This window comes from Triturus cristatus, chromosome 6 (genome assembly GCF_964204655.1).
Source record: "Triturus cristatus chromosome 6, aTriCri1.1, whole genome shotgun sequence".
Classification (NCBI taxonomy): Eukaryota; Metazoa; Chordata; class Amphibia; order Caudata; family Salamandridae; genus Triturus; species Triturus cristatus.
In genome coordinates this window covers 1,806,880,141-1,807,024,319 of record NC_140589.1, presented here as the reverse complement: position 1 = coordinate 1,807,024,319, position 144,179 = coordinate 1,806,880,141, and the positions used below count along the sequence as shown (strand labels likewise).

Below are 144,179 nucleotides of genomic sequence, written 5' to 3'. Positions count from 1 at the left end.
GATGCTGCCACAGTGGGCATATACTATAATATAATCTGTCCTGCCCAAGTGGGCCCATTATTTCAACAATTATTACTCAAACTGGCATACGCCCAAACGATGTTCTGAATACAACCTATCTTGCCCAAGTGGGCCCATTATTATTGTGGATCTACTCAAGACTTGTCTGTCCAAATTGCGAGTTCCTGACATGCAGCCCTATTGGGCTTTAAATCAATTCTTAGGGGCCCATTAGGATGGCGGGCGGATAGCCCCCACCGGCCCGGCGGTAGCCACTGCCGGCCCGGCGGGGACGATCCGCCCACCATCCTTCCAAGAATGACCCCCTGTCACATTAGGATGGCTGGGGGGTCCGCAGCGGATGGGAAGACCGTCCGCGGCTATTCCGCTGGTCGACTCGTCGACCGGGCGGAAAAGGGTTGAATATGGTGGCGGTGTCTGCAAGACACTGCCATCCATATCACGATGCAGGCGGAGAGCATCCTTTCCATGGCGGCGGTGCCGCCACGGAAAGGCATGCGGTTTTCGCTGTTGGGGGCCCGCGGGCCCCCAGGATGTTGGGGGGTTGGGGGGTGCACATGGGGGGTACCTATGGTACCCCCCTGCATTTGCATGCACAAGGTGGCAGGCACCGCGTGGTGCCTGTCACATTATGCATGCAAATGCACTACATGCATTTTTTACATTGCAATGTAAAAAATGCGGGATGCGCCTGCCAGTGTGGCGGGCGCATCCTAATTTGAATGGCGGGACCGCTGCACCTATAGCGGGTGGTCCCTTTTGCCGTTGCGGTGGCAGGCGCACTTTGTCCACCCGCCATCGTAATAGACCCCTTAGTGTCCATTTTTACCTTCCTGGTATATTGTGTGTTGCATCACACATTACCATTTCGTGATTTGAATGTCCATATTTGCAACTAGATATTTATAAATCTCTTGCCTTGCCTTCCAATTGCCATTGTACAGGTTGTTTAATCTGTTAAATACAAAAAGTCTGATTAACAGATGCATGATCACTAATCATACTCAAGTGCTTTAACAAAACATGCTAAAAACTTAAAAACTTAAAGCTAAACAGTGAGATTTAAAAACTGGTTTCTAATATCACTTTCTTACCTTTAGAACAAATTATGAGCAAATCTTAAGCAGAAACTTTGATGTTTGCTGATGTCATCGTGTGCTAACCATGAAATGTCGTTGATGAGGCAGAACTGGCGTAGTTCTCTGTTAAATTTACGTCGGGCTCTGTCGATGGCAGAAAACTTCTCGGCGCCCCTCCAAACCCGCCTTGGTACAAGTGCAGTAGAAACAATTTTCATATTGGGACAAGCACTATTTTGGCTAAGTCAGATTTGACTTCCAGAAGGAGTCCCAGGCCAGACAACTGTAATAAATTATTTTCGTCCAAATGAAATATTAACACCTTGGGTAAAGGCTTTGAAGAAGCCAACTCGTTTAAACTGGGTAACAGCTGACCCCACTTCATCCCACTCGTACCAAACTATAAAATGTCCGTGTCCTCGAAACTAAAACCTACATTTTCACCATAGTGGCTGCTGTCTGCTTGTTTGGCCGCCCATCTGACGAAAGAGTGTCCTACAATCCATACATTCGCCATAGATGGTGATAAAGGTATGTGGAGACCTAGAAAGAGATACATATTAGCAAAAGGGAAATGGATGTTTAACAATCATTAAAATTCCTAACATATTTCAAACAACAATTTGATGACCAACGGCCGAGCCTACGCCGCTGTTGTAAAGAGAAACCCCTCCCGGCGGCCTCTGAAGCAGCTCCTATGCGAAACTAATGTGTACCGAAATCTAACGGATTTAGCCCTAATGCCAGCAAAGATTTCCTCAGTACCGCCAAAAGCTGAGAAGCAGTCAGCTCAGAGCCATCCTGGTGTTGAAAAATACAGTTGCTATTAGGATAATGAGAAAAATTCTTGAAATTTTAACCAGGCGAACTATGGGCATAGCGGACCGCTAAGTTTCCGCAATACCACAGTAGCCCCTTTACCTCTTTGATCTGTTTTGGATGACTCTAAATGAATTCTTATTGAATCCGACGATGTAGATACATTTGCATATCTTAGACCTTGAATAAATGGCTTTCCTAAAAGTTCAGATACTCTAAAGGCACCAAAAAATAACCATAACATGCAAAGTGTAAAAAGCGCAACTTCAAACTTGAAATAGCAAAGTGTGGGCAAAGTTGTTATAATCCCTTCCAATAAGTCAAGAGACATAGGCTTGCGCAGTATTGTCCCACGTTTCTTTACCTTAAACCAACCTAGCAAAATTCTTCTACCCAACTCGCCCAGAGATGGGTCATAAACCCCAAAAACATTTTCCGTAAAAAGATATTCCTGAAAGCTTTCCTGCAATGGTGGCAGCGGCTATGCCCTTATCAATGTTGCTCAGCACAAAACGCAGTATGTCATCATTACGTAGTAAAGAGCCTGTATGATCATTGTTATGACAAGCCGCACCTGACTGTAGAAATTCCGGCCATGCCATCCTGTAAGCTAAACGTGTGCTGATAGCAAGAGAGTGCTCCACCAACATCCTTATCGTCAGTCTGCTAGCAGCCATAGCTCCTGAGGAATTGGAGTATTTTCTGGATCTGCTGTGGGTGCCAAACCACGGAATCTCTGCCACTGGGAATGAGATAACGCATCTGCTATATTATTGTCCATACTGGGAATATGCTTAACTCTATAAGTTATATTCAACATTAAGCAACTCAGCATGAACCTCTGCAATAACTGAAGCAGGCGTTTTTCCCTTGCTTTCTGACCACTGACCAGATCAACCACAGTTCTGTTATCAACATGAAAGAGCACAGATTTGTTAGCTAGAAACTTACCCCAGACTGACAAAGCTACTATTAAGGGAAAAAATTCAAAGAATGCGATACTGCGCTTCTCAATGATCCAGTGCTGAGGCCAAGGTTCAGCACACCATTTCCCATCCCAGAAAAGTCCAAAACCGTTAGATCCTGAAGCATCAGAAAATATCTGTATAGTCCACAAAAATTGTTCGTCCACGGACCTAATAGGAACACCATTAAAACTGTTCAGGAAAATCAACCAGACCTCAAAATCCGCTCTCATGTGAAGAGATACTCTGACCCTGTGATGTGGTAATGAAACGCCAGCCATGGCAAAACTCAACCTCCTGCAAAAAGACCTCCCAGCTTTTACTACTCTGCAGGCAAAGTTCAAATGTCCCAACAACCGTTGCATCTCAAATAGAGTCAGTTTTCGTGCTGCCTTAGCATAATTTAGCAACTGCACAATTTTGCACTTTGACCTTTGGTAACCTGGCTTCCATTTTTTCTGTATCAATTTCTATGGCTAGAAATATTTGACAAGTCTCTAGTCCCTCTATTTTCTCTGTCGCCAATGGCACACCTAATTCCTTCATCACTGCTTGGAAAAATTGGAGGGCCTTACCACATAATCGCGAGCCCTTTTTACCAACAAAAGGAAAATCGTCCAGATAATGTGACACTTTCATGTAGCCTGACCTGAATGAGAAAAGCCATTGTAAGAAAGAACTGAAATCTTCAAACAGTTGACAGGAGACTGCACATACCATAGGTAACACTTTGTCAACAAAGAAATGTCCTTGGAAATGTATGCCCAGTAACTCGAAGTCTTGGGGATGTACTCGAAGCAACCTAAAAGCTGATTTTATATCACACTTTGCCAACTCCGCTCCTGAGCTGGCCTTTTGTACTAAATCTAGAGCTACATCCACTTAGGCAAATTGCACTACAGTATCCTCTTTGGCTATGAAATCGTTTACCGATAGTCCTTGAGGCCAAGACAGATGTTGAATCATACGGAATTCTCCCTGCGTCTTCTTGGGAACCACTCCTAAAGGGGAAACAATAAGCTTGGGAAGGGGCCAAGAACAGAAGGGGTCGGCTATCCTACCTTCAGCAATTTCAGAGTATAACTTGTTAGCAATAACTTGTGGGAACTGCTTTGCAGATTTTAAATTTTGCGCAAACCTACGTTGCATAGGACCCTGATAAGCCTTCTTTAAACCCCCACTTCAATTTTAAAGCTTTCTGCCTGAGAGGGTAAAATTTAAGCCACTTACATAAGTTGGGAATATCAATTGGTGTAACCGCCTTTGAAAGAAGGCTGGACAGGGGCGCCTCTGCCCTGACCTGTATAAAAGCTGGAGGTTTGTTCGCTAAAACATTGTAACACAGCATGTTTTCCTCCGCATTTTGAACATTCGTGCCTGTATTTGCATGGATACTTCTGACAGAAGCCCCTGTTGAAATTCCAGCATGCACCCGTGGCATAAGCTGTGTTTTTAGCCCATTATCCCACCCCTCCCGGAGTGGGTCTATACAGAAAGGGCCGGGGGGTAACAGTCAACCTGCTGGCGGTATGCAATGCAGGAGGAGGCCTCTGGGGATACATCCACAGGACCCACAACTCATCATCTACCTCGCCCCAGGGTTTTTCGGGAACTAACACTAAACGAGCTTGGAACTCTTGTCATAGTGTAACCATGCAAAGCCTCCAAATTCTGCCTGAGCCTTTCTAATAGTATCCAAATATTATAAAAGTGAGACCGAACGGTCCGGAAACCTTTCACAGTAAACGCTTGCAAAAATCAGAAAGGCTGAGGTCCAGGAATCAATGTTAGTGGGAGCCCTGGGTCTCCTCGCTAGCTCCCATGCCTCCTCCCTGGAACCTTCTTTAGATTGAAGCTCTCTATGTAGTAGCTTAAAAACATCTACAAATTCCCCGTTCCAAATCTTATCTTTAGTATGCTTATTTAAATGCAAACCCAAGGGCATGGACAACCCCATAAAGGTCAAACTCTTTAAACTTGTAGTTTTTTCTTTGGCATCCTTTTCTTGCTGAGAAAATGAGCCAGACGCCTTATCTGGAACCGTATCTGTTTTAGGGGATACCTGCTCTTGCAAACTTGTAAATTCACAATGACAACAGACCTTACCACCTGTGATTGTCTTAGGAACTGTGATTGCTTTACGTTTTTTAACATTATATACAGTCACCAATTTGCCCACCTGTTTGAAGGGGCTTGTCCAATGCTGCGCGTTTTCTTGTATGTATTCCTTCCGAGGCCTCGGAAAAACGCTCTAGCCGCTTCCAACTCCTTTCGGATTCTTGCGTCTGTAAAATATTAGCTCGAGAAATCTGATTAACAAGCACCCCCTGTTTGGAAGGAAAACAGTCATTACAAAGGTTCTCTTGATTAGGGATTTCACCCTCCTCCAGCTCTGATAAGTCGTCATCATCGTTATCATAAGAGCTCTGTGAAACACCACTACCTGAAGGCCTAGCCCCATCCCCAACACCACCGTCAAAAACCCTCCAGTTCATCGCTTTTTTGAACTGTGAGAGCCTATAATCAGGTAAGGAATTCTGAAAAATTTCTTCAACAGCTTTTTCCTGCATGGAAAGAGGCGAGCAAGACGCTTGAAACTTGCTGCTCAATGGCTGTACGCTGCACCTGCTGCCCTTCTGCAGCATTGTCGAAGTGTCAGCCTGCATGCCGCTACTACTTGTAGACAGCTGGGGTCCTTGAAAGTTACCAGGCACCGCGTGAAAAGGTGAGCAAGACGCTGGAAACTCGCTGCACCTGATGCCCTTCCGCAATCTGGAGGCACGGTTGGCCTGTAAGCCGCCACTACATACAGACAAGTGAGGTTCAGGCACCGCAAGACTGCCTTTATTTTCCCTCCCATCCAAACCCACCCACCCGCTCCAGGAGGCTCACTCGCTGACCTAAAGTGGCTAACGTCTGCTGCGCCAACCTCAAAGGTAGAACAAACAGCCTTATTTAACTCCCTGACAGGAAAAGTCAAAGAAGTCAAACCAGAAGACACAACAGGAGCACTATTTTCCTCAACCATTGCAATGGGAACATTTGGTAAACTTGGACCATTCGCCGATAAATTACTGGTATCGGAAGAAATGACGGGAGAAAGAGGCCGGTGACAAGAAACGGAATCCTCAACTGTTGATAATAACATTTTTGTATTAAATATAGGAATGCCACACCTCACAGACAGTTCTCCAGAAAATTTCCTCATAACATTGCCAGAATCGCATAACTGAACATCACCACTAGATGGCACCAACACCTCACTAGTAACAGTGTCAACAACTTCAGATATCTTGGATAGCCCTTTAAGAAAGGCAGGTTTCCTAGCCCCTCTGCCCCTCACTGAGCGTGTGCGAGCCCTCCCTCTACCTTTCACCACAACAGGAGGAGCTGAATGCTGTATGGAAGTAAGCAGAGGAGCCTCTCTAGATAATTTATTCAAAGACTTAATTATTTCTTCAGGAACCACTTCGGGGGAACTGTCTGATATTGTGCAGGCAATAACTGCAGCAGACAACCCTTCAGAGGAAGCCCTCCTTTTAAGGGTTAATCCAGTCCAAGCTTGATTCAAAACGCCAGGGGCCAATAAATCATCCCTCCCTGCTTGGCACAACACTCTCAGCGCCTCCCTGACTTTATCGGCTGCTTCAGCCATCATAAAAAAGCCCACTAAAAGCCTCCCAGAGCGCAATAAATCAACAGGAGCGGCACAAAACGTGCGTGCCTCCTGCCTACCTTCCCCCAACTGGCATTAATTAGAACGCGGCGTTTGAAAACGCCACATTCTAAAGCAGGCGCCCTGCCTGCACGCCCTCGTTCTTGGGCGAAACCACATGCCCGAAGCTGCCTGGGGGTGGACATTCTTTGAATGTCAACCCCAACCCCCCCATTCTGCGAGCACAGGGGATTTTTTTTCAAACAAAAAACAAAATCATGTATCAAATCAGCATATTCCATACTAGTATAATGCAAGAGCTCCACTCCACATTGCATGCATGAACTATGCATACTGCTGCTCCAGGCACGGAGCCTACAATCCCATGAAGTACAGCAGCACCTAATTATTTCATCTCCAAACGACAAGCCAAGAGTATAATAGGTACCAAGTCAGGCTAAAGCTAGAAAACCCTTACGGGGGGCGTGGCCGAGCCGAGCTGCAAGATGGCCGCCGTGTAACGGGGCTCTGCCGGCCGGACAACTAATCCGTCAGACCATCCGGCCTCTGCCTTGATTTCTGTGACGGGAAGTTACGGCGGGAGGTGCCCCGACGCCGAGGATCCCGGCGGTGCTCCTGAGGCAGGAATCGGCTGCAGGAATCCGGAGATACGGGCCCTAGCAGCTCCGGCGGCAGGGAGGTGCCGCGCTGGGCGACGCCATCTGATACGCGAGGCCCTGGTCGCGGGCCGCTGACCGGCGGTCGCGCGAGGACCGGCGTAGACGCCTGCATAGCGTTGGATGCCCTGCGATTGGAGCCCGAGGTGACGCAGCAGGCCCCTTCCGGGCCGTGTACGGCCTTCGCGGCGGATCTGGAGCGCGTAGTGTGCTGGCCTGACGGACTGCCTGCCTGGGCCTTGCCGACGTGGCCGCGATCTGCGCTGCTGACTGGGCCGGTACTCCTGCTGGCGTGAGGCGACGGAAAATGGGCGCTGCGAAGCCTGGTCCATGCCTGCGACGAGGGGACTCCAGCTGTCTGGCCTGTGCTAATCCGTGCCCGGGCCTCTGAATGTCTGAGGTCCTACGAGATGGTGGCAAAAAGAGCGTGAGAGGCTGGGTGACTCTCCGGGCTGCTGCCTGACCGCGGTGAGTCCGCGATTGATTCGTGTCTGGTGCCGACCCGCTGACTGGGTGAGCCGAGAGCTGGCTGGGCCTGGCCTACCTGGAGAGGTCCCCCGAGGTGCGTGAAGGCCGCTTGGAGTGGCTAATACCTGACCTCTACGATCCGGGCGTTGGTGGGGGCCCGTGACCTGCAGAGTGCCAACTACCTCCCTTCATTGGTGCCGGTGTGTGGGGACCCCTCGGAGGCGGCATGGGGAAATCCGACACCAAGCAGCGGAAGCTCCACTTTGAGAAGCAGGCTTCCCGCGGCGCTGTGGCGGTTCCGCCATCACCGAATGTGGTCCCTGAAACGCAGCTAGACCCAACACCGGAGGATGATTTCAGAAGCATGTTCCGCGACCTTAAGGGCTGCCTCAAGGAAATCGATGGCAAGCTCGACTCCATGGCCCAGCGGCTTGATGGCATATCTAATAAGGTTGACCAGCACCAAGAGCGGATCACCGCTGCGGAGGCGCGGATTACCGACTGCGAGGAGAGCCAAGGAGACACCCAGGAGAGGTTACTTCGCATGGACAAGGTCCTAGAGGTGATAAGAGGGCGCAACGAGGATTTAGAAGCCCGTTCCCGAAGAAATAATGTGCGTATTATTGGCATTGCGGAATCCACGAACATTGGAAACATGGAACAATTTGTTGAAGCAATGTTCCGCGAACTGTTTGGGGCGGACCTGTCGGCCATGTTCCTGGTCGAACGGGCGCACCGCACACTGGGGCCGCGACCTGTGCCGGGAGCTCCACCACGACCGATCTTGGCCCGGGTTCTGAACTACCGAGACAGGGATACCATCCTGAGGTTGGCGCGTGAAAAAGGTGAGCTCCGATTTCAAAATATGGCCATCTCCCTCTTTCCGGATTTTACGCAAGCGGTGCAGGCTGCGAGGCGAGAATTTATACCGGCTAAAAAAGTATTTCAGAAGGTGGGGACTAAGTATGCCATGTTATACCCGGCCAAACTGCGGATACACCACAAAGGGAAGCCAATGATCTTTACAGCCGCGGCGGATGCGCTCAAATTTGCGAGGCAGGCAGAGCGCTCGCAACGTGAGCGACGGGATGAGCAGGGCACTCCTCCGCTGGGCCAGTTGAGCGACACTGAATGACGCAGCGCGCTATCACTTTGAGATGTGCAGAGACGCTGGACGCCGCGACTGTCTGGTACGCGGCCTAAAGCCGAATCAGGAGGACCATGGGGCCTACTGGTGCCGAAGGATCTGTCCCGGACCTGTGAGAACTGGTTCGACTTAACAAGGCTCAAATCGCTGATGCCTTATGGAGCGCTGCGGGGGGAGGAATGTTGGGCCTCCTTCGCTGTAGATAGTTGTACTGCGTTAACAAAAGGCAGAAATGTTCGGCCACCCTGTCGCTTGCAGACGGGGGAGTGAGCCGGTGACCCCAGGCCCTGTGGGATGATTCCCGAGATACTGATACGTGACATTTACTGTTGGGTGGGGTGGAGGGGGGGGACTGTATCTCAACCTGATTGGGGGGTTGGAGTGGGTGGAGGGGGGTTCTGGTTATTGTTGGTTGTTACTATCACACTGTGTTTTCTTACTGCACCACGACATGGCGACGCGACCTTGCCACAGGCTGCCTTACCATGGTTGCCGATCCCCGGGAATGGCAGCGGGGGGATCCCCGGTGGACCCTAGGACGTGGGACATTGATATCCTCGCCACTGTATGGGACACACACATATCAGCCTCCCTGACCGAGTTGCGCTGCCTCACATGGAATATCCGCGGTCTTAACGACCACCGCAAGATACGCTTGACTCATGCACATTTGTCACGACACCAAATTGACATATGTTTCCTACAGGAAACTCATTTGCCTCGCGGCGCCGGAGACAGGCTTCGTGGTGCTAGATGGGGCGAGCTACACACCTCCGGCTGCTCCAGCTATTCCCGGGGAGTGGCTATTCTTATCCGTAAAGGCCTTCCTTGGCAAACGTTTAAGGTAAATGCTGACACTGAGGGGCGCTACATCATACTGAGCGGGAAACTATTTCACATGCGGATGACGTTAGTCAATACGTATGGCCCCAACTCGGATGACCCTGGGTTTTTCAGTCACGTCTGGCACCTGGCACAATCACTGGGCGGAGGGGCTTGGATGTGGGGAGGAGATTTCAATGCCGTGCTGTCGCTGGAACTGGATAGGGAGGGGGCTGCTCGCGCGCATCACCCGCAAGCTGCAGGTCTCATTCGCGGCCTAATGGCAGATTATAATCTACTGGACTCATGGCGGATACTGCACCCCGCGGTTAGGGAGGGCACCTGCTTTACCCCGCACAGAGGAGCCTGGTCCCGCTTGGACTTCTGGCTCTTGACCCCGCATGTCCATGCTTGGGTGTCTGCAGTCGCTCACAGGGCGCGCACCCTCTCGGACCACTCCCCTGTTGAGCTAACTCTGCGTGTCCCCAAGCCATACATCACACCCTTCACGTGGCGACTACCGCCGCAGGCCCTGTCAGATCTGGTGTTTCGGGAGGATATTCATCAACACATACTTGACTACTTTGAACACAATGAGGGTTCCGTGACGTCGTTGGGCACCTTGTGGGACGCGTTTAAGGTGGTGATAAGGGGCCACTGCATTGCGGGACAGGCCAAAGTCCTAAAGACTATCAGAGTTGCGCTCGGTAGATTAGAAGATCGCCTGCACTCACTGGAGGTGCAATACTGCTCGGACCCCTCGAATGCCACGTTGGCTGACACTCGCGCCACGCTTACTGAATATCAAACAGAGGCCGACAGGGAGCTCAAATTCCTGACTAAGCATGCGGTGGCCCGCAAATATGGGGAGGGGGATCGCCCGGGCAGAACGCTCGCCCTCCTGCTGCGCTCACAGCGGCCCTCTCCTTTTGTCTCCTCAGTGATGACTGTGGGTGGTGATACCGTGTATACCCCTCCGGAAATACTAGATACCTTCCGGACTTTTTACAAGGATTTGTATAGGTCTCGGGCAGCCCACACACATGCGGAGCTGTCTGACTATTTTGATACGATACAGCTTATATGGTTTAATGCGCACCAGAAAGGGTACTTCGATCGACCATTTGAGGCAGACGATGTACGGGAGGCAATTGGGTCATTAGCAGCCGGTAAGGCGCCGGGACCGGACGGCCTCCCGGCGCAGTTCTACAAAGAATATGCAGATCTCCTGGCCCCCCGACTGTTGGCGGTATATGCAGAGGCGGTCGAGTCGGGTATACTCACAGACTCCATGAGGGAGGCTGTCATCATAACCCTCCTGAAACCAGACAAGGATGTCCAGCAGTGCGACTCCTACAGGCCATTGTCATTGATCAACACTGACGCTAAGATATTTGCGAAAATGCTTGCAACTCGGCTACAGCCGGTGTTGCCCCTGATGATCCGCCCGGATCAGTCGGGCTTTATACCGGGTCGATCGACGTCCCACAACCTCCGCACCCTCTTCGGTGTACTGCACTATTTGGCCCCACATGTTAAGGCTGCGGCGGTGCTGTTGGACGCCACCAAAGCGTTCGACTCCCTAGAGTGGGGGTTCCTGTTTCCTCTGCTGCAGCACATGGGGGTGAGCGAGGCCTTTATCAGATAAATTAGACTGCTTTATACCGGCATTACTGCTAGGGTAAGGGTAAACGGGTTGATCTCTGAGCCATTTGCCATCCGGAGAGGCAGGAGACAGGGTTGCCCCCTGTCGCCTCTGCTTTTTGCCATCGCCACGGAACCTTTGGCTGCCCGCATTAGACAACATCATGCGGCCAGAGGCATTGGCTTCTCGTCAAGGGCGCTCACCATATCGCTATATGCAGATGATGTTACGCTGTATGTCTCTGATCCTCAGGTTAACCTCTCCCCTCTGATACGAGAACTGCTGGAATATGGACGGTTATCGGGCGTAAATATAAATTGGGAGAAGTCAATCATTCTACCCCTGACTACCGGGACTCCCCGCTTTACCCCGGACTGCCCACTGAAATGGGCAACTGGGCCGGTGCGATACCTGGGGATTTGGATAAGCACAGATATGCAGCAGATTGGGGCAGAAAATTATGGGCGTGTGACGGGTTGGATTGAGGAGAGGGTGGGTCGCTGGAAACATTTGCCCCTCTCGCTGGCTGGCAGGATTGCTGTGGCTAAAATGGTGATCCTGCCTAAACTCCTCTACTTATTCGTGAATATCCCGCTGCCCCTGACTGCACATTTTCTGCGACGGCTGCGCTCATTGATGGTGGAGCTGGCCTGGGGGGGTAAACAGCCGAGGGTGTCCTGGGAGACCCTCACTCTCCCACAGAGACAGGGAGGCCTGGCTGCACCAGACTTCTCATTATATGCCTACTGTGCGCAGGCACAGTTCCTGCACTACTGGGCGCACCCCACACCGTTTCAACCGCACGTGGCGATCGAGACTGACAGGGCGGCTCCGCTGCCGCTGACTGTTGCACTTTACGCGCCGCACGTCCGGAGGTGCACCGACATCGACCCGGTGCACGCACTCAGGTGGGCCTGGAATGGTCTGAGACGTAGGGCTGGATTAGATATTCTTTATACCCGCTCTGTGCCCCTGCGCGGGAACCCGATGTGGCCGCCGCTGAGAACTATGCGGACCGGGAAACGGGCCGCGGAGCTGGGCCTCCACACTGGGGGCGATCTGTTTCCAGGTGGCACCTTCCTCACGCCGGAGCAGATGTGTGGATCGGAGGCTCCGACGCTACTGGACACGCTTCTTTATTACCAGCTCCGTCACCCATGCAGGCGGCTGTTCCCCACCTTCCCGGCGCCACCGCCGGATCTGCTTGCTTTGGAAAATGTGTTGTCTGTGGATTCTGGCCGCAAGCTGGTCTCCCGTTTGTATGTGCGAATGCAGACTAACCACCCCGTGATGCTTCCGGCGGCGCAGGGCCTTTGGGCGGCTGAATTGGGAGCGGAAATTTCGGTTATACACTGGGATCTGTGCTGTAAGCTACTTGAGATTCTTTCCCCCAACTACAGGCTACGCCTGATCCACTTCAGGTACATACACATGACTTATCGCACACCAAGCCGGTTGCACCGCATGGGTTTAAGGGACACCGATGAATGCTGGCACTGTCATGCCTCGGGGGCCACCTTCATACATATGGCGTGGGGCTGTCCCTCAATAGCGTTGTTCTGGACAAGGGTAGTGGAGATAATATGCGCTATCACGGGCCTCCTGATCCCATGCACACCCCAGGTTGCACTGTTGGGGATTTTGCACATGGTTGAACCCAAACACCATAAACTGCCAGCGATGCTATTAACATTGGCCAAACGACAAGTTGCTATGCATTGGGGAGTTGCTACAACACCTAGCATTAAGGTATGGGTTAAAAGCGTTGTCTACTGCCAGACCCAGTTGACCCTGTACTGGGAGCTTATGCCGATGCGATCGAGGCCTAGGGATATATGGGGACCCTTCATACACTGGCTGGAGCTAACTACGCTACACACGCTGTAGCTCGATGGTAACCCCTAGGACGGGAGGGAGAGGTTAATACTTGCTGCTGCCCTTGTGGCGTGTTGGCGGCTGTCGGGGTGGGGAACCACGGGTGGGCCGGAGTGGCGAATGGACAGTTGGGTAAAGCGGAGATTGACCTGTAACACTGAATTGATGTCCCTGCCATTCCGTACTTTGGGCCTTGTTGGTGGGAAGACGTGTCGTCATTGCTTGAAATATGTACGCAGCAGTGTGAAGCGTTGTTTTAAGTTTGTTATTGAAAATGCTAATAAAAAGAATTAAAAAAAAAAAAAAAGCTAGACAACCCTTACAATATCCAGTTCATCCTTCCATATGGAGGCAATTCCTATTATATAATGGCGTTCCCTCAGAGAACATTCTTAAGTCGTCAAGGTGCATCGTTCAATATAGACGTATTTACGCAACAATAACATTTTCCAAAGTCCCGGCCCTCTCTGTAGCAGCGACTGGTGTTGGGATGACCTTTCTCCAATTCCCGTGACAGAGTGGACAACCTCTGGCTCGTCGACTCCCACCCTCACTCCACTCTGTGACATCAATTTACAAACATCCTATAGCACATCAGGACACAGCTCTCGGCCACTTTTCTCTACTCTCTGGAATCAAGGCCGCATTGTAGGCCAGCTCCCCATGTCTTTATGTCTATGGGTATATTAGGACTGTTTGTGGTAGCTCCTCCCCATACAAATGGGGGTGTCATTTTTTGCTAAGCCATGTTATAGGATGCTCTTCCAACACCCTACCGGCACTTCGGATTGTCTCTCCGTGAGCCATCTCACTCAGCACCCAAGGAATGTGTTTCTCATAACCTCTGCAAGGTTCCCATCCTTGACTACACATCACCATTGGCACTTCCTGCAAGTTTACCTCTGGTGTCGTACAAGAAGTATAGGATAGAAATCCGGTTGGACTTGGCCCACATTACACCAACTCAGTGTGCAAGGTGCCTTGTCAGATCTTGGTCCTGCCCGTCCCCACCCAAAGGCAGGGTCATGCCAGGTCGCTGTAGGCCGTCTGGGTGCCAAGCTCTGACAACCACCCCGTGCAAGAGTATGTGCCAGATCCTTGATCCGGATACACTGCCTGCTTGAGCTATATAAACAAAACGCAAAGAGCACGTTTTAAGCAAACTAAAATGGCCAAAGTGAACGGGAAAACATATTCAATGCTATGCTGCAGTCAAATTCATAGACAGAAGTGCAGAAAACCCAGTTGTATCCAACCTGATAATGAACTGAAAACCGGGTCCCTCCTGCCCGTCCTTTTGCTCTTTGACATCTTTAGTGACAAGACCACTATGCTTGCCACTCTCTGCAGACATGCGCCTGGGCATTTCTTGTACAAAAGAACACACGGCGACGGGGAGAGGAGAAGGCTCGAACAATGAGGTGGGGGCGGGCGGAAAAGTAAGGCTCCGATAACGGGACGGGGGCGGAGAGGAGAAGGCTCGGACAGTGGGGCGGGTGGAGAAGAGAAGGCTCGAACAACGGGACGGGGGCGGGCAGAGAAGAGAAGGCTCGGACAATGGGGCGGGGGCGGGTGGAGAAGAGAAGGCTCGGACAACGGGATGGGGCGGGCAGAGAAGAGAAGGCTCGGACAAAGGGACGGGGGAGAGGAGAAGGCACGGACAATGGGACGGGGGCTGGGAGGGGAAAAGACACTCCACATTTACCTGGTTGTTTCCTGCGGCTGTCCCCAGCTGCAGCTGCCTCCTGGCCTCGGGCCTTGGACTTCCAGACGAACAGCACCACCGAAAAAAGGAAATAGTACCCAGCACATGTAACAACCAAGTTAAAGGGCCAGTAGCAATGGGAGGATACAAATGAGGACATGGCTGTCATAAGACGGGACTAACAATCCTCATAATGAATCAAAAGACAGCATTTACAAAGGACAAACACACAAGCCAATGAAAAACAAGGGAGGGGTAGTGGGCGTGGCTTCTGTCCCTAGTCTCTCCGTACTGTACTACCACAGCCCTTCGCAGAGCAGTGCTTGTGCTGCCTCACGCTCGACCTAAAATGAGCCTTCCTTGAAGTCAAGACTGCTGTGATACAAGGATTGCTACTCTGCTTGACTGTTGCTCTGGAAGAACTGCTTTTCTGCTTTGCTGTGCTGCCCTGTTGCCTGCAGATCTCTATCCTGCTGAGGACAAGGACTGGACCCATCTCACTTAAACCCAGACTGACTTCAAGGGCCTGCTGGCTTGCCCTCTATTCTGAAGTCTCAGGGCCACCAAATACTTCCTTCAACAACTCCTGGACTCTGCTATCTGTGAGTCATGCCCTGCCAAGTGGTGCTAATCCAGTCCTGGGCCCTTGAAAATGATTTCCGCTATGCTGATCCACCAAAATCGATGCATCGATGACTTTGCACCAATTGGAACCTACGCTTAGCCCTTTGCAGCTGCAGCTTGAGAACATCGCTTCTGCACACTGCGCGGCTCAACGACGACAGATTGCATGGCTCAACAAGGAAGTATCACGTACATCGTAAAGGGTTTCAGTCGACAAAGTCTACATCGACTGCGTGGATTGGAACCAATGCATCATCTGCATACACGAGATCAACGAAGACGCCTCGCCTCCTCCGCTGCACGCATTGACTCTTCAACGTTAATACTTCCTTCATCCAAGGTACTTTTACAGTGGGACCTGCGTGAGTCCTGTAGCCGGCCTGCCCTCCATCGCAGTCAGCCTGAGCTTTGGATATACCCGGGTCTAGCACAACCAGATGTACTCAGTTGGCCGTTTATGACTCTAAGCACTATAATTTGATTTAATGTTTACAAATTCATAATCCTGGTTCAATTTATTAGATGTTTGTAATTTTGGTCTTGTTTTACTCATATAAATATAATCTATTTTTCTAACCCTGTGTGGAGTATTTTTGTGGTGTTTTCATTGTGTTATTGTCTGTGTTACAAAAATACTTTATGCATTGCCTCTTTACATAAGCCTGACTGATCTGTTCCAAGCTACCAGAGAGTGTGCAAGGCTATCTTTTAGTATAGTGTGTATCTAGCTGACCCTGGCAAGAGGGGTGGCTCCTGCTGGTACGGGGTGCATACTTTGACAATCAGCAACCACATTTACTCAATAACACTCAATAAGATTTGATTCTAGCACATAAAAAGCCAATGGTGAGCATTTAACACATTTTCGGGCTGCTCTGTTCTAATTAAATTATTACAGTCCCTCATGTGCCATGGAGACCTGTATTAGTGCTATTCCTCATTAGAAGCAGTGCTCATACATTCAACACTGAAGCACAATCTGAAGATGAGACGCACCGAAAAATTGTAAGGTGACAAGATTGTGATGACATGGAAGGGTTCAAAAATGCCACTAAGACACGCACAAGAGTTATATAAACCTGTGCCCCTCATGAACATGGTTCCTAATACATAGACTATTTGAAATATTGCAAATAGGAATGGGCCACATAAAGAAAGATATCTGCTTCCAGAAACAACTCATCTTCCTGCAAAGCCTTAATGCATCTATTCCTGCAGAAGCTAGAGACATCTGCTGCACTACATAAACGTTATGCACACGCAGACAAGTACTTGGCAGTTTTATAATGCAGCAGACATTTTGTAAAAGTGAACCTTTTCAATTCAAGTTTGAACAAGCATTGGCAATGCAATAGGTCTTGCATTTGCGAGAGTTACAGCTATTGGCATTGTAAATGACAATGCCTTTTATGTAAATGTTTGTTTTAAAGCATCAATAAAAGGCATTGTCATTTTGAAATGCCAATAGCTTAAACTGATGGAGCGGAGCCATCTTAAGACAGGCAGGCAGGCATCTCACGTGTAGCTATGTCTGAATCTTGACCTCAGGGATATTAGCCGCGCCATTGGGTTCAAGACCCAGATCATATTCCACACAGGTCCTCCACATGCTCCCAGAATGCAATGCACCATCATGCTAAATCAGGAGTTTTAAAGTTTGTGCCATGGCAACTGAGACCTGGCCCTGTGTGACTTAATTGTGCTACACTGCCACAGCAACCAAAATGCCTTGTAGGGGGGCGGGGTATGCTACTACAAAGTACTCTAATATCTGTAACCGCACACTACATCTTTTAGCACTGTGGTGGAGTATTTTTTTGCTATTATTTAAAAATGCGTCGTGAAGTGTTTCATTTGTGCCGGTGCTCGGCTCCAGCACTTATTTGTAGACACCGACATGGACACGGTGTCACTGTATGTGTATTTTTTTTTAGCAGAATCAGTTAGTGGGGCATTTGGCTATTTAATAAACCTTTAAAAAAATATAATACTTGAACTTAAACCACCAGTCCACTTCAAGGTGACAATCGAGTGGTGAATTTTGTCCCAGGACTCTTTCCGCAATAAATAACTGTCAGTACTTTTTAGGATGCTTCACTGAGCTTTTGAAAATGTGTGGGCTCGTGCACCATTTTGCTTTTGGTTAAATGCACAAATTCCACTTTCACGCATCTTGTATGTTGAGTAGCACATCCCAAAATCCATAAGTTACGGCATACGGGCAATCTGATTGGATGGGAACAGGGTGTATGTATGTACCTCACTCGCACAGGAGCTACCAAACCGAAACAATTCGGGGCTTATTTACAAGCCCATTGCACTGCTGCTACGTCACTTTTCCCCCATATTAAAAGTGGCGCACCGACGGCACAAGGGGCTTGTGAATAAGCCCCGAATTCGTTGGTACTCAAAACGGAGCAAATTCATTTCATTGCCCGTTTGGTGCGTGAGTATCATGGAACAGAGAAGACAGAATTTCGTACAAACAAGGCCAACACAGATATCAAACTAATTTCAAATTTTTGTCGTGTGTAAATAAGAAATAGATAAACAATGCAGCTACCCTAAATTCACATTTACCCCTCTCACAGAGAAATGGTGTCTTGGAGTCCGATGAAACCAAGAGGCTTTCACCCGAAACTTTCAACTGGCACCAAAGAATAGGAGCATTTAATTGACGCCATCCATTCAGACTGGGTGTGGAATAGAGAACATGGGGGCTTATTTACAAGCCCCTTGCGCCACTTTTGCGTCATTTTTAACATGGGAAAAATGACGCAAAAGCAGCGCAAGGGGCTTGTAAATAAGCCCCGTGGTATTTACCCAACCTGGTCAAAAGCAGAGGTAAGGGATTTCACACCATTTTGGAGGGAAGATGTAAATAATGACGTAGAAAACGTATTCCACTTTTCGAATGGGAAATGCGATACTTCGTTTCAACCAAAATATTTACGCACTTTATTTCTATTACATGAGTAGCAAAAATAGTGCAAACTGCGCTGCTTTTTTTCAGTGTCGTTTGTGGATAACCTTGCACTGGGGCAGAAGCGTGCACATTTATTTGCTCCATTCTTTTGCCTTGTAAGATAGGAAACGCAGAAATTGTATTTGCTTAACCATGCCAAAATAAATAAATAAGACAAATAAGAAAGAAAAAAATCACTGTGAAGCTATTTCGCTTGGTTTAAATAATAATAAACTGCCCAGGTGTATACAGCTTTTCAAACGTGAAAGCCGAGACTAAGCTCGAGGCAACATATTTTGTCCCTTTCTAAGTATCAATAATGATGAAAATTAAAATGAACTACAAATGGTTTTGTAACTTTTGAATTGTAATTGCACATTGATTAATGTTGGAAATACTCCCACTCCCACACCGGAAAGGGTGGTGGTAACGGGGTCTCTCCAGACACACTGTGGTAGCTTGGCTCGAGTGGTCAGGAATCAGGCACCGTGCTAAGCATACGTCATACCCATACAATAACCATGCGTGCATCCGTTCCAAAAACGACTCTACACCGTAAAAATTATGAAAATAACTTGCTTTATCTTCTTTTTCTCTTAGTTGCTGATTAAATAAATAATAACACAATCACAATATACAAAGCTTTTTAAATAGTGCAGGTCAAATAAATATTGTCTTAAGGATTCAATAAATAGGGGTGATCATAAATAAGGAAGGCATAAATATAAGTGCAATACATACAGGCAATTAAATATTCTGAGGCAGTAAATACTGCAAACCAATAAATATTGTGCGACAATAAATACAGTGAAGCAATAAATAGGTTAAATACAATAAATACAGTGCCCTCAATAAATAATTAAAAGCTGACAGTGACACTCATATAATCAGATCACATTTGAGATTACTACGGGCTGATTTGGCCCAGGCACAGCTTGTAGTTATGTGGAAGGCTTGAGGGTGTCTACTCCCTGGCTTGGACAAGGCTGAGGCCTAAACTGAGGTAGATCAAGGGGGAAATACTAGAGACCTGGCTCTCTCACTCTACACAACCCCACTGTATTAGTCTCAGCTCACCCCTGGCACAGTCAAGCTGGTTCCAGCACCTCTCTAACCCCTAGAGTAGTCTCTTAGGATTCCACAGGGCCTTAGGCGCCCTCTATTCCACTTACTGCCCTTTTTCTGAAGCTCCGACGCCGCTGGAGTCGTGTCGACGCCGTGAGGCGGTTCCGGTTCGATGTCGGCGGCCTCGGCACAATGTCAGTTCTTGACGACGCCGGTAGGCGGTTCCGGTTCGATGTCGGCGGCCTCGGCTCGATCTCGACCTCCGATTCGATGGCGTCGGGCAGTCTTGGCTCGATGTCGACTTCGGGCGGCTCCGGTCCGATGGCGACCTCAGTTTCGATGACGTCGGCCGGCCTTGGCTCGATGTCGACTTCCGGCGGCTCCGGAGTGCGATCCCCACTCCCGACCTCCGGTGCTCCTCTCCTCAGGTTCCGGCGTCTCAGGAGTGCGACCTCCACTCCCGACCTCCGGCACGATTCTCTCAGGTTCCGGCGACTCCGGAGTGCGATCTCCACTCCCGACCTCCGGCACGCTTCACCTCGGTCTCCGGCGACTCCGGAGGGCGGACTTCACTCCCCCGTCGACGCCGCTCACTCGACCTCGGGTGACTTCCTCCTCGACCTCTGGTACTTCTCCGACCTCCGTCGGCGCCCTCTCTCGACCTCTGGCGGCTCCGGGTACGACGTCTGCTTTTCCAGTCAGCACCGCTTCTCCACCTCGGGCTCCAGGTCTCCAGGCTACTCGACGTCGGACTCCAGGGAAACCAGTATCCAGGTCAGGATCTTGCTGTTCTTGGATTCTAAGGCATGTTCCTGCTGTCCAGGTCCTTAAGATGGTTTTTCTTGCTTCTTCCCACACAGGGCTCCAGGCTGGGCTCAGTCAGTAGGGACTAGTATCAAGGGTGGGTTTATGGACCCCACTCCAGGCACAAGTTTCCACCCATGCTGCCTCACTCCTTCCTCCTTCAGGTTTCTGCTGCTCACTCCTCACCAGTCAGGTGCCAACTGCCAGCTCCAACTGCCAACTCTCTGTCTTAGCTTCCCAACATTCTAAACCGCCTCCAACTGTCACAGGGCTCCAGAATGTTGCAGAAGGTTCTAGTAGGTTCCAGTGGGCTCTGATGATGTCACAGGTGGCCACCATTTTGTGCTCCAGGCCCCCAGACAGAAGTTCCAGGGGTAGATAAAATGGCTCCCTGAATCTGCATCAACACTAAAAAGTGTTGGGGGTTCCCAAAAAGGAAAAAATCTAACAGGGTTTGAGGCAAAAGTGGGACAAAATAAATAATGATGAGGAGGGACCACCCAAAGGGCTGACAGGTCTAACACGCGTCCCCCCCAGCTGAAAGTAGGGATAGCTACCCAACCCCTTGGGAGTTCTCATCACTAAGGCGGAAATACCTTGAGAGACCGTCTGCGTTGGCGTGGTCCACTCCAGGCCGATGTTCCACCTGAAAGTCCATTCCCTGTAGGGAAATAGACCACCTCAACAACTTGGGATTCTCCCCCTTCATCTGCATCAGCCAACGAAGGGGTCTGTGGTCGGTCTGAACCAGGAAGTGCGAGCCAAACAAGTATGGCCGCAACTTCTTCAGAGCCCATACCACTGCAAAGGCTTCACGCTCTATTGCACTCCACTTCTGTTCCCTGGGAAGTAGTCTCCGGGATAGGAAGACCACGGGTTGATCCAGACCCTCTTCATTGAGTTGCGATAACACTGCCCCAATGCCATGTTCTGATGCATCCGTCTGGACAATGAACTCCTTGGAAAAGTCTGGGGCCCTTAAGACCGGGGCCTCGCACATGGCTTTCTTCAATCTCACAAAGGCCTGCTGACAAGCCTCCGTCCAGACTACCCGTCGAGGTTGTTTCTTGGACGTGAGCTCCGTGAGGGGGGCTACGATGGTACCGTACCCCTTCACGAAGCGGCGGTAGTATCCGGTGAGGCCCAAAAATGCTCGGACCTCAGTCTGAGTCTTGGGGGGTTCCCAGGCCATGATGGCCTCGATCTTCGCCTGGAGGGGTTGCACCGCTCCCCTACCCACCAAGTGTCCAAGGTACACTACCGACCCCTGCCCGATCTGGCACTTGCTGGCCTTGATCGTCAATCCAGCTTGTCTCAGGGCCTGGAGAACAGCTTGCAGGTGACGCAAGTGATCCTCCCAGCTGTTACTGAAGACGGCTATGTCATCCAGATAAGCAGCAGAGAAACTCTCCATTCCGGTGAGGATCTGGTTTACCAGGCGCTGAAACGTGGCAGGTGCGTTCTTGAGCCCAAAGGGCATCACACAGAACTGGTAGTGGCCATTGGGCGTGGAGAAGGCTGACCTTTCCCTTGCTCCATCAGTCAAAGAGATCTGCCAGTACCCAGAAGTAAGGTCAAAGGTACTTAGATATTGGGCAGCTCCCAGCCGGTCAATCAATTCATCCGCCCTAGGGATCGGATGAGCATCAGTTTTGGTCACTGAATTCAGTCCCCGATAGTCCACACAGAACCTCAGTTCTGGTTGGGCACCCGGTGGTGCAGCTTTTGGTACTAACACCACCGGACTAGACCAGGGGCTGCTAGAAGGTTCAATCACTCCTAGCTCCAGCATCTTAGTGACTTCACTGTGAATGCTGGCCTTCACCTTGTCTGACATCCGGTAGATCTTGGACTTCACAGGTGGGCTGTCTCCTGTGTCCACGTCATGGACGCACAGGTGAGTCCTACCCGGGACAAGGGAGAACAACGAAGAGTACTGTCCCAGGACCTGGCGACAGTCCTCCTGCTGTTCAGGAGTTAGAGATGGGGAGAGAATCACTCCCTCCACCGACCCATCCTTTTCTTGAGACGCAAACAAATCGGGGAGAGGCTCGCTTTCCACGTCCTCTCCTCCGTCAGTCACCATCATCAAGATAACTTCGGGCCTCTCGTGGTGGGGTTTGAGGCGGTTGGCGTGCAGCACCCGTAGGGGCTGACGATGGGTCTTCAGGTCCACCAAGTAGGTAGCCTTACCCTTCTTCTCCAACACCTCAAAGGGTCCTGACCAGCGATCCTGGAGGGCACTAAGCTCTCCTGGTTCGATCACCCACACCTTCTGGCCAGGCTCCAACTCCACCGGGTGAGCGTTGTGGTCATACCACGCCTTCATCACTGCTTGGCTGGCTTCCAAGTTGTCAGAAGCTTGCTTCCACAACTTAGCCATTTGGCTCCGGAAGGCCAGCATGTAGCTCACCACATCCTGGGGAAGCTTTCTGGGAGTTCTTTCCCATCCGTCTCTCACCAGGTTGAGAGGTCCACGTACAGGGTGCCCATACAGAAGCTCGAAGGGGCTGAAGCCCACTCCCTTCTGTGGCACTTCCCTGTAGGAAAAAAGTAAACAGGGTAGGAGGACGTCCCATTTCCTCCGCAGGCTTTCAGGCAGACTTCTGATCATGCCCTTCAAGGTTTTGTTAAACCTCTCCACCAGACCATTGGTCTGTGGGTGGTAAGGAGTGGTGAACCGGTAGGTCACTCCACACTCCTTCCACATCGCCCGCATGTACGCTGACATGAAGTTGGTCCCCCTGTAGGACACAACTTCCTTGGGAAAACCCACTCGGGTAAAGATTCCCATCAGGGCCCTAGCCACAACAGGTGCTGTTATGGTCCTCAGAGGTATTGCCTCTGGGTACCGTGTGGCATGATCCACCAGAACCAGGATAAACCTGTGACCAGCTGATGTTGGCGGATCTAACGGACCCACAATGTCGATGCCCACCCTTTCAAAGGGGGTGCTAACGACAGGAAGTGGTTCCAGGGGAGCTTTCAGCTTCACCCCTGTTTTCCCACTGGCTTGGCAAGACACACATGTCCGGCAGTAGGTATCGGACGACACTTTCATCTGAGGCCAATAAAAGTGTGGGACAAGACGGGCGAAGGTCTTGTCTTGCCCCAGGTGTCCTGCCAATGGTATCTCGTGAGCCAACTCCAGAAGGAAGGCTCGATAACGTTGAGGGACTACCAAGGCTCGTGACGATCCGTGTAGGGGTGCCTTGGGTTCACTGTAGAGGAGGCCATCCTCCCAGTAAACACTGTAGTTCCCTTCAACGTTCCCTGCTGCCTGGGCTTCGGCCTGTCGCCTCAGCCCCTCAAGGGTAGGGCACTCCCTCTGGCCCTGGCAGAATTCCTCCCTGGATGGGCCTCCCTCCACGTGCCACTCGGCCGGGATGGGTAGGTCCTCCAGTTTGGTAACGTCCCCCACCGCAGACTCCTGGTCCACCACCTCCGGTGGCCTATCCGTCCTACGGGGTGTGGACGCCGAGGCAGGCTCCTCCTGTCCTCGGTTCTTCCCTTGACTGGCAGCTGGCTGGGCCTTTGTTCCAGGCTCCAGCCGAAACGAACTCCCTCTCCGGATAGTCGCGGACCCTGTGCTCACACAGGCCCAGTCAGGTGTACCCAGCATCTCAGTGTGAGTCCGGTATTCCACCTCCTTCCAAGCGTTGTGCTCAATGTCATTCCCCAGTAGACAATCGACTGGCACGGCAGGGCTTACGGCAACTCGAAGTGAGCCTGCAACCCCCCCCCATTCAAAGGGAACCTCGGCCACTGGATAGTGGCCTGTTCTGCCGTCAGCCATCGCGGCTGGGTGGAGTACATCGGGAATTACCTGCTCTGGAGACACCAGTTGGCTACGTACCATAGTCATACTGGCTCCTGTGTCTCTCAGAGCCTCCCCTCTTTGGCCGTTGATGGTGACCCACTGCCCATACTTTGCGGTATTTGCGGGCACCTGGATCTTAGGAACCATCTCCCGTTCTCCCAGGGACACTAAAGTGACACCCGCCCACTCCCTTCCCTTAGTTAAGGGCATCTCCTCCCCGAGCACTGCACTAGCTACTCCGGGGGTCTTTCCTCCAATGGGAGGGGGTGGTCGTTTCAGGCACTTCGGATCTCCCTTATAGTGTCCAACGCCACCGCACTCGTAGCAATGGACAACCCTTGGCTGCTGACTCTGGCCAGGATTAGGGTTTCTGGGTGGGTTAGCCCTAGGGGTGAATCCTGTTCCCTTCCCTTGGAAGTTATTTTGGGGGCCTTTGGAGAACTCCTTTTTCTTTTCCCCTCCCTCTTTCTTCTGGGGGGCGCCCTGTCCGGCCTTTTGAGTATCCCCTCCAGTCCCCCTTGTGGACACCCGGGTACTAGCCCAAATGTCCGCCTCCTCAGCAAGCTTCCGGGGATTGGTCAGCTTGCTATCCACCAGGTGTTGACGCAGTTCAGGGAAACATTTTTCGAGCAGGTGTTCCTTCAATACTAAATCAAACAACCCCTCGTAGTTCCTCACTTCACTGCCCTGAATCCAACCCTCTAATGCCTTCTTTGCATAGTCCAGGAAGTCCACCCAATTCTGTGTGCCCAGTTTGTGACTACCCCTGAACTTCTGTCTGTACTTTTCGGGTGTTAGTCCAAACTTTCTTATGAGCGCCAGTTTCATGGTGGGGTAGTGGGTCTGCTCATCCTCCTCGAGGGCCAATAATGCATCCCTACCAGCTGGAGGCATGTACTTGTACAATCCCCCTCCCCAGTACTTCTCTGGAACCCCATGGGCCCTTAACGAGACCTCATAAGCCGCTAGCCACTTGGCGATATCGTCACCCACCCCATAGCTAGCTACTATGTCTTTTGGCAGGTAGGGTTTGGGTTCCCTGGTGTACTCTCGTTCTTCGCTGCCACCGTTAGGTACAGGGTGTGCCCCGATTCTCAGGATCTGAAGATCTATCTCTTTCAGCCTTATCTCATGAGCCATCCTCTGTTCCTCCTTCTCTTTCTCCAGCCTTGCTAAGTCCCATGTGAGCTGTCTTTTCTCCCTCCGGTCTGTTAACTCCACTTCAGACAAGCCACCGCTAGAGGCACTGCTGCCCTTCCTGGAAAGTGTCCTGGGCCCCGCTGACAGGTTCCCCACCTCAGGTTGGTACAAACCAGCTCCCTCACTGTCGGGCTCTCTATCCCTGTCCTCCTCCTCAGCCTTGCTTTCTCGGCGTGCCTCCCCCCAAGCCCTTAAGCTGGTTTGGAGTGCACCCTTCTTTGCTCCTGGGGGACAATACACCCCCTCTCGCTGACAAAACTCCCTGAGTTGGGCCACAGTGTACGTTTCTAAATTCTCCAGTACAAACTCCATCTTGCCCACTCAGGTCAGAGGACAGTTATTTGCAGTAACTATGCAGGGGGGTACCTTATATAATACCTCCTCCCACCACCAGAGTAAATTTGGAAAAACAAAAGCTCACAATTAGGAAGGCCGCTTTGAGAAAACTCCCGGTGTAGGCCTATGGACTACCCACAGTTATTGTCGAGTATGCGTAGGCACAGCTCTATCCCACCACTGAACACCAATTAATGTTGGAAATACTCCCACTCCCACACCGGAAAGGGTGGTGGTAACGGGGTCTCTCCAGACACACTGTGGTAGCTTGGCTCGAGTGGTCAGGAATCAGGCACCGTGCTAAGCATACGTCATACCCATACAATAACCATGCGTGCATCCGTTCCAAAAACGACTCTACACCGTTAAAATTATGAAAATAACTTGCTTTATCTTCTTTTTCTCTTAGTTGCTGATTAAATAAATAATAACACAATCACAATATACAAAGCTTTTTAAATAGTGCAGGTCAAATAAATACTGTCTTAAGGATTCAATAAATAGGGGTGATCATAAATAAGGAAGGCATAAATATAAGTGCAATACATACAGGCAATTAAATATTCTGAGGCAGTAAATACTGCAAACCAATAAATATTGTGCGACAATAAATACTGTGGAACAATAAATACAGTGAAGCAATAAATAGGTTAAATACAATAAATACAGTGCCCTCAATAAATAATTAAAAGCTGACAGTGACACTCATATAATCAGATCACATTTGAGATTACTACGGGCTGATTTGGCCCAGGCACAGCTTGTAGTTATGTGGAAGGCTTGAGGGTGTCTACTCCCTGGCTTGGACAAGGCTGAGGCCTAAACTGAGGTAGATCATGGGGGAAATACTAGAGACCTGGCTCTCTCACTCTACACAACCCCACTGTATTAGTCTCAGCTCACCCCTGGCACAGTCAAGCTGGTTCCAGCACCTCTCTAACCCCTAGAGTAGTCTCTTAGGATTCCACAGGGCCTTAGGCGCCCTCTATTCCACTTACTGCCCTTTTTCTGAAGCTCCGACGCCGCTGGAGTCGTGTCGACGCCGTGAGGCGGTTCCGGTTCGATGTCGGCGGCCTCGGCACAATGTCAGTTCTTGACGACGCCGGTAGGCGGTTCCGGTTCGATGTCGGCGGCCTCGGCTCGATCTCGACCTCCGATTCGATGGCGTCGGGCAGTCTTGGCTCGATGTCGACTTCGGGCGGCTCCGGTCCGATGGCGACCTCAGTTTCGATGACGTCGGCCGGCCTTGGCTCGATGTCGACTTCCGGCGGCTCTGGAGTGCGATCCCCACTCCCGACCTCCGGTGCTCCTCTCCTCAGGTTCCGGCGTCTCCGGAGTGCGACCTCCACTCCCGACCTCCGGCACGATTCTCTCAGGTTCCGGCGACTCCGGAGTGCGATCTCCACTCCCGACCTCCGGCACGCTTCACCTCGGTCTCCGGCGACTCCGGAGGGCGGACTTCACTCCCCCGTCGACGCCGCTCACTCGACCTCGGGTGACTTCCTCCTCGACCTCTGGTACTTCTCCGACCTCCGTCGGCGCCCTCTCTCGACCTCTGGCGGCTCCGGGTACGACGTCTGCTTTTCCAGTCAGCGCCGCTTCTCCACCTCGGGCTCCAGGTCTCCAGGCTACTCGACGTCGGACTCCAGGGAAACCAGTATCCAGGTCAGGATCTTGCTGTTCTTGGATTCTAAGGCCTGTTCCTGCTGTCCAGGTCCTTAAGATGGTTTTTCTTGCTTCTTCCCACACAGGGCTCCAGGCTGGGCTCAGTCAGTAGGGACTAGTATCAAGGGTGGGTTTATGGACCCCACTCCAGGCACAAGTTTCCACCCCTGCTGCCTCACTCCTTCCTCCTTCAGGTTTCTGCTGCTCACTCCTCACCAGTCAGGTGCCAACTGCCAGCTCCAACTGCCAACTCTCTGTCTTAGCTTCCCAACATTCTAAACCGCCTCCAACTGTCACAGGGCTCCAGAATGTTGCAGAAGGTTCTAGTAGGTTCCAGTGGGCTCTGATGATGTCACAGGTGGCCACCATTTTGTGCTCCAGGCCCTCAGACAGAAGTTCCAGGGGTAGATAAAATGGCTCCCTGAATCTGCATCAACACTAAAAAGTCTGGTGGTTCCCAAAAAGGAAAAATTCTAACAGGGTTTGAGGCAAAAGTGGGACAAAATAAATAATGATGAGGAGGGACCACCCAAAGGGCAGACAGGTCTAACAATTTATAATCCATTTTTTTCGTTGCAGTTTTATGTAGCGCGAACTCGACCCGAAGGTATTGGAGCGCTTTACATGAGCACCAGTTACATTACACAAGGACACATTCATCCATTAATGTAACATAAGTGTAAGCAATGGCTCCCGCTCCATTTCGTTCATGCGTGTAAGAATGTGCCTTTCAAATGGTCGGGCGTTACCTTTCTAGTAATAATTTTCAAGAGTGCTATCATTAAACATAGCGAAAAACGGACTTGTCCTGTCTTGCTATTTGCACCAGATCAAAGATTCTTCAATACATCCTGTCTCTTTCTTCGCATCTCCAGGGAGATCTGGTTACTGCTCCTTTCTTTAAAAATAATGTCGTTTTCACTGGGGCTAGTGTTGCCATCGTACCCCCTTAAACCCCAAAGCGTTACTGAATAAAATAAAAGTGAATCTCTACCTGCGGTCGGATTTGCATGGGGTAAAAGAGAGGGGGGGGGGGGGAGGGAGGGGCAGCTGCCCTGTGGTGTCCGGGTTTACAGGGGGTGATACAAAGGGCAGGCAGGATAAGGTGTGAACGGCCTTTGCCCCCAGACATATTTACTTCACAACCACTGGCACGTGGAAAAAATTAGTTCTTTGCTAAAACTCACAGGCCAGTTTCTACCACAGTCATTTCGATTTAGGACGTGTCACTCGTCGTCATGGCATCGTAGGTACATCATTGCAGTTCCATTGGCCACGTAGCAGTGCCATCTAGCGGTCATCTGCACCACTGCACCTTTTTGGAAAATAAAAAGTCCACGTTTTCGCATGATAATTGCAGGGTATTTCATGTGTGGTGCATTTCCTTCCAAATCCGTTGTTCATTACACGACGCAAGGTACTGTTCCATTCCGTATAATGCAGCAGCTCTACAATGACTTCGGTGACCACTTTATTTGTTTTATCTCATTATTTTATTGGAACGTAGTTTAGTTTAAAATGCTTATTTCTGTTATGAACAATTTTGCCAACATGCATTTCCTTGTGTTCTCGCATTTTACGCTGACATTTATTGTCACATATTGTTAGTACTTATTTTACATTTGGTTACAGTACTTGAGAGGGCCAGTATTTGCATGGTTTAGAGCATCTGTTTTAATAGCCTACTGCTGAATACCTTACTTTACAGTGATTCCTTCTCAATTTTTGTGGGAGAATCTTCAGTGTTTCTTTATAGTATTTATTGCAACAGTAATTGATTTAAAAATTCCATAGGGAATTTCTTATTGAGATCTAAGAGTGATTTTGCTCTTATGTTACGTGACTTGTCAGGTCACCAGCGTTATGCATCAAAGTATGTTACATTTCTATGTTACGTGACTTGCCAGGTCACCAACACTGCTATCCTTTATGGTATGTTATCTTGCCAGGTTTCGTGACTCGTCAGGTCACTTACTATGTTATCCAAGGGTTACCTTATTTTACATGTGCCTTATCCTTCGTGATTCCTGTTTCGTGATTCGTCAGGTCACTTACTAGGTTATCCAAGATGTTACCTTATTTTACACGTGCCTTATCCTTCGTGATTCGTCAGGTCACTTACTAGGTTATCCAAGATTAGTTTACATGTTCCTTATCCTTCGTGATTGTTATTCACAATGTTTCTTACATACATTAGTGGTTACATTACGTTACGTTGCATTTCCTTACTGTTCCTTTCTTTAGGGCATATGTTATGTATGTAATTGTGTTGTAATAGCTTATGTTTGTTAATTCTGGTATCTTATCTACATATTCTTGTTCTTGGGATCTATGTCACTCTGTATTTTCATCTTACATGGTACCTGTACGTTGATTTTACATTGTAACGCTTTACTATTTTACTATTCTCATGTGTATTTTCTAATTCCAAATGAGTTTTCCTTACATATCTCTTATTCATTTGAGAGTGTTTTTCTTGTTTTTGACTTGCACTGTCTGTTTTCTTTTGCTGTTTCTTCTTGCCATCTTCATTCTGGTATGGCCAACTAGTATGTTAGGTGGTGATTTGGAGCGTCAATTCCTTTTGTTATGTGTGTTTCATTTCTATTGCTACACTATTGTTGTCCTTCCGTACTTTGTTAGTATCTCCTTAGCTTGTTGGCATTTCCAACTTTTCTTCTTCTTTTGCTCTTCCTGCACATGATTTCTTTGTCGTTCTATTAAAGGGGGAAGATGGGTGTGGGTTATTTGGATATTCCTGTTATTCTTTGTCGAGGTATGCATTGTCCTTTTCTTCCTTATTTTAGTGTTTATGTTCTCATCGTTAGTCTGCATATTAATTCCATTGTTTTATTGCAGAATCCTCTATCATAATATTTGCAATATGTTCTCATTTAGTTACTTATGTTTATTGACATTCTGACTGCTTGCTTCTTCCCTGTATTGTCGTTAGTATGCTTATTCTTCGCATTTTCAATTTTTGTGTTTTTATTAAAGGGGGAAGAAGTGTGGTATCTGCTTCCAGCTTGCTGCTCAGCCAGTGGATGTGTGTAGAATGTTAGTATGAGTGTATGATGTGATAGAGTGTTGTATGCGTGGGTGAATGTCAGTTGAGAGTAGGGTTGAGCAGCAAGGAGGTTGCTCCTGTTTGGGTTTCGTTCTTTGTTCATTTGTACCTTACTTCATTTATTTGTTACCTAATAAACTCCATGAAGATACCATCTGAATTTGGACCATTCTTCCATTACAACAGTCACGTGCCTTGGTATTTGCAGCAAACTATGTTCAGTTGTGATCAGAGGCGCAACTAGAGCCAAATTTCGGGGGGGGCTAAGAATTTTTTTCGGAGGGGGGCTGAATCTTTAAGCAATAGGCAGAGGGGAGCTGATTTCGGGGGGGGGGGTGGAGGGGCTGAATCTTTAAGCAGCAGGCAGAGTGGAGCTGCAGGGGCTCGTAGAAGGGGTGAAACAAAAGCGAGGCCTCATTAACATGCAAATGGTCTTTTAAAGACCTGTGAAGTGCTCGGGTGCGGCTGTGTGTGTCCCCGGGAAGCTGTCTCATCCCGGGCTGCCACACACAAGGGGGGGGGGGGCTGAAGCCCTTTGAGTCCAATGGGTTCTTGTGTGCCTAGTTGTGATGAAAATACCACAAGGTCATTCCTATGGGGCAGTGCGGTAGCCTCGGTTGGTGTCACTTAGTCGGGATGTCATTCATGACTTATTGCATGTTAAGTTTCTCACTGCAGCCTGCTAAAATGCGCTGCTACTTTGCCTGATTTCTCCGTTGATTAATCAGACCGACACATGCCCTCGAGAAAGCACGGGCTCTTTTCTTTTCAGATTTAACTTAGTACTTTGAGTCACATCCACAACACAGCAGACAGCCTGAATCAATTGCGAACATCTGTATAAACGAGGCGTACGCACATTTTAAATGAACCCTCTCACATGAAAGCTTTTGTTCACAAGATGAAAGAACAGTTTAAAGGAGTCTTCCATGTATGTTCATAAAATGTTTTCAGTTGTCGCAGTGGCTTTTGGCCACTAATAAGCACAAGCGCTTCCACAACACACATCATTTGGTATAATTACTTCTGAGTATAGTTTTTTTCGTCAATTAAACGAGTAAACATTCCAGTAATTAGAGTGGTAGAATTTTTTTTAAAAAACAAGGAAGACTGTTTACCATATATTGTTATAATGCAGTTTTTATCCAATGCGCTGCACATAATTATTAATACAGTACATAATTCAACAGTGCACTCACCCGTGCAATGCCTGTTGTGCCCCCACTCACCCCAAGGGAACCACCACGAGCCAGACATGAGGAAATCACGGGCAGGGGATGGTCTCCGGACTGCTCCAAGCCGAGCATGTCATGGGCACTCAGACCCAGATTCATGCCAGGGTCTCCGGTTAACCTAGGACTGTTGTCATTTCAGAATATGTCCTTTTGTTAATGTTTGGGCTTATGTTCAAAGAATCATGTATGGTTTTCTATTTAATGATCTAAACTGCAATGTTAGTGCAGGTATGGCTTGTTAAGTTGGTAAAGGCACATGTCAAAGACTATAACACCTATAAAACGATCGCGCACGTTCCAACTGAAACACGTGTAAGGAAAGCATGGCAAAAAGCATGGCAGATTTGTGAAAGCTGACACGTGCACAATGATCGTGCATTTCTTTAACTGCGTTCACGTTTTTTCACACGTTACACGCTACACGTGCAAGGAAGCATCCGTTGGCAACGTGAGCTGTCCCAGGTATTTAAACACCTCCCGAGGTTACATACGCGCTTGGTCTCGTCTTTCTGAGACTCGCGCTTACCTGCATCGATTCCTGGCATCCCCGGAGCTCGGCGCTGCTGGCATTCTTCACTGCTCGGCGCTTCAAGTGGTTCTTGATCATCGGCGTTCCTGGCATTCCCCGAGCCGCGCTGGCAGCGGGATCACTCTGCAGACCAGCTCTCCCAGATTCACGCAGCTCGTCGAGGCTTTCACCCGCTCCTGAATTTCCGGTGACATCACATCCCTGAAAGAAAGAAACAAGCACAGATAAGTGTAACAAGCACAGCTGTCACTCGGTGAGTGTTAATAACTTGTTTACTTACCTGGAACAGATTAAAATCAACCGGAACAATAGAACAATTTGATACTTCATTCTGGAGAAGTTATCCAGGAGGACACATTGTTTGACATTTTAAAAGGGCTATTGAACTAGTAAAAGCCTATTGAGACTCATAATTACGTAAAGGCTTCTTGAACTGGTAAAAGCCTGTTGAGACTCATAATTACTTTGTGGACATTTAATCATAAGTGCTGGCATGTGCAAAGGTAACTAATCAAGGAAGTTGTAAGTGTAAATAACATATAGGAAGAAGTGTAAACACGTGCTGGAATCTCATGATTGTGTTCTCTCTTGCAGATATCTAGACATATTTACCAAGACCATATTTGTTCACATGCTACGCTCCACTTTAATTAAGAGAGTTTAAAAGAGAGTTCCTAAGCAAGGTACATGCATTATTGTTATTGTTGGTACACTCGTGCTTTCAAGTGCATTTTAATAAGGTGTGCTCATAACTTTTGTATTGTATATGTTTTAGATATCGGTTATCAACAAGCCTCTTAGTAGCAGTCCCAGAATTTAGAAGCACCGGAGCCTAGGTGCAGCAGTCCCAGAAATTAGAAGTACCGGAGCCTAGGAGAACTCTCTCTCTCTCTCTTTTTCCTTCCAATTCCCCTTTCCCTTCGAAGACTTTGCGGAGAACAGAGGTTAACCCTAATTCTGTTTCCGGGAAGTGTTCGGGTGGATTGGGGCTTGTTCGTCGTCATAAAAGAGCGAGAGATACAGGTAAGCGTCTTCTTGACAGAGCACATCTTGGCAAGAAACGGGATTCAAGCAGGCGACGTCTGAGCGGCTCCTGCGGCACAAAACGCCCAGGGCTGGGATCAGAGGCAAGAGGCGCCCCTGTGCAGCACTGTTGTGAGATGTGAGAGGACCGCGGATTGAGGTGCCGTCTATTTTGCAGCTCAGCTGACCGGGAAGGGAGGAGAAAGGGGGGCCGGAGTTTGCTGCCTTGAAAAAATAGATGGCACACTGCAGGCAATTAAGTGCCAGCGAAGCGGAGGAAAACTGTAGTTAAGCGCCGCTGCCTCGGAACTACAAGGAAATTACCATAGGATCAACAGCCAACAGAAAGCAAGAAAGCAACAGCAATGCCAGACTTAAACCAATCGCAAGGGGCAGGAGAAATTACACGCAGTTGAAGCCAATATACAGATTACTTTAAGTCTCGCTGAGACAGCGCATGCGCTGCCAAGGCGAGACCTAAAAATGGCTGTGACAAAATCCCTACTCACCAGGGTGTTCAAAAAAGGACCTCGTATCACAGGCCTCGCAGCTCCTCATCGATACCGACTCAGCATGATGCCACTCGAAGCAGGATCCCACATTGCAGCCCTCACAGTTCCTCATCGGAACTGACACACAATGCAATGCTCCACTTCCAGGACAACAAGTACAAATCTCAGCAGGACTAACCTGGTCCCTATATCTAGCATGCTCTGCATCGCAGTCGGCCTGGACATGGGACTTTGTCCCGGTCTCGCATGACCTAAAAAACACAGTTGGTGCTTTTTACTTTTAGGCACTATACTTGCCTTAAATCTTTGAAACTGCATATCTCCAGTACTGCTGATTGAATTTTTGTTATTTTGGTGTCAAATAATTTATTTCATTTTACTCTAGTTTTCAGAATTGGTGTGGGATTTTTCTTGTGTTGTGTTTTCTCTCAATTACTGTTGGAGTGCTACATAAATACCTTACACATTGCATCTAAGTTAAGCTTGACTGCTTTTATGCCAAGCTCCCAGAGCATTAAGAACAGGTCAATTTAGACACTGGTATAGTTCACCTTGACAAGAATTACTGCTGTTGCTTGAGAACGGCTCACACACCCCTTAACCAACACTTCAAATCCTCACAACCGTCATCTTGTCTGCATTTATTTCAAGGAATTGACTTTTATCTACTAGAACACTTTACCAATACAAATTAAAAAATATTTTCAAACAACACCATAGCTTCAAGTCTGAGAATACAATGAGTTGTTGCAGCATAAGCAAAAAAAACTTTATTCCAAAAGAATCAATAAGAATCACCAGAAGGTGGACATAAAGATTAAAGTTGGACTTAAAGCATAACCTTGTGGAACTCCCAAAGTAATGGGTTTCAAAGAACATAGGAAATTGAACAAAATCACTACCTACGTGCAATTGAAAAAAAAGAAAACCAGTTACAGACTGTGCCTCTGACAGCAAATTCTTCAAACCACTTTAGCAGGATGTCAAAACAAGGTGTCAAAGGCAGATGACAAAGCGAGCAAGATCAAAGCAGCAGCGACACCGGCATATCCATTCACCCAAATATCATTCAAAGATTTCCCAGGGATCGTTTCATTGTAGATGTTTTTCTGAAAGCCAGATTGCAAAGGATGTAATAAAGAGTGGTCTTTTAAGTAAAAGGACAATTGTAGGGTGACCACATGATCAGTAACTTTAGCAACTAAAGGGAGTAGGAATTAAGTTGATTATGTGACATAATAGATGGATCAGCCTTAGGTTTGTTTAGGCACAGGCCGACCCTGTCCGATAGCCAGGAGGTACGAGCCCCTGAGCATAGCAAAGAGGTGCAAAGAACTGTAAGGAGGGAACAAATATTGTGTACCATTTCTTGTAGGTGTCGCACTGGACAAGGATCTATTGGCGAGTCCAAAGAAGTAGATAAAAGTGTCTGCACTACCTGGTCAGGAGTAGCAATGCAGAAATCATTCCAAGAGAGACTTGAAAAACCCAACAAAGATCATGTGGATGTAGATGGGATGGATTCAGTGGAAGAGTACTGCAATAAATATATAAGTAAAGAGATCCTATCTTGAAAAAAGTCCAACGGTTCTGAGCACAATTCCTGGCTCGCTGAATGCAGGATGCAGCAGCAGTTGATAGACTATGACAGAGCGAGAAAATGTCTTTGGTGAGATTATTAGTATACACTCATGAAAAGAATAGTCTATACAGATGCAACTATAACTTATAAGGAGAGAAGGAACAGCTTCCTGCACAAAAACAATCCATGGAGGTGTTTCCCACTTTCTAAGTGTGGAATAGAATGCATCCACATAGAAAGAGGAAAGAACGAGGAGAAATAAAGATATTTCTCCTTTTTATGTCTGCCCTGGGGAAGCGTACCGTTTTGACACATTCCCATGTTTACAGATCCATGTATATCTGGGAATGCGTCAAAACCCATGGGTGTTGTGGGGGAATACTCACCACAATGCTTATGAAACAACCTCCCATACGCAGTGGAAGGCAACGCAGCGACTTGCGAAGCGTTGCGTTACACCAAATCTGCCAGGCGAAGAAAAGTTTCGCAAAGTGGCTGTAGGAAAGCAGGATCGGCTTCTTATGGTTACCCCCACTTTCTTTGCTGATGTAATGCTGTTTTCGAATAGTCTGACTGTGATCCTGCTAATCAGGACCCCAGTCTATCTGCTTTCTCCTAAAACTGTTGTGTTATGTACTTAGTTACACCCCAGATTGCATACTGGGGTACCCTTGTCAGTCCCTAGTATATGGTACCCATGTACTCAGGGCATTTGTACCGCAGAGGTTTCCCATGGGCTGCAGCATGTATTATGCCACCCATGAGAGCCCATTCAAAATGGAACTACAGGCCTGCCATTGCCATTGCAGCCTGTGTAAGTTGGTGCATGCACCACTTACTAAAGATATAGGTTTACTATATCTTAAGGTCACTGCACTTAAAACCTATAAGTCACCCCTATAACAGGCCTTGAGAATCCTGAAGGCAGGGTGCTTGGTTCTAAGTGAGAGGGTGCCCTGCAAGAGCAGGACACCCCTGCGGCCTACGGAGTCCATATACTATATATAGTGGGGCATTACGCGACCACGTGATGACCAACTCTAAAACGGTGAAACAAAACATCTTTGAATCATACCCCCACACCGGTAACCAGTGTGGAAGGTATGATTCCACCCCTCAGATGTGTGCTTCGTAGGACCACTGGTGTTCTGGGAACCAGCCTTTTAGCTCGGACAGCACAAAATGGCTGCTGCCGACTAGAGACACATTTCTGCCTTCCTTCTGCTGAGCCAAGCTCAAACAGGGGAAGGCAGAACAATTGGCATCCTTCCAAAGGGAGGTGTGACCACCTCCCAGACAGGATTTAACGTATTAGGGCTGGGTGAGTGCGCTTGCCAGCATCCGAAAGTCTGCATGAGGGGCACATTTGGTGTCCCTGTGCATAGTCCAGTTCAAACCAGTCCTGGGAGCCGTTGGCTCCCGCTCTAGTGTGAAACTGGACAAAGGACATGGGAGTAACCTGCCCCCTGTCCAGACCCTCCCTGGGAGTGTCCCCAGAATCTTTTCAACACTCTCCCGTGGGTACTTAAGGGCTTACCTGGCTGTAGGACCTTAGATTGGTCGTGAACAAGATTCAGAACTGAAACCACTGCACTTCGACTGTCTGGGCACTCTGGACTTCGCTGGACTTCGTTTGGGCCTGACTTCATCTCCCTCTCAGTCTGCTGCATCGCCTGTGCCTGTGCACCATACAGGATCTGTGTAGGACCTGTGGAGCATCCAAGACACCTGAAGATAATCTCCCTAGGAGTGAAGGAGTCACTCCGCTGCATTAGCAGGCATCTCAACACAGCTGACCGGTCTGCTGATCCCAAGCTCCCCCAGACTCCGAAAGGTTCAGCAACACAGGAGGTGGGTTTCTACTTCCCTCGAGGCCCGAGTTGCCTTCTCACCAAGTCTGAGGTCAGAATCCCCCGTTGGGGCTGCAGTACCCGAACCCCTGTGCACAGCGTACTTCTGTAAGTGCATGTGCTTGTTGGCAATTCTGCAGCAAGTGCATTGGGCTCCGAGTAGCCCCAACCTCTGGCACCTTTTTCCACAAAGATCTTCAACCACCTCGCACCGAGTACTCCGTAGCCTGTTGTTTTGTAAAGCTGCTCGAGGTCCTCCCATGACTCATGTGCCTCCGGCCAGTGGGTCCAATTGAGGGTCAACTTTGCTTTTCCTGGGCTCCCCTGGTTGCTCCAGGCTTACCCTGACTCCTCTGCTTGTGGTGAGACTCCTGGACCTTGCTGGTCCGAACTGTACACTTCCTTGACCTTCTCCGTTGGTTGCTTTTGCCAAGTCTTTTTGGTGCTCCCGCCGGACACCGACCCCTTCAGCCCTTGACATCCTTTGTGGGACAGCTCACATCCGGCTCCTGGTCATCCTCAACGTCACCTGGTCTCTGCAGCTGCAGAGCCAAGGTCCCCGTCAGCTATCCTGAGGCATCCGACATCGGTGGGCATTCATCTACCGAGCCCCTGGTCACTCTCAAGTGACTCAGACTCTGTCCCCCCTGCTTTCAGGTACTCTTCGACAAGAATCCACATTGGGATTCCAACTGACACTTTCTCCTCTTCCAGCAGTGGCACTTTTCTGAAGTCCTCCATTGGGTTTGACGGCGGTTTCCGACTCCACTTCACACCTATGCACCCGGCTTCCCTGGGATAGGTAACTTGGGTACTATGGTATCCATGGGAGGGGTGGCTCTCCAACCTTTTGTCTTCCACGGGGTTTCTTCAGGGTCCACTGGGAAGGGTCTTTAATCTTTAAAACTCCGACTTTCACATAGAGTTGTACAGAGCATGGGGGCATGTTCCTACACTGCACCCATCCTCTGTGGAGTCCCTATCTAATCACCTTGGGGTCCCAGCGATTCTATGTCCTCTCGACATTATCCAGACTTGAGTCGTGGTTCTTATACCACTTTCTTAGTATATGGTTTGGTCCCCTCTGGGGCCCACTGTATATTAGTACTATATACTGTGATTTCTTTGCTATAGTATTGTGTGCTTTATTTATATCTCCGTGTAGGAGATATGGAAACGTACTATAGAGTATTATATAATAAATACATATTTTTATAAATACATTGTTTGGTTCTTTTTAATTTGATCTATCCTATAAGATTGCATTATGGTAAAACAAGCTGCTTTACACTCCTTCAAGAACTTTCTAAGGTTGTCTGAGACCTCTTAAATCACTATAAGGGCTGTCTGGACTGGTGCAGGGTGCCCACTTTAATTAGTGGACATCATATACCAGGCCAGCTTCTCACAGTGGCTTTGCGTGACCTCGTAGATATGGGTCGGCACTCTGCACCGCCAGAGTATAATAACAAGTAATACACTGGCAGTGCAAGGGGCTTGTATTTAAGCCTCTACGTGTTAAGTGAACCATGAGGTTTAAGGGATTTAATAATGATGGTGGAACAATTTAGCAGGAATCAGGTTCTCAAGCGAGCTAGTCATTAAAATGTTTGTTATAGTTAAATGGATCATACAGAGATAATAAGAGGACAGTTTTTTTAGGGAGTTTGGCCCAATTGGTGTAGTTTATTTTCCACCTATGCCTTTGCACAGTGTCTGGGTGAACCCCCAGAATTTTCTGGGAGAGGCGAATACAAAAGTGTATAATCTTATGGTTCGGCCATGCCAGCTGTTCTGAGAACAAATATTCGATTAATGGAGGAATAATGAAATACACAATCAATGTTAATGCTCACAAGGTGTGTAGGTTGTCAGCAATGTTTGTGCCTCGACATTGTTAGAATCATTAGTGTGAAGGTTAAATTCGCCCAGCACAATTAAGGGCCCGATTCTGATGCGGGTTGGAAAAGCTTCCCGACCGAATCGGTTGGGAAATAGTTTCTGACCCACTCGGATCAGGAGAGTCCGACCGGCGGAGTCCGATGCATCCGGATGCTTCCAGATACAATTTGGTTGGACTCCCATTAACTTCAACGGGAGCATATGTTCCTAACCGCATCATAATTGGGCCCTCGGTCGGGAAAACACGTTCCCGATCCGATTTGGAAGGAGCAAATGCCGTTAGGAGGCCTTCCTAACCGCATCAGTATCAGGCCCTAAGTGTTTGATAGCAAGCAAGACAACATTTCAGAAAGAGAGGCTCTAAAATTGCTGACGGAGCCAGGGGGTCTCTAGATAGCAATACTTTCAAGGGTGGTTGATGGATCTAAATTTATTGCTGGGGTTTGCACTCAGTAGTATAAAGCATGAACCCTGAGTAAGTAAATGCATTATAATCCGATCTACAAATACATGTGTGAAAGTGTGAAAGAGTGTTTTTTTTATGACAATCAACTTTATTGATTTTCAAGATCAAACAATTTACAGCTTCAGACTTTTATCCAGTGTTACAAGGCATTACTGCATGTGCTAGTTTTGAATACAAACAAATGGCTGAGACCACACCCATGGCGCATGCACATTACATTGACGTACATTTGCAAGCCTTGTTTCGGTTAGTCCAGTTGATTTGTCCATTTGCCCCAAACCTTGTCATATTTGGCTGGACATCCCTGGGCCTCAAATAGGAGTTTTTCAAAAGTGTTTTTTATAATTAGAAAACAATGCTTAATTTAGGCATGTTTAAGTTAGCCTTAGTAGGCCTCAGACAGTTTGAATTGACACCATTTCACATTTGGTGAAATAATGTGCACTTTTAATTTATGTTAATGTTCAATCTTTATGTGCATCTGTTTCTCTGTCATTTTCCATTTCAGAAAATCCATGCAATAGAAGTCCATTCACGATGATGTTCATTTTCTAAAAAAGTAATTGTATCGATGCGTTCCTCCAAGGAAGCCATGTCCAGAATGTTCTTGTGTGTTGCAATTTTAAAGGCCCTTTGCCCAGGCTTGATCACAGGAGCCTTTCATTTACTGAACCTGGTATTGTTTGTTAAGCTCAATCACTGCATTGTCATCTCCTTCATTTCCTATGCTCACCTCATTCATTAATGTGCAGCAAAGCAGGTGTTTACTAGCTGTATCTTGTTTAATGTAGCTTGAGTATTTGAAACGTGATCAGTTTAAACGTATGTACCTTTGTTAATTCAGTCCTATTAAGTCATGCCAGAACATACTGAGTGAGTGCTCGAGCCTACATCTCGTCCCTCTTAATTGCTTTAATTACAGTGTGTACACAAGCAGCACCTCCGCTGATTCCATTAGCGCAATCAATGTGTTTAATCAGAAAGTCAGGGGGCGAGGCAAGTGTAGTTTCAGGGGCGGGGTCTTCTTTGAAGCAGGTTTCACCAATGGCGTAATCAAAATTGCTATGCTTGACCAAGGTGCACGAATTTTGAAGCATGCACTTTAGTGGATTCTGACTCAAGGGAAGGTGCAAAATTGTTGAGCTATGACACACTTTTGTAGTAATGTGATTTAGTTTAAAACAGGGCTGAGAAGAATGTACTGTGCCATATCTGAAGGTTGCTTTAAGCTTCATTGGTGAGATAATGTTGGATTTCAGATCTTAATTATTGCGTTGGTTAGGCTCAACTGCATTTCAGATGGGAGACATCATTTAGATGAGGTACTTGTGTGTTTCAGAAGGGCAACCTCACCTTGTTGAGGTCCTGATGCTTTTGAGATGGGAAGGTCCTGTTGCGTTTCAGATGTGAGACATTACCTTGGTGAATCCCTGCTGTGTTTTAGATGGAGACATTACCTTGGTGAATCCCTGTTGCGTTTCAGATGTGAGACATTACCTTGGTGAATCCCTGCTGTGTTTCAGATGTGAGACATTACCTTGGTGAATCCCTGCTGTGTTTTACATGTGAGACATTACCTTGGTGAATCCCTGCTGTGTTTTAGATGGAGACATTACCTTGGTGAATCCCTGTTGTGTTTCAGATGTGAGACATTACCTTGGAGAATCCCTGCTGTGTTTCAGATGTGAGACATTACCTTGGTGAATCCCTGCTGTGTTTCAGATGTGAAACATTACCTTGGTGAATCCCTGTTGGGTTTCAGATATGAGACATTACCTTGGTGAATCCCTGCTGTGTTTCAGATGTGAGACATTACCTTGGTGAATCCCTGCTGTGTATCAGATGTGAGACATTACCTTGGTGAATCCCTGTTGCGTTTCAGATGTGAGACATTACCTTGGTGAATCCCTGCTGTGTTTTAGATGGAGACATTACCTTGGTGAATCCCTGTTGAGTTTCAGATGTGAGACATTACCTTGGTGAATCCCTGCTGTGTTTCAGATGTAAGACATTACCTTGGTGAATCCCTGCTGTGTTTTAGATGGAGACATTACCTTGGTGAATCCCTGTTGGGTTTCAGATGTGAGACATTACCTTGGTGAATCCCTGCTGTGTTTCAGATGTAAGACATTACCTTGGTGAATCCCTGCTGTGTTTCAGATATGAGACATTACCTTGGTGAATCCCTGATGTGTTTCAGATATGAGACATTACCTTGGTGAATCCCTGCTGTGTTTCAGATGTGAGACATTACCTTGGTGAATCCCTGCTGTGTTTCAGATTGGCAACAGCACCTTGATAGGGTCCTGCTGTGTTTCTGATGGAAGAGATCACCTTCATGGGGTCCTGCTTTGTTTGAGATGGAAATGTCACCTGGAGACATCATTTTGTTGAGTCCCTGCAGTGTTTTAGATAGAGACATTACCTTGGTGAGGCCCTGCTGTCTTTTGAATCACATAAAGTACACTTAAAGTTAATTGAGATGCCAAAAATGTGTATTTGTTTTGGTGACTCATGATGAGCCACTCATAATATGATGTATTTTACAAAAAGAGATCTATTGCTTTGCTCAAGAAGTCTCCTCCTCTAGCAAGAATGAGGGCTTTGGATGAGAGTAATGGCCTCATATATTAAGGTTTTAGCATTTGCAAACCCTCTGATTTGGTAAATCAGAGAATCTGAGAATGCTAAAACACTTCCTTAAATCTACTAAACCTATTTAACGATTCAGAAAATGTTTTCTGAATTGTTAAGTGGGCTTAGGCAACTATTACAACTATAATTGGAAGGGGCATGCTAAAGGCGTTCCTTCCAAATACAGTTTCCTTATGGTATTTTACCACCACCTCAAAGGAAGCAGTAACCCTTTCCCTTAAGAGACACCTTTCCCTTTGTGAATGTTAACAAAATCATTTGTTGAGGCAGGCAGTGACCCATTTTGTTAAACGTTGTACATATTATTTCAAACACAGCTCGTTTTTCTTTTGAGAAGACAGGCTGTGTTGAAATAAAAAATATTGCTTTATTTAAAAGCAATCACAGACATGATGGTCTGCTGACCCCAGCCAATCATAGTGATTCCCAATTTACAATCTACTTCATTAATAGTAATGAGGTAGGCCAAACTGCGACTCACTATGATTCTGTATTTTCTAAACTAACCTCCTAGTACAGGTTGTTTCAAAAAATATAAATGCATTTGATAAAAGCCGGTATGCAAATTACGACCACTGCTACCAAATGTATTTTATCACAAGAGGAACGTAATAGGAATCTCATTAACAAAATCTCCTAAAATGTAAATACATAAGGAAGAACTTTTAATGGCAGCACATGTGACATAATGAGAAAAAATAAGTAGGTTTTTGCATATATATTACACGCCTTTCAACTAAATTATATAAACATTAGGATGCTTTGAGAATAATCAATGAAGAGAACAGTCATCTGTAATAAATTGAAATTAAAATCATGATTATTAGATATTAATCAGTACATATCAATTATGCATTTTAGGTTAAAGCTTTAATTGTTTTAATATATTCCACAAAAGCTATCAGATTTGTATGCGTATTTTTATCATGTTCTTCAACAGACGCAGGTGGATGTTTGTTCTTCAGGGTAGCCAAAGACCTCCACTTCACAGGGTGTCAGATAGTCCTCTCTGCCTCTTATGATGATACTGACATAGCGACCAACCATTCCATCGCACTGAAATGTCTGTGTTGCTCCAGAAGCGATCGATGAAATGGTCGCACATCTGAAACGAGAGCACACAGCAGAAATGCCAATATGTTTGATTAGATATAAAGAATTGATTAATGGGTGTAGAAAAGAGCTTCGAAGCACATAGACTAGTGGAAAACCTGTTCAATTGCTATCTTTTGTAAAGTGATACTAGTAAAAAGCAAAATTTAGAACTTCAGTTAGATGAACTGGACAGTGTGGATTATTCCACACATATGTATAGGTGACTAAAGAGAGGAAAGCAAAAGTATCTTGTACAGTTATGGCTGAAACACCTGACCCTGGGAGAGCAGAAGACATAGCATATTTGATCATCCACCTGGCCCATTTTCCATAATAACTCTGCAACCCATTAAAATGAATGTATGCACTCCATTCCCCCCAAAAACAATTTTCTTAAAGGCTGATTCAAAAATCAATTTGTGCATCTAAATGCATTTTTTTATTTATTTTTGTACTCACAAAATGTCAATTCATTTGGGTGGGTGAAGGTTTGGGGGCAAAGTAGGCAAGAATACCTTTCAATAGTAAGTGAACACAAGAAACTTGTGCGTTTGTGGGTATTTGAAGATGCCTGCAAGGCTCATTTGCACCTTGGATATAGACTGAAATTTCAACGGCAGGGTAAATCACATCTGTGTTGAGGGTCGGAATGAGGAGGCAATGCACTCAATATTTGTGATGTCAGGCATGGCTGGCCGCCGAGAATGGCACACGTGATCTAGCCGGCTCACATCACCAACTCCAATCTGCATATCAAGGAATCATGTCCATGCGTCGGGCCCCCACTGGTGAGTATGCTGGGCCCTGCCCTTGAAGGCTCCTGGAGGACCCAGAGCCACAGTGGGGCTCTTCCTTTGAATTCAACCTGCATCAGACATTTTCTCCCACCTGTTGTGCCCCTCTGACCTCCAGTGAAGGGGCCCCACATCTGGACCGCCCATGGCGGAGATGTGTCTGCCTAAGGGTCCAGGTTTCACTGATTGTGCCGCCAAGCACAGGCAGGTCATCTCCACCTTACTTGTTGCTTCAGCCGGGATACATTGCGGACACCAACCAGCATCCACCATGAAAAGGGACAAAGCCTCCAAGCACTGCAATAAAGAAGTCACCCTTGATAAGTATACCCGCCTTTGGCAGCTGCAGCATCCACATCTCCATCTAATGCATAGTACTGCCCCGGCTTGCCACTGCTATTCCTACGGATACAGTGAAAATCCTGGCAGCTATTGATGGATCTAAGGAGGCACCTGAGGCAAAGGATGGACACGGGTGGGTACCAGTGTCATGTTACTGCATCAGGATCTCCGGCAGGCTGTTGACAGGATCTCCAAGGCTGAAGTCAGGCCCTATGGGGTATAATCGAGCCCAGCCCTTTTGTTTCCTTGTGGAAGAATTGGTTGGCCTTTACTCCTCGAGGAACTGCAGATAGGTTTCCTCCCCTGGGCTTTCTCTCAGAAGAGTCATCGTTAGCTATTCCACATGAGAGAAATTGTAAAAAACCCAATGGCCTAGGTGCAAATGCTTGAAAGCAGCTGTAGAACCGCCCCCAATTTACTGGTGTGTGCACTTATCTCATCCGCCTCAGGTGCCTTTGGCTAGCACCAATCTTCATACGGCTGAACATTAGATCTTGTAAAGCTGCTGTAGCCAAATGTTTAAGGGGGGACTCTTGTCAATTATCTGCAAGAATTTTAAAATCTATAAAGTCTGCTATAACAATGTTTCTTGTGTGAATATTCCAGTTTTATACAGTGCAAACACAACCCAAAGGTATTAGAGCGCTTTACATGAGCACCTATTGCCTTACAGATGGATACATTCATGTTTTAGGCACGGGTAGATTAAGTGATTTGTCCAGAAACACAGGGTTTTTTTGCCTCCCGCCAGAAGCGAACCTCCTTCCCCAGCTTCAAAGTCGGCCCCTTTAGCCGTAAAGCCACATTGAAAGTGGTCGTAAAATAGAACTTGCACTTTACCTGTTTTCAATGTGGGCGTTGACACCCTACTTCTTTCGATTGATTTGATTTGATTTATGATCTTATATAGCGCTGAATCACCCCGAGGGGCATCTCTGCGCTTGTAACGGCTCTGCTGCATCAGCGAGCTGATTAGAAGAGGTAGGTTTTAAGGAGTTTTCTGAAATGAGAGATGGTCATACAATCACAAAGATGTTGTGGTAATTCATTCCAGAAAACCGGGGCCAGATAAGAAAAAGCTTTACCGCCGCTACGCGATTTTTTAATTCTAGGGATGGAGATTAAGCATTTAGATCCTGACCTAAGAGAGCGTAGAGGAGTGTAGTTGGTTATTTTGCTAGAGAGATAGGACGGGCCGAGACCGTTTAAGGCCTTGAAGACAATACAGCCTATCTTAAATTTCACTCGTTTCCTTACTGGAAGCCAGTGGAGCTTAGTCAAAAGGGGCACAGAGGGAGTCCTGAGCGGGGCTCCCGTAACTAGGCGGGCCGCCGTATTCTGCACAACCTGCAATTTGTTTAAGGAGGCTTCATTGGTCGAAAGAAGCAGGGCATTACACTAATCAATTCTACTCAAGATCAAAGCCTGTATCAATGTTTTCCAGGTCGCCGGAGGAAGTAAGGGAAAAATTCTCCTGAGTAGACCCAAGACATAGTAGCAGGTGCCAATCGTTGAGTTGACATGGGCATCTAGAGTGAGCTTTTGATCGATTTTAACACCAAGATTTTTGATCACTTCTTTAGGAGTAGGGGCTTTACCCAACTCCTCAGGCCACCAAATAGGGGACCAACAAATGGCGGCACCTCCAAAGAGCATAATCTCAGATTTTTCAGCGTTTAATTGGAGGAAATTACTTTGCATCCAAGAGGCAATAGCCATCATGCGCTGGGAGAAGATATGTTGGATGTCAGATCTATTTTTGTCAAAGGTAAGGAGGAGTTGGGTATCATTTGCTTAAGAAATGGGATTAAAACCCAAACTTCTCATAAGTTTCGCCAGAGGGGTCACATAGATATTAAAAAGAGTCGGGCTCAGACATGAGCCCTGAGGGACCCCCTTGGTAACCCGGGAAGGGGCAGATTTAAAAGGGCCCAGGGTGACTGTCTGTGTTCTGTCAGTTAAGAAGTCAGTCAACCATTTCAGAGCGAGTCCCTGAACTCCCAAATCCTGTAACCTCTCCAAAAGAATCTGGTGGGAGATAGTGTTGAATGCTGCTGAAAGGTCAAGCAGCACCAAAAGTGCTGCCTGACCATTATCCAGTGCCATCCTGGTATTGTCAGTCACCTCTACTAAGGCAGTCTCCGTGCTATGTTTGGCCCGAAAGCCCGATTGAGGAAACATCAAGGGAGTGGGTGGATTCAACAAATAAGCTTGCTCTGCAAGGGAAGCAGAGAGATGGGGCGGTAGTTGGTCAGCGCAGAGGTGTGAATCTTCATGTTTTTACGGATGGGGATGATTTTAGCATGTTTCCATTCCGACGGGAGACTACCAGAGCTCAAGGAGCTATTGAGAATGGTGCAAATGGGTAAGGCAAGTTGAGCCGAAAATTTAGAGGATACTTTAGCGGGAATAATATCGAGAGGGGAACCTGATTTGGTACATTTAAGAAGGGATATAACTTCTGTAACAGCAACAGTGGGGAAAGTGTTTAGTTGAGAGTGTGTATTCATATGGTTAGAATAGACTACTATAGGAAGGGAGGAAGAGGAATTTGCCAAAATGATTTTCTGATAAATATTTTCAACTTTCTGAATAAAGAAAGAGGAAATTTATCACATAGAGATTGCGAAGAAGTGTCAATAGTCTCACAGGCTTTCGGGCTAGTAAAAGTTTTCAAGATATGGAAAAGCATCCTGGAGTTATTTCCAGCTTGATCTAGTAAAGATGCAATGTGAAATTTGCGGGCCTTTTTAATATTTTTATGGTACGTGGTCAAGGCGATCTTATAGCTAACTTTGTTTTGCTCATTATGAGAGAGTCGCCATGTTCGCTCTAGCTTTTTACATGAGCTCTTTTCATCTCGCAAAGCAGGGGAGTACCAATCTGTAGGAGTGGCTTTCAAAGGGTGAGATTGAAGCTTCATAGGAGCTGACTTGTCGAGGACGTTAGAGATGACTGAATTGAAATGGAGAAGTTGTTGTTCAACATTATAGGACACGGTTTCCCTATCCCAAGAAAGAAACGGGGAGAGAAAGTGATCAGGCGTCAATTTATGCCAGGGTCTATACCATCGGTTAGCCGGAATTATAGGCGTGGCAGAAATAATAATAGGACTGATAAGTTGGAAATTTATCAAGGAATGATCTGTCCAAGTAAGCGGATTGGTGTCACCGCATTCAATGTCCTGGGAATTAGTTAGGATAAGATCTAAAGTATGACCAGCTACATTAGTGGGAGCTGAGTTAATTCTTACAAGTCCAGAAGCGGCCGGATCTCGCAGGCATAGCATCGCGTCCTGGTTATGAGCATCTTCACTATGGATGTTAAAATCTCCTAACAGAAGAAAATTGCGAGTAGCAATTATGTGTGGAGAAATAAACTCATGTAATTGGCTAGTGAAGTCCAATATCGGGCCAGGGGGCCTGTACACCAAAGCTCCTTTCCAACTGCATTGTGCAAGAAGGTCTATTCTAAATATGAGGCATTCAAATGTCTCTGTACACACTTGGTCAAGGATAGTGATGGACAGAGCATCTTTATAGATTATAGCTATACCACCACCAGCTCGGCCTATCCTGTCAAGTCTCAAAAAGCGATAACCCTCAGGAATGGCCATAGTAATGGCTGGGATGGAAGAGGGTTTTATCCAGGTCTCAGTGATAAAGCCTATCTCCGGATTTAGGTCAGTTAAGAGGTCCCATATATTGACGGCATGCTTAGGGAGAGACCTAACATTGGCCAGGAAACAATTCCATTTAGTGTTGTTTGATGAAGATTGATCCGAGTCAAAAAGGGTGTTACTGAGTGAATCAGAAGTTTCACTAGTGTGAGACTGTTCTAAAGAGATCGAAGGAGGATTGGAATATACAGTACTCTGGAATCTGCAGGCCAGACATGAAAATGTGCCGTCAAATAGGTGATGCGAATGAATAAACAGCTTGCAAGGGACAGGCTTAATATTTAGTAGTTGGTCGCGCGTATAGCTGTAGTGTAGGCTAGGAGCCTTTAACATGACTCATTGAAAACGACCAGGGGTCCTGGTTCTTGGCGATGGACTGGCGCGGACGGGCGCAGACGGGCTTGCCTCTGGTGCGCCTCCGGGCATGGCATCGGCGCGCCCACTGCACGCGCTCTTGCATCCCCCTGATTAAATAGCCCCAGCCACTAGAGCGCTAACCAAAATAGCGCTCAGTAGCAGGCCCTAACCTGGTATGGTCCTTGTTTAACTCGCTAAGTAGCGAGATGTGTTTCACAATTTTAAGGTGCGAGTAAGTGGGCAATACAACATTTGATTAAATATCAAATATAGTGGCGTCTAAAATAATCATCCAAAATAAAAGAAATAACTCGCGCTATTACCTACCCTCGTGATAATGAGAGGGCGCGGTACAGCAGAGCGAGAGGTAGTGGAACAAAGCAAGTTTTTAAATAAAATCATAGCGTGCACGGTCAGCAGTAACCTGTCAGTTTCCTTCCGTTTCCAATCTCACTGAGAAATAACTGCTGAATCCTGTGGCTAAATAGTATTCGCACTGTACTTTTTATTTTTATTTATTTATTTAAGAGTTTTATATAGCGCAAACTAGACCCGAGGTATTGGGTATCAGAGCGCTTTACATGGGCACCAGTTCTGTTACAGATGAACGCATTCATTTTTGTTAGGCATGGTGAAATTACGTGATTTGCCCAGAATCACAGAATGTGTAGCGTCGTTGCCGAGACTTGAATCCAGTTCCCACCTCTCCCCTAATATTTAACATGGGGTGTCTGCGCCTTGTATTCTTTCAGGTGCTATTTAACAGAGTTTCGAAATGCTGGGCTCCCTTATTGCTACCTCTTTGATGGCACTTCGATTCAGATCAGTTATTCACTTCTAACGAATGACAGGGTGTCTTTTAGCATTCATAGCCTGCCTTAATTGCAGCAGTTCCTAGTAGACCTTAATGATATGGGGTTCTTGGGCGTTCAAAGGATTCGCACTTCAATTGTTCAAACAGCAGTTTATAGTAGAACTTAATGAGAAGGGATTCCTGGGTTTGTAAAGCATTGTACGTAATTGTTCATACAGCAGTTTTTAGTAGACCTTGATAAGAGAGGGTTCCTGGGTGATTAAACATTTGCACTTTAATTGCTAATTTGTGAGTTGCCCACAGCTCTCCTTTCTAGCTACAACTTAATGCAGCTCCAAAGGTCTTCAAACCTGTGACTGTTTTTAAATTGATATTAGTAGATTACATTTAACAAACTTTGATAAAATGAGATTTCTCAGCTTCTATAGCCCTCGGATTTTCAATTGTTTCTGATATGTCTTTTATACTTCAACAGCTGACAGAGGACTTTGATGAGAGAGAGTCCCTTGGTGTTGATAGTTTTGCACTTTAACTACCCATGTGGTGGAAGGCCTGCATCTTTAGCATCTGGTCACAATTGAATTGAAGTCTAAAAGGTTGTAAACCTTATGTCCTTTTCCTTGATGTTCTTGCTTTTTTAGGCCAAGCCTGGGCACCGCATGCGCTGCTCTGCGAGTCATGCTGTATTTGAGCATGGATTTGTAGCTCCGCCCACACTACGTCCATATTTTTCATTGGCTTGTGTCATTATCCTTAGTAAATGCTGGCTTCTGATTCGTTAATAGGCTTGTTAGTCCCTCCTTAGTACCGCCTTGTCTTCATTTGTAAACTCCCTTGAGGACTGGCCCTTTTACTTCTGTTGTTACACTGTTAGTCTTATTGAGTCTGTAAACATTATATTCTTTGATAAGTTTCCCCTACTGCAGGCACCACATGCACACTTTCATATTCCAAGCAGCCCGGAACAATGGCGGCCGCTTTTTAAAGTGAAATAGGTCTCGCATTTACAAGTGTTTGTGCTATTGGCATTGTAAATGACAATGCCTTTTATTTATTTGTTAATTATCAAAACATATAAATAAAAGGCCTTGTCATTTACAATGCCCATAGCTTAAACTCTTGCAAATGCGAGACCTATTGCATTGCAAATGCTTGGTTTTTTTGCAACTTGGCTTACAGTGAACTATAAAGAGATTTTGTTCATGTTAGCATTTTTCATTATTTACATTAATGTCTTTTTTAATGTACTTGCAGTGTTTTAAGTTGATAATTTGCAATGATTTTGCTTAATCGTGCAAAAAATAAAGAACCTTGAACCTTGTCATTTTACTTATTGAAATCTATGCTATTTCTCTAAATTGATTTGGGATTTTTTCTTGTGGTGTGTTTTCACTTATTACTGGTTGAGTGCTGCATAAATACTTAAAATAGTGCCTCTAAATTTAAGCCTCACTGCTTTGGGCCATGCTACCAGATGGTTAAGTACAGGTTTATTTCATGACTTTCTTAGTGCTTAAAAGGGAACGCCTTGAAACTCCTCATCAACTACACTGTACCGCCAGTCAGCCTGCTAAATCCTGGTCTTAAAAATGCATAAAAAGTTGAGGAAAAGCTAGCAAAACTGGAGCACACTACAATCTTTGGAAAGGTCATGGGAACTACCCCCTTGGGTTCCTCCAATTAAAATAGCAGGTGGTCTTAAGCAACCCGTTCATGGTGAGGATATGTGTTAAGATGAGTCTCCTGAAAATCATTACCAAAAGGCAGAGCCACACCAGTATGTCACAATGGTACTTCATGATTGAGTTAAACTTCCCGACTATACCCTGAGGCTCTGTACATGTTCCTTTCATATGTGGGTTAATGGCACTATAAAGATTTACATTTCCATCGATGATATCATAGTATATGTGACATCAATTTAGCGAAACCATAACTTGCCTGAACTGTGCTACAATCAATAAGAGACAGGAGCTAGAACCCCACACCCACCCTCACAAAGGCACCCACTACACACAACACCATATTTATAAGCCAATGGATGACACATTGGTTACAGGTAAACTCTTGGTGGATCAGATCTGAAAGACCAGAAAATATTAATATTGCTATGCAGCACACAATCTATATGTGAGGATGGACTGCTTAATTTGCACAATACAGAACTCTGCATGCCACAGTGGAGCTGGAACAATTTTCAGAGTAGTGGTGCTGCCATCAATGTAATATCACTTAGGTCATACAAATTGCGAAAATTCCAAGTGTTTCAACAAAAAGCAAGTATAGCAAATGACCCACATTTAAAATGAGATGGTTAGGATTGCTTGCTTTCAGATCAGGAGAGATCAATAGGAATTTCAATGTATACTCTGTATTAATACAGTCAGTATGGATAGTTTCTTGATGTCAAACTTGAGGACTATATATGTATTGTCAACTGTAATATATATATATATATATATGAGTTATTTTTGTATGTGGATATATTATTGATTTCTAACACAAAACTTTCTAAATGTTCTTTAACTCTTTTCTGTCTTATTTGTTTTAAGTGAATATATGTTTTTCTGTGATTCTTCCTTACATATGGTCATATTTATATGTATGTTTTTGTTTATATTTTCAGCCCTGATGAAGTTCTCTATGAGAACGAAACGCGTTGGCTGAAATTCCCTGTTGTTTATGAACTGTTGAAATTTTGAACAATAAAGAAATATCAGATACGCTCAGAGCAAATTCCTGGACATTTCTTTCATCCCTGCGCACACCATTTAGAACAAAACTTTAGGATCTGGAAACACAGTGGCACCACATGACGGTTGGTGTCTGGGCTTGTAGCGTGGGACTTTAATCAAACAGAAAACTGGTACAGAGGTGCAGGGAGGAAAGTCCACCGTCTGGTGTGTTGTTCTTGCTTTAAATGACCCACAGGCATTCAGCAGTAGACGGGTAAAGGTATGGTATGTAGTCAGGGGTGTACTTTGGAGTACACTGTTGCAAATATATTACTGAAATATGGTGTGATAGCACCGTATTATTTACTTACAGCACACTCCTCATTGAAATGGCTGCCAAATTTGAAGTTTTATTGCAAAAACTATATGGTGTATAATTGATAATGTATGGAAATTGGGTTTCTGCAATTATTCATCATTTGAACATCACCAAGTAAAGGGTCTTGTTTTTTATTGATTCCATTAAAATCTTTGTTTCCATCACAAAATTGCTTCATTTGTACCTTGCTAATTTATGATTTAATTTGAAATATTTGAACAGTTCATGTACAGACATTTATATTTTTGTGTTAGAAACCAACAAACATCCTACAGCATTTGCTTTTACATTCCCTGTATCCCTGCAAGATTGTCAGGTAGTTATCTTTCCAAAATCTGCTACCTCTGCATTCAGAGAAAGAAAAGTAAACACCAATTTCCATGTTAAAAGAATAAGCAGCAATTTGTCTGAAGACATAGCCTGGCATTTGACTCCTATATTTGAACACACAGCAAATGTGACAAGATAAAAACAAAAATTAAAGGCTTGATTATTGCTCATTTACCTTCTGATATTGGGTTGGAGCAGCACCCCCAGCGCCTATGTTTGCCATGCCTTGTATAAAACCAAAACAGTGTGGAGAAGGCAGTGTGCAATGTTGAAAGATAAGGCATTCAAACATTCACTGATTGAAACTATAGAAAACATCTTCAACACGAATGAAGGATCTGACATACAGACAACAGTTGAGGCCCAGAGAACAATAATGCACGAGCTACAAAAACTGGAAGATTCTATGTTAAGATTAGAACATATAGCGGCAGCTCAAGCAATGTCAATGGAGTACTTAAGCAAGCTAGGATGAAGCATGCATGAGTCTGAGAGAAGTTAAGATACCTACACTTATCTGACTAAAACACATTCTGATAATCACAAGGCCAGTAGGATGCTAGCAGAATTGATTAAGCCTTCTTAAGTTTCTGTTTAAAACTGACCCATTTTATTTACACAAACTTCTTATGTTTACACAAAAAGACATATTATTCAAAATGCTATGCTTTATAGTCATTGTTTCATAACATATGCCAATGAATTGTGCAATTTGAAGTGCATTGTTTGTTCAATGTATGTGGTGGATCCCTGGACTAATCAGGAGGTCCTCGACTGCTTAGAAAATAAAATTATATTAACATATTGAAACAGTGTATATCAATAAAAAGGCAAAATTGAAAATGTAAAAATGTTCTGTAAATGTGAAGCAATTTAAAATTGGAGACTACAAATCAAGCTAGTATCCTCAGACTTATTCAGGAGAGCAGTGCAAGTGTATCAAACAATATAGTATGGATGATGGGTGGTCTCAATTGAATTTGAAAAAGCTTAAACATTCCTGTTAAAATTAAAACTATGACATTTTTATATTTGTTTGTAAATTCAAATAAATAGTTCAAAATTAGTGTATTTGTTTGATGCATGCATGTTTCTGTAATTTTGTGTATTGTTTTGTGGTTCAAATCATCAAAATTGCTTAGGCCATGGTACCCGGATGCCAATATTGACTCATTGAGGATCCCCAGATTCCAATAATGACTCATTGAAGGTCCCCGGATTACAGTAATGCTAAAGTAGGGGTCCACAGAAGACCAAAAGATTAGGAACTCTGCTACATGATTTATTACATTATTTGGGTTTGTTCTTCAACATTCCTTTTATTTTGTCCATCTTTTCACCCTTACTTGAGCAACGTTAGGAATGCACTTCCTTTAATTTTATATTTAAATTTGTTGAAGCTGAGTGAATCATGCTAATTATATACTAATTATATACTATTTTACATTGTTGTCCTGGTTTTTGTAACCTTTAAAGATGTTTGTTTTCCAGGAGCAAGAAATAACTTTTCCATGTCCTTCCACTTTTCCTAAGAATACATTGCTATTTCTAGTTTTTCAATCCCTTCAACTGGACTTCAGGCAGTTCCCTCACTCTGTCAAGCCCTTTGAGCAGTGTGGTTTGCTTTTTGTTTGTTTGTACGGAAGAGAAGTATAATGGTGCTTGTAAATGCAATTTAAAGTAGGCAAAGGCATAACTGTGGTTTACCTATTCTGTTTAGTAATTCTTGCTTAAAATGTGCTCCTATGTACTGCTTGATCCATCTTCTTAGACACTAACTGTATATGTGGGATTGCAAATAATACTAATGTTTTGTAACATTTAGAGAGCTTTCTTCCTGTGAACTTTGTTGTATTTTTCTGTTTCCCGCAAACATCTTTTATTGTTGTTGCCATGCTTCACTGTAGTCCATGGTAAGTGCATGTATAACTGTAATCTGTTTTTTGTTCATAAAAATATTAGTCACTTGATGTGCATTTCATTCTGTGCTCCATATGTTTACATTAAGTGAACTAGAACGTATTTGACTGTAGTAACAGCTAATATTAAAATGGTTAATATTAATGCTAATTTTGTTTTGGGTACTTGAATATAAATGCTTGCAGACATTCTTTAGGTTATATTTATAATAGTGGTTAAGGTAACAATGTAAATAATACTATGTATTATATATTTAAACACATTCCTGCTTCAGGTGCAAAGTAATTATATAAGCATGTCTCATGTAAATGTTTTTTCCTTTAGCAAGCAGTTGCTTTGAGTTTGGTGTGGTTTGGGACTGAAAGGTATATGGCTTTTTATAGAGGCACTTTTCTGTAGCCTTTGACAGATGCTATATTGTTCAAACATTACATGCAGTGTACATATACACCATTCCTTTGTCTGCCCTCAGTTTCTGACTCATTCCATGCTCCATACGTGATCTTGAGCAGGTGGTGTATATAGGCAAGTGCATACACACTTTATTGCAGACATAGTTGTACCATTGATATTAATAATGATTACTCCCTCTAAATAAACGTAGTCAACTTTCTGTAGATGCATTATTATTGTTGAAATGTTTAAGAGTGTGCATAAATGCCAAATGTCTCCTAACGTTATGAAGCTCTACCTGCTACACAGTGTAGTTTCCATATCAAGCCGTTGTCCGGGGTCTTAGTCTCATTCCGTTCTGCAGAGCTGATCTTGGGCAGTCTCAGAGGATGGTCAGTTTTAGGTGCACTTTTTTGTAGGTCATGGTAGTAATGTGGAGATTATTAACCCGTTCGCTGCTCAGCTTTTTCTCCCCTGTGCTAAGCCTTTTTGGGCTATTTGGGGTAGTTTGAGTATAGGCACCTGTAACGTTTTGTCCACATAAGGTATCCACGCCAAATTTGCGCCCTTTTCTTCCAACATCATAAGGATTTTAAAGAAACCCAGGGTTTGTGGATTCCCCTGGAATAAGTCAAAATAGAGCAACATTTTTTGGGGGGGGGAAACGGGGAAAAGGTGCTGCAGAAGAAAGAGTCTGGTTTTCCCCCTGCAAATGGTATCAACAAAGGGCTTGTGGTGCTAAAATTATCATCTCCCCAAATTTCAGGGACAAGCAGACACTTGTCAGAAAACCAAATTTCTTTACACATTTTTGGCATTTTACTGGGACATAGCCTATTTTGCTACTTGTTGTGCTTTCAACCTCCTTCCAGTTAGTGGTAGAAATCGGTGTGAAAGCAATATTGGATCCTTTTCTGAAAAGTAGACAACATTCTGAATTCATCAAGGGGTCATTTGCATTGATTCTTCAAGGTTTATTTATAGAAACTAACAGTTGAAAACAAGAAAAATTAAAAAGAGTTGAAAAAAACTGCCATTTGTGTCAACATGTTCACCTGTAACTTCTTCTAAGAATGACAGATGTTTGAAAGCAATATACTGTTACATCCGATGGACCCTTCTGGTTGTGGAGATATATAGGACTTGTAGGTTCACTAAGAACTTAAGGAACCAAGTGCCAATAACTGAGCAGCGCGTTGCAGTGGTTTTTCATTGTGTAGCGGGTATATAGCAATTAATTTGGTAAAATATAAAGAGTGAAAACTAGGTATCAAAGACACCTATGTATTTCCGAAATGGAAACAAAATATAGAGTTTAGAAATAGTAGCTATTTGCCGATCTCCGAAATTGTGGTTGCCCATACTTGCCTGTGAATTGTAGGACATTTTTTAAAGTGACTACTTTTATACACATTGGCCTACATTAGGAATGCAGAAATGCATAGAAAGTCAATTTGTAATAACAGTTGCTCTACAATCCTGAGTTTCTCCAAGTCTCCCGATAAAAACAGTACCTCACTTGTGTGGGTAGGCCTAGTGCCCATGACAGGAAATGGCCCAAAACACAACGTGGACACACTATATTTTTACAGTGAAAAGGGCCCCTTTTTTTGCACACTACCTCGCTGTGGATGTTGAACCCTAGCTCTGCCGGCACCTAGGGAAACCTAGCAAACCTATACATTTTTGAAAACTAGAAACCCAGCGGAATCCAAGAGGGGTGACTTGTGTTTCTCTCACCAGGTTCTGTTACCCAGAATCCTCTGCAAACCTCAAACTTTGTAAAAAAAACAACATTTTCCTCACATTTCTGTGATGGAAAGTTCTAGAATCTGCGTGGATCCACGGAATTCCAACCCCCCCCACGTTCTCCAAATTCTTCAGATAAAAATGGTACCTCACTTGTGTGGGTAGTCCTAGTGCCCGCGACAGGAAATGACCCAAAACACAACATGGACACACCACATTTTTACAGTGAAAACAGACCCTTTTTTTGCACAGTGCCTAGTTGTGACAATTTGAACCCTAGCTCAGCCAGCACCTAGGGAAACCTAGCAAACCTATAAATTTTTGGAAACTCGACACCCAGAGGAATCCAGGATGGGGTGACTTGTGTTGCTCTCACCAGGTTCAATTACCCAGAATCCCCTGCAAACCTAAAACTTTGTAAAAAAAATACATTTTCCTCACATTTCTGTGATAGAAAGTACTAGAATCTGCGTGATCCACGAAATTCCAACCACCCCACATTCCCCAAATTCTTCAGATAGAAATGGTACCTCACTTGTGTAGGTAGGCCTAGTGCCCGCGACAGGAAACGGCCCAAATCGCTACCTGCACACACCACATTTTTACAGTGAAAACTGACCCTTTCTTGGCAAAGTGTCTAGCTGTAGATTTTGAACCCTAGCTCTGCCGGCACCTAGGGAAACCTAGCAAACCTATACATTTTTGAAAACTCAACACCCAGTAGAATCCAGGATGGGGTGACTTGTGTTGCTCTCACCAGGTTCTGTTACCCAGAATCCCCTTCAAACCTCAAACTTTGTTAAAAAATACATTTCCTCACATTTCTGTGACTGAAAGTTCTAGAATCTGCGTGGATAGATGAAATTCCAACCACCCAACGTTCCCCAAATTCTTCCGATAGAAATGGTAGTGTGGGTAGGCCTAGTGCCCACGACAGGAAACGGACTAAAACGCTACGTGCACACACCACATTTTTACAGTGAAAACAGACCCTTTTTTGGCAAAGTGCCTAGCTGTAGATTTTGAACCCTAGCTCTGCCGGCACCTAGGGAAACCTAAAAAACCTATACATTTTTCAAAACTAGACACCCAGGGGAATCCAGGAGGGGGTGACTTATGTTGCTCACACCAGGTCCGTTTACCAAGAATCACCTGCAAACCTCAAACTTTGTAAAAAAAAAAACACATTTTACCTACATTCTTGTGATGGAAAGTTCTAGCATATGTGTGGATCCAAAAAATTCCACCCAGCCGGGGATCCCCAAAGTCTTCCAATAAGAATGGTACCTCACTTGTGTGGGTAGGCCTAGTGCTTGCGACAGGAAACAGCCCAAAACGTAATGTGGACACACAACATTATTACAGTGAAAACTGACCCTTGTTTGGCAAAATGCCTAGCTGTATGTTTTGAACACTAGCTCTGCCAGCACCTAAGGAAACCTAGAAAACCTATACATTTTTGAAAACTAGACACCCAGGGGAATCCAGGAGTGGGTGACTTGTGTGACTCTCACTAGGTTCTGTTACCTAGAATCTCCTGCAAACCTCAAACTTTGACAAAAAAACACATTTTCCTCACATTTGTGTGATGAAAAGTTCTTGAATCTGCGTGGATCCACAAAATACCACCCTGCCTGCATTCCTCAAACTCTTCATTTGAAAATGGAACCTCACTCGTGTGGGTGGGCCAAGTACCTGGGACAGGCCAGGACCCAAAACGTATTGAGGGGACATACAAATTACCTATCACAAAACACCCTGGTTGTGCAAAGGGGGAGTCACCTGTGTTTTTAGCTCCGAGCTTGGCGGCCATCTTGGGAAACGACCAAACCCACACATTACTTAAAACTAGACACCTGGGTGAGTCCAGTGAGTTATGGCTTGCGTGGACCCCCCAACGTTTTCCTACCCAAAATCCCCTGCAAACCTCAAATTTGGCTGAAAAAAAACACATTTTCCACATATTTTTGTGTGGGATCACCGTGCCAGCACAAATGTCCTACCACACAGAGTTCCCCTCAGTCTCCCGAGTAAAATGATACCTCACTTGTGGGATCACCGCATGGCACAAATTTCCTACTACCCCGCATTCCCCTCAGTCTCCCGATAAGAATGATACCTTACTTGTGTGGATGGGCCAAACGCCAATGACATGGATGGACCAAAAAAGTGTAGAAATTGAGGGGGCCCAAAGCAGGTCTAAAAGGGCAGTTGGTTTATACGTTTTTCGTCTGACGCTACTTTGGGCATCCACACAAGTGAGGTATAATGTTTCTCAGGAGACCAAGGGGAATGATGGGTGGAGGGAAATTTGTGCCTGCAAGTTGATCCTACAACTTACCCACACAGAAATGTGAGGAAAATGTGACTGTAAATTTGAGGTTTACGGGGATTCTGGGTAAGAAAACGCTGGGGTATCCATGCAAGCCAAACCACCAGCCAAGAGTCAGTTGTCAGGGCTATGAACCTCTATATTGTTAGCCAACTTGCACAGGAGCAGAACGGTGCCTAATTCCCAATGCCCCTTCTGGAACACCCCTGTTATGTTATCAAATCTCCTATACAGGTATGTGCCGAGGGGGGAAAGGGGATGGGGATAAGAAGAGACAGACAATCTGTAGTACTCTGCTAGCTGGTTTCTTCTATCTTCTGTTATCTTCTTTTGTCTATTTTCCTTGCTTTAAGCTGAAAACATAATAACAATTCTTACTTATAACATTCTATTTCTATTTATTACCGTATATTCACCTTCTGTTTTACCAATTCTTACCAGTACTACTCTTGACTATTGCCTCTCTTCTGTGGCATTATTGTGTGCGCTAGTTGTTCATGCTTATTGTTTCTATTCATGCGTTTATAATGATTTGCATGGGATACTTGCGACACATAAGTGAAGACTACTCAGCGCTTTTCCATGGACAAGTTCTGGAAGAACTCAGGTAATTGTAGTGTTAATTTCTTTTACTTCTTTTCTTGCCACTCTTGTCTCTCATGGTAGTCACTCTGGTTTTGCAAACTCTTTCTATTATTTAACAGTTTCTATTAACTGCCCTTGTATCTTAGTCTTGGTTAGTTAATAGAAATAGAGTTGACAGAATTTAATTTATTCACTATTTCCTCTTCTTTTAATTATCTCACTAGAATTTAGTCCGACCTCGAACACGCAAGTCAGAAAAGATATCTTTATTTTAAAGACGCGGTGTCTAATCACAGCTAACACAGGCGTCTCTTACTTCACCTATATTTGACCTGCTCGGAGAGCGATACTCTTCTCCTGACAGACCAAGCATGTGCGAGTTCACTAACCCTCACTGTGTGAACACACCAATACATGCACAGGATAGACTGACCTTATCGCTGGAAACCCTTCCTCAAATTGAAAGACCAGCAGTACTAAATACGATGCCCATTAGCACAAGCCTTCGCTAACTACCACGACGGAGAACAGGACCAAAGCTCCTTCCTCAGGAATTCTCTCAGGTGAAGTGCATGTCAGAAGATTAGCGTGCGCTTCACATTCCAATCAAAATTGGAATACAAACACTAGAACGCTGCTAGAGAGGCGAGTTGGCAGACATCTTCGAATTCCAGCGCTGCCAGCTCGTCCACCAGTTTTTTTCCTTTCTGGACTTTTACACCTTTCTTGGGATGATTGTGAATTAAAATACTCGCAATTGTTGAACTCTGAGGAGGAAACCTCATGGGGATCCTGACAGTACCCCCTCTCAAGGGGGTTTCCTCCAAACGTGGCTTGGTTGGAAACTTTTTATGAAAGGCTCTAACTAAACGTGGAGCATGGACATCAGTGCTTTTCCCCCAAGATCTCTCATCTGGTCCAAAACCCTTCCAGTCTATTAAGTAGTAGAGTTAATGGTTGACCTTTTTGGAATCTAGGATTCTTTTGACTTTGTATTCAGTACCACCTTCAATGTCTAAGGGCTCAGGGGGTAGAGAGTCTCAAACCTGACTGAACCTTTTTTAATAAGGAAACATGAAAACTGGATGGATTTTGGTAGTCTCTGAGAGTGTCAAACGAAATGTTACTAGATTAATGATTTTCTCAATGGAATATGGTCCTACAAAGCGTGGTCGGAATTTGCGATCACCTTTTAACCTTATATTTTTTGTACTGAGCCAAACATGATCTCCAACTTAGAGATTTGATTCTTTCCTTCTCTTTTTGTCAGCAAAATGTTTATACCGATTTTTTGCAAGCGTCAGATTTTGCGCTGCTGATTGATGGATCTTGGTACATTTTGGACAATATCTTTTACTGCTGGAACCTCAACATTTCCATATTTAATCAAGGAATTTGGGTGTCGGACATAATTCCTATAAAAGGGAGAGTAGCCTGTGGATACGTTTTGGGCATTGTTATGGGCAAACTCGGCTGTCCACAAGTATTCAGGCCAATCCCTTTCTCATCCAATAAGAAAAGCCTAAGGTATTGCTCCAGCTCTTGGTTGGTTCTCTCAGTTTGTCCATCAGTTTCTGGATGAAAACTGGTTGAGTACCGATGTTCTATGTGCAAAAGAGAACTCTGATATAAACTAGGCGCCCCTATCTGTGACTATTATCTTAGGGATGCCATGGATTCGAATTATATTTTTATTCAAAAGTTGAGTCAATTGTTTTGCTGTAGGTATTCCTTTAAAAGCAACAAAGTGTGTCATTTTAGTAAAAGTATTTACACAGACTAGGATTGTGTCGTAACCTAGACTCGAGGTTAAGTCCACCATTAGATATAAAGAAACTGTGTGCCAAGGGTACGGGGCATGGGTAAGGGTTGCAACAATCCTTTAGTAGCCGGCCTTTCAGATTTTCCCCGAGCACAGATCTCACAACTAATAACATATTGGCGTATGTCCTGACTCGTATGCGGCCACCAAAATTTACATTTAACCAAGTCCTCAGCCTTTTGCACTCCTTTATGGCCAGCCATTGGACTATTGTGGCACTCATACATGGCTTGGGTCTTCAGTTCTTTCGTGGGTAAGTATAATGCCTTTTCCTGATAAGGCAGTGTATCTCAAACCTCTCTCTTGGGATCTTCGTCAGCCCATTCCTTCTTTCCTTTGTCATTTAGTGTACGCTGAAGTTGTTCTTCCAAGGTTCCTTTGGAGACTATTCTCACAATCTTCTCATGGGGAATTATTTGTTGATCTTCATCAGGTTTTTTCTGGTTTTCAGTATCAAGTCTCGTCAAAGCATCCGCTTTGCCGTTCTTTGTTCCGGGTCTGTAGGTAATGACAAAATGATAGTCAGCAAAGTACAGCGACCATTGGAGTTGACTAGGAGTTAGAGTTCTGGCCGATCTTAAAAAGTTCAAATTTCTGTGGTCTGTGAATACCGTCATCATATGTCTTGCACCCATCAAATAATGCCTCCATAACTTAAACGCATCTTTTATGGCCAAGTGCTCCTACTCGGTAATGGTATAGTTAATCTCTGCGTGGTTGAGCATTCGAGACCGATAAGCAACTGAGTCAGCTGTCCGGTTTCTTCGTGTCTTTGAGAGAGGATTCTCCCGATGGCCAGTTCAGAGGCATCTGTTTCAAGGTAAAAGGGCTCATCCGGGTCTGCGTGGAGTAGAACTGGAGCCGTGGTGAAACTTTTCTTCAAAGTGTTAAAGAGTTAACCATTTGAAGGGTATCCCTTTTTTTAACAGTCGAGTCAAGGGAATGATTTTTTGGGAGAACTCATGTATAAATCTCCTATAGAAATTTGCAAACCCAATGAAGCTCTGGGCTTTTTTGATGGTCATGGGGGATTTCCGTTCTGTGACTGCCTTAACTTTTTGTTCATCCATGGTTATGCCAGAAGGTGATAGTACAAACTCCAAGACCTCTACTTTTGTTACATTGAACAAACACTTTTCCAATCTGGCATACAGGGTGTTCTCCCACAATCGTTGTAGAACTGCTCTGACTTGTTCTCAATGCTCTTGTTCCTTGTTTGAATAAATCAAAATATCATCAATGTACACATTTGCACATCTGTCTATGAAGTCACTCAGTACATCGTTTATGAAGTGTTGGAACACTGCAGGGGAGTTGCACAGACCATACGGCATTACTTATTATTCGTACAGTTCATACTTTGTCCTAAATGCTGTTTTCCACTCGTCTCCTTTCCGCAGTCTAATCAGGTGGTAGGCACCTCTCAGATCCAACTTTGTGTAGATTTTTGCCTCTTTCACCTGATGTAGTAGCACTGAAATTCGAGGCAATGGGAAGTGATTCTTTTTGGTGATTCTATTTATTGTCCTATTATCAATAAAAGTTCTTAACTCTCTGATCATCCTTTGTCACTAATGGCATGGACCAAGACTCCACATCTCCACTGAGGTATGACAAGATGAATTCAACTCGAGACTGAGCGTCAGGGAAAATCGTTGGGCGGCACATAAAATGTAGGTAACATTGTGTCAAGAAAATTTAGGCCTTTTGAGGGTCTCCTATGAAACGTTCGGGAGGTGCTAAAGGTATCACTGGAGATAGTGAGTGGATGACTTGGGTTGGGGTAAAGGACATAGAACTAGCATTGGGTCTCTGGTTCTCTGGAGTTGGAATTTTTGGGCTAGTTCCTGAAACGATTTCCCCTATTCTATTAGCTAACTCTGACGTTTCTCCTCTGAAACGTATTATTTCTAATCTCAAGCTTTTATTCTCTTCTCTTACTGCTTCTAAATCTTTTTGAATGTTTCCCAATATGTCTCCTAAATGTTTTAAATCAAATCCCTCCGCCATTCTGCTCAGGTACAAAGAACCACGTGGGCACTTCACTCTGTCAGGGTCATGAACCTCTATATTGTTAGCCAACTTGCACAGGAGCAGAACGACGCCTAATTCCCAATGCCCCTTCCGTAACACCCCTGTTAGGTTATCAAATCTCCTACACGGTTATGTGCCTAGGGGGGAAAGGGGATGGGGATAAGAAGAGACAGCCAATCAGTAGTACTCTGCTAGCTGGTTTCTTCTATCTTCTGTTATCTTCTTTAGTCCAATCTTCCTTGTTTTAAGCTGAAAACATAATAACAGTTCTTACTTATAACATTCTATTTCTATTTATTACCCTATATTCACCTTCTGTTTTACCAATTCGTACTAGTACTACTCTTGACTATTGCCTCTCTTCTGTGGCATTTTGTTTGCGCTAATTGTTCAAGCTTATTGTTTCTATTCATGCGTGTATAATGAATTAAATAAACATAACCTTGTTTTCTCTCATAGGGAATACTTGCTGTCGCATAAGTGAAGACTACTCAGCGCTTTTCCATGGACAAGTTCTGGAAGGACTCAGGTAACTGTAACGTTAATTTCTTTTACTTCTTTTCTTGGCACTCTTGTCTCTCACAGTAGTCACTCTGTTTTCGCAAACTCTTTCTATTATTTAATAGCTTCTATTAACTGCACTTGCGTCTTCATCTTCGTTAGTTAATAGAGATAGAGTTGACAGAATTTCATTTATTCACTATTTCCTCTTCTTTTAATTATCTCACTAGAAGTTAGTCTGACCTCGAACACGCGAGTCAGAAAAGATATCTTTACTTTGAAGACACAGTGTCTAATACCAGCGTGTCTTACTATTTGACCTACTCGGAGAGAAAGACGCTTCTCCTGACACACCAAGCATGGGCGAGTTCACTAAGCCTCAATGTGCAAGCACACCAAGACATGCTCAGGATAGACTGACCTTATCGCTGGAAACACTCCTTCAAATTGAAAGACCAGCGGTACTAAATACGACGCCCCTTGTCCCTACCCTTCGCTAACTACCATGAGAACAGGACCAAAGCTCCTTCTCTGGAATTCTCTCAGGTGAAGTGCACGTCAGAAGCTTAGCGCGCGCTTCATATTCCAATCGTGATTGGAATACAAACACTATAACGCTGCTAGGAGAATCGAGTTGGCAGAGATCTTTAAATTCCATCACTGCCAGCTCGTCCTCCAGTTTTTTCCTTTCTGGACTCTTACACCTTTCTTGGGATGTTTGTGAATTAAAATACTGACAATTGTTGAACTATGAGGAGGAACCCTCCTGGGTATCCTGACGTCAGCACACGCACACAACCATCCACACACACCACCAGCCGAGCGCCATCCATGCACACCTTCGGCCAAGCCCCATCCACACACACCGCCAGCCAAGCACCAATACGTATAAATAAATAAAACAAAATCCCTGGCTCCTTCATGGCTTTCTGCCCCTCTGGGGGACGGATTAGGGACTATTGCCCTCATCTGCCTCCTGGGGGAGGCAGAAAGGCTGTGGCAATTTTTTGGGGGGGGGGGGCAGAGGCATTGGCATGCTCATTTTGGGCAACCCCAACCTCTATGTATAAAAAAAAAACAATCTCTAGGGCCCAGTGTGCTTTCTGCCCCCCAGGAGGCAGTTCAGGGGCTATTGCCCCATCTACCTCCGGGGGGGCAGACAGACTGTGGGATTTTGGAGGGGCATTGGCATGCCCATTTTGGGCAGCCCCCACCCCTAATTGCAGTGAGAAAAAAAATCCCTGGTATCCAGTGGGCTTTCTGCCCACGGGGGGGCAGTTTGGGAACTACTGTCTCCATCTGCCTCCCAGAGGGGGCAGAAAGACTGGAATTTTGTAGGGGGGAGAGGCGGGGGCATTGGCATGCCCATCTTGGGCAGTCCCACCCCTAAATTCAGCATGGGGAAATAAATCCTGGCCCCCATCTGCCCTCCAGGTGGGGCTAAAAGAATGTAATTTTGCGGCAGGGGGTGGGGGCATTGAATGCCTATATAGGGCAGCCCCCACCCCAAATGCAAATTAGAAAACAAATCCTTGGTATCTGGTGGGCTTTCTGCCCCCGGGGGGGCAGATTGGGGGCTACTGCCCCCAGGCGGGGCAGAATGACTGAATTTACCGAAATCAATATGGGGGTGCAAAGGCCCTTGCCCAAGGGGCCGCTCCCCCGTCCCTTGTGCCTAGTGGGTGGATCCCTGCTTGGGGATTGCCCTCCTGGGGCGATCCCCAAGCAGGGATCCACAAGGGAGGGGTACCATTGGAAAGGAGGAGAGATTCTCCTCTTTCCAAAGATACCTCTCCTGACTTTCTACGTGCTCAGGGGTCCGAGATAGCCCCCTGAGCACGTACCAAGCGGAGCAGAAATGAGACTCTTGGCTGATTTCAGTTTCGTTTTCACTGAAATGACGTCAGCGCAACGTGCGTGCTGATCATAATTTCAGGGAAACAAGACAAGCAGCCTCGGGAGCTGGAGAAGCTCTTCCCCAGCTCCCGAGACTGTTGAGGCGAAAGGGAATCCCTCTGGTGCCCGCACCAGAGAAATTCCCTGTGCCATGTGATCGGAGGGACGGGGGCTGTCCGACGTACATTAGCACTGGTGAGTCGGACGGCCCCCCCACCCTCCGACTCACCGAAGGGGCTAAACTATAACGTTCTCTTTGTGCTTCCACTGTATTATAAGAATTGTCCACTTTCAGCAGCTGTAGTATAAATAAATAAATAAATATATTTCTCCTTGTTGTGCATCCCTCATGCCTCCCCTGGGGAGGCGTATGTTTTGGGGGCTACCTTAGATTTACGATTTCTCGTAAATCAGGGGCAGTGTCAAAAAGCCATGGATGTTGCTGGGAACGCCCCCAGCAACATGCCCCTTTACACAGAAAACTGTGTTAAAGGGAACAATGTTTACAAGGCAACATTGAGCCAAAAAAAGTGGCTTAGTTCTGCCTCGTAAATTTGTAGCAGGCTCCTGCGCCACAGAACATCACAAAAAGTGACGCACCGGTGACGCAAGGTGCCTCATAAATGAGGCCCATCATTTCTTTGAGGTAAGTTACCTTTCTCTGCAGATATTTTAAGAATCTTCCTAACCATCAGCAAGCATCCAATTCAGTCCACTTCTCAGTCCTTCATATGCTTCTTCTGTTTCAGTCAAAGAATAGACTCTGTATGTCAATGCTACGAACATATGGAAATCATATTGGTTCACCAAGGAACTTGTATCCACGGCCCACCTCTTAACCTCCAGTGCTCAAACTGAGTAAAGGAGTTTGGCTCCCCAAACAACACTTATGCTTTCTAGAGCCTAGGATCTATCTTAGGATAACCCTCAGAGAGGCCCTAAGATAGCGGGTCAAAAAGTATGAGCTAAAATAGTGACCAATTTCCCACACCTCTTCAAGAACTCCCAGAAGTATACACCTCTTCACCTAATTCCTGTATGTTGGCATAAGCAAACTTACATCTCTGCTTTTTCACACTCAACTTTTTTTGGGTTGATTTCTAACTCCTAACTCTCAACTGACGTGTTTAAGCATGAAAAGTTCATCATGTGATATGTTTACTGCAGTGTCTACTTCTGTGGAGGAAGTAAGTCTCTTGGCTACAGTGGCGTAACGAAACTTGAGGGGAAGCTCCAATGCAAAGTAAATGCGGTGGCCTCCCTAAACTCTGGACCCAGTAGGGAGCTCTCAGGCCAGGGGCCTGCCTGGGGCCCGGGGGCTGGAAGGAGCCCTCCGTAACTTAAGCACCCCCAGCACCACGGGGGCTTTGGGGGCTTTTGTTACGCCACTGCTTGGTGTTGGTATAAATAATGCATCTCAGTGAAAGTAGAAGGCCTAACACCATCAAAACTAAAGCGCTCTAGGTAAATCCCCATGAGTATGTCATGGCTTGTCAAAGGCACACAATACAGCTTCACATTCTTCCTGTACAGATCATTTCTGTTAGGCAGCTTGGAATCTCAGTTTTATACTCTAAGCACTTAGAGCAATATGTACGACCATTCCATTTTGCGAATCGCAAATTGCGTTGTTTTGCGACTCCCAATTTGCAACTCACAAAATGGAATGTACAGCAGTGTCTGAGACACTGTTTGCGATTCTCAAATGCGTCGCAAGGGACCTGCCTCATTAACATTTATGTGGCAGGTTGCAATTTGCGACCCATTGGGAATGGCCTGCAAACACAGGGATGGTGGCCTGCTGTGGACTGCAGATCCCCATGTCTGTGTTAGATTTTTCTATTCAGCTACTTTTTTCTTCAAATGCAGCCCGTTTTCCTCGAAGTAAAATGGGATGCTTTTTAAAAAAAAAAAATTTCAAGGGCAGGCAGTTGTCCCTGAGACCAACGCCTGCTCTTAAAAATATTTTCGCATCCAGTCACAAAGGGGAAGGGTTTCCCTGAGGAACCCTCTCCATTTGCGAGTGGCTTACCACCTACTTGAAGTAGGCGGTTAACCGCTGTTGCAAAACAATGGTACATACCATTCTGACGCGCTATTAGGAAGGGACGCCCTTGGCACACCCCTTCCTAATAGCCAATAAACACTATTTTGCGAGTCACTGACCTGTACCTACCACCACCCTTTTTTGTGGTCGCAAACGGGCGGATTTCCCGGTTGCGACTGCAAAAAATGGTCGTACGTCTGGCCCTTTCTCTCTATTAGCACCTGATAGTGAGAGAGAGAAGCAGCAAAACAAGGTTAAAGATGCCTTGTTCAGTGCTTTAAGATCTATTGCACACTTGTACTGTCTGTGTTGCAGGTTTTTAAATTTTTAAACTGATGATGTAAGGGGTAAATCTAGTCCTTAACCTTCTGTTTGATATCTTGGCATTGTTTATTGTTGTGCTGTTTAGAAAAGGATGGGTTGACCCTTCAACTTCTTCTTGATTCCTGGACTGGGGGTACTCTTGCACTCTTTAGTAAAAGGTCAGCCCAGACATTCACCTGCTGCATGATTCCGCAAACAAGTTTATTGGCGTGTCCTCTGGCGAACAGACAACCCAGTTTGTTACCATCTATAGGAATACTTGACTGATTTTTGTTGTGCTCTTTAGTAAAGGGCAGTCCTGATCATTCACCTTTTGCATAATTGGGCTTATTGCTGTGATCTTTAGTAAGTAAGCAGCACACCAAAGTCTTCTCACTGGAAATGGGAGTATCCACGCAGGCACAGAGGTATGGGTCCTTTACTGTGTGGTTTTCTCTGATCTGAGCAGGTGGAACTGCTGGAGCAGAGTTTTCTGTTGAAAATCTATTGGGTTTTTAAGCTCCGGTTTGTCTATTTGTCATAGTTAAAATTACTATTTATTAATTACTAATTATTTGTTTTGTGTGAGTGTTTTTACTTATCAACATGTACTAATGAGAAGAAAAACGACACGTGGGAACGCTTTCGTATTGCTTTAATAATGTGCATGTTTATTAAATAAACGTTGCTGTGTGCTGTTTATTTTAAAGCACAAAACGCTTTTGTATTAATGCTTTTCTGTGTTGCAAAAGCTAGATAATTACATACACATAAGGGTATTATTGGGGTTAACACTGTTTAATCACTATGCTGTGGTAACGTTGTTTTTGTCTCTTTCAATTAAGATGGTCTATTTTGGCCTAGAAAAACATGGCCGCCGTTTGCAGCTTGGCCTCAAGTGAGAGATTTGTGACGAGAAGGCCTCGCTGAATATGGTCGAGAGACATCTGACCACAGTCTTCGCCTGGTTAAAATTTTCCGTGAGGACAGCAGTGGTTCTGGGCAAGCCTCCAGATGCACCCGAGCAACCTTGGAGGACAAAGGAGCCATAATAAATGGACTCTGAGCTCATCATGTCAGTTCCGAGGAAATGTGGATGGTGATTGATACTTTTAATTTTTGGTTCCTGTTCTGTCTTTTTATTTTTGTGATTTTCCTGAGCGGAGATTTTCCAAATGTAGCGATGCTACATCCTTTCCTGCTCGCTCTGCTCAGTGGTTCAGCGGACGTAAAGGACACTTTTTGTTGCTTTCTTTTGTTTAAAATACTATAAATATTGTTAGCCTAGAGAGGGTTTTTGCCACTTTGCCATTTTCTTCCCAAACCTGCGTTGGTGAGGATCGATGCTGAGAGGACGGTGATTCGGGAGACTTTTACTGAGAGACCTGTCCTGACCCATTCTGACATTTAGCTAGAATAGGTAATTATGAGAATGATGATTTACTCTGAATGATTTACTTTGACTAATTTTAGATAAAGTACCATACTTTTAATCACAGTGTCGGTGGTTATTTCTTGTCAATTATTGAGTATTTTATTTGATCATTGTTGTATAGATTGTTTAGATCATGATATAAGACAGTTGCAATAACTAGGTCCTATCGACCTCAGTGTAGATGAAGGGTGTTTAGGAGTTTTCTTTCCACAGGTTCGGTGATGGTAGAGTATTTGAGCGTATGTTAGTGAAATGGGCCCAAGCGTATGATGAGTGTATGTGCGTGTAACTGTGAAATTACTCTATCCTTGGAAGCAGGGAGGATTTGTACACCCCAATCTGCACCAATTTCCTGGTAGCAGAATTTGATGGTTATTGATGATTGTCTTGATCTGATTAGATTGCTTGTACATTGGCTTATTGATTATTGATTATTGATTGATGTTGGTATATGTACTAATACTATATGTTGGAGTCGTCATGTTGAGTTATATGTAGTGCTTCTGGAACTTGGGAGCTAGTAACAGTTCCGTAGTAGGGCAGAGGGAAGTATATGCTGCTCTCGGGAAAGACGGGATTGTAGGAAAAACGTGTGACAATTGAAGTTGCGCGTCACATTGTCTGGGTTCGGAATCAGTGACATCGTCGTGTGTTACTATTAGATATATTTCTGGTATAAAAGAAGTGCGTATGATAGTGAAGGTTATCTGTGAAACTCTGGTCTTAAGTCCCAGGGATCCGTAAGGTTCACCGTTAAAGCTTATCGCGGGAGAAGTAATAGGTATTCTCTGAGCTTGTTTGAAGGACTGGGCAGAGGTAAGCTGCTTAGTTAACGTGTGTTATAATTCTGTAGCGGGACAGATTGTTCGCTGTTCTCGGGAAGCAGGATTCTGTGAGTATGTACTATATTTTCTTCTTGTATGAATGTGCGTGAATGTAAGAGCATTTAGTTGATTGTGAAACTCTTTGGACAAGTCCTAGAGGAAGCAGTTAATGAATGCATGAAAGAAGGGCTGAGTAATGTGCTACTGTGTCAACGGGATTCTTGTGAAATAGATTTCCTTTACTATTCTGTGGTTAGCGAAGCAGACAATGGAGATGTTTATATGTTGTAACTAATAGATTTTGTAGAATTCGACACGAAGTCTACTGAAGAGTTTTGTAAAGGAGGGGTAGACGAGTGACAGGAGACAGAGTAGAGGACTGCAGCGGCTGCTGACGTCATAGAGACCGCGCTCTGATTGGATAGTGGATCAGAATAGTGCTCGCGCTAGGATTGGTGTGTTGGTGTGAGCCGCGCAAGGATTGGAAGAGTTATTCTAGTGACGTAGACGCTCCAGGATTGGTGCGTTAGTGTGAGTCGCGCTGTTATTGGTTGAAAATCGTATTGTGCAGTTGTAATACGGAAGGGATTAGAACGTTTTGGTAAACGTTAAAATGTATTACCAAGAAGAGACAAAGAAAAAATCTTTGTTCGGAAAGATAAAACGCTGGTTTGACAAGGATAAGGATGTTAAAACAAGAGAGGGTGAATTGTTACCTCCAGCGAAAACACCTGCATCCTTCATGGCTGCGAGATATGGGTATCATACCTGTATATGGTTGGATAACTGGGTTAGGTATACCAAGGAAGATGGTGTTCTAGCATTTCCAGAACATGGTTCATTTAATCTGGCCGTGTTGAGAAATTTACGGGAAAAGATGTTATGTCTTGACCCAAAACCAAGGCCGACACAGTTTGAGGCTTTAGTGGAATGGGAAGAGGAAGTACATGAGCGAGAAAAGCAGAGGTCTGGAGGACATTACAGGCACATGTTTGGAAGGAGACATGATCGTGAAACTCATCATGATCGAATGAAAAGATGGCGAGATGCTAGTATGTCAGAGGGATTATATCCTATGAGGACAGTTGAAGAGGGAGCAGAAAGGGTTCCTGAGGCTGAAGTGAGAAGATATGGAGTTAATGATTATGAGGATGAGGTCTTGAATGACATGATTTACAAGAGACCACCTCCATATAGACCAGAACCAGAAGAGAGCACACCAATTGTTTCTCCGATAAGAGATACAGTGCGTATCATTGAGACAGAAAATGTGACACCTGAGTTAAGAAGTGGTAATCCTTTCAGAGAAAGAGAGAATCGATGTGGTAACGAGAATACAAGAGAGTTAGCCAGAACTACAACAGAGCTGACTGAGAAGATTAGGGAATTAACAAAGAATCTGGAAGCTGTTACGGTACCTGTAACTATAGGTCCGGTTATGCCTGTGTTTGATAAACAGAGGACAGGTGAAAATGGTTTGGTGATTCCATATGTTGGGAATAAGATAACATGTTTTGCTGGTCCCTCAGGAGATTCAGAAAGAAGGACAGAAAGTAGTGGTATGAGACAGTCCGGACATGAACAGTCAAATTCAAGACTGGATGCTAGTGAAGCTAGTTGTTCAGGGATGCCGATTTTAGAACCGCAGAAGAAAGTGGTTCCAGTGAGAAAAACTACTGAAATAACAGCTGAAGATTTGAATAATTGGATGAAAGTTCTTCAAAAGAGGGATAAAGATTCACAAGCTATTGATGTGGCTAGGTTACGTGTAGAATTAGAAGAGCTTGTTGCAGGGACAGTTCCTACAGAAATTCTAAAAAATCATCATGAAGGAGAGCTGTTGTTTATGTGCAAAAATATTACCTGGAGAGCAAGAAATACACATGACAGGTTAAGAGCAATAGCGAATGAACAGGGAGTTGATATTGATAAAGTGAAAGCTTTGCAGAAGTCTTACAGGATGGATTTCACAGACAAAGACATAGAAAATCTGAATGGTGCTGGTAGAACAGGACAGATTAAAGAAATGGTCGCATTATTGCGAAGATGGGGTGATGTAGAGAAGTGGAAGGATAGGTGGTACAAGAAAAGAGAAGAATCAGAGGATAGGACTTATTCAGCATTTCCTGTGAGAGAAAAGGAGAAACCAGTGGATACTTATCCTATGAGAGAAATACCTGGAGGAGGATATGTACATGTTCCATGGACCAGACAGGATATTTTATCATTTACGAATGATTTCCCTCGATTGAGAGAAAAGCCCGTCGAGTGGTATAGGCAGGTAGACAGGTTTGTGAAATTGTCAAAAGTGCTGTGGATTGACCTGAATAGTCTGTTTGATATCATTGTTCCAGCAGACTTGTGGACTGAGTGTAAAATAGTTGTGAGTTGGCCTACTGAGGAATATCCAAGAGATCAGAGAACAACAGCACCAGACCCAGAGGTAATGAGAAAGTATGAACAGGTGATGGTATACCTGAAGAGTAAGGTACCTCCAAAAGAAACAGACTGGGTTAAAATAGATCAAACACAACAGGAAGCAAAAGAATCAGTTCATGCTTTTTACGAGAGGCTGATACTGGCTTTTAAACAATTCAGTGGAGATGAACACCTGGGTGACAAAGATTTGAGTCATTTTGTATACAGGTTTGTATATGGCCTGAGACCTGAGATTAGTGAGAGAATTCGGGAACACACAGTGGACTGGCAGAGTAAGAAAATAGATGAGATTTTGAGACATGCAAAATATTTCAGTGATGAAATTGAAGCAAAACAGAGAAAGCTGAAAGAGAAAGCAATGTGGGCACAAGTAAAAGTTGCGGAAAGACAGGAAGCACAGTTGGTGGAACAGGCAAATAGTGCAGGAAATAATGCAGGGAATAGACCTAGGTATGTGGGGAAAGGAAAGGGGAATCTTGAGGAAGCCAAAAAGAAGTTCCCATGTCACAACTGTGGCCAACTGGGACATTGGAGATCTGAGTGTACCAATCCACCATTAGTGAATAATGAAGGAAAACCCTTGAATCAACAGGTGCAGAACGAAGGGAATAATCAACAGCAGCAACAACAGAAAGTTGTGAGACAGCAGAGTCAAGAACCAAAACCGCCCTTGCCGCAGAATAGAGGGTCACAAAAGTATAATCAGGATTCAGGATTCTACAATGATGAACAGGTAAACAAACCAAGGCGTTCTAACCAGGTACAACAGTACTTGTTAAAGAATGAAGGGAGTGAGTCTGAGGGTGATTATTGACGGTGCCGAAGAGAGGAGGAAGAGTGCATACTTGGTGCAACTCTAGAAATAGACCAGGCAGGACCATTTGTAGATGGGAAAATAAATGAAGAAAGTGGTACTTTTTTAGTGGACACAGGTGCAACGAGATCAACTGTCAGGTCAACAGATATTAGAAATCTTCCTCTCTCGGATGAAGCAATCCAAGTAGTTGGTGTAGCCAATACACAAATCAGGACCCGTCTTACGGAACCAGTAAGAGTACAAATAGGGAAATTTTCAGACATGCACAGATTTATCGTCTGTGACACTAGTCCAGTGAACCTGTTAGGTAGGGATCTATTGTGTAAGATGAACTGCACAATATTCTGTACACCGGATGGAATAGCTTTTGAAACACCAGATGAGGATGTTTTGTACCGAATGACTCTAGGAGATAGAGAAAGTGAAATGGTTGGTGCATTTGCTGTGTTTAATCCGGAGGATTTGCCTCAAGAGCTGAGAGACACAGTGAAAAGGGAAGTTTGGGATTTTACTGGAGAGGATGTAGGATTGATGAATAATGTAGATCCTGTGAAAATTTCAGTGAAAGAGGGGATCACTTATCCTAACATTCCTCAGTACAAAATGACACCAGAAATAATTGAAGGAATAACTCCTATAATTGAGAAAATGATTCAGCAGGGAGTTCTGAGAGAACTACTGAGTAGAACGTGTAATTCACCGATAATGGGGCTAAAGAAGCCTAATGGGAAGTTCAGGATTGTACAAGATTTGAGAAAAGTTAACCAAATTGTGGTGGCATGTTGTCCTATTGTGCCAAATCCGTCGGTGATTTTGTATCAGATTCCACATGATGCTGAGTGGTACACAGTGATTGATTTGTGTCATGCTTTCTTTTCAATTCCATTGCATCATGACAGCCAGCCGATTTTTGCATTTAGATTTGGCCAGCGTATTTTAGCATGGTGTCGTATCCCACAGGGGTATACAGAGAGTCCTTCGATATTCAATCAGTTATTGAAAAAGTCATTGGAGAGCTTGATTATGCCTGAAAACTCAGTACTAGTGCAGTATATTGATGACCTGCTTGTGGCATCAAAGACATGTGAAGCTTGTGAAGTAGATACCATAGCTTTACTGAATCATCTGGCAGATGGAGGGTTAAAAGTATCACCAGCCAAATTGCAATTCTGTAAGAAAGAGGTGCATTATCTTGGACACAATATTGAAAAGGGTCTGAGAAAAGTGACTGATGACAGGATCAAAATCATCAGGGGAATGAAGGCCCCAAAGACCCAGAGAGAAGTGAGAATGTTCCTGGGTATGGTGGGTTATTGTCGTCAGTGGATAATTAATTTTTCTCTGATAGCAAAGCCACTGATTAAGCTGACAAAAAGTGAGAAGACAGACCCATTGGAACTAGATGGAGAACAAATGGCAGCATTTGAGGAACTGAAGAGCAGAATGTGTGAAGCCCCTGCTTTGGGTATGCCAGACTACGAAAAGGAGTTTGAATTGTACTGCAGTGAGAGGTTTGGATGTGCACTTTCAGTGTTAATTCAGAAGCATGGACAGCTGAGGAGGCCTATTGCGTACTTCTCATCGACACTTGACCCTGTAGCTGTAGGTTTACCAGGTTGTTTGAAATCTGTGGCTGCTACATGCAGAAGCCTGGAACAGAGTGAGGGAATCATAATGGGATATCCTGTAAGGGTATTTGTACCTCATAATGTGGCAATTCTTTTGACAAGAAGCAGAACCCAGTACATGTCACATAGTCGGCTGACTAAATATGAGAAAGTCATTCTGGGAGCATCAAATGTGACTCTTGAGAGATGTGTGAATGTGAATCCAGCGACATTGTTGCCGGATGTTGAAAATGTGGGTGTGAAGACAGAAGATGATCACAATTGTTTGGATGTGCTTGATTACTGTACAAAACCGAGACCAGACATAAGGGATCTTCCCTTGCATGAGAGTGATCATGTGTTGTTTGTGGACGGATCATGCCTGAGAAATGATGAGGGTGTGTTATGTGCAGCATATGCAGTGTGCAAGGTTTCAGAGGTTATGGAAGCATCACCATTGAAAGGAGTGAAATCTGCACAAGTTGCGGAATTAGTGGCATTGACAAAAGCTTGTGAAATTGGGAAAGATTTGAGAACGACTGTGATGACTGATAGTCAGTATGGATTTGGAGTTGTGCATGATTTTGGCCAGCTTTGGCTACAAAGAGGTTTCTTGACGTCGAGTGGGACTCCAATAAAGAATGCTGAAGTGATTGGAATATTACTTGAAGCGATACAGTTGCCTAAAGAGTTAGCAGTTGTGAAGTGTGCTGCCCATGGACAAGGAGATGATTTTGTGACAGTTGGCAATCGATATGCCAATGACATTGCTCAATATTGCGCTAAAAACAATCAGTCCATTAATCGGGAACGAGAAAGTGAAATGTCTTTTTGTTCTGTGATGTTTACTAATGTCCTAGAGACGTGGGATGAAGTGAAACAGTTGCAGGATGGGGCAGGAAAGGAAGAAAAGAAAGACTGGATTAAGGCAGGTTGTGCCCCAAGAGAGACAGACCATGTTTGGGTCTATAGAGATGGCAGACCAGTAATGCCGAACTCCATACTGTCGTCAATGGCAAGGATGTATCATGGACAGGGACATTTGGGAAGGGATGCGATGATCAGGTCTTTTAAGCAAACCTGGTACAATGCAAAGTTCAGGACAATTGCAGAAAGCATCTGTCAAAGATGTTTGATTTGCCAGCAATTTAACACTGGGAAAAAGACAGTGGTGAGTCTAGGAACAATAGGCAGAGAAGGTGGTCCTTTTACAAGAATGCAGATTGATTTCATTGAAATGCCCCAAGTAAACAGACTGAGGTATGTTCTAGTGGTAGTCTGCTTGTTTTCAAGATGGGTGGAGGCCTATCCGACTAGGAGAAATGATGGAATAACAGTGGCAAAGTTACTGTTGAGAGAGTTGATTCCTAGGTACGGGTTTCCAGTGACGATTGAGTCTGATAGAGGTGGACACTTCTATAATGAACTCATGAGTTTGATTTGTGAAGCATTGTGCATACAGGCCAGAGGCTTCTGGTGTTGTTGAGCAGATAAACGGCACAATCAAAAACAGGATTGGTAAGATGTGTTTAGCCACTGGTATGAAATGGCCCGATGTCTTGCCTCTAGTGCTAATGACTATTAGATCTACTCCAGATAGAACTACTGGTTTAAGTCCGCACGAAATCTTAATGGGACGTGCAATGCATATGTACCTGCAAATAAGTTGATGACAATAACTGATGACATGATTTTGGATTACTGTAAAGGCCTGGCTGACGCAGTTCATTCTGTGTTTCACCAGGTTGGAGAAGAAGCTACCACACTTGAGAAGAAGCAAGCTCATGATCTGAGTCCAGGGGACTGGGTGAGGATTAAAGTACACAGAAGAAGAAATTGCTTGGTTCCAAGGTGGGGAAGGCCGAGACAAGTTATTCTGACTACGACAACTGCAGTAAAGTGTGCTGGTGTGAAAAACTGGGTGCATGCGAGTCATACTCTGAGAGTTCCAAACCCAAAAGACGGAACTGGTAAGGAGTATTTTGAAGAGTCAGATTCCAGTGATAATGAAGAAACAGAACCAGTAAAAGAGTCAGAGAAGACTTCAAGAGAACCATTGAAAGTCTTGGGAAAAAGATCAGATTCTGCAAAAGAGCCTGAAGTTCCAAAAAGCAGTGAAGGAGAAAGAAGAGAAAAGAGCAATTCCACAGATACTCCTGAATCAGAAGAGGAGGAGATTGAAAAACCACTTGAGATTACACCTGAAGAAGCAGGGTCAGAAGAAGATAGAGAGGGACAGATTGCGGAAGACCCCCGAGGAGGTGTAGGGAACATTCCTGATAAGCTAGGTAAAGGGACAAGTAGACAGCAAGAAGATTGCGTGTCGGAGACCCGAGGAGGGAAAGAGTTAGGGAAGTCTCAAACAGTGGTGAAAAAGACTGTGGAGCGAAAGAAAGCTGCTGAAGGACAAGAGGCATTTGAAACAGAATCGGATGAAAGTGAGAATGAGAAATCAGAAGGTCGAGTTCTGAGAAAGAGAACTTGGATTGGAGAGAGAAATAATACAGAAACAAGACCAAAGAAGGTTGTGAGAGGAGATCTTTGGCCTAACAACAGAATAAAGAGGCTGAGATATAGACTGATAAGAGCGAGTACCTCAAAAGCTGAACAAGTGAATGGAGTATCGAGTCAGAATCCAGTAAAAGGTAAAAAGAGAAAAGAGTCAAAAGAACAAGAACCAGAGGGGATCAAGAGAATAAGAAAACCTAACCAGAAGTATAGGTCGCCGGAATGGACGTACGTGGCACTGTCTGAAGGTGAAGAGGCAGAAAGTCAAGGAAATCCAGAAGAGACCGTACGAGAAGTGGTTGAAGAAGATACAGGTGAAATCCTGAAAGTCATCTTGACTTACATTGATGAAAAGTCAGATACTGAAGATATTGTTGGAGATCTAATACAATTTGATGTCGAAGAAGTTGGAGTGAAGAATGATGAATATCCAAACTGAGTGAACAGAGGAAATCACTTGGAGAAAGTGAAGAGAAGAAAGACTGAAAATTAGTTGTCAGAAACTCAAGTAGTGGAGTAGTAGAGGCTAAGTCAAAAGACACGGTCGAAGTAGTAAAATGGCTAACACAGAGAACAACCAAAGTAGATGTGCCTTCTTAAGAAGATGGTGTAAAATGTGCTGCTGCTGTACTGGATTATTAATGCTATTATGGGGTGTTTTAGCTTTATTAGTTACCTTTAGGGTTGCATTAGACACTTTAGGAATACACACTGAGAATGTGACTTTTGCAGAGAAGAGTTCACAAAAAGTGGTCCCAACTAGAATTAGTAATACTTATGTACATAAAGATAGGTCAATTAATGACTTTTCTAGTAATGTTTTTTCAAAGTTGTTATACGAATATGTGAAGACAATGGAAGTTAGGGATTGCTACGTTTGTATGCAATTACCTGCATCCGTTTCAGAGGGTGTTACTTATCACCATTTACCAGCTACGTATGGAATTTCTTGTAGTGTGTTAAGTAGTGTTTTTTATTGGCTAGGGAAAATAGATTATGAGATGTCTAACAAAGATAACATTTTTGGGCAATTGCCAATGAACAAAAAGCAAAATCCAGCTGAAGAAGCTAACATTTTTGGTGAGATTTTTATTGAAAAAGAAGAATTAACATTAGATTACATTTTTAAGAACAATTTAACTTGCAGTCTGAAAGAAGAGGAGAAAGCTTTCCTAAACATGGTGGAGGAAAGGAGATTGAGCATGCATGAGAAAGCAGGGAAATACAAAGTGAGTGAGACAATTTGGGACATTGAAATGGGAAAAGAATTGAGAAATGGGGCTAGTCCAACTTTAGCTCTAGATGCACCACAAAAGGGTAAGCTGTGCATTACAAGAAGGAAATCCCAATATGATACATATTTTGTTGGGACTAGTGAGTGTCATGATACATACTTCATTGCAACAGGATGGGGTTTCAAGGGAGGAGAGGATACAATTTTTCCAGGAGTGTATTATGTTTGTGGAAACAAGGCTTATTACAGGTTGCCTGACCATTGGTATGGCACGTGTTATGTGGGCCTGGTCTTTCCAAAGATCTTTCATATAGATAGAATAGAAGATGTAGAACATATTAATTTACTAACGCGTTTTAAGAGGGAAACTTGGTCTGAAATAGTGGGTGACATTTTTGGAGCTTTAATTCCTGCAGTGGGAATTTCTTTAAATGCTCATGGAATTCGGAAACTGTCAACAGTGGTGGATCGCTTGTCGACAAATACCGCTAGAGGGTTTCTTTTGGTGAATACGGAATTGATTGCCGTACGTGCCATGTCAATGCAAAATCGACTTGCCCTTGATATTCTATTAGCCAAGGAGGGTGGGGTCTGTGGAATGCTGAAAGTTCAACATTGTTGCACTTACATTCCAGACGAAAGCAAAGAACTGAAGGTCTATATCAAAAATATTACTGATTTACATGAAGAATTAGTACCACTTGAAGCTGAGAGTATTTGGACCAAATTAGTTAATAAGGTGATAGCTGTTAAGAATTTTATTGCAAAAATAGGTAGTACTATTATAGGTAAGATATTGTTTCCTTTGACCTGTATAATTGTTGCTTTATTGATACTAAGATTAGTGTGTTTATGTTGTAAAAACAGGGGAGGGAAAAAGAAATTAATCAAAAGAAATAATGGAAATAAAAGGTTGAAAAGAGAACCACAAGAAATAGAATTAGAAGAATTGAGGGAGAGTGTTTATTTGGAGACAAAAAGAGATGATGAAAGAGTGTCTGGTGTGTAGTGTTGTGTAAGGAGAAAAAGACATTTCCAATTTCTCCTAAAATGGGACTAAATTTCATTATTTTTTTTTTTGGGGTTATTTGGTGATAAAATCACCAAAGGGGGGATTGCTGGAGCAGAGTTTTCTGTTGAAAATCTATTGGGTTTTTAAGCTCCGGTTTGTCTATTTGTCATAGTTAAAATTACTAATTATTAATTACTAATTATTTGTTTTGTGTGAGTGTTTTTACTTATCAACATGTACTAATGAGAAGAAAAACGACACGTGGGAACGCTTTCGTATTGCTTTAATAATGTGCATGTTTATTAAATAAACGTTGCTGTGTGCTGTTTATTTTAAAGCACAAAACGCTTTTGTATTAATGCTTTTCTGTGTTACAAAAGCTAGATAATTACATACACATAAGGGTATTAGTGGGGTTAACACTGTTTAATCACTATGCTGTGGTAACGTTGTTTTTGTCTCTTTCAATTAAGATGGTCTATTTTGGCCTATTTTGCAGCCTGGCCTCAAGTGAGAGATTTGTGACGAGAAGGCCTCGCTGAATATGGTCGAGAGACATCTGACCACAGTCTTCGCCTGGTTAAAATTTTCCGTGAGGACAGCAGTGGTTCTGGGCAAGCCTCCAGATGCACCCGAGCAACCTTGGAGGACAAAGGAGCCATAATAAATGGACTCTGAGCTCATCATGTCAGTTCCGAGGAAATGTGGATGGTGATTGATACTTTTAATTTTTGGTTTCTGTTCTGTCTTTTTATTTTTGTGATTTTCCTGAGCGGAGATTTTCCAAATGTAGCGATGCTACATCCTTTCCTGCTCGCTCTGCTCAGTGGTTCAGCGGACGTAAAGAACACTTTTTGTTGCTTTCTTTTGTTTAAAATACTATAAATATTGTTAGCCTAGAGAGGGTTTTTGCCACTTTGCCATTTTCTTCCCAAACCTGCGTTGGTGAGGATCGATGCTGAGAGGACGGTGATTCGGGAGACTTTTACTGAGAGACCTGTCCTGACCCATTCTGACATTTAGCTAGAATAGGTAATTATGAGAATGATGATTTATTCTGAATGATTTACTTTGACTAATTTTAGATAAAGTACCATACTTTTAATCACAGTGTCGGTGGTTATTTCTTGTCAATTATTGAGTATTTTATTTGATCATTGTTGTATAGATTGTTTAGATCATGATATAAGACAGTTGCAATAACTAGGTCCTATCGACCTCAGTGTAGATGCAGGGTGTTTAGGAGTATTCTTTCCACAGGTTCGGTGATGGTAGAGTATTTGAGCGTATGTTAGTGAAATGGGCCCAAGCGTATGATGAGTGTATGTGCGTGTAACTGTGAAATTACTCTATCCGTGGAAGCAGGGAGGATTTGTACACCCCAATCTGCACCAGAACGTGTCAGCCAGAGAACTGGCGGGGGAGGGCTTGGGACTTCAGGGATACAGGGGTTTAGGGCATGGGCCTGTCCAGTGAGAGTATAGTCTGCATGGGACAGGCTAGGATGGGTAATGCTGCTGTCTGCAATATCTAAAATGGCCTGGTGTCTCCGGGTCCAGAGTTATCAAGTCTGGAGCAGGCGACTGGATAATTCCTGGCCCACAGACATTTGGAATTTCAGGTTGTGGTATTTTACCTGAATGTATTGCTTGTGGCGAAATACCACAACTCGTAATGAGGACCTCTGTAGCGGTTCAGGGAGCTAGAGTGTTGCAGAGCAACATCATGTCCAAAGAACTATACCTGGAAGATATTTTCAATTCCACCAAAGAAAATACACTGAATAAACCAGAAAAATAACTCACTGTTTGAAGGTATGTTTTAAAAGCAAACATAAATAAATCCCAATACACAGAGATAGCCACGCAATATAGACATATTCCATTCCTGTTATGCAACGAAGTAGAGGATTAACTGTAAAGGCTTGAGTTTTGAATCATGACATTATTGAGAAATCACAAGTCGCATGCCATCCGGTTCCCAATAGTATTCACTACTAAATCTAAAAATCATGAATAGATCAGGAAAATTATTATTATTATTATTATATAGGCTATCATTTTCTCCAAACTTGAATTGGTGGAAGCATACCATCAACTTGAACTAGATGTGACCTTCAGACAGGTAACTACCTTCTCAACAGAGCTGGGTCTTAGGTGGAGCAAGTGCCTACATTTTAGGAGTGGTAGGTCACTATGTTGCATGCACAATATCACATGGCAAATACATTGCATCCATTACATCTACCTATCACTACATTGTGAGGTAGGTATATAATTGCTTTTCTTAGCTCCTCTTATACCTTCCTCACAAAGAACAAGAGATATTTAGTTGCTTTCACTGTTCTAGTCCAATCTTAAACCCCACTCCCTCTATCTTCATTGAAAGCCTGAAATGTGATGTGAATGAGAGACTGTGTTAGTGGTGAAGAGTGTGTAAATGTTTTGTATGACCGAGTAGCTGTACTGATTCTGAACAGAAATGGAGGTCCAATATACTTTTTTGGTTTGGAATGCATTTTTTAATTTTATTAAAGCGTCTGATATTAATTGTATTTAGGCGTAGAATTTGGGGGCATATTTACAAGCCCTTTTCTCCACCACAATGTCATTTTTAGTGATGTTGTGGTGGTGATAGGGGATCTGCCTTATTTACAAGGCCGTGTTAAGCCGCTTAACTGGCTTAACGCTGCAATGTAAGTAAAGAACCCTTTGTACTTAGCGTGAAAGGGGAGAGTAATGGGTGTTGCGGCGGGCGTTCAACCACAACGCCCATTGATTTTGATGCTTCCCCGTATTTACATGGGTGGCGTAAATAGGAGGCAGCGCCAAAATTAAGACTAGGGAAAACCTTGTTTCAAACAGGCGAAACGAGGAGAAATGCTTTATTTCTCCTCGTTTTTGCTGTTTCCATGTGCGCCATGTTATGCAGCACACATAGAAACAGCAAAAGGCGATTGATTGTTTATGTGCAGGAAAGTGACCCTTCTTGCACATAAACAATAAAGAAAATGACGTTTTTCAATTTCTATGTGTGCTTCATTAAGCAGCACACATAAAAGTTATCAAACAGTGTTTATGTGCAGGAAGGGACACCTTCCTGCACATAAACAATCTTCCCCTCAACTCAGACACCCTTGCACTATGGTGCAAGGGTGCCTGCGTTGGCCCTAGGCTTCTAAATCTAGCACTAGCACTGGGGGAAACACAGGGCTGCACCATATTGTTGTAAATATGGTGCAGGTCTGGGTTTCTGGAGTGGCGGAGCATGGCGTTAAGCGAAGAAGGCTAACACTGCGCTTCACCACTTCTTGTAAATATGCCCCTTGGTTTTATCTAAATGTATCTACAGATCCAAGGAGGTATTTTGTGTGAGAAAACAGGTTTGAGATTATTTAGTGGATGGTGGGGACCTACGAAATTCATGTGTGTAATAATACTTTGAGTATGGAATATGGTGTTTTAAGTTGTCTTTCAAAGTTTGATTATATCCATGTGCAAGTTATGATATTGTTGTTTGCCTATTTTGTGTGTTAAAATGTGTTTGATTTTGCTAAGAGTGTATTGTGAGAGGAAATTAAGGTTAAGTTAGAATGGTGAAGATGGGATGATAGGTGAAGTCAGTATCTTAACTTTTGAATTTCATATCTGTTTAGATTTAGTAAAGTAATAGTCAACCTGAACGCCCTTCTAAAGTCTTTTTAATTACATTGTTTGGTTTTGTGGCTTGGCGTATGATGGTGAGTTTGTGAACATATGGTCATAGTTGTTAATCAAAATCTTGAAAGTTTACCCAGTATTTCAGAAATTAAACCAGTCTATTGAGAGGCACAAGTCAAATCTGCTCTGAGCTAATTGAGGTGGAAGGACAACCCAAATTTTAAGTCTGACGTATTTTACATTTCAAAAGAGTGAGTCATGGATGTGGTAATATAGGTGGTGGTAATGGTGGAAAGGTAGTAGTTTTAAAAGTGATGGTCATGGTGGTGTTGTAAGGATCTTGGTGGAAGAAATTCTGATGATTGTAATATTAATGGTGGTAATGGTTGTTTTAAGGGTCAGGAATGCTGGTGGTGTTAGTGGTGATGGCAGTAGTGGCGGCGGTAATGGTGGTGATGATGTTAGTGGTAAGAGTGGCAGTAGCAGTGGTAGCTGTAATGCTGGTTGTGGTAATAGCAATTATAGTGGTGGTATTGGTGGTATGCATGGATTTATGCAAGTGTATCGTAACCTAGGTAGGTGTGTGCAATGTTCCCGGTCATTTCTGCAATGTTCCTGAACATTTAATCATGCGTCCAATATTTTTGAAAACATTCAATCAATGTTCTGGGATATTTACATAAGTTTAGTGAATGTTTCTAAACATTTACTCAAATTGAGTAAAAGTTTGGCAATATGGTCAGTCAGCACTTACATTTAGGCTTTAAGCTCCAAAACAGTGTTTTTTTTCAGCAATGCAAGAAAAGGCGCCGAATGGTTGAAAGGCTGCGGTGTCATACAAATATTGTGAATATTCCTTAAGTAATTGTGGCGTTGTGAGCTGAGAAAAAAATTCTACAAGAAATTACATTTTAAAAGCAAGTGGAAACGTTAGGTGAGCCCCCCCCCCCTTACGGCAAATGAACCATTTGATTCTGCACATTGTAATTTGTACACTCTGATGTTCACCCACACATCTTATGGCCCAACTTTTCTGAAGACTTGTCAAGGTGGAGCAAACTTATTAAGAGTGCAAACATTGTTTCACCTGTGGAGTAAGGTGTAAACCTTAACTGGAATTCTTTAAAAATGGTAAGTATAATTGTGTGCATACCCCAGAACATTATAATAATTTGTGCGATGTACAGAAACTGTAGTGACAAGAAACGTCTGAAACTGTTTTAAGATGGCTGACACTGTTCAGCGATTAAGCATCTATAGAAAATGATGGAATTTTTAAAATAGTCAAACACTTGAGAGCAAGGCCTGGGCCACTGGGGAATCGGAAAAGAGCGTGTCAGAGCTCCTCACACCAGTTTGGCAGTTTGGGAGACTTACGTCTGGGCAAGTGATTTGCTGTCAGCAGCTTACTGGATAGCAGGAGAGCTGCTGTCATGGATCAGTGCATGGCAAGGCAACATAACTCTAGTCTGCTGCATGTGGATCACTGCAACTGGTGAAAACAAAGTTGTTTATTAATCTAAATAATAAGTATATCTGGTATGGCTGACATTCCGGTACCAACTGCATTACAGTTGTAAAATCAAACACTGCTAGCCTTGAAGTTGTTATCTAATAAAGCCCATAATTCTTCTAACCTGATCATATGTGGGAGACAAACACAGAGTGGAAAGACCTGTAAAGGGGAAGAGTAGGAAAGAGAACAGAAAAGGTGAGGAGGGAAACAAAGGAGAGGAAAAGACATAGGAGAAGGGCACACTTTTGTGTAGCCAGAGTTTATATATTTATCACAAAATGCATTATTTTTTGCAAATAATCTTGATTTTGAAAAAATATCACCCTCATATCAGTAACAATAATCTTTCAATTCAATTCAAAGAAACTTTGTTTGGTCAATAGACCATTAAAGTGCATATGCATAATAACATTTCATTAAAACAGTAAAACAAATCCTTAAGAGCACAGGGTCGAACCCTCACAGCCAAGTTTATAAATATCATCGTTTGGAGCCTGTGCCCCTTACATTATACAACAATAAATACAAATCTAAAATGTTAATAAGAACAAATATGTGGCATAATATAAACCTTAGAAAAGGACTTAAAAAACCTCAGAAAATGGAGATAATTAAAATGAAACGGATCCAGTTTAAACATGGAAATATTAGCGTCTTTAACCTATACATTGGCATTAAAAAACATTTTGCGTAGACACTACATGGAAAGTAAAAAACACGACACCGCAAATACAATAGGCAATTTTATGGCAAGACCGGAGGCGAGTATTATGCTTTTCTTATCTTGCTTTAACTCCAACAGCAGCCAAGATAAGTAAAAAACACTACAGTTCCCAAGGGTCCAGAAAAACAACTGGCCAATGGGAACGCAATAAAAACGATATCACGTAACCAATCAGAATACAACAGCCCACATAACGTCACTACTGACTACGGAGCTCCCTCTTTTCTTGCTGCTCCGCAGAAAGATAAGTAGTTTATCTTTGTTGCTCTGGTGTTCTTACAATAATTGCTTGTTTTTTTATGGTTTATTTAATATTGGCTTTCTATTTATTCATTGTACGCGCATGCAGAGCTTTCTGCTTTCTTTTTCATGCCTTCGCAGCTGCAACTTTCACTCCCCCCCCTGCACGCGGGCTCTTTGGTAATTACCGCTGCGCAGTGCCTCCCGCTGCTCTCCTGTCGAGCGCGTTTCCTCTCAGCGTGGTCCCCGCTGCATGCGCTTTGGTTCCCGACCACTGCTGTCCTTTGGAGCGTGCGGCCTTCGTGTGGTACCCGCCGTGCAGGCGCTTGTCGCGTCTCCCGCTGAGGTTCTTCCCGCTGTGCTCGTTTCGAGCGCGTCGTTTGCCTCACACTCTGCGGCTGCCTTTGAAGTGCCCAATAGTTTGCTCGGCTCCTCCGGAGCCCTCCTTCCTCTTGTTAGTCACGCCCTGCGGGGGGGTGTCCTTGTGGTGGTTCAACCTCCTGCTTTTTGTTTGACCCTTTCCTCCCTTGTGTTTTCACTAGTAATGGTGAAACATGGAATTAGATAGCTCGCCCGGCTCAGACCAGCTACATGGGGAAGGCGAGTCCTTCAAGAATGGCCTAAATACATTTATCAACTCGTCTGTGGAGTCTGCAGTGGAAACGTCCATGAGGCGTCTTTCTAAAGGCATGGAGAATTCCATGTTAATCTTATTGTCCAAAGCATTCGCCCATTCTGCGGGGGATAGCAGAAAGAAAAAGGTGCGCCTGTTGCCACTACTTCGTCACGCCTGATCAGCGAGGTTTCCTCGCATGTGATTGAGGACTTAGTGCCTCCCGGGCCTCCTGCTAAGGAGAGGTTATTGAGTTCTGAGGGCAAGCCCAAATCTAAATTGAAGCATTCAGAGGTTCCCAAGAAGCTGGTTATTTCCATTTTGGACACTGATGACGATATGGATGGTGCAGGACTTATTTGATGTTTCTGACCCTCCCTCCCCTCCTGCTAAGAAATCCAAAATAGATTCTTTCAGTTTTGAACCTGTTTTAGATTCCGAAGGGGTTCCCATGTTTGACCCAGCTTCCATTCGTCACCCGAATTCCACTGAGTGGTTTCCTGTTTCACATGTGGGTGATTATATCTCCGCCAGGCTGCGTCTTCTTTTGGACGCTACTATTAGGGCCAGGTTGAAATCTGAATGTCCAAAACCTTTTTTGGCCGAGAAGATCGCTATTGTCCCGGTTATTGATCAACCCTTACTCACCTTCTTTTCCAAATTCAGCAAAGACCCGCGCAAAGGTGTAGACAAGGCCTGGTCTACCTGCCAGGATAAATTACTTGATGTGGTGGGTCCTTTGGCTCGCATATTTGATTTGGCCGAATCTGCCCGCCTTGACGGTTCAGAGTTGTCTGCAGACGTCATCTCTCTTTGGGTACAACGAGCCTTTTGTCTCTTGGGTAATGCGAATGCTGCGATCACCCACGAACGGGCGTAAAGGTCTGCTATTAAATTTAATCCCAAATTGGCCAATTTAGCTTCTCAGGACCCTGGCATTAAAGCAAATGGTCTCCTTTTTGGTGATTCCTTGATAAAGGACCTCAGTAGGTTCGTTTCTACGTTTGCCTCTTCAGACAAAGCTCAACAATCGATTAAGAAAGTGTTTTCACCTCGGGATTTTGGACGGGCCGGCAGAGGAAGGGGTCGCTCTTCCGGCTGTTCATATCCCAACCAAGGCTCCAGAGGTTCCTTCCACTCCAATACGCAAGACTATACACCCCAATTCTATCCAGAGAGAGGCCGTGGTTTCAGAGGCCAAAGCCAAAGGAATTTCAGACACAGCAACCAACAAGGTAGGTTATGTTCCACCCCCTCCTGTAGGTCGTTTAAAGTTTTTTCTCCAGAAGTGGCAGTCTCTCACCGCAGATCCTTGGGTCCTAGATACAGTCCAAGGCTATATTATAGAGCTTTTCTCGCTGCCTTCCCAGATTGTGTTCCCTCCTCCTCTGGTGTTTTCGGAAGAAATGTCTCATCTCTTTTCATTAGAGGTCCAAAGCCTTCTTCAAAAACAGGCAATTCTTGTCTCTCCCTTCGATCATACAGGTTTTCTCAGCTCTCTCTTGCTGGTGCAGAAAAAGAACAAAAAGATGCATCCAGTGATAAACTTGAAGCGGTTCAACCAATTCGTGGTTTACCGCCATTTACAAATGGAGACTATAATTCACTTAAGAGACACTCTTCGTCCAAACGATTGGATGGTCAGATTGGACTTGCAGGACGCCTATCTCACCATCCCAATTTACCCTTCTCACACCAAGTTTCTCCAATACCAGTGGCTAGGTGTGACCTATCGTTTCAGCTCTCTTCCTTTCGGTCTGTCGTCAGCACCATGGTGCTTCACAAAAGTCATGAAACCTGTGGTGTCTTTCCTTCAGTCCTTGGGAATCAGACTCTTAATTTATCTGGACGACATCTTGATCATGAACTCAGACAAACAGCTCCTTCTGTCCGATCTACATACTACTCAATCTCTTCTCCTCGATCTGGGTTTTCTCATCAATCACGAGAAGTCCATGCTCCTTCCCTCCCAACGGATAGAGTTCTTGGGTTTCCTCGTAGACGCTTCCACTGCTTCTCTCATGCTTCCACAGTCCAAGGTCTCGTCCATCAAGTCCAAAATTTCTCAAGTTCTTCGGACCTCCTTCATTTCCCTCTGATCTATAATGAGAATCATAGGTCTGCTTTCCGCTTCCATTCAAGCCATCTTTCCGGGCCCCCTTCATTATCGGGCCCTCCAACGTCTAAAAATCAGACATCTTCGCCAAGGGTTGGCCTACGCCGATCTTATTCCTTTAGATCAGGAATCTCACGTAGAAATGCAGTGGTGGATCGACCATTTAGATGCTTGGAACGGGCGAACTATCTTCGCTTCAGCCCCAGATCTTGTATTAGAATCAGATGCAAGCTTGTCGGGATGGGGAGCCCGCTGTGGTCCAATATCGACTGGCGGTACATGGTCTCGAGAGGAGTCGAAATTGCACATCAATTGTTTAGAGATGCTTGCAGGTTCCTTTGCGATTCAAAGTCTCACAAAGAACAGGGTTCAATGTTCCATTCTCCTCCGCATGGACAATGTTTCTGCGGTCCGCTACATCAACCATCTCGGTGGCACAAAATCCAAACCCCTAGCAGAGCTTGCGAAGAGCCTTTGGGAGTACTGCTTGTCACACCAACTTTCTCTGATGGCGGAGTATCTCCCAGGAGATCTCAATGCAGTCGCAGATTGGCATTCTCGCTACCTGAGGGACTCCAGCGATTGGAGGCTTCTTCTATCCGTTTTCCGATCTCTCTCTCAAAAATGGGGCCCTTTTTATATCGATCTGTTTGCTTCTCGCCTCAACACCCAGTTGCCTCGATTCTTCAGCTGGCGTCCAGACCCCTCGGCTCTAGCTACGGACGCTTTTCTTCAGAACTGGTGTCTTCATCTCAATTATGCCTTTCCTCCTTTCCTCATGATCAACAGGGTTCTGTCTCAAGTTCGTCGTCAATTGACAACCTTGGTCATTGTGGTTCCTTTCTGGCAATCCCAGATTTGGTTTCCTTCCCTGATGGAAATGGCAACGGATTTCCCAGTTCTTCTCCCTGTTCGCAACGATCTGCTTCTTGGGCCTTCCTCACAATCTTATCCTGGACAATTCTTTGGTTCTGTCAGCCTGGAAAGTTTCCGGCCTGTCCCTCCTGACGTCCTCATTTCACAAGAAGCTTCCCTCTTTATCAGCAAAGCCTGGGCCCCTGGGACCTCCAAAGCTTATAAGTCTGCATGGTCTTCATGGGTAAGCTGGTGTCTGGAAAGACTGATCGATCCCTTTTCAGCCCCTCTAAATTCTGTAGTCAATTTCTTGGCTTCCGAAGCCAGTGCAGGTAAGTCTTACAGGACAGTCAATTTGTACAGATCTGCCATTTCCCTTAACCATTCCCCGATTGACGGCAAGCCAGTAGGCGTTCATCCTTTAATCTGCCGCCTTCTGAGAGGAGTTCAATTTTCCAAACCTCCGTTGGCTACGTATTCAAGTTTATGGGATGTCAATGTTGTGCTCAAACTGTTTTCTGATTGGCCAGATAATTCTGCTCTGTCTCTTAAAATGTTGTCTGCTAAGCTTACCATGCTATTGTGTCTGGTATCTATTAAATGTGTTTCAGACGTTAAAGCTTTGGATTTTTCCTCTCGCTAATTTTCTCCTACAGGTGTTTTGTTTCAAATTAATAGACGGACTAAGACAAATTTGAATTCTGTTTTTTACCCCTATTTTCCTTCACATCCTAAATTATGTGTAGGCCAATGTCTAAAAGTGTATGAACAAAGGACTTCTGATCTCAGAGCGCCCTCTCTTTCCCAGCTCCTCATTTCTTTTGCGTAAGCCCCACCTTCCTGTCTCTTCCGCTACCCTTGCCCGATGGGTTCGTTGGGTTATGTCCCTTGCGGGCATTGATGTTCCGTTTTCGGAGCGCATTCCACCAGGGGAGCCATGGCTTCTAAAGCCTTTTGGGCTGGCTCCCGCCTGGAGGACATTCTGAGATCAGCAGACTGGACTAATGACAATGTTTTTCGCATGTTTTACTGCAAACCTGTTGATACTGTGGCTTCTTTAGTAGTTGATATGCTTTAAACAAGCATAATAGGAGCCTCCGGTCTTGCCATAAAATGTAGATTTTCCTAGTAGTTATGACGGAAAGTCTTAATTTTATTAAAGACACAGAGGCGAGTATTATCCCACCTCTACACTTCTAATTTGTGTTCTCCCTCCCTTCAGCGACTCCGGCCTGGCCGCCTGCATCTTCATGATGGTCCTACTCGCCAACGGATGTGGTCTCCTCCTCGCCAACTCTCCTCACCTTCCAGTTTACAGTCTACTTCGGCTTATCCTGCAGTTCGACTTCCCTGGATGGTTTTGGCTCAAGAAGTTTGTTCCTGGACTTTAGCTTTTTCTATTGTTTTGGCGATTGTTCCGCTGTTTTCTGACTTTATCTGAGCTGCTCGCCAGCAAAAAGAGGAAGCTCCGTAGTCAGTAGTGACGTTATCTAGGCTGTTGTATTCTGATTGGTTACGTGATATCATTTTTATTGCGTTCCCATTGGCCAGTTGTTTTTCTGGACCCTTGGGAACTGTAGTTTTTTTTACTTATCTTGGCTGCTGTTGGAATTAAAGCAAGATAAGAAAAGCATAATACTCGCCTCCGTGTCTTTAAAAAAAGTTAAGACTTTCCATCATAACTACTAGGAAAATCTACATTGTGTGTTGTATTTCAGCAGTCTGAATTCCACTGCGCCATGCTGTGTGCTTAGGTTTCTGCATAGCTGAAGCGGCCAGCGATGCCTAGCCTTCCTGTAACCAGGGCAGGGTACGTGGTATTCTGTCTTCTCTGCAATACTGCAAAACTGGCAACCTAAAGAATCTTTCTAAACTGGGATGCTGCACTGCACTCCTAAATTCTGTCTGACAACAGTTTTGTAGAAAGGTTTAACTGAAGCCTAGACTTTACCTGGGATTGTTATTCCCATTATCTGCCAGGGAGTTGCCGATGAGGAGTTCGGCGCCATTCATCCTTTCTGGAGCAGTAAGTGTATTAGTGATGGTCACATACTGAATCTTATGCGGCTTCAACAAATCCACCCTCCACCATGGAGACATTTCGCGATCTGTATGGGCGCAGGATCCCTGATAGTAGTTTGGATTCTGGTTCCCATCGATGGCATTAATAGCGTGTCCAAGGTAACCAACAGATGCACTTTGTCCAGCAAGCAGGGTTGACATGGCTGCACGACCACGAAGAGCTACATTTTCTACTGAAAAAGAGAAAATAACAGATGAGAGCATGATCAACAGTACATCATCAGTAGAATGTACAATGTATTATAAAAGCATCCTTGTTTCTTGTCTGAATGAGTAATGCATTTCAGCTGACCCCATATCGGGTTTTGATTGGCCACATGTAAGTACAGCTTCCTTATAGTCACAGTAAGTATATGGTAATTGTGAAAAATTGGGTTGATGGTTGAGTTAACCCTGCTCATGCATCAGCCACTATTCCTGTCGGTGTGAACCAAAAAAGTCACTAAATTAACTCTGCTTAACCCTCTGGTAACCAGGCACAAAACCAGTCAGACCTAACTTAGAGGCAATGTGTAAAGTATTTATGCAGCACACAAACCGTAACAAAGTTAAAACACAACACAAGAAAAATGACACACCAATTTAGTAAAATAGAGCAACTTTTAATAAATTATTCCAAACCAAAACAACATAAATCCAATCAGTAGAACCAAAGTTATGAATTTTTAAGGTTTAGGGTCAAAACTAGCACCTTGAAGATCAAAGCGCCAACTGCGGACATTTAGTCGCACGAGACCGGGTCAAAATTGAAAAATATGGCTGTCTGCGATGGAGCGAAGGTTAAGGAAAGCAGTGGCTTGGGCCCAGTCAGCGCTTACCTTCGAACTTAGAAGAAATTTCAGCAACAATTGGCTGAAAAGGTAAAGTTTCAGTGGGGCATGGCTGCAGGCGATGTCCAAGGAGGAAGCATCATTATCTGGGAGCTGCTGGATAAAGTTGTGGTGAAGATTTCCATGTTCGGATTTAGGGCCTGATTTAGATCTTGACGGGACTACCATGATCCCTCTGTGGCAGCGGTTACAAGTACTCCGTCGAGCTGACGGATTCCCGCCCGCCATTCTTAGATTTCGACTGGCTGATCAGCCATCTGCCTTAACGGACTGTTCTCCGTCGCTTAAGTGGCTCACCTCCTCAGACGTAGCGGGCTGCTCTGCCGGCTCACAGTACTCCGTCGCCATCAGGGTGGTGGGTTTGTGCTGAGTCTATTTAGATTTCACATATCCGCTGGCTGGGTCTTTTGCAAGGCATATTCAATATAGTACTTTTCTTGGGCCTTTAGAATGAATGGTAGCATCACACACCTGATATGTTTGTGCTGATTGTTGCCACCTGCATACCTCCAAGCATCACCTGGAGGCCCAGACGACTGGTGGTGGTTATCCCAGCCCCCCTATACCACTACATTCCTGGGAGGAGAAGGTCTTGCAGGTTCCACATCCTGAAGGGCTGATAGGAATCCCTGGTGGATTGGAGACTGGTAAGTCATACTTTTTAATGTGTCACTAAGCATACATGTAGTGTGTGCATTTAAATTAGCTGTTGCTAATGCATTTTGCCCTTTTTAGGTCTCGCCTGAGCTATCGCGTAAGCGATGCTCTGCGAGACTTATTGTTATTGAGTGGGCTCCAAAAAGTGCTGCCAGGCCAGCCTAGCGATACAGTGCATGTGCGCGGGCGCGCGCGCTTGACGCGTTTACTTTCACTTTGGCGGCCGCACGGCCGCTTTGAAGTTTGATCGCGATCGGGATCACTTTCGCGGACGCACGGCCACGTGTTTCAGTTAGCGCCCCTGTCACTGTGTCCTGCACTCTCTCCTACCACTTTTCCACATGCTTTGCCCCTGTCACTGTGTCCTGCACTCTCTCCTACCACTTTTCCACATGCTTTTCACTCCCCATGGCTGTTACTCTGCTTTGCTTTCAGGGCCGTTTAAGCCGCTCGTGTACCGCACACATATGCATGCCATCCTCTTAAGCTCAATAAAATGAGCACTACTACGCAAGGCAATAATAACGTTTATCGTTTAAGCCGCTCATGTACCGCACACATATGCATGCCATCCTCTTAAGCTCAATAAAATGAGCACTACTACGCAAGGCAATAATAACGTTTATTTTGGGGGCCAGTATTATACAGCGCAAACTCGACCCAAAGGTATTACACAAGGACACTTTTTTTTCCTAAAATTTGTTAGGCAGGAAGGAGATTACGTGATTTGCCTAGATTCACAGTATGGACGCAGACACTCGAATCTGGTTCTCCAGTTCAAAAGTCGCAAGCTCTGGCCATAACACATACATACACCACATCCCCTCTTCCGTCAATTGTTTGCATCGCCAATAAACCAAAATACTTTTATCACAATCATCATGTAGGCACAAGTGGTTTACTTTTAAACTGGTAAATATTGTGTTTGCTGAGAAGCATGCGGTGAATAACAGCATTCACACTAAAGCGTCCTGGAAAAGAATGTTTAGATTAAGCGATGCGTGCACTACTCTGTGCCCATTTATTCACAGCTAGCGATTACAAACGTATTCTATTTAGAAAGAACGGTTCGCCCACACACCACGGAACAGCTGTAAAGTCTGCCCTCAAGTTAGTTTCCTTTGTCAGCTGCTGGGCTCCTCCTTAGCTTTCAGAATCTTCCCGTGTTTTCCTAGACCTAGAGGCCGCATTTCCATTAAAAGCAAAAAACGAAAAATAACTGGCCTTCGTCTGTCGTCATGTGACTTCCATTGCCCAATGGTAGACTCGCCGGCTGTCACTCACCCGCCTCTTGGTTTACGAGGCAACCCCAAGCTAACAACTCCAGCATGGCGACCAAGAGCAGGAGCAGTATTCAGGTACTGGCCAGCACATGTGGAACTCTAATAGAAGTTCTGCTTTGTTGAAAATTCGCCGTATCATTTGTGTTCGAGTAACAGCTCATTTTTACCAGCCGTTAGTGAGGAAGGATATTGCAACCGCTTTGCTTTCTGTCTGACATTTCCTGTTGTAGCTTGCCGGAAAGTCGCCAGTTCAGTGTCGTTTCGTTCCACATCTCGTACCATTTAAAAAAAATAATTTTTGCATCTTTTATATAGCGCGAACTCGACCCGAAGGTATTTACATTACATATTCAGGCACAGGGAGATTAAGTGATTTGCCCACAATCACAGGATGTGGACGCGACCCCGAAGCTCGAACCCTGGTTTCCTGTCCCAGGAACAGAGCCAGATGGGATGTTCGATGTTTACTAACATTCTGTTATAGAGCAAGTGGGATGTTCATTATGCTTATGCGGACTGTCATTTCTTAAGCCAGCGATTAACAAAACAAGCATTTGCAATGCAATAGGTCTCGCATTATAAAAGAGTGAGCAGCTGGCATTGCTAATAATAATGCAACACTAGCTATTGGCTTTGTAAATGATAAATAAATGCCATTATGTGTTTGTTTTATAAAATAGCTTAAAAAAGACATTGTCATGAACAATGCCAATAGCTTAAACTTTTGCAAATGCGAGACCTATTGCATTGCAAATGCTTGTTTTACATATACTATAGCAGCCTCATCGCTCATCTCAGCCTCCCACCCAGCCCAACTATCTACCCCAACTCATGTCCCTTCCTCAACCCAGTTCCTAACTCCCATCTCAATTCCAGGCACACTCACTTCTTTGCAGGCACCCACTCCAACAGACACAAGCAGCACAATAACACACACACACATAAACACAATCACACAAAGAAACACCCTCAACCAACATACACACACTATTGAAATTACACCCACAAGCACCACACCCACGACTATCACAACCACACCAACCACACACTCATCAAAACCAACACACTTACATAAAAGCACACCTACACACATGACAACACCAAGCAAAAGCAAACACATACACTCAGCATATGATCGATCACCAGCCATAAAAAACACATCCAAACCTACACAACATACACCAGACCCACATGCAACTTCCAAACATACAGACACAAGCACATCACCTGCTGCAGCTCCCTGTACCTCCAAAAGCCACTCCTCTACCATCCCTCCTACCCCGCCTCCTTTTTTCATTCATGTCATTTTTGCCTTTATAAGAAAATACATGTGAGAATTCTCTATTATTTGTATATAGTTTTAATATTACAAATGAAATTTTAGTTAACCCCTTCGCTGCCAGGCCTTTTCCCCCTCCTGTGCCACGCCCTTTTTTGGCTATTTGGGGTAGTGCGCGCTGAGGCCCCTGTAACTTTTTGACCACATAAGGTATCCACGCCAAATTTGTGTCCTTTTCTTCCAACATCATGGGGCTTCTGAAGGTACTCAGGGTTTGTGGATTTCCCTGGAGGGGTCACAGAAATGAGCCAAAATACAGCAAAATGTAGTTTTTGGGGGGGAAAATGGGAAAAACGGGCTGCAAATGAAAGCTTCTGGGTTTTTCCCTGCAAGTGTTATCAAAAAAGGGTTTGTGGGGCTGAAATCACCATTGTCTCAGCTTTTAGGGGATACCAGACTTTTGTCAGAAACCCAACATTTTTTACACAGTTTTGGCATTTTTCTGGGACATAGCCTATTTTCGCTATTTTTTGTGCTTTCGATCTCCTTCCAGTTATTGGTAGAAATGGGTACAAAAGCAATAATGGATCCCAAAAAGCTATACATTTTAGAGAAGTAGACAAAATTCTGAATTCGGCAAGGGGTCATTTGTGTAGATCCATCAAGGTTTTTTTTATAGAAACTAACAGTTAAATATAGGATAAATTGAAAATTTGTTGAATAAAAAAGCCTTTTGTGTCAACGTTTTCACCTGTAACTTCTTCTAATTATGACAGCTCTTTGAAAGCAATATACCGATACATCCGCTGGACATTACTGGTTGTGGGGATATATAGGACTTGTAGGTTCACCAAGAACCCGACGAACCCAGAGCCAAAAACTGAGCAGCAACTTGCAATGGTTTTTTATTATGTACCGGGTATATAGTAATTATTCTGTAAAAATGTGTACATGGAAAAATCGGTATGAAAGACACCTATGTATTTCTGAAATGGGAACAAAATATAGAGTTTAGAAACAGTAGATATTTGCACATTTCCGAAATTGGGAATACTCATACTAGCATGAGAATTATCAGTCATTTTTTAGAATGACTTCTTTTTTACACAATGTCTTTCATTTGGAAGGCAGAAATGCATTGCAAGTCAATAGGTAATAACAGTTCCTTTACAAATCTGAATTACCCTAAGTCTCCCGATAAAAACAGTACCTCACTTGTAGGGGTAGGCATAGTGCCCACGACAGGAAATGGCTCAAAACCCAACGTGAACACACCACATTTTCAGAATGCAAAATTACCCTTTTTTAGCAAAGTGCCTAGCTGTAGTTTTTTAACCCTAGCTCTGCCGGCACCGAGCGTGGTCTGTCGGGGTGGGGGGACTCCCGAGGGCACAGGGCCACCAAGTGTTGTCCCATGCAGAGGTCGAGGGTTCCAGGATGAGGACCTCTGTTTTCTCTGTATTGAGCTTCAGGCAGCTGTCCTTCATCCAGGTCACGACGTCCCTCATTCCTTCCTGGAAGCTGAGCCTGGTGTCTTCAGGATCTTTTGTGAGGGAGAGGATGAGCTGGGTGTCATCGGCGTAGGATACTGTGTTGAGCCCATGCTGTCTGATGATGGCGGCGAGGGGAGCCATGTAGATGTTGAAGAGCGTGGGGCTGAGCGATGATCTCTGTGGTACTCCGCAGTTGATCTCAGTGGGTTCGGAGATGAAAGGGGGAAGTCTATATCTACAGTATCTTAAAGCAGCATAGAGTGAAGTACAGTGTTGCACAGTGGTATACAGTGTTGTACAGTGAGTGTAGAGGCTGGAGTAAAGTGTCAGAGAGTGGCACACAATGTAGTAGAGTGTTGTAGAGCAGAGCTGTATAGAGTACAGTAGTGTATCAAACAGTGGAGCTGCGTAGAGTGGATTATTGTACAGTAGCGTAAAGTGACATAAAATCTCATACAGTGGAGTAGAGTCAGGTGGAGTGGTGTAAAATAGTGTGGAGTAAAGTATAATAGAGTGTATTGATATGTCGCAGAGTAGAGTGGCATGAGGAGGATATTGTACTGCAGAGTGGAGTGTGTTGTAGAGTATAGGACAGTGTTGTATAGTGGAATAGAGTTATGTACAATGGACAACGGGCAAAGTGTGGAGTATATAGTTGGACAGTGGAGTGTACAGGGATAGAGTGGAGTAGAGTGTCATACAGTGCCATAAACTGTTGTAGACTGTTATGGAGTAGAGTTATATAGAGTTCAGGAGAGTGTCGCACAGTGAAGCGGAGTAGAGTGGAGTGGTGTACACTAGAGTGCCGTAGAGTGGATTACCGTACAGTAGAGTAGCACACAGGAGAAAAGCATACAGTGGAATTCCCCACTGTGGAATAACATACAGTGGAGTGTAGAAAAGTGGAATGGCATAGAGTGGAATAGCATAGAATGGAGTGGTGTACAGTGGTACGGCATAGTGTGGAATAGAGTATAGTAGATTAGCATAGAGTTGAGTGGCGTACATTGAAGTGGGGTAGCATGGAGTCGAGTGGCATCTCATTCTATATAGAGGAGTGATGTGTCATACAGAGTTGTAAACTGTCGTAAAGTGGAGTAAAGTGTTGTAATATATTTTACAGGCATATAGTTCAAATTTGGACAGTGGAATATACAGGGATAGAGAGGAGCAAAATCTAGTAGAGTGGCATAAAGTGTAGTAGAGTTTTGCAGAGTGGAGTTATATAGAGTGGAGGAGAGTACACTGGAGTGGTGTAGAGTGGAGTAGCGTACAGTGGAGTGGCATACAGTGGAATAGAGTTTACTGTAGAGTTGTAGAGTGCAGTGGCATACAATGAACTAGCGTAGAATGGAGTAGCAGAGAGTGTAATAGATTATAGTGTAGTAGCATACAATGGAATGGCGTACAGTGGAGTGGTGTAGACTGGAGTGGCGTACAGTGGACTGGGGTAGAGTGTAATAGCATACAGTAGAATGACGTCCGAAGATTGAAGTTGTATATAGTGTAATAGCGTAGAGTGGAGTAGAGTGGGGTGGTGTAGAGTGGAATAGCATATAGTGTAGTAGCGTACAATAGAGTGGAGTTCACTGGAGTGATGTACAGTGGAGTGGGGTAGAGTAGAATTGCATAGAGTGGAGTGGCTTACTGTGGAGTGGCGTCCATTGGACTATCGTGGAATTGAGTGGCATAGAGTAGAGTGGTATAGACTGGAGCGGCGTATAGTGGAGTAGTGTATTGTGGAGTAGCATACAGTGGAATAGTATAGAGTGGAGTGGCTTACAGTGGAGAATGTAGAGTGGAATAGCTTATAGTGGAGTAGCATACAGTGTAGGAACGTACAGTGGAGTGGTGTAGACTGAAGTGGTGTACACTGTAGTGGAGTAGAGTGTAATAGCAGGCAGTGCAATTGCGTACAGTGGAGTGGCGCCCAATGGAATAGCATAGAATGGAGTGGCATACACTTAAGGGGTGTTGAGTGGAGTAGCGTACAGTGTAGTGGCATATTGTGAAACAGCATACACTGGAGTGTTCTAGATTGGATTGTCATACAGTAGAATAGCGAACAGACGAGTGACGTACAGTGGAGTGGCATAGAGTGGAATAACGTATTCTAGAGTACAGTGGAGTGGTGTAGGCTGTAGTGTCATACAGTGGAGTGGGGTAGAGTGTAGTTGCAGACAGTAGGGTGGTGTCCAATGGAATAGCATAGTTTAGCCTGGCATGGAGTGGAGTGGAGTGGCATAAACTGGAATGCTGTACAGTGGGGTAGCATACATTGTAGTGGCATACAGTAGAATGACATACAGTGGAATATTGTACAGTGGAGTAGCATATGGCGGAATAGTATAGAGTGGACTGGCATACAGTGGAATGGCGTACACTGAAGTGGCATGGCATAGAGTGGAGTGTTGTACAGTTGAGTAACGCAGAGTGTAATAGCGTGTAGTGAATTAGGGTACATTGGAGTGATGTAGACTGGAGTGGCGTACAGTGGAGTGGGGTAGAGTGTAATAGCATACAGTGGAATGGTGTACATTGGAGTGGCCTCTGATGGAATAGATTGGAATGAAGTGTCATAGAACGTAGTGCCATACACTGAAGTCGCACAAGGTGGAGCTGCATACAGTGGAGCGGCATAAAGTTGAATAGTGTAGAGTGGAGTGGTATACAGTGGAATAGCGTACAGTGGAGTGGCATAGAGTGGAATAGTATATAGTGGAGTGGCATCTAGTGGAGTGGCATATAGTGAAGTGGCGTAGACTGGAGTGGTGTAGAGTGGCAGTGCGTACAGTGTAATAGCATAGAGTGTAGTGGCATACAGTGGAGTTGTGTACATTGTAATAGCTTAGAGTGGAGTCTCGTACAGTGGAGAGGCATATTGCTGCACTTTTATATGGAATATTAATTTTTAACAAGTCTAGAAAATCAAATGTAGTATTATAGAAACGTGCACATATGTATTTTTGTTAAAGAAGTGTTGTGCATTGCTAGGTGAAAAGAGGTTTATTGCTGGCACGGGCACCTGTATCAAGAAGACAAATGACTGAAAAAAGGGGACAGAATGCTGATGGAAACACTGAAAATGTGATGAAAAACACCTTGTTCGGTGTGTAACATTGTCATAAAATGAAAACAGTTCTTCCTTCAGTGTGCAAAACAATGTCAATGTCACTCTAAATATTATTTATTTTTGGAATGTGATAGGGCAAGTAAAGAGCATTTAAAGGCACTATTTCAGAGAGATGGGTGTCTATATAGTTGTTTTATAAAAGATGTCACCTACTGCAGAATGAAACAGTTGCTACCAATTTAAATAAAAGTAAGCATCTGTTTTGTGGTGCAAATTTCAAACAAGTCCTCAATGCTAAGTCACGGCATGCTGTCGGTGTATGTTGATGACAACTCTGCAAAAAGCTATACAAAAAGTTACATGCATGCAATTAAATGTTTCACTTGGGGGGTGTGAAGGTGGTCCTTTTAGCTACGCCACGAAATCATGACATTTTAATTTAAAGGAGAACCACTAAATACACTCCATTACACTATTATATAAATAATGCAAATAAAAAAACACAATTGATGATGTTTCATGCGAAGTTATAAATTATACAATGGAACACATTGCATGATATTTCTCTTTCCATATATTCAACAACCACGACTAATAAATATAATAAACACATCATGTCAAGCTATATGTCCAATAGTATGTTGATGTATTAGTCAAGTCTTATTTTAGTGTTTAACATTCAGACAGCAATAAATCATCAGTTATGAAATGTACATGTTTATGAAAATGTACTTTGTCCTCTAAGAGTAATGTTACCTTTGTATGCTGCAGAACTGCCGCAGATCACAGCACAGACACAAACCAACGCAAGGAGCCGGTTCATTCTGGAAGAAGAAGTGAAGTCTGCTCAGCCGAATGAAAAACATTGAAGCCCTTGGAGAAACTCTACAATCTGCACTATGTGCACTAGCATAAAACATCTCTGAAGTATAATGAGGTACCGCAGCATCACAGCACAGAAGGCGCATCGTGACATTTAATATGGGACTCTGTAGCGGGGTATATGTACGCTTTAGACATTTTAAATAAGTCTCGATCTCAGATTAAGGAACATAAACTCATACTCCTACCACTGTCATCCCAATACAGTGCTGGTAGAAAACACCCCCCCCCCCCAGCAGCCATTTCCACATCCACCCGGATGGACTGAACCATACTCTGACCCAATGACCCAATTGCGAAAAACAACTATTAATCCCCATCTCTGACAACTAGGGGAGCGGATGCGGCCTCACGGCTAGAGAGGTCGCCCTCATCGCTGAGGAACCGCGAGTCTCAGCAGGTTCGCTCAACATCCTGTGATTCTGGGCAAATCAATTAATCTCTCCGTGCCCTACAAAAAATGAATGCGTCCTTCTGTAACACAATTGGTGCTCAATTAAAGCGCTCTGATACCTTCCGGTCAAGTTCCCGCTATATAGAACTCTGGAAAAATAAACTACTGTAGAAGTCATAACTATATTTCAAAATAAGTAAGCTGCGTGACCAGGGCTGAACTGGGATGCAGACCAGCCCTGGCCATTAAGTCTGACCGAGCTGGGGTTGGTGATAATGCTTTTGTTACAAGGGGCAGATTTTGCAGCACTGCAACAAAACCGGCCCACAGCAACAACAAGCATTTGCAATGCAATAGGTCTCGCATTTATGAGAGTTTGAGGTACGGCATTGTAAAGGACAATGCCTTTTATTTATATTTCGTTTTTAAAACAGATAAATAAAAGGCACAGTCATTTACAATGCCAATATCTTAAACTCTCGCAAATGCGAGACCTATTGCATTGCAAGTGCGGAGAGGCGTGTACTGCCTGCGCTATTTGAGAAAATAGTGCCAAGAGGCTGTAATTAAAGATAACCGAGCAACAACACACGTAACAGGGGGTGTCGCCATGGGAGGTTACAAAGTGAGGCAAGGCGGTACTAAGGAGGGACTACTAAGCCTTTTGACCAATGAACAGCCACAGTTTACCGTGGAGAAGGACACAAGCCAATGAAAAATATGGGCAGAGAGTAGGTGGAGCTTCAATTCCTTACCTCAATCCAGCATGCCTCGCAGAGCAGCGCATGTGCTGCCCAGGCTTGATCTAAAAACGGCCCGACCGGTACAAAACCAGCCCCCACCCTTCCGCCCCACCGGGAAAACACCCGGTTCCTACTACGGCCAGTCCGGCCCTGTTTGTGATCCATGTTATTTAGAGAGAAGTCAGTGCTGTAATAAAGACAACCTGAAAGATGAAAGTAGTTTTCCTATTAGCTCCAACCCTTTTCAACTTCTGTTTTATCGCATGTATGAGAATCGTATGATTGAAGCCTTCCTGGACACACTGAACATATCAAGACCTTCATACTTAACAAACATTACACCACGGTTACAGCTGTGTTGCAGCAGCAAAGTTATGGATAGAAAAGCTTGACTTAATCTTATCCGCTTGGAAATCCTGTTGTCAGTGACATACTAGACCCTGTGCCCCCCCCCATGGCGGTCCCCGCGTTTGCCACCCGCGATGGCTGCAGGTTAGAGCGGGGGAAGGCCACCGCCCCCGAAACTCATTCAGCCAGGAACATATCGCCCCCCCGTGACACCTTGCTTCGCCACTCCCTCTAGTTGCATTCCATTCCATCCTTACTTAGCTTAGCTGCGCTTGTGAAGACAGAAATCAGCCATGTGCAAACCAGTCTTGGTCCCACGAGGGCCGGCTTCAGGGCAGTGCGACCGCACTGGGGGCTGACCTGTGGAAGGGGCGCTGAACTCGGGGGGGGGGAGGGGGAACGCTGTGTTTAGCAATAACTTATTATTGTAGAAATTAGGGGCACTTTTGCCCTGTGGCAGTGAGAGAATCCAAGGAGGCGGCCATTGGGGTGAGGGGGCGCCAAAAATGATTGTTGCACCGGGCGCCGCCAGTGCTAAAGCCGGCCCTGGGTCCCACCCACAAAAGGAGCAGTTCACACCAAATCACAACAACTTGGCGATGCGGGCACAGTCCAGTGCTGCTCTTGTGATGCAGGTACACCCCCAAGCACCCATGGGCTGTGGTTTGTGCTTTTCACCCTCTACTGTGCGTTGCTGCCTTTTGGACAGGATTGCAGCATAAAATACCTTGTGCACAGGTACATGCATACAGGTGCACTCTGTGCAAACAAACAGGGCAGGTGTCTTATGCAGCATAATCGTACAATTGGCTAAAACGTCATTGGTTTGGCAGGAAATCCTGAAGCTGTAGAAATGGGTCATTTCAATACTTCATACTCCCCAGGGGTTAAACGAGGCCAAAGAGTACCTTACACAGCGCAATCTCCCTTGAGCATTAGTGGTCTAAGGCCTAGGTTTACAAGCAGTTCAAATCACCGGGCTTTGCAGTTTGAGACGCTCCCAATCATTGTTCAAAAAGTATTGAAGTGAGCGAGAGAAGGGTGATACTTGTACACCTACGGGTGCTGGTCCTAACATGCATATATACACCGCCACCATCAGACACACACATACATCGGTACTCACACATTTATGAGTTTACATTCACACTCAAAGACGTACACACACATTCGAAATGTAGTATCCACTCACATACAAAACTACAATTAACAGACCAACAGAGCCAAAAACCACCCTCACACACCCAGCCTTAGGTAAGCAGAGAGGCACCCAGCAGCCCCAAGGTGAGGCGGACATCTGATCCCCTGCCTCTCGTCACGTCCACTGTCCACCTACGGTCACTCCGGGTCATGGCTGACTATCCATGAAGACGGCCAGTGAGGCACGTGGTGCTATCAAAATAAAATGCATAAATAAATAAAGCATGTCCCAGATCTCACCTTGCTGAAGAGTCCAAGGGGGCTCCCAGGGCAGGTTCTTCAGCCTAGTGTCGCCCCTGCTGCTCTCTCGAGATGGCGAGGACCCCGAGGGCTCCTCGGCTCTGCTCGCTACTGTTCAGTGCCCACTTCTGCGGTGCTTCGAAGACCGGTGTTTGAACCCGGTGAGGGGGAGCCCCGAGGAAGGGGCGGAGCTGACACCGTCCTTCCTTCGATTCAGAGAAGTGTTCCCAGAGATAACCGTGGAACACAAACACTTCCATGCAAACGAGAAGGAAAGCCTCCTTCCCCTACAACTCGTTCTATACGCATTTCCTTTTTGATTGATCCTTACTGTAAAGGTCTCTGTTGTGCATTCTAATGTATCAATGTGACATGGTTCGTCATATTAGCTGAACCCAAAGACACACACACGCAGACACACCACAGTCACATGGACAAACTTTAAAACATGAATAAGCAGCTACACGCCAAACATATACACTACCACACTCCAACCGACACACACAACCATATACACGTATACATGCAACCACCCTTAAACATATATACACAAATAAGTATATGTAAGGCATGTGCACATATCTACACAACAGTCATAGATTAATACATGCATTTCAGGTTAAACTTATACCCACAGCTTTGCACCCACAGATAGGCACAGACGCAACGCACAACACTGAAGTATACACACACACTATCACTCTCAAGTATTACAAATACACATTCATGAACACACTCAGTCAGTTACATATGCAATTGATAACACAAATATATACACATCGCTCTCAAATAAAGAAATATACTCGCCACAATTATAGATATAGACATATGCTGCTGCACACATACATGTATACAACTATCTTAAAAATACTCACATAAATTATACTCGAGCAGAAGCACCTTTAAGCACAATCACATTCAAACACAAACACAAACACACCTGCATATACACGTGTGCAGCCATGTTAAAGAATAGGTAAAGCGAATTTGAACCTGAGTGGGTGATCAATAGCGGGTACAACGCAAACCGAAAAAGATATGACCATGCTTAAATTTAAAATGAAATCAAAATTTGATATAGTGGTATAGATGCTAAAAATGTTTTGTAAGTACTAAAATTCAAAGGAGCAGATCAAAAGAGCTGCGTCTTGACAGCTTTTCAGAAAGCAAAGAGTTCAGCTACACGTTTTCAAGGGAAACAGCCTTTTTAACACAACCGTTACAACAGCATGCGATTACATTGCATGCCGTTGCAACGCAAAAGGTGTGCAGCAGTGGGTAGAAGGTGAACTCCAACACCTTCCCTACTGTTGCACACACTCGAGTTGGAACAGAAAAGTAATCTATTCCAACTTCCAGCGCTCCCCGACAGAAAGTCGGCGTAAAGTTTTGCGTTGCAATGGCATGCGGTGGAACGTCACATATTCCATTTTGAAATATTCAGAGATGGCACAAAATTCTTATTTAGGAACCACTGTGGAGTTTAAAAATGAACAGTGAGGTCACTGCTATACAATGCAGGTATGGAGGCGGAAGAGCTTTTGGGTGTTAGCTTTGAGTTACCTCCCAACCATGCTCAGTCACTGTCAACCTTTGAGCCAGTCACAGCACAGGCAATGGCTGCTCCATTGTCCTGCAATATTAAATGGCAGAATTTACACATTAATGTCACATGACAATTAGAGGATTGAATAACCTGATTCACTCGATACTCCATGGCAAGTTACTTGTCAAAAATGGCTCCCAGCGTTGTTACTTTCTTTTTGCCTTGATTACCAGTGCCACCTACCCAGTGCTTAATTTGAGCCGGTGGTTTCCAGTGGGGCCCACTGGCACTCATTTTTGTGGACTGGCCTCTTATTTTCCCGCAGCAGACGTTTACCAAGAGCAGGAGAGGGAAAAACACACAAAGTGGAAAGATGTAGGAAGAGCACGACGGAGAAACCTTCACAAAGAGAGAAAGCGGGGACCCCAAGAGTGAGATAGATGGACAGGGACTGCCTGCTGTTGATTAAAGAGGCATGAAGTGTGTTCAAGAGTACACCCAAGAGTGAGATAAATGGACAGGGACTGCATGCTGGTGGATTAAACAGGCATGAAGTGTGTTCAAAAGTACACCCAAGAGTGAGATAAATGGACAGGGACTGCCTGCTGGTGGATTAAACAGGCATGAAGTGTGTTCAAGAGTACACCCAAGAGTGAGATAAATGGACAGGGACTGCCTGCTGTTGATTAAAGAGGCATGAAGTGTGTTCAAGAGTACACCCAAGAGTGAGATAAATGAACAGGGACTGCCTGCTGGTGATTAAAGAGGCATGAAGTGTGTTCAAGAGTACACTCAAGAGTGAGATAAATCGACAGGGACTGCCTGCTGGTGGATTAAACAGGCATGAAGTGTGTTCAAGAGTACACCCAAGAGTGAGATAAATGGACAGGGACTGCCTGCTGGTGATTAAAGAGGCATGAAGTGTGTTCAAGAGTACACTCAAGAGTGAGATAAATGAACAGGGACTGCCTGCTGGTGATTAAAGAGGGCATGAAGTGTGTTCAAGAGTACACCCAAGAGTGAGATAAATGGACAGGGACTGCCTGCTGGTGATTAAAGAGGCATGAAGTGTGTTCAAGAGTACACCCAAGAGTGAGATAAATGGACAGGGACTGCCTGCTGGTGATTAAAGAGGGCATGAAGTGTGTTCAAGAGTACACCCAAGAGTGAGATAAATCGACAGGGACTGCCTGCTGGTGGATTAAACAGGCATGAAGTGTGTTCAAGAGTACACCCAAGAGTGAGATAAATGGACAGGGACTGCCTGCTGGTGATTAAAGAGGCATGAAGTGTGTTCAAGAGTACACCCAAGAGTGAGATAAATGAACAGGGACTGCCTGCTGGTGGATTAAAGAGGCATGAAGTGTGTTCAAGAGTACACCCAAGAGTGAGATAAATGAACAGGGACTGCCTGCTGGTGGATTAAAGAGGCATGAAGTGTGTTCAAGAGTACACCCAAGAGTGAGATAAATAGACAGGGACTGCCTGCTGTGGATTAAACAGGCATGAAGTGTGTTCAAGAGTACACCCAAGAGTGAGATAAATGGACAGGGACTGCCTGCTGGTGATTAAAGAGGCATGAAGTGTGTTCAAGAGTACACCCAAGAGTGAGATAAATGAACAGGGACTGCCTGCTGGTGGATTAAAGAGGCATGAAGTGTGTTCAAGAGTACACCCAAGAGTGAGATAAATGAACAGGGACTGCCTGCTGGTGGATTAAAGAGGCATGAAGTGTGTTCAAGAGTACACCCAAGAGTGAGATAAATGGACAGGGACTGCCTGCTGTGGATTAAACAGGCATGAAGTGTGTTCAAGAGTACACCCAAGAGTGAGATAAATGGACAGGGACTGCCTGCTGGTGATTAAAGAGGCATGAAGTGTGTTCAAGAGTACACCCAAGAGTGAGATAAATGGACAGGGACTGCCTGCTGGTGGATTAAACAGGCATGAAGTGTGTTCAAGAGTACACCCAAGAGTGAGATAAATGGACAGGGACTGCCTGCTGGTGGATTAAACAGGCATGAAGTGTGTTCAAAAGTACACCCAAGAGTGAGATAAATGGACAGGGACTGCCTGCTGGTGATTAAAGAGGGCATGAAGTGTGTTCAAGAGTACACCCAAGAGTGAGATACATGGACAGGGACTGCCTGCTGGTGATTAAACAGGCATGAAGTGTGTTCAAGAGTACACCCAAGAGTGAGATAAATGGACAGGGACTGCCTGCTGGTGATTAAAGAGGCATGAAGTGTGTTCAAGAGTACACTCAAGAGTGAGATAAATCGACAGGGACTGCCTGCTGGTGGATTAAACAGGCATGAAGTGTGTTCAAGAGTACACCCAAGAGTGAGATAAATGGACAGGGACTGCCTGCTGGTGGATTAAACAGGCATGAAGTGTGTTCAAGAGTACACCCAAGAGTGAGATAAATGGACAGGGACTGCCTGCTGGTGATTAAAGAGGGCATGAAGTGTGTTCAAGAGTACACCCAAGAGTGAGATAAATGAACAGGGACTGCCTGCTGGTGATTAAAGAGGCATGAAGTGTGTTCAAGAGTACACCCAAGAGTGAGATAAATGGACAGGGACTGCCTGCTGGTGATTAAAGAGGCATGAAGTGTGTTCAAGAGTACACCCAAGAGTGAGATAAATGGACAGGGACTGCCTGCTGGTGGATTTTACAGGCATGAAGTGTGTAGAAGAGTACACCCAAGAGTGAGATAAATGGACAGGGACTGCCTGCTGGTGGATTTTACAGGCATGAAGTGTGTTCAAGAGTACACCCAAGAGTGAGATAAATGGACAGGGACTGCCTGCTGGTGGATTTTACAGGCATGAAGTGTGTTCAAGGGTACACCGCCTTGGTATTCGGCGCACCGACATTCAATAGCACCAGCCACGGGCGTCTGAGCAGAGTTATGAGCATCAGCTCTCATTCTTTTACAAATTAAGCACTGCACCGACCCAAAAAAGCATAATGTCCAGAGCACCAGTGTTTATATTGTGATTTCCAGAGCTCCGATTTTTTAGGCAGTGGCCTGTGCCGACAGCTAAAATATCTGTTTTAGAGGCATTTAGACTCATCCATCTCTGATTTAACCTCTTATTGATAGCCGACATCTCTGCTACCTTCTTCCTAGCATCTGATAGCCAGAACAACCAGAACACAACTGGGTATCATTCGGCATAGTTTTGCAAGCTGATATCAGGATTAACTACAATTGATAACGAGGATGTAGCTAGATTTTGAAAAGGATAAGTGAAAGACTCTCATGTCTCCCATTCATCCCACAGGAACTGAAGACTACAAGGTCAGCAGTCCAGTCTACTGTGACACCACTTCCTGGACGAGGTCACACAACAGGAAGAGGGGCAAGGACAAGGGAATAGTTGGGACTGGCAAGGAACAAGGATGCATGAACAGGAAAAGCTCCGTCAGCAGGCAGTCGCGCAAATAAAGCCATTGAAGAACTCCTAGCAGGGATTTCCCAAGACACAACCCATGAGGTACACCCAATGCACTGCGATGGGGTTTAAATCGTCTACAACTGCCACGCTTGCCTTACATCAGTCACAAAAATAAATTCAGCCATCTAGAAAGATCCCCATCACTCTTGCATCCCATTCTTACATCAATAAAGCCAGGTCTCCCCCATCCTCTACATTCAATATTTTTGTTTTGACAACAAATTTTATTGAGATTTTTATACCCAACGGGGCGGACCCCCCACAAGCAATGTTCATACAGATTACAGATTATAGGTGCATAAGCTGCTGGTGAGGGTAGCACCTGAGGAACAGTAAAACATTCAAACCAACATCCCCCCTCCCACTTCCCCCCTCCCTTGCACCGCACCTCCCACATGAAACACTATATATGCGTATAGGCGTATAGGCATGTCTCCACGCTGGCCAATTTGCAAATTAGACTGGAGAGTCATTAATGATAAGTCTGTCGATAGGGTCTGGATTCACTGATGTTGGAAAGATGGATAGGTCAATGCCCCGGTATGTGGCCCACCTGGTCCAGATCTTCCCATGCTTTTGCGGGCAGCCCCGAGCCTGAAACACCACCACTTCGGCCGACAAACATTCAATATTTTAGTATGGACATTGATCAGAGTTGTCTCTATGCCTCTCTTAGCGCAGACTAAAGTATAAAAAAAGTGATAGATGGAATGCTTGAATTAATCTGAACCACTGGTTATTACTGGGGCCGCATCCCAGTCCATCATTATTTTGCACACCATGTCACCTCAGTTTGGAACCAGCTATATCCAAATCAGTTTTGATCCTGCTCCAATGGGAACAGTCCAGCCCGAACTGCCAAGTCCTTCCTGAACTGGAACACAAGCAACCCCGGACCCGTTTTGCACTTGTTATGGGCTCATCAGCCGGGTACCACTTGGTTTCAGTGACACAGTGTGCACTGGGCATGCCCGTCACACTTAAAGTGACAGACTAAAGTATACAAAAAGTGATGGATGGAATTCTTGAATTAATCTCAGCCACTGGTAGTTACTCGGGCCCCTTCCCAATCCTACCGTAGAGTTTTGGGCAGCGCAGTACCAGTGTTCGCTGGGTCATCCGGTGTTCAGGGCACATAGGACACTAGCGCCGTACCTGCTGGTGGGCTGGGAGGGGCCCTGGTGCTGGGCACAGTACCAGGTGCGCGGTCAGTGTGCCCACTGCATGGCCCACTGCATGGCAGTGCTGCAGCCTCCATTAAGTCGGTCCTGGGAGGAGGGAGGTGAGGTGGGAAGCAGTGGGTGGGTCTAGGCGGAAGCCGGAAGAGCAGCTCAGCAATCAGGAGAGGGGTTTGTTGGGAGACAGGAAAAGCGCAAGAGCACAAGCAAAAGCACAAGAATTAAGCAGCAGAATTGGCACAAGAATTAAGCAAAAAGAATTGAGCAGTGAGACAAAAATCAAGAATTAAGCAGCAGAATTGCTACAAAAATTAAGCAAAAAGAATAGTGCAGTGAGACAGAAAGTAAGAATTAGGCAGCAGAATTTGCACAGAATTAAACAAAGAAAATAGCGAAGGGAGACAAAAAGCAAAAGAGTTAGGCAGCAGAATTAGTGAAGAAGCAGTGAGGGCTGACAGCAAAAGGGAGGCCTGGGTCTGGGACTTCAACAGAGATGACATACATGATGCTTTCAAAATTCAAGCAATCTTCCCGTCATCAAACAGTTGTTGATGATTTCACTCTCAAAGGGAGCTAGAACATTATATCCGCCCTTTACCCGCAACGTAGAACAATCTTATCTTATGCGGATTTATATAGTGCATAGCTACCCTAAGACTTCTCAGCGCTAAGTGAGTCATGTGCTTCCTCAATCGTCTGAAACTGGAACCTAAGGTGAGCTATTGAGGATAAAGCCATGTTTTGGCCATCTTCCTGAACTTAATCTCATTAGGCTCTGTTTTTAATTCCCTTGGCAAAGAATTCCATAGTTTGGGGGACAGATAGGAGAATGATCTGCCACCCCATCTGGATCTGTGAACATGCGGCACCATCACAAGACCAATATTCGAGGATCTTAAATTCTTATTGGGAACATAGGCTGTTAGAAGAGCACTTATCAGCGGACTTCCCCTATGATTGACACCCCTGTGGACCATGCAAAGCACCTTAAATGTTTTCCTTTCTTCCACTAGAAGCAAGTGCAGGGTGGCCCAGGCACTTTCCACTGAGGAATGCTTGGGCATCTTGTACATGGTCCTTGCTGTAGCATTTTGGGCCTCCTGACGTTTCTTGATAACTGACTTTGGGAACCCCATATACAAGGAGTTGCCGTGGTCCAGACGGGAAAGAATGAGTGCCAGGACCATGATTCTCCTAGATTGTGAGGGAGTAAGTCTAAGACTTTCCGTATAGTTCTTAGCATGGCAAAGCAGGATGTGGTCAGTCTATTGATTTGAATATCCATTGTTACAATGATCTCCTAGACAAAAATGGCGATTTAAGGAGGTCATTATGGTGGAGGTCTTCTCTGCTGTTATGTACCCCAATGTACCTCAATCTAGGTCTAGCTAGCTACACAACCTTTTACCTACATTTGTCCTGCCTTGCTCTGCATAATGGTTCTAGCACTGACCTTTTACCCAGTTATGTGCAGAATAAATGTCGGTAAGTTTCCTTGAAACTAGCCTAATTTATTATGCATGAGCATTCTTAGAAAAGTTCCTGCACTTGACGCACATAATAGGATTAACATACTCTGTATAAAAGTCATGGTCATCTTCATCCTGAGCCAAAAGAACTACTTTGCATAATTTAGGCTCATTTACATAATCATCCTCGCAACATATCGATTGTGTAAGGAACCCCAATGCTATCTTTATGGTATATAAGAACCATACCTTCACTAGATAGACAGAGAAGAAGCTTCCACCGTGACACAAGACACTGCGGTCCTGGCCTGCCGAAGCTACAGCACACATCGGTCTGACATCCCTTGCGGGGTGTACAACTCGAGACCAAGACTGGGTCCTTCATTCTCTCCCATCAGGTAATGGGGTTGGCTCTTTCCTAGGGCATTCTTGGCTTTACACCCACATACATGCTAGGTACACTTAGGTACACTGAGGTAGGGTTTACATCATAGGAGTATGCTTGATTACTGACATGTATATATATGCCTGCACATATTCCCTGTTTTAGCACCATGGTAGAATTCTACCTTTTATTACTCTATTAGTGCCCTTAATCCTATAAATTTGCCTCTGTCTAATGATTGCTGCAGCACACATGTTTTATACTAGATTGACGCTGGTTCAATAAATGCTTATTGAAAATGTCCCCATCGTTTATTCTGTGTATCTCTCTGAGACTGAGTGAGTACAATTGACTGAGCGAAAAGTACTGTACTGTTTCCACGATCCCCGGAAGAATCAAGGGTGGTCATGCTCGATAGTTGCCAGAAACTATTTGCTCCTTGGCAAGGTTAGGGGGCTTATGCTGGAACTGTGAGCTAGCGGGTCTAAAGGCTGACATATCCTTTGGAGGTGTCTGGAATCAATCCCTTACTTTATGTTGTCTAAACGCGGTGATCCTATGTGTTATTAGGAATGACACAACGCTGCCAGAATTTTCATAATGGAAAAGGCAACAGCACAAACTTTAAATGTAATTTGATCTTGATTTAAAGCTTGAGCAGTCACATGAATAGGTATCTCTGCTCTCATCTGGAATATTTTATCCTGAAAATAGTCTTGGCCTGTAGTTCTCCAGTTGCCAAGTGGATCAAAAGGTCTGTTCAGCTTTTTAGGTTTAGAAATTTCCTGCAGTGTTTCAAATAGAGATGTTGTAGAATTAGAGGCCTCATTGTTCTGTTGACTAAAGCAATTATTTGGCCCTGGTTGACAGTGGTGTAAAGTTGTGTTCCCCTTCCTTGAGTATCTGTTTTTTGATTTTGGCCCCAGATTCATATAATCTAGTGTGTGTATGCAGGCCTTGGTCTTTCTCGCTCTCATTATAGTCACAAATCTGTTTGTACACAACATGATCTTAGATGCCTATGATTTATAAAAAAACAGGAATTAGCTGGTCTAAGTCTTTTGATTGTGGCTACTGATGACAAATGTTATTGTCTGTTTTAAAAAAAATCTCGTGTAACAATTTTGGGATTTTTATGATGAACTAGTTTTAAATATTGAATGTATTGCAAATGCTTTATTGTGATCTTCTTGATTAAAATGGTTTTTATATAATGGTTTTTTGAATAAATATATTATTTTTAATACATTTCAGCCATCAATCCACTAATTACAGGTTTTTGTGCCAATTCGTAACAGACTTAAGAGTGTGAGTGGTCCATTAGAGTGGACCTGATCGAATGTGACGTGGACTATGAATGTGAATTGAGGTAGGGATATCTAATTCTTCCCAGTGGACAACTTTATATAAAAATTTCTAGGTCTTTCTCTTGACATAAGTGAGGTCCGGGACATATCCAGCGACATGGAGGGTTGCACCAAGCATGCTCCTGTTTATTTCACAGTTTACTATGGTCCCTGTCGAAGGTTACACATGTAGAGTGGTGGTGACAGCATACCGTGCTTTGTGAATTAGTAGTGTGACCAGACATTTTTTTATCTCTGTCACTGGAGCGGAGGCCTACTGGCAACTTGTGTAAAGTTCAGCTTCTCTGCACTAACCCAGATCCTAGCACTAAAATTCCAGGTGTATGTTATGCATGTGTGTATGTGACCTGAGTGGGACATGTATTATGTATATGAATGAACCAGAGTAATGGAGGCCTGTGGGTCCATCTTGGGAACCCCTGACCTGTTCCCGTGCACAAAGTGGAGGTGATGTTGTTTTCTGACACTGTGCAAGTGTGAAGGGAGGAGACCTAGACACTACAGAGGAGAAATAGGTGAAAGGATTCCTTTAGAAACTCAATTATCAGGAGGTGCTGATCAGTCTTCCTGAGCACTGCCATTTGGTACAGCCCAAGCGTCTCAACCATACCTATGACGTGGCGCGAAGTCACCCTGCATGGCCTCATAGATATGGAGTAAGACAAAGCAGCGCAGGTCACTGTGTTGCCTTACTCTGCATCAAGGAGGTGTGCCATGTGCGTTGCATGAGGGTTCCCATGCAACACCCATGGAATTTGATGCTGTCCCAGATTTATAAAATCACGTAAACCTGGGGCAACGCCAAAACCTTTCACCTCCCCACGCCTCCCCAGTGTAGGCGTAGCTAGGAGAAATGTTTTTATTTCTCCTCGTTTTTTCTTCTTTTCATGTGTGCTGCATTATGTGGCTCGCATAGAAAGAGAAAAACATCTCTCGGGTTTGTTTTTGTGAAGGAAAGTGCCCCCTCCTGCTCACAAATAACCCTGCCTATGTTGGTGCTATGCAGCAATTTGTGTGGCAACACAAGGGAAAAGGACAATGCGCTGTATATTCGAAATACGGTTCCTTCCTGCCCTTTCACATTGGTGTAGGGCGGCGTAGCAAAAAGACTTGCGGCGCTACCCTTTGCAAATTCCTCATAAATGAGGCCCTTTGTTTTAGCCACACCTTTGACCACGTCCCCACGCTCACTGACCTTTGGTTTGATAAACACTGTTTAATATGATTTCCCCACCATGAAAATAATTTGCTGTTGGAATTGGGGGCGTTTATGGTTGTTGATAGTTGCCGATGATGAGGAGTACCAGGTTCTAAAAAGTTTTATCAGGAGGGGGTCCTTACTCCTAAAAGTTTTTGACAAGGGTGTCTTGGCAGCAAAAAGTTTGAAGACGTCTGATCTAGATGTTGTATTGCAAGTTTGTTTTATACTTGCTTAAAGTACATTAAAGCCTTAGAATTACTGCACATTTACACGTCTTATGTATCTCCACCTTCAAGGTCTTCTCACATTCTTTTCCCCAAACGGCACCTGCCTGTTAGTGTCTATCTGAAGTCTCTGTGTGATCAAATGTCCTTTCCTCTGCTCATTGCATAGAGAAAAAACGTTATAAATGTAGTGCTGAAATGTATATAATTTAGCATTTCATGCTCCAAACTGTCCAGACGGGAGAACACTGGCCAATTGAAAAAAGAATTATAGCATGACTATTTTATTCATAACCTTTTGGAGAAAGCAGAGTACAAGAACTCTATTCAGATAATAATTCAGTATATAGTCCCTTTCAGTTGAACTCCAAGCAGTCCATTGATGTTGACAACATTTTGTTTGCTTGGATAAAGAAGCCCCAAGTCCTAATACAACAAAACTGCTGAAAGTCAAGAGCATTTCATAAAAATTTATCCTAATCATTCTGCTGCGATAAGCCACTGGTATACTGCCCCTGGGTGAACACCTCCTAAATAGAAGTTCCTCATGAGCATTTCTGAGACCATGATACAATTTCAAAAAGGCAGTTTTTCCTACCGTTGTTTGCTTATCTAGATTTTACCCCTGTGTCATCTGTTCTTGATTAGTGGATGGGGCAGGCAAAAACACTTCTTTGTGGCTTACCCCGCAGCAGGTCCAAACAGCTCACAATCTGTTCCACATAGAAAAGCTGCCAATGGGGGGTGTGGCTTGGACGCCGTCTGGAATGGCCGCCTGACCTCGTAGCTCCGCCGCACCGAGACGGATTTTCACGCCGTAAGGAGGCGTTTTTGAACTTTTTTCATTCCTTCTGGCATCTCTCAGCGTCGGAACGTCATGTGCACCTGGTGAGGTCTGGGGGGCTGCTCTTCTGTGAAGAAATGCTTCGTTTTCGGTGATTTTGCTAACCCCCTCAGCGCGTCCGCCATTTTGTCTGCATTATGTCGACTTTACGATGTCACCGCGTTTGAGGAGAATGCCTCTGTTGTGCTTCATTGCTGTTCCCTCAGTCTGTCACGTTTGCCTTCAACACTCCTGAGAGGTGATTTAAATTGATTTCTTCGCAATGTGGATGCATAAAGGCAGATTTTGTACCAGAGACTCTTTTGCCATGACATTTGCGTAATTTTAATGTGCCATCATAGATTTTGTTCAAGTCTCACATGGCGCTAATCCTGCTATTGGGCAATTTTATCTAACCACCAATTCTGTCTGAATTGTTTCCGGTGGCTGCGTCAGAGGGATATGTCATTTGACCACATGAGGTGTGTTTATTAATGCTAGCTTCTCTGAAGCTCTCTTGTTTTTTCTGGAAGTACTAGGAGTCGTTGTGACATCTTCGCTGACAGCCAGTATGGTGTTCCTGACAGTTAACATCTCTGAATTTTAATCACCCTTGAACTTCACTGAGTCGCTACGCAGTTGGAATGTTGTGAAGAATAACACCTGTGCTTTCCATCACCTTGCCAGAAACGCATTCAGGTTCAGTAGACCACTAACAACCGATGCTTCACTCATGCTGATTTCTGCGCTGCCTCATTGGTCTTCCTGATGGTTCCTGGCTTTCAAACATACCTTTCCTCAGTTGCCTTTATTAGGCATTTCATTGCACAGTTCTTGCTGTTTTTGCTGTGTTGCGCTTTTCCGACTCTGTGATTTAAGATAGGTTTACGCAAGGCTAACGTGCCTATCTGGAGGAACTCTTTCATGTTCATGCTTGCATCTTTCTGTGCTGCGCACCTCCATTTCCCATACTGTGACTCCCACATATTCCACCTAATTGTTCCAGCTGGGAGTTTGCGTGATTTAGTCACGTTTGTGCATGTGCACGCTGCAATACCTCCTCCACCTAGTCTATTGTCTGTCTATTCAAGTATCTATGGGCAAATTACGCAATCCAAAGTTCGTTTTTGTGCCCTCGAAGAGTTCTCCTTCAGTACCATCTTCATCATCCTCAACAGTTGACTCTTCTTCTATCACGGATCAAATGGCGTCACCAGCTCCTAGCCGCCCTTCCTCATCCCAGTCATCTTCAAGTAAGTCCTCTCCTCCTATCGCGTCATCTAAGCGCCTGAAACAGGACTCTCCCCCGCCGGATAAACCGTCATCTCCTATCTCCTTGGAACTTCTTCTGGAGGAGATACGTGCATTACGACCATTTGTTGAGGAGACCAATAATAAAATGCAACTCTTTGAGGCAAAATGGTCGACTATGGAAAATAGAGTCTCTTCTGTTGAGCATCAGGTTTCAGAGATCCCAGTCAATTCTCAGCGTATTTCCTCTCTGGAGAAGTCTGTTCTTGCCCTCCAGCAACATACTGAGGATTTGGAAAATAGAAATAGGAGGAATAACTTACGTATTTATGGTCTACCTGAATCTTTGGAGGAAGACGATCCTGTTTTGTTTTTCTCCTCCTTCCTCCTGAAATTGTTGGACATGCCTGCTACCACCTCTCTTACTATCCAACGAGCTCACAGACTTGGTCCTCGCTCATCAACCTCAACTAAGCCTAGAGGAGTCATTATTCTCTTTCTGAAATTCACAGATCTACTTCTTGTCCTCTCTGCGGCTCGCTCCAAACGCCAAGTCTCCTGGTTGGGTCAGAGAGTCTTTCTCTCTCAGGATGTTTCTACTGTTACTGCAGCAAGAAGGAAAGAGAATCTGAGCCTTCGCGCCCCTCTACGCTCTCTTGGTGCCAGATATGGTTTATTTCACCCCTGCACCTTCAAAGTCACTCATCAGAACCAGACTTGGTCCTTTCAAGATCCTGCTGAACTTAAGAACTTTATTCATATTCAGACTAATGCTGGCATGGATACTTCTACTTCTGCTAGTGGCTGATTGTTCAACTCTATTTTTTATTCTTTTTTTTCTTGCAGGTTCTCTCTGATAATGTTTTTTACATTGCACTTGTTTATTATATTGTTAATTCGCCTTTTGTCTATCTATTCAGCCTTTCTATATGATGTTTTTCATTGTATGTTATTATTTTGCTAATTCTCATTCTTTTGCAATCTCTTTTATATTTCGTTCTGAATACCATTTTTACCTGTTTTATGGCCTGCCTTGTTATTATAGCGTTTCTCATACTTATTTTTCTTATCCAGATCGATTGGTGTCCTCCCCTACTCCCTTATATGGCTCGTCCTCTCATCTCTCGTCCTGATGCGGTCTGGTGGTCTCCTGGTCCCGGAAGGTCATTCTTGTTTCGTCTCTCCATTGCCCCGTTGTCCTCTTCATGTTCCCTTTAGGTATGTTATCTTCAGTCGTCCTTTTTGGATTTGTGCTGTCTCTTCTTGTATCTGTCTCTGTTTACCCTCCCCCTCTTTTCCCTTTGCCTCCGCTCCACTTATTATTTCTTTTTACCTTTCCTTTGTATATCTTAATCTCCTCTCTTTTTAGTGGCTATGTTTCAGTTTTGAATTTTTTATTCTTCTTATCATCTATTTTCACTCAATCTTCTTATCTAGCTTCTATTCTTTTCCACTTTTTGTCATTATCTTTCCTTCTATTTGCTGCTGTATGTATTGTTCCTGTTCATGTTTTTCAGTGTTTAAATTCAGAGTAATTTCCTGGAATGTAAAAGGTTTTAACAATCCCATTAAGCGTCAGAGGATTCTCTCCCATCTCGTCTCCTATAGTCCTGACATAGTTCTCTTACAAGAGACTCATCTCTCTGAGGCTGAGTCCCTCAAGTTAAAGCGTGGTTGGGTGGGTACGGTTTTATTTTCTCCTTCTACCAATAAGAAGAATGGTGTTGTTATTTTGTGTCATAACAAGTTAAAATGTAAGGTTTCACTACAAGAAACAGATTCTGATGGTAGGTGGATATTACTTAATGTTTATGGTCCTACACAAGCTGACCTGCTTTTCTGGCCCTCAATTACGAGCAAATGTATTCAACATAAAGATGACCTCTTCATTTTAGGTGGTGACTGTAACCAGATTGTGGATCCCTTTCTTGACCGAAAGTCAACGGTTCGGTTTTTACCTCACAAACCTCACAAGCAATTTCTAGACACCATTTCTCAAGCACGTCTCACTGATTCCTGGAGGCTCTCACATCCTGACACTCTTGACTTCTCTTTTTTCTCTCCTCCTCACTCATCTTTCTCTCGTCTCGACTATATTTTTCTTTCTTTCTCCTTATCACAAAGCCTGCTTTCTTCTCCTATTGAACCTATACTTATCTCGGACCATGCTCCTATTGTTACGGATCTTGACCTCCTTCCTCCGCATCCCAAGCCCTCTCGTTGGCGATTTAACAATTCGCTTCTTAATGATTCTTTCTTCTCCTCTTCTTTTCGCTCCTTTGCCATTGATTTCTTCCTGTTAAATGATACTTCTGATATTTCCCCTCACCTTCTCTGGGACTCTTTTAAGGCTACAGCTCGAGGGTTTGTTATTGATTTTGTCTCCAAGAAGAAGAAACGTTTCCTTCAAAAACAGAAATCTATTCTTGCCCAGATTAAATCTTTAGAGCATAAGTTCTACTCTTCCCCTACTAATTCCGTGTCTCCGGATCTTATTCGTGCCAAGCTTGAATTCAATAAATCTACTACGGAAAACGCTTCGTCGATGCATCCTCGTAGCAGTGCTCGTTACTATGGTGGTCGTAACAGGGCAGGGAAGCTTCTGGCTAATTATCTTAAGACACGTAAGGAACGCTCTTTCATCGACTCTATTTATTCTTCGGACAACACTTTATTACATAAGTCTCAGGATATTCTTGACCAATTTCAATTATTTTATCGTAACCTTTATACACCGGAATCCTCTCCTTCTTCCTCTCTTATCCAAGCTTATTTTGACAATCGTCCTATACCCTCGTCCTCTCATCTGAGTTTCCCAGACCTGGAAGTTGATCTTTCCTTACATGAGCTCTCTGCAGCTTTGAGGACTCTCACCAAGGGTAAAACTCCAGGCCCGGATGGTTTTTCTGTTGAATTTTATTCCCACTTCTCTGACCTCTTACTCCCCAAACTTCTTTCTCTCTTTCAATCGTTTTATCTGTCGGGTAAGGCAGAAGGCACATTTCAAGAAGCCACCATATGTCTTATTCCCAAGGATGGTCACGATCCCAAATTTTGCAAGAACTATCGTCCGATCTCTCTAGTAAATGTGGACTATAAGTTGTTTGCTAAAGTATTGGCTTTACGCTTAGACCCTCTAATGCCCCATCTCATTGGTAAGGAGCAATGTGGTTTTGTTAAAGGTCGGCTTACCTCTGACAATTCTCGCCTCTTCCTTAATGTTCTAAATAAGGTTTCTTCTCTTTCTATTCCCTTGGCGGCTATTTCTGTCTACGCAGAGAAAGCCTTTGATCGGGTTGATTGGTCTTTCCTATTTGCATCACTGCGTTGGCATGGTTTTGGCCCTCATTTTATCTCTCTTATATCTTTGTTGTATTCTTCCCCTAAAGCTTCGGTTTTGGTCAATGGTCAGGTTGCCTCATATTTTCCTCTTCAGCTAGGCGTTCGTCAGGGTTGCCCCTTATCTCCTTTACTCTTTGTTCTCGCACTTGAACCCTTTTTGTCTTCCATCCGTAATAATACCTCCATTTCAGGTTTTCCTTATGGTAATGATCAGTTGAAGCTCTCTGCGTATGCGGATGATATTCTTCTATTCATCTCTGCTCCAGACACTTCTGTTCCCTCTCTGCTGGCTGAGTTTGATTCTTTTTCACAGGTCTCGGGATATAAAATTAATTTGGATAAAACTGAAATACTTCCTCTTACAAAATTTTGCACTCCTCATGCCTTTTCTTCTACTGGATTTGCTTGGAACAGCTCCAAAATTAAATATTTAGGAATATGGTTTTCCAACTCTATTCCCTCGTCAATCACCCTAAACATGTCTGAGGTTTTGTCTCGTATTGAGCGACTGTTTTCCTCCTGGAATCCCCTCTTTCTTTCTTGGTGGGGGCGATTGGATTCAATTAAGATGATGATAGCGCCCATTTTAATTTACATTTTGTCCATGTTACCTATTCATATCCCCGCAATTTATCTTAAACGCATTGACTCTTGTTTGTCAAAATTTCTTTGGAATAAAAAGAAATCTAGAATCTCCTTAGCACAGCTTCGTATATACCCAAGTCCAATGGTGGTGTCAATTTTCCAGATTTTCGTCTCTACCATAAATCATTTTCTCTTCGTCAGGCATCCAGATGGCTTGCGTCAGTTCCTTCTCCTTTAGCTCCTCTTTGGCTTCACATTGAACAAACGTTGTTGTTGCCGTTCTCTTTTGGAGAATTCATACGCTTTTCTGCCAAGTCTCCGCACATGTCATTTCCTTTATTTAAACATACTTTTTCTCTCTTACAGCCTATTTTCAAGTCTACACTTATCACTCGAGAATCCTTTCTAGCTTCAACGGTTTGGTATAATTCACTCATCCTTATAAATAATAGGCCCATTTTTTGGAATTCTTGGAGATCTAAGGGCATCATATGGGTAAACCAGTTTTTTGACGGAGCATCTCCTTGTTCCTTTCTCCAATTTCAGAAGTCCTATGACTGTCCTCGTTCTTTTTTGCAAAAATGTGTTACCCTGGCCTCACTTATCCTTGATATTTTTTATTCCTTCTTCCCCTCCCTCCGAGCCCCAGGCCTCTCTTCTCAAAATTCTTTCAACCCTTCCCAAAGCCTCGCTCATTTACAAATTCTTTCTATCGCCTAATCCTGATCGCCTTAAGTCTAAAACGGAACTCTCTTGGGAGGCGGACTTGGGATGAGTTTGGTCCGTTGCTCTATGGGATAAACTTTGGTCCAGATCTTTGAAAATTTCTCGTTCTGCTTCCCTCACTCAATCTTTGTTTTACATGTACCACAGACTATACTTTTCTCCACTTTCTCTGGCTCGTTTTTCTTCTTCTTTGGAGTCTAACTGTTGGACATGTTCTACCCCTAACTCTAATCTTTTTCATCTTTTATTTTTATGTCCTTCTGTTTCTCATTTCTGGAATAATGTTTGGCTATACATCTCTCGTATTTTCACACTCTCGTCTCAATACTCGATTTCTACCCTTTTCCTAGGCAGTTTATCTGACTCTTTAGATCTTCCTCTACATTTTCATGGTCTTTTTGACCTTATGCTTGCTCTCGCCTTTCAACACATTTCCTCCAATTGGAAATCCCTCACAAAGCTTTCCATCCGTCATTGGTGGAACTCTCTATGTCACTTTCATAGGCTTGATATTGCTTTCGCATCCTCCTGTAATCCTACACATAATAGGGATCTCTTCTGGTTACCTCTTATTTCATATTTAGATCGGATGGTTCGTAAGAATGTATCACGTGTCACTTCGAAAAATTTTGAGCCACCTTGAGGATGTTGCCTCTTCTTTTCACTATATTCATAGTATACGATTTACTTATTGTTGTAGTTGTGATTATTGATTTGCTTACAGCACTTACTCTTCAGACGTATTTTTATGCTTTCATAATATGTTGTTGACATTTTCCCTTTTTTTCCCCCTTTTTATTTCTTTATCCTTCCCCTTCCTCCCTTCTTTTCCCTTTTCTCCTTAAAACTGTATAAAATGCTTTTGCTCATTTCTATATGATATTAGCTTGCTATTGTTATTTTACTTCTATTTGCGTATTCCTTAAGCCTTTGCTGATATCTTTGTAATGACATTTTCTTGAATAAAGCTTTTCAAACACAAAAAAAGAAAAGCTGCCAATAAGCTAAAGTAGAAATCAGCTTTTATTTTATAATGTGGAGCATGGGACCAGCGACTGTGCCTTTTGTTACTGTAAGAAAGTTGATTCTTATTTGGGGTGGGTGATTCACACCTCAAGGAATAATAACACTAACTTGTCAGGGTAAACATGAAAATTAATCTGAGCACAGCCACCTGGTAGCTATGCCACAGAGAAGACAGACTTAACTCAGGGCGATGTGTAAAGAATTTATGAAGTATCACAACAGTAAAAATCAAAAAACAAAACAATAAAAATCTCAAACCAAATTAGTCAAGCTTTTGCAATGCAATAGGCCTCGCATTTGTGAGATGTAGAGCTATTGGCATTGTACATGACAATGTCTTTTAAGCATGTGTTTTGGTTTGGAGTGGAGTGGATGTATGTGTTGTGGAGTGGAATTATGTGTGTTGAATTGGAATTGTTAGTTATGGAATTGCGTGCAGTGTAATTGTGTGGAGCGAATTTGCATAGTGGAATTAAGTGGCATGGTGTGCAGTGGAATTATATGGATAGTAATTATGTGGTATTGAGTATACTGGAGTTAAGTGGAGTGTGATTGTGTTTGATGGAGTGTAATTATGTAGATTGGTATTTTGTGTTGTGGAGTGGTATGCAGTGGAGTTTAATTATGTGGTGTGCTGTTGAATTTTGTGGCATAATTTGGAATTCTGTGGTGTAGATTGGATGTATGTGGTGTGTTGTATAATTGTGTTGTTGAGTTGAATTGTGTGGTTTGTTGTCGAATTATGGGGTGTGGAATGGAAATGTGTAGAGTTGAATTGTGTGGCGTGGAAGTGTATAGTGTTGATTGAAATTATGTTGATTGGAATTATGTGGCATGGTGTGGAGTGTATTTGCGTGGATTGTGTTACCAAGTTTGATAGAGAGAAAAGGGTGTGTGGAGTTTATGGAAAAAGTTGCAAAGCACAACGCGTGAACAAACAACAACTGCTGTAGTACTTTGAAATGCGAGGAGCTGTCTACACTCGAAGCAAATAATGAAAGATATTAGTGTTCATACCCTCTAAAATACCCTCTGACGAATAAATGAAGGGTGGCCACATACTTCTCTCTGCCTGGAAATAACAATCCAAGGCTTGGAAAACAAGACGAAGACAACTATGGTTGTTTCGAGGGACCCATTCAGCGGCAATGCCATTTATGTCCTTGTGGGGCCCAGAGGTGCTGTTGCAGTGTTTTTGTGTACGTGTTTGTGCCTGTTTCTCGTTTTCACTGAAAATATTTGTTTAAATAAACTGTGAGTTGCATTTAAGGCCTTATTTTTAAATGCAGGCTAGTGGGATCATGCTGATGGAAACATCTCAGAGCGAACAGGAAATAAATAATAAACGAGCAGGAGGGAGGAGGAGTAGGCAGCTGCAGCCCGAGGAGAGGGAGCAAGCGTTGTTTTTAAATGCAGGCTCAGAGCCAGCAGGAGAGAAATAAATAAACAAGCAGGAGGGAGGAGTAGGAGGCCGCTGCAGCCCAGGGAGATGGACCAAGCGTGGACGTGAGCAAGTTCCTGAGCTTAAACAAGCACAAAGAAAAAAAGAGTGCTCAAAAGTAATAAATCATATGATTAGTAAGAGCACATGTAACAGGGGCAGTCCTCATGGGAGGATACAAAAGTAAACAAGCATTGGCATAGCCAATAGGTCTCGCTTTTGGGACCTTATAAGTATTTAGATATGCAGCACAATATCCTTTGTGCAACAACATTAACTGTTACATGGCTAAACACTTATAAGGTCCCAAAGGCGAGACCTATTGGCTATGCCAATGCTTGTTAAACTTGGTAACACTGTATGGGCATTGGTTCAACCTCATTAGTACCAGTTCAACACGCAGATATAGCAATAAGCAAAAAAAGGTGACCAGTACAGCTTTGCAAAGGGTGTTCCAATGCACAGCAACACGTCACTGCATTTTTAGCAACTTTTTACCCATTTAAGTTAAACACAAACCTTTTTTTTTGTTAAAATATGGAGATTATGTGGCAGATTATCAATTGTGTGGCAAATGCGGCACATCTATAATTATGCGTAAATCGCCGTGACTGTACAATCGCATGATTCCAGTGGCCCTGAATATAAGTTTACAAAGTTATTCTTTATCAGTCAGAACAGTTTGTTTGTTTTTCTTGTGCGCTATTTTTCAAGACCTTCCATATTCCATGCATTTATAGCTTGGCTAGTCCAGGATTCTAGTTTGAATTCTTATGTTTGCCGTTCTAAATGAGTGATGGGATATCAGAATTATGCGTGCCAGAATGCAAAGAAACAAACACTGGCCAAGCTATTGGCTTTTTCAATGGCTTTTTTGTATGCAGTTGTGTCTTTCTCCGATCTTCGGTTTGCCCTACTCGTGAATTTTTAAGAGTAAAACATATTTATTCTTGGAAAACAGAGCTCTGATTTATCCAACGTCCACGCTGAGGCGCTCATTCAGTCCCGGTTTCATCATTGGAACTCTCGGATCTGTAGTGCCGTATTTTTAAATTAGGACAAAAATTCACATGATGCAAAGGGATTTAAAAAAAAATTAACACACCATACTGGAGAAGCTACTTATGTTTTCTCCTGAGAAACATTAGCACTCTGGGAAACAAGCATTCCCTTGGCAAACCCAATGGATCGTGTCTATGAGAGCTATCGGCAATGATTTTTAGGAATGCGTAAAGGAGAGCAGCTGCTGTGCAGTATGGCTAAAAATAAACAAGTAGACACTGTGCATGTATGTGGTGGATGCAACCTGTGGGGGCAGTGTCAGTACAAGTTGCCGCAAGAGGATAAGTCGGTAGTATCAGCACAAGTAGTTGGTGGGTGCGACCTGAGGGGGCAGTGTCAGTACAAGTTGCCACAGGAAGATCAACAGTCGATATGAACACATTCGACGTCTCGGCCCAAGCTGAAATAATCAATTGTAATAGACGTCGTGCGAGCACTTCTGTGGCTCGGTCTGGGTGTGAAGATGAAACAGTATGTAAGGCAGAAAGGCGTTCCTGAGTGCTGCTGGCTGGCCTAGCGCATGGCTGCTGCGCACGTGCACGCTCACATGCACGCAAGCGCTAGGCCAGCCAGCAGCACTTTGAAAACTCACATGCAAAATGTCTCTCCGAGCAGCGAATGCATTTGCAATGCAATAGGTCTCGCATTATAAAAATGTGAGTAGTTGGCATTGCTAATAATAATGCAACACTAGCTATTGGCATTGTAAATGATGCCATTTATTTATGTGTTTGTTTTATAAAATAGATAAAAAAGGCATTGTCATGAACAATGACAATAGCTGAAACTTTTGCAAATGTGAGACCTATTGCATTGCAAATGCTTGTTTCAGTACTGCAGGCTTTTTTAAAGTTTTAGTCACTACTCAAAATGAAATCCATTTTATCAGCGTTGCCAGTGCTCCTTTATGTTTAATGCCCTAAATGAAACACAATGTTCTAAGCAGATTGCTAAACAGCATCTCCAGCCCCGATCACGTCTCACTTCATGCTGGACAGTGGGCACCCTGTTTTTATGCAGTGCCAAGACGGGGTGAACTAATGCACAGACTGAGGTCTGTCAGCCTCCAAGGCTCAAAACATTCCTTGCAACAGTCCGCTGTGTCAAGGTATTGCCATGTGTACAGCACACACTCTGCAACAGCAAGTGGTTTCAAAGTTGGGGGTGACTTCCCAAACTTTCCCAAGGTGTTCATCGTGTTTGGTGACAGCCCAAAAAATTGTTTGTGGTTGTGTGTGGGTGGTTGTGTGTGTGTGGTTGTGGTTGTGTGTTTGTTTTATTGTGTGTGTGGTTGTGTGTGTGGTTGTGTGTGTGTGTGGTTGTGTGTGTGGGGGTGTGGGGGTGTGGTTGTGGTTGTGTGGTTGTGTGTGTGTGTGTGGTTGTATGGTTGTAGTTGTTTGTGTGTGGTTGTGGTTGTGTGTGTGTATGGTTGTGTGTGTGTGGTTGTGTGTGTGTGGTTGTGGTTGTGTGTGTGAGTGGTTGTGGTTGTTTGTTTGCGGTTTTGTGTGTGTGTGAGTGGTTATGGTTGTGTTTGTTTGTGGTTTTGTGTGTGTGTTTGTGGTTGTGTGTGTGGTTCTGTGTGTGTGTGTGTGGTTGTGGTTGTGTGTTGTTGTGGTTGTGTGTGTGGTTATGGTTGTGTGTTGTGGTTGTGTGTGTAGTCGTGGTTGTGTGTGGTGGTGTGTGCGGTTGTGTGTTTGTGTTATTGTGTGTGGTTGTGGTGTTAAATAAAAATTGTAACTGTCTAGGAGCAAAGCGGCAAGGTGAGAACTCAAGGTGGTTTCCTTACATTGTGTGAAATGTTAGCAGTTTTAACACTAGAAGAGGCAGACAAAGATAAATAGATTGTTAACGGGAGCCATAATAAATCTCTTTTAATTGCTACGGAAATAGGGGAAACATAATTGGTATCTAGTCAGTGATGAAAACAAACAGCGTTCCACCAGGATCTAAAAGTAACCTTGTCTGCCTGTTTCCAGTTAAAAGTTATTAAATGAAAGGCAATAGCTAGCAATAAAGCTAAGAGTTTAAAACTCAAAGAGGAGTGAGGACATTGGGGTAATAATGGGCCCAAAAATAAATTTGTGATAGAGAATGGAATCTGAAGTTTGAAAATTATGTTAATTTGAGACCAAACCAGGTGCCAGAATTGATGAATAGGGGGACATTCAAACAGCGTGTGTTTTAAATCGGCAGATGGGCAAGGGCAGGACCAACAGGTAGAGGACGTATCTGGGGAAAAAGATGCTAGGGCTAGTGGAGAAAATAATACTCAGTGATAAATAAAATAGAGGGTTTGTGTGGTGTTTGCAGCACGAGAAGTTTTATGAAGTTTAAACCATATTTTGTCCCATAAAGAGATTGGCCAAACTTGTGAGAGATCCTTCTCCCAAGCCAATTCAGTCTTAGATTTGTGTCTGTCTGGGGGAGATTGTAGCAATTTATATATATTAGAAGCAGGGGGAAGTGTCAATTATTGAAGATAGGTTTTTGTAATGTGCGGTAAAGTTCGTGTCTGCTGGTAAAGTTAGAAGATATTGATTTAGGGAAGAACATAAAGGATCATATTGCGGTCTAGAGGACGATGGTAAAGATAATTTATTTTGGAGATCAGAAAAAGAAAGGAGTTGGTTGTTATGTAGTAACTGAGATATCCAAAGTAAACCCTTGAAATGCCAAGTTTTCCAGTATATAGAACGATTATGAATTTGTAGTAATTTATTATGCCAAATAGGTTGTTGATGATGGGAATTAATTGAAGGATAAAATGATGGTAAAAGGGGGACCAAAAGTGGGAGATAACAGGGGAACGTAAAGATGAAATATTGGTGGTGAAGGCAAGGATCTCTTGGAAATCGAACGGGGCAATAAAAAATGTCTCTATCTTTATCCATATAGGAGGGTATAGAGGAAGGTTCATAGAGATCCAACGAGAAGCTTGTTTTAGGGAGAAAGCGGAATGATAAGCTTTAAAATCAGGAAACCTAATACTGCCATGAAGTCTATCCTTTTTCAAAGAGGATAAAGCTGTACGAGGTGGCCTATTTTTCCATAAAAAATATGTCAATGTAGAGTAGATTTTCTTAAAATAGTATCCCAGAATGTGTATAGGGATCATGGAAATATATCAAATGAGAGGATAGAGCATCATTTTAATCGAGTCTAAACGATCCCACCAGGATAGAAAAAGAGGGTGCCAACGGATAATAGCATCAGTCAATTTTTTGGTGACATAATCAAAGTTTAACCTTATAGTTTCAGGAATTAAAGGAGAAAACCATAAGCCTAAGTATTTTATTTTAGAAGGTTGCAAAGAAAAACCAGAATGGTCAAAAAGATGTTTCTGGCATAAAACATTTAAAGGCAAAACTTCACATTTGTCTGTATTTCAATGATATCCTGAAAGCTGGGAGAAGGAGGACACCTGTTGAAGAAAGTGAGGAAGAGAGGTTTCAGGACTGAAACAATATAAAAGAATGTTGTCAGCGTAAACTGACATTTTAACCTGATGCGGACCCAAATGAAAACCTGAAATACGATCATGTTGTCTAATCCTGGTTAGAAAAGGTTCTAAAGCTATGATAAATAACCGTGGTGACAAGGGGCATCCCTGTCACATACCTCTACGTAGTGGGAAATAATCAGAAGTTCTACCGTTGACAAATATTGATGCTTTGGGTCCTGAATACAACAAGAAATCAATTTGGGAGGAAAAGCGGCCAATCGTAAAGCATGAAACATAAATTCCCACCCAATCCTATCAAAGGACTTTTCTGCATCCAAAGCGATAGCAGCCATAGGATGATCTAAGGAGGAGGTACTCAATTTGGGACTGTGAGTGATGTGTGGCCGAATAAAAACTATATTCTCGAACTTCAGGGTGACAAAGTCTCCAGATATCTACCAACGATTTTCGACGTATTGTGGATGAGAATTGTGAGTGCATTTTAGAGGGAACAAACTTAACTCTAGAGTTTCTATCTAATATGGGATCTAGAGTTTGGTTACAATCACCCCAAAAAATAATATAATCATAATCATATAGAAGCAATTTGTCAGATACTTTAGTCAAGAAAACCTTATCAACCGAAGTAGGGGCATACACATTAAAAATAACTAAAGGGATATTATCTATGAGGAGCTTAACAATAACACAACGTCATTCAGTATCAGATTCATGTTAAACAAGAGAAACATGTCATTTTTTTATGACATAAAATCACAACCCCATTTTTCTTGCCTAAAGCTGGAGAGTTAAATACATGACCCACCCAACATCGTTTCAACTTGGACGCTTCATCTTCAGAAATGTGGGATTCTTGAAGTTTTTAATTTCGCTAGATGAGATAGCACCCGTTGCCTTTTGATAGGATTGCTTAATCCTTTAATGTTCCATCTAGTAACCCGAAATGTAACTCAATGATAAAAGCATGAACAAGTAGTATGCTTACAAGAGCAAACTCAGATTTCAAATAGGATACATATGAGGAAGTAAAGTGAAAGAAATATAGCATGTATTTTAAAAAAGAATACATAAAGGAGAAAGGAGTAAAAAAGATAAAATAAATAAGAAAGTGGATAGAGGAAACCTTAAGAAAGAAAACAGAAGAAAAGAAGATGAACTAGAGAACAAATAGACAGTACATGTCATACAGATGACGACTGAAAAACATACCTACAACACAAAACGAAATGAGGGATGGCTACGCCAGAGGACAACGACGACATCATCTGAGCTCCCCCTCATCCCATAGGGACCATGGATAACTTCAAGAAACAGAGGAGATCATAAGGGAAGCGATATCAGGAAAGGAATTACACCTGTTATGAGAAAAAGATAAAACATATAGGTGAGAAAATACATTTGAAGAAAGGTAAAAAGAGAGAAAAGGGAAAACATCTTAATACAGTGACCATTACAGAATTACAAACAAAACAACGATCAAGAAATTACAAATACAGAAAACAATCAGACGTGGAGAAGCAAAATAACAAATCAAGTAGGTCTCGAAGTATCCATAGCGACAGCTCCATGTTGACGAAGGAATTCCTGCAAAACGACAGGATAATTGAATGTAGTAGTCTTTTGACCTGTGACCTTGAAAAGGCAGGGATGAATTAGGCCAAATCTGGCATTTATAGAACGTAGTTGAGGGCGAGGATCAAGAAATGTTATCCCATGGTTTGTTTTTTGGACTTGACTGCAGACAGAACTTGTAGAAGGCCTGTGTATTGCAAGAAACACATGATGACTCCACGAGGCTTTGCGGAGATCTTGGGACCAAGTCTGTGAGCCCTTTGAATGTTAAGAGGAGAAGTAGTAGATAGTAGATAGATCCAAGAGCTTAGGCAAAAATGTTTAACAAAAGACGGTTGGATTTGAACCCTCTGTATTTTTGGGAAGAGCATAAAGTTGAAGATTTTTTCTGTGATTTTTTCTGTGATTCTGGTTTTCTAAATCCTCTGAATGCCTCTTGAGCAGAGATATCTCAGACTACAGACTGGAGATGTGAGAACATGAGACCTGAAGAGACTCTGTTTTCTGTTCCACAACAAGCAAACGCGAATCCAACGAAGACCAATTATCTTCCAGATACTGTAAAGTTTTATTGGTTTCCTCAATAAATGGTTTCAAAGCACAAATTTCCTCAAGGATTATATCCATGGAGGATGGTGCTGAGTTCACTGATGAAGGAGGGTCTTTTGTCGGTCGATTGGTGGAAATTGCAGGTAGTTTACTTGAAGGATGTGATTTTGGAATGGTACCTGTCGTGTGATCAGGTTTCTGAGGAGAAATGTCCTCCATTTCGTTGATAGCAGAGTCGGAGTCTGATTGCGTAGTAGGTTTGGAGGGAGTAGTAAGTTTAAGATTTCTTAGGCTTCCCATAGAAAAGACAAAGTAAATTAAGTAAGCAAAAACTTAATTCTGAATTTCCAAAGACTGTAAGGCAGAGTCAAATTTATTGTGAGGTAATGGAAGTTACAGTCCAAAGAAGAAATCGCAGGTTCCACCGTCTTAGAAAATTAAATCACAAATAGTGAAAAGATAGTGACAAAAAGTGAGTCCCTAAGCTCTTAAAAAATAATGAGGAGAATCAATCCAGAAGAACAAGAAAAAATTAATAATGAAGGCACAAAAACATTTTCACTTTTATTAGAGTGGATGTGCCTGTTGTGTGCAAGCAGATATGAAGTCAAAATGTAGAAAAATGGCTTTAAAACATCTTGAGAGAGGGTGTTTCCACTGAAATAAATATGGTAATAAGATGAAATACTGGTTTGATCCTCACTATCCACACCACCCACGTTTTAGAATGACAAACGTTTGTGACACACCTAGCTTTAATGATCATGAGGTGGGTGATATTTCAATGTAACTGAAGCATTGTGTGGCAATGCACTGTTTTCTGCAGACAGCACATGTTCTACTGAAATTACCACTAAACTTGCAGAGACATACAGTTTTACTGATTTGCTCACAAATGATAATGTGTGGAAATCAGGCTTCAGTGAACAGTTATCATTTGTACATCACCAAGTAAAATGTCTTGCTTTCATCATGCTACAGAATTATAAAAAAATAGTTCTTCACTTTTGCTTTCCTAAATGCTGAATGTGTTCAGTTCATTTGCAGGTATTTACATTTGTTGTGTGTTACAAAAATGACATCCTACAGCCTTTCGTTCACACTCTTTGTACCCCAGCAAGATTGTCACATAATTCACTTTACTTCTCTTTCTCTGACCGCAAAGTGAGAAGAGTTTGTTAACTTCAATGCCTGTTTTAACCCGTTCGGTGCGTCGGATTGCAGTTACTTGAAATTTTCATTCTCAGGGTAATATAACAAAGAACTTGGCAAAGAAGCTGAAATATGGAAAGACATCTTTATTAAACTCAAATGAGTGAGACTACGTCACACAGAAGCCTTAGCAACTGAATGAGGCAGTCTCCAGAATGGTCTTAGCTCAGACCTTTTATACCATATATTATGCCCTAGGCATGCAAGGGAGTTGTACCAGTCACATTCCTAAACAAATGAAAAAGCTAGAGAGGCAACAGGTGAGTAGCCTTTGGGGTTTTAGCAGGATATGGGTAAAACATTATAATTACAGGGTTTCATAAAGCTTACAGTCGACAAAGGTAAAAAGACCGCACAAAACCAACATTCTTCTTTAGACAAGCTGGACAAACCCATAATAAAAATGGTCACCTCCCCATCGTAAATAGACCATAAAAGCAGGAACAGAAACAGATAGGAATAGGATAAGGCATGTTTGTGTGTAATAAATATTTACAATGTCCTGTGCTCTGAACCTTAATCTTGATCAGCTAAAGGGCAGGAACTGGCTTGGCAAGATCGGCCTCAGGTAATAGAGTCAGCTTTCGCCAGGTCATGCAGGAGTCAGCACAAACCCAAGCTAAGGTGAATGTGTCCTAAATACTTGTTCAGCCACAGTCAGGGCCTATGTAAAGGGCAACCACAAAATGGCTGCCATGCACAAAATGGAACCCAAGGGTTCAGAACAAAACCTTCAAATACACAGTGAATCCATTGGTGTAACATGACGCAAACACTCGTATTTGCTGAACTTCACTGTTTACGGTTTGCTGTTACCAAAATCATAACGGAATCATGACATTTAAAACACAGGTTCAGAATTCACGGAACCACAGGACGGCGGGGAGCCGTCCAATGCCACAGTGCTCATGTGCGTAGGATGGCTCCCGGCCGTCCTCACACATGGCACAGGAAATTTCTCTGGTTCGGGCACCAGAGGGATTTCCTTTCAATCAAAACACCCTCGGGAGCTGGGAAAGAGTTTCCCCAGCTCCTGAGGGTGTTCTGATAATTTCTTTGAAATGACAATCAGTGAGCACGTCACGCTGACGTCATTTCAGAGAAACCAAAACTGAAATTCAGTTTCAGTTTCACTGCCTCGGTGCTCAGGGAACTATCTGAGCCCCCTGAGCACTGAGGCAGACGGGAGAGGTATCATTAGAAAGAGGAGAATCTCCCCTTTCCAATGGTACCCCTCCCTAGTGAATCCCTGCTTGGGGATTGCCTCAGGAGGGCGATCCTTAAGCAGGGATCCACCCATTAGGCCCCAGGGATATAGGAGCAGGCCCCTTGGGCAAGGGCTTTTGCTCCCCCCATAGTTTTGGGCCAGATCAGTCTTTCGCCCCCCCCCCCCCCTGGAGTCTAATAGGGGCATTAGCCCCTGATCTGCCCGCCCCGGGGGGACAGAAAGCCCAGTAGGCACCAGGGAGTTTTATTCTTTAGCTATAGGGGCGGAGGCTGCCCAAAATGCCAATGCCCCCACCCTCCCAAAAAAGTTCCCCAGTTTTTCTGCCCCGCTTGTAGGCGGATGGGGGCAATAGCCCCCAATCTGCCCCCCCCTGGGAGGGCAGAAAGCACACTAGGCACAGGGGACTTTGCTTTTTGTATACATATGAGTAGGGGCTATCCAGAATGGGCATTCCAAATCCTCCACCCCCAACAAAAATTGCCACAGTCTTTCTGGGGGGCAGAAAACCCACTAGGCATCAGGGATTATGTTTTTTATTATACGTTGGAGTGGGGCTGCCCAGAATGGGCATACCAATGCCCCCACCCATAAATAAATTAGCCACAGTCTTTCTGCCTCCCAAGTTGGCAGGGCATGCCCAGACGTCGGTACCTTGTTCACTTTGCCATTGGTTTCAAGCTAGCTTGGCTGATGAGGGGTGTTACCCCGAAACCGGCCCCAGGATGCTTGTTTCTGGTCCAGGGAAGATCTGGCTTGGCAGTTCGGGCTCGACTGTTCCCATGAGGAACAGGGTCAGGACTGATTTGTATATAGCTGCTTCTGAACTGGGGTGGCGAAGTGAACTGAGGAAAGATGATGGATTCAACCCAGAGCTGCTCCGTCCATCATCTCATTGTGTTTGCTCAAGTCGGAATTAGGTCCCAATCGCAAAGAAGACACTACGGAACCATCAACAGCTCCAGTGTTATCACATTTTCCATTGTTGAACGAAGATGACATACACAGCTTTATGAGTGAAACAGGATCCCCACTAGACCCTGTACCCCCCCACCCACATTCTCTCTAAGAGCACAAATAGCATTCTTCCATCGATAGCTGAGCTACTCAATCGCTTACTGGACTCTGAATTCGTCCCCAAAAAGTGGAAATATGCAGTTATCAGGCCGGTACTAAAAACAAAACATCTAGACCCGGCATTGCCTGGCAACTATTGTCCTATATCACTGCTACCTTTCGCAGGAAAACTATTAAAGAAACCTGTCAACCACACGTTATCGGGTGTTTTTGAGGGAAACGACCACCTCCATCCCTCACAGATGGGCTTCTGTGCCCAGCACAGCACCGAAGCTGCTCTACTGGTGGTTACAGAGGAGCTTAAAGTCATACTGGACAACGGTGGATCTGCCACAATCCTGCTGCTTGATCTAAGTACAGCTTTCGACACTGTTGATAACGCCATCTTAATATATAGGCTCAGGGAGGTGGAAATCCATGATAAAGCCTTGGACTGGCTTACATTCCTTTTAAAAGATAGATCCTACCAGGTCATGGAAAACAAACGTTTGTCTGATAGTCTGCCATATATATGTGGAGTGCCTCAGGGATCGTCATTCAGCCCCACCATGTTTAATGTCCACATGTGGCAGTTGGCAGAAAGTATTCAGGAGTTCGGTATATAGGCCGTGTCCTGTGCAGATGATACACAGTTGGTGGTTTCCTTTGCAAAATGCCCAAACCTTAAACACCAGCAATTAATACCCTTCTTGGAAAGAGTGGCTAATTGGATGACTAATTGCTGCTTGAAATTGAATGACAAAAAGACGGAATTGATGATTCTAGGGAATAATGCCATTCCCAGACCACTGACCAGCTGGCCGAGTTGTATAGGTAACCCCTCTATCCCCAAATCCTCCATTAAAAATCTGGGAATTTGGTTGGACAGAGCCTTGACGATGGACTTCCAAGGAAAAAAAACTGTCTGGCACCTGCTTCGGTTTACTTAGAATGATCAGGAAGATTCTAGAACCTATCCCGGAGCATTTAAGAAAAATCGTGATTCAAGCCCTGATAGTTTCCCGCCTGGATTATAGTAACTCTTTCTATTTTGGGCCATCAAAATATGTTATATAAAGACTCCAGGTCGTGCAAAATGCTGCAGCTAGGCTTCTCCTTAAAATCTCAAATCATGAACCGGTAAGTTAGTCTTTGAAGCGGCTCCACTGGCTGCCTGTTGATGCAAGGATCAAATTTAAAACATGTTTCATTGCACACAAGGGAATAAAGAATAAAGGCCCTGCCATACTTACAGAATTGGTTCTCCCCTATGTCCCTGCCAGATGCTTAAGATTGTCTTAAGAACATATCCTTAAAACTTCCAGAATTAAAAGAGCTAGATAGGGCTGAAGATCATTTGCATATCTGGTTTCAAAATTATGGAATGATCTGCCTCTCGGAATGAGACTACTGGAAGAGTAACTCACTTTCAGGAAAAAATGTAAGACATGGTTATTTTCCCAGTAACCACTTATGCAGCATATGTTCGGTACTCTCACCAGCACAGGGAAGCCCTCTGGTCATGCGCTTTACCAATCCTAAACATAAACATTCCAGGTATCCACATGGTGTATCCACCATTGGATTTCCATCTTCGCTTCGGGCGACAACACTATCAGTTTCAAATATGTCAATCCTCTCTTGAGGTGTGCCACCTTCAATCTCTGCAAAGCTCTGTAGTGAAGTGGGCCTGAAAAGATGGCCTGTATTGAGGAAGAAAACAGCCCCGCAATCCTGGCCATCTATTGGAGTGATATCCTGTCATGTCTCAAGGTCTTCCTCTGCTCTTTCTTCATTTTTCTGATTTTTTGTCTCTAGCAGACTCATGGTGGCCTGGGTTGATTCTATCACAAAACCAGAAAGGACCTTACCTGTATCAGAATCAATTCCGTGTCCTATAGTGGGTTATAAATCCCAGGTCCAACAGAAGTGCAATAGTTATGTTCAAATTGGATTGTAACCGATAATGGCATTGATCCATCAATAGGATATCGTCCACATATATGATCATTCTGACCCCTCTCGTTCTGAGTACCTCCACCATCGGGCGTACAAGTTTGGTGAAACACCACCGGCTGAGGATAACCTGAACAGGAGTGCCAGGAACTCGTAGATCTGTCCCCCTTAAAAAAACTGGAGGAACCTCTATTTGGGGGGGGAAGCTTAAATAGGAATGGTCAAGTACACATTCTTTATGTCTAACCTCACCATCCAGTCCCCTGCTAAGTCGACATCCCTCACGAGGTGAATACCCACTGTTTTTAAATTGCGATATATCAGCCACTCATTGAATTCCTTTAAATGTATGACAGGTCTGGATCCCTTGTCCTTCTTTTCCACCAAGAATATACTGCTAAAAAAAACCTCAGGTGGAGGACTGACCTGTAAATTGCTCCTTTGGTTATGAGCTAGCAGTGAACCTCTATCTGGAATACCTGAACTGTTTCTTTAAACCATGGATCTGAGGAGATCTCCTTCCATTTGTTTGCAAACCCCCTAGGGCTCGAGGGGTAGAAAAAAGAGTCCTTAGCAGAAAACCTTACTGGGGACTTTGCTCCACCTATGCTTCCTCTGTTGCCTCCGGCAGAGCCTCTTCAGGGGAATCAAGTCACTGATTGGCATCTATTGTGCCATCCATTATTTATTTTGCTCTGTTTTCTAAAGGAGCCTTGTTGGTAAGGACGTCATGGAGCGGCCCGTGCTTCTTCCGGTCCTGGCAAAAACCTTAATTGGGAAAAAATTTCTAATGGACGTCTGAGCCTTATCCAGTGCAGAAAACGTGTTAGCAGATTTACCCATTTCCATAACACAAGGCTTCTCAAAGAGATTTCCCTGGGCTGTGGCTCCTGCCTCAGATGTTGACAGTTCTCCCAGTTTATGATCTATTTTAATGAAAAGGGACTGACACCCATCCTGTGACTATGTCAGTAGGCATTGGGGACACCGAAATAATGGACTGTTCTGCTAACTTGATAATCTTAGTGAGAGGGCCTACCACATCCAGGAGTTTGTCATGGCAGGCCCTCCACAAGTAATCAATTCCTTTCTTGGGATCCCTCACATACTTTCCGAAGAAATTTTTGTGTCAGTCACTGGAGTGACTGCTAAACTCAAGTGAAGGTCTGGGGCACTTCGCCCTTACAACCTTCTCCATGGTTTGTCTTATCTTGCTGCCTACACAATCCACCACTTTCTGTTCAGGGGTCCACTGTGAGGACAGGGGGTGGTAAAGGCCCTCAGGCTCAAACATATCTGATTGACCTGGCTCCCCAGCCTGCAAACCTGATGCATTTGAACTGGGGCACCAAGGCCTGCTGTAGCCTGGTTCTTCCTTAGACGAACAATCATCATCAGTATCACACTCCTCTTGCATGAGAAACCCTGAGTCAGGTTCTGAATTTGGCATGACTGCAGCACTGTTTTCTCTGGTGAAACCTTCCTTGCGGTAGGGTGTTGTCTTGAGTGGGCGTGCACTCTCACGGAAGACTTCACAAAGTTTGTTGAAGCCATCCAGGTGCCCCACGTAACGCTTGGTAGCCTTTTTACTTACTGAAGTAGAGTGCCTACTGGGGCGTGTCACTGCTGTGCTAGTCTCCCTAAAGAGACCCTGGGTATTTGCCCAGCTACCCTGTCTATATGCTCCTGTAATGGGGAAAGAGCCTTTGGTATTGCCTGACTATGGACTTGGTTGAAATTGGGGTCTCTAGCTGGCAGTGGTATGCACCCTGCCCAAGTAGTGACCACAATCCTAGTTAGGGTAAGTCAGATACACACCCTAAATTAACCTGTGCTCATCCTCTGGTAGCTTGGTACAGAGCAGTCAGGCTTAACTTAAGAGGCAATATGTAAAGTATTTGTCAATCAATCAGTAGGGATTTGTAGAGTGTGGCTAATCACTCAAGCGGGTATCTAGGCACTACACAGCCTACATCGTGCAATACTTATTACAGTAAAACAGTGCAAAACACCACGTAAAAATGATCCACACCAGGTTAGAAAAATAGAGTTTAATTTAGTGAACAAAACAAGACCAAAATGACAAATATCCAATAAATAGAACCGGAGTAATGACTTTTTAAAGAATATCTTGTATTATGGTGCTTAGCGTTGTAAAGCACCAACCGGGGCGCTCTGGCTGCACTGGACCGGGTCAAATCTGAAAAGTCAAGCTGAACGCACTGAAGTGCGGTCGGATACAGAAGGCACACAGTACCTGCCCAAATAGTACCTTCATGGAGTGCAAGCGTCGACGTCGAGGAGCAGCAGCGAGTAGTGGAGGAGGCGATGTGTCATCGTCGATCCGAAGGATTGTAGGCGATGCGTCAGTTGTGAGTTGCACAATCAGGTCCCGCATCATCATTGAGCCACGCAGACGGGTTCTGTGTCGTCCAAGACAAATGCGTCGGTTCTGACCCGCGCAAAGCGGGTGATGCGTGGATTTTTGCAGAAGCAGCCAGAAAACCCACCTCCAAGGGCCCAGGACTGGATTGGCACCACTTGGCAGGGCAGAACTCACAGGTGGCTGCAGCAGGGTTGAATGAAGTCTCTGATGTCCATGAGACTTCAGAACAAGAGGCAAGCCAGCAAGCTCTTTGAGTCACTTGGTTCTGGGGATGCATAGATTAAGGTTCAGTCCATCTCATCACCAAGAAAGGGGCAGCAGGAAGCAGGGCTGGCACAGCAGAGCAGTAGTCCAGCAGATCCAGCAGAGTGTCAGTTCATTCAGCAGCACTTCAGTCCTTCGTCCTGGCAGAGAAAGTCCTCAGGTCCAGAGTGTACTAATTTGGTGGTGACAGGGGTCCAGTACCTATACCCTGTTGTGCCTTTGAAGTGGGGGAGACTTCAAAGAGAGGCCTTTGATGAACACAAGGTCCCTTTCCTGCCTGCCCTGGCTCCAGACTCACTACCGGGGGGTATGCAGCTCTCTGTGTGGGGACAGGCACAGCCCTATTCAGGTGCAAGTGTCTGATCCTCCCTCCCATCTAGCTAAGGAAGGCCCATCAGTCTAGTGATGGGCCATCAGGATATGAATGGCACACCTCATCTCCCTCTGTGTGTGATGGTCTAGAGAGAATGCACAAAGCCCAGCTGTAACCCACCCCAGAGGTGTATTCAGAGACAGACAGAGGCAAAGAATGATTAAAGTAAGAAAATACCAATTTGCATTTTCAGATTTACAATTTTTAATCTGAGTTCACCATACATTGCGATTTAAAATTCCAATCCAGAAACACCAAACTACAAATTTAAATATTGTCCCAATTGGAAATTACACTTATAAGGTGCAATAAGGCAATGTTACCCTATGGGCAAGATAGGCCTTGCAGTAGTGAAAAACGAATGTAAGAGTCTTTCTGTACCTGGACATATAAATAAGGGTGGGCAGAGCTCACGGAGGTCCACTCCGTGGATTTCCAGAGTTACCTGAAAACTCCACAAGATTCTGCGGAGTTCCGTGAGCGTGCAGAGTGTAATTAAAAATATATATATATATATATCGGGACAAAATTCAATGTTTACAATGGTACCTTTGGTAATGTTTACAAGCGTGCCGGCTAGTGGTGCTCTTGTGCTGCGGTTGGTTCATTCATAGTGATACTTCATATTATTGTAACCATATTAGAAAGTTAAAGTTTTTCCTTTACCTGCTCGGGCACAGCTCTGAAGACTAAGATACAAGAGCCATCCTTGGCAACTTTCTTCTGGTAAGCCAGGTACTGGTCCATTAAGTCCCTCCCTTGTCAGCTGCTCCTTTCCCCCTCCTGTGATCCTTTGATCTCCCTGCTAGTGCCGGTCACCACCATTTGCGCCCGGGGCTTCACAGACTCCCCGCTCGCATGGATGCCAGGGAGCATGAGCCATGCATACAGCATCTCATGGGCAATCGCTGCAAGCACGTCGCTGTCCCCATCTCGCACCGTGCCTGATTATATAATCTATGGTGAGTAGACCCTGGTGGTAACAATGAGGCTGCCGGACCCTGAGACACACCTTGCCTCATTTGCCATCACCCGCTAGACTACAGTGGAACTGGGGTGACTATTACCCCCGATGAAGCGCAGGCTCAGGTTTGAGCGCATTGGCGGCTGGTGGAGTTTGAAAGTGGCGTGGCAGTAGAGCAATTACCCAAATTTAATATTTAATATTTAATAGGCAGACTCGGGGGACGTTGTCCCCACAAGAATATTTTAAAAGTTTATGTATATTGGAGCAATTTCCAGTACTATATCTGTGATAAATGAACCAAAAACAAAGTTCTTATAGGCATTTACAAAGTTAAAGTCCAGGGCCGTAACAAACACCCCCGCAGCCCACAGTCTTTAGTAGGTGAAGGGGGCCCCCTCAGCTCTTCGGTAGAGAGCTGTGAGAGAGAGGCTTGCTCTAAAGCAGCTGCAGTGTGCAGCCTGCTCTGAGCTCCTTCCACTGACCCAGGACTGAAGAGAAATAAAGTAACAAGTTACATTGTTTCTCTTCAGTCAGAGCCAGGCCCGGAAAAAGGATGGGGGTGGGGACCCCAGAGAGAGCATTTGCCACAGGGCACAGCCTCTGAGAAGGGACGAGGCAGCACAGAGCTGACAGGGGCAGAAGGATTGCAGCTCCAGGAACAGGATCTGCTGGGACGCATTGAAAGGTAAACAACCATTTGCAATATATGGTTTTGCCATATATGCAATTGCATATATGCAAGTCATATATGGTTTGGATTGGAATTGTTAGTTGTGAAATTGTGTTGTGTGGATTGGATCCGTGTAGTAAAATAATGTGGCATTGTGTGCAGTGTAATTATGTGGATAGTAATTGTGTGGTATTGAGTGTACTGGAATTACGTGGAGTGGGATTCTGTGTCATGGGTCCGATTGTGTGTCTTGGAGAGAGATTACTTGGAATGGTATTTTGTGTTGTGGAGTGGTATGTAGTAGAGTTTACTTATGTGGTGTGCTGTTAAATATTGTAGCATGATGCGGAATTTTGTGGTGTAGATTGGATGTATGTGGTGTGTTGTGTAATTGGGTTGTTGGTTTGAATTATTTGGTGTGGAATGGAAATGTGTAGAGTTGAATTCGTGTATTGTGGAAGTGTGCGCTGTTGAGTGAAAATTATGTTGAGTGGTATTATGAGGCATGGTTTGAAGTGTAGTTATGTGGAATGTTGCGCGTGGCTTAGACTGGATTTATGTGGAGTGTATTTATGCAATATGGAGTAGAGTATAATTATGTGGAGGTAAATTATGTGGTGCTGAGTGGTATTATGTGGAGTGTGATGAATTGTGTGGGGATGAATTGTGGAATTGTGTGACATGTGGAATTATGTGGCATGGTGTGGTGTATAATTGTGCAGAGTGGAATTATGCAGCATGTTGCAGAGTTGTATTTTGTAGAGGGTAATTATGTGTTTTGGAGTGGAGTGTAAATATGTTGTGTGAAGTTTAATTATATAGGTTGAAGTGGAATTATGTGTAGTTGAATTGTGTTGTGTGGAGTGTAATTATGTGGTTTGGAGTGGTATTAAGTTGTGTGGAATATTATGTGATGTGGAATTATGTGGTATGGAGTGAAGTGGAACTATGTGTTTTTTAATTTTTAGGATTGCAATTATGTGGTATGGAATGTTGTAGGGTTAAATAATTTATAGTTGAATTGTGTGGCATAGAATTATGAGATGTTCAAATGTGCTTTGTGTGGCAGACTTAGCATAGCTGCCAAGGTTTCAGATGTGTGACATTTTCATAATTTCAGTGTAATTACGAGTGACATTTCAACGACTATGAGTGACACTTTCTCGTGAGCAAAATCAAGCAATGAAGAGGAGGGAAACATATAAATATTATTAGAAATGACGCCCATTTGAGCACGTCACTGAACAAAAGTGCACGAACAGCAGGCTACTGAAAACTGAGCAGAGTCAGAGTGTGTGAATGTCACCCATTATTACAGTTAAATTATGAAATCGTCACACTTACCAATCTGAAACCTTGGCAGGTATGAATGAATCAGTGTGAAAATGTGCTCTAATTGAGGTGTATTCCTCTGCACCCTCATGGTGAGCAACCTGCCAGGTTTCTTTGCAAACTTGCCATTGCCAAGCAGTTTTCCATCAGTTACATGTTAATGTAACTCTACAAAATAAATACATAGGATGTTCTCTGCAGAAATCAGAGGTTTACCTGTGCCAGGTTACACTTACTCCAGCACTTTAAAAGTGGCAGTTCATTAAAGGTCCAATCAGGCCTCCCATAATGTCTGGTTACTCTGCGTGGAAATGCTGCAAAGTTTTTTTTAAATGCAAATCTGTGGTCAGATTAAACCTTCCAAAAAGAGCTGCTTTCATCTATGAGTAATCGGTTTGTTTCTGGGATGCTAAAATCACAGTAAGACCCAGTGACTTACCCTCTAGTGCCTCCTCAGTGATCTTCTGTCTGGGGTAGGGTGCAACTGGGATCTAACAAGTTTTAGGACTATGTGGTCTAGACTGCCCTGGTCTGAACTTTTTTGTCCATTTAGCCAGAAGTGTGAGGAGGGGAGATCGGAGCCTGAAGCTGTATGTGCAGTGGTGCCTCTGATGCTCCCAGACTAGAGTTAGGCCACAGCTCCCTGCGCCACGGTAGGCACCTAGACCCTTGGCGCAATCAGCTCGTCTGGGGAGCAAGGTTCTAGGTGCATTAATACAACACCTGCTACCTTCTCTCTCCTGTGCGGACTACCGTCCGATTTCTTTAATTAATACAGAGATGAAAATCTTTGCCACAGTCCTGGCCCAACGTCTCCGTCCCCTGCTACACAAATTGATCCATCCAGACCAATGTGGCTTCATGCTGGCGCGTGGCAACCGGCACTGCATACGACATCTCCACCTTGCCCTGGCCCACCGCCACCTCCTCACACCATATCTAGCCCTGCTAGTCATTGATTATGAGAAGGCATCGACACGGTTGGTTGGGGCTATATGGAGGACGTTTTCGCCACGATGGGCTTCGGTCCTCACTTCAGACGCCTCCTCCATGTCCTGTACTCCAGCCCCAAAGCAAGAGTTCTGACCAATGGTGCCATCTAGGAAGCGTTTCCAATCCGAAGAGGCACGCGTCAGGGGTGTCCTCTCTCGCCACTCCTATTTGCACTCGCGATGGAGCCCCTGGCCTGCCTCATACGCAATGATTCCCAAATCCGGGGGTGGTCTTGGGATCCCCACCAGGTGGATATTATTTCCTTATACGCGGACGACGTCCTTCTTTTCTTAGCTGATCCGGAGATCTCCGGTCAGCGCTGTTTGGAAGTGCTCCAGGCCTTCGAGAACGTATCGGGCCTGCGACTCAACCCGGTGAAGTCCACTCTGATCCCCCTCCACCCCTCGAGGGCCTGTTTTTGATTAGCAATCTAATATCCCGTTGCGGAGACAATCGTTTAAGTACCTGGGGATCTGGGTGGCTCTGCCTTCAGAGCTGGAATGGGCCCTTAACATCACACCCCTGGTCATGAATGCCAAAACCGACCTTAAGCGCTGGCAATCTCTTCCCCTCAACCCCCTTGGACGAGGGGCGTTCTTTAAAATGATCCCAACACACACCTCTTTGGCACGGCACATGGCTGCATGAAACATCGACCCTTGAGGGTATTCGGCAGTGGGATCGAGTCGGGCTCTCGCTCCTCGGGGACCTCTGGGTGGGAGACCACGTCAGGGTCTTCTCAG

At 44.4% G+C, this 144,179-nt stretch overlaps 1 protein-coding gene across 2 annotated transcripts; it reads right to left on the bottom strand.

Annotated features, from left to right (window-relative positions):
• Positions 1-42,820: 42,820 nt before the first annotated feature.
• Positions 42,821-104,471, bottom strand: LOC146822051 (fucolectin-like). Of its 2 annotated transcripts, none has more exons than XM_085613167.1 (4): positions 104,329-104,471; positions 101,278-101,345; positions 91,776-92,079; positions 42,821-43,283 (listed from the first exon to the last, which is right to left on the bottom strand). In XM_085613167.1, exons 2-4 carry the CDS (start codon positions 101,342-101,344, stop codon positions 43,112-43,114), a joined length of 543 nt encoding a protein of 180 aa, XP_085469293.1. In that variant the 5' UTR covers position 101,345; positions 104,329-104,471; the 3' UTR covers positions 42,821-43,111. The 2 variants fall into 2 exon arrangements, with proteins under 2 accessions (XP_085469293.1, XP_085469294.1); XM_085613168.1 differs by having other exon boundaries at positions 91,776-92,076.
• Positions 104,472-144,179: the final 39,708 nt, after the last annotated feature.

Excerpts from the sequence above, each read along its gene's own strand:
- LOC146822051 (XM_085613167.1), bottom strand. The coding sequence starts at position 101,344 with ATGAACCGGCTCCTTGCGTTGGTTTGTGTCTGTGCTGTGATCTGCGGC. Across the intron at positions 92,080-101,277 it reads CAGTTCTGCAGCATACAAAG|TAGAAAATGTAGCTCTTCGT; the intron begins GTAACATTACTC and ends TCTCTTTTTCAG. Across the intron at positions 43,284-91,775 it reads AATGGGAATAACAATCCCAG|ATGTGCGACCATTTCATCGA; the intron begins GTAAAGTCTAGG and ends CTCTCGTTTCAG.